Consider the following 128,725-nt stretch of genomic DNA (forward strand, 5'->3'; position numbering starts at 1 on the left):
CAGTGTCGAGTTATTAAAGCTCAAAGTTGTCGATTTTCACCTGTCCGCTCAGACCTAATCAGCATAATCGTCAATTCCGCGGAATCTAGGCGCTTCTACTCGTGACGTCATAAGTTCAACAGAAATGACAGCCAGCATAACTGACAGTGACAAAGACACCGCAACTGAAAGCGATTTGAACATGAGTTTTGTGGAGTCTGATTATGGTGTGGATGAAATTTCTGAAGACGGAATCCAGCCCTACCGATTTGAACCGGAATTATCAAGACGATGTATCCAGTGAGGAGGAAAATAACCCTTCGGAAAGTGACGATCGCTTGGGCAACATAGATTGCCATGTACTTTACTTGGCCTCACCAGTAGTCGTGAATGCATGCATCGAACAGTGAATCGTCGTTTCAAAGAAACAAAATAAAATTGGGTGTGTTTTTGGACTAATTTTATTATCTTTATGTCTCGATCAACAATTTCTGACGTCGGGAAATCGCGTTTGTGCAAGACTATGCATACATTCACGAAGTGTCGGGAATTTTGTACGGAAGAAATTTCGTCCGAGGGGAATTTTCGTGGCACTATGGATATATATAGATAGTGTGTCAACAACCAATTTTAACACCCTCCGCTGTGTTGATAATAACAATTTGAAGTTTTAGAAGTTTAAAGAATGATTTGACTGGTTCCACTTATTGTTATTTTTAAAATCGCAAAATTAATAACAAAACAACACATTGATCATATTGGCTACACTGGATGCACACCGCTTCCCTCCTCGACAGGAAGCCATTTTAGCGGATTTAAGCTCTAATTCACCGACCCCTCGTTCACTACCTTAAATTTTGCGAAGATGTGAAGTACTTTCACGTAAATAAACAAAGAAATTACTCCGGAAAATCCCAAAATAGAACACAATCACATGTAGCACAGTAACGAAAATATGGCTGCATCAGCAAAAGCGTTGAACTTAGGACGTCACAGGTTTGGGTGCCCGAAAACGAGGTCAACGCCTCTCAGCCAGAGGTGTGTTTTTCAGAAAAGTCGCAATTTCTCTGTGACGGAACATTCCACGGCATTCGCGTTTTCGTCAATGTGTATTTTATGTGCAGAACTATTTTTTAAAGTCAACATAGCTGACCTCTCAGGGTACACTTTAAACCTATGTATTGAACCCATCCATTGAGATAGAATAATGAATATTTGATTAAGTACAAATTCACATTACCCCGAATCTGAAATACACCTTCAAACATCGTGAACAATATATTAAACATTTTTTTAATCTGGTATTTTTGTCGTTAATGTGATTAGTTATGATTATGTTTATCCAATGTGTAAACGAAATTAATAAAATGAACTAATTATAGTTATTATCTATATAACATGTTTCTATCTCGGTTTCTTCAGCCGAAATCTAGGACCGCTCGTAAAATATACAAAAATCTGATATATTTGATAAGTAAAGTTTGTTTATAAAGCTAAACCTAAAAAAAGACATTTTTGTGTCGTATGAAACCTGATATTTCAGGTTATTAAAATTAGGGAACGTGCTGATATGTTAACCAATCGTTACCATTAGTTGTCTATAAACGCAAACGAAAATGAACTATAAAGCAATCGTGCATTGCTTATCTATGAGTATAACGAGGTTATTGTGCAAGTCACTGAGATTAGTTGTTTTCAAATAAAATAATTTACCTTTTTAGTATATTTTGGTGTGAAGAAAGTATAATTGCTGAGGGATTATAATGAATGTCACTCAGTTTTGAAATGTCTTGTTTAAAAAGGGGATCACACAGACGTTATATAACAAAACCAACGCTAAGAGGAGCCCCTAATAATAATAAGATAACTGTAAAATTAAATTTATATCAGTATTGATATATATCGGGATCCTCAGCAATCCATTTAGGTGTTTTGGGCAAGAAATGAAGTGTGTTATGCAAATAATACATGTAAAGTTCAGATAAGCTATAATTAAACTATCAAACATATCAGATAAGTGATACCAGTTACCACAAGATATGGTAAAATTTATTTTAGGGACACGAGAACCAATTATTAGTAAGCAATGAATATTTAAGATCCTTTCAAATATGTGAAATAGTGCTTCAACTCACTCATCTTGGCAATATTGTATAATTAATAAACTCATTATCAATTTGGATTTATTGTAGAAAATTGCCGTTATTAGATATTTCGATGTATATAAACATGTATACAAAATACCGAGTTCATGATAGATCTGCATCTACTATATTTGATAACTTTTGTATCTTCAGTTGATCCCGATTTGCGTTCCTTGAAAATGCCAAAGTCTGATATACTTGATACGTTGACATACTGTATATAGCCTATTAGCCCATGTTCAGTTGATCAACTTGCTTGACAAAAAAGATGCTATGATTGATGGACTTGTTGGAAGATAAAATAGTTCTTGATGAGGCGAAACAGAATATTCAAGCAATATGTATAGCTAGGGAAAGTCGTGTGTCTAACCGTTGGGGTTAGTTTATGTATCATGCCTTTATAGTAACACTTATGATACGGTAAGGTTACTTAATTAAGACTTCTTGCAGTCGACTCCTTTTTTCAGAATACGCATGATTTGTGTTGGCAAAGCACATTATGATTATTTACGTTTTAAGGTTTGAACATTTATCATTGCTCTGCTGGTAGATTTGGGTTTGTATTACGGTGTGCAAATCGATGCATTTTTTAATACATTATCATTGTTTTCATTGACAACTTATCTTTGAAATAGTCTAAGGATACAAATCCTGTAAACAAAAGTAGCTGACATTTGTTGCTATCATCAGTTTGTGATAATTTGGTAACACATATACTAATGTATAACTTTACCCAGTACATGTCTGTTTTACTTTATGAATTCCTACTGATCAAACTTTTCCATACCATATAAACACAAATGTAACATGAAATATATTTTATTGCAGATTATAATGACTCATTGATGTAAATCCAATGATAACTGATCTTATGTCTTGTTTCAAACATTATTTGTATTTATAAAGGAGCGTTTTATCATGATGTAACCATCATCTGTTTATGTTATATGTACATATTATTGTAAATGTTAACATATAGATATACAGATGTATACATATATGTATATATGTATTGATTTATTCAATTTGATTATATTAATGAGTGTTCCTTTTCGACAATGCATGCGTTTGCTATTTCATTAACAAAAAAACATAGCAGAGTAACTTTTGGGTACAGGTTCATTTGATAAGCACAATGATTTATTGTTTGTTTGTTTCAATCAGAATCCATGTATATGTCTATACTACCATTTCCATATTTGACTGCTATATATCGATGTTAATATGCAACATTTTGTTACAAGTATTATTTCCTAGTAAGCGCTGGAGATTTAGCGATAGGGATACTTATACCAATGTAAACAATGCCAATATATCGTCATTACTCATCATTTCAGATCGTCATTGTTTATAATAACATATTGCTCGGTTCCTGAAAACAGAATAATTGTACTGTATACGTACCATGAAGTCGTTTCCCTTGTACTGAAAAATGGAACAAACAACTGTTGAAATCAGATTTTATTTTAGTCCGAGTTGATGCTGCCAGGTGGCTTAAAGTAAACTTTTAATGTGAATCAGACTTATTAAGCTCTATATTTTTACAAAACATCTGTTTATTTGTGACGATTTTTTTTTTATTTCATGTTTTATAGACAAATCTGATCTGAAATTTTAAAAAGGGGTAAAATCGAAACACAACTTCTAGAATTATAACATTTTTAAATGTTTCGGATAACAATATAGATTGACATTCGTATAAAGATACTTATTAATTTATATTGAATATACGTGTAAATAAATCAGTACTTACATTGCAACGAGGACAGGTGTTCTGTGAAGAAACAAAAAACCTAATATTAATGTTAATCAATCATCAACAGGATTATCGATAGCAATACTTGAAATGTGCTTTATTTAAATAAGTAGTACTGACGGAAACAAATTATCCCAGAAATAACCAGCAGTCAACAGGATGTTTTGATCGGTCTACATGTTCCTTAGGCTTGATGAACCTGATACTGAAATTATTTTGATCGATTCGAATAAAAGTCATCTGGAATTTAGCTAACATCTTGCTGTAGTATATGAATTCATGTAAATCTTCCCTATTATAAAACAGTAATGAATGTTTCACTGCTGTCAACGACACAATTCTGTCACGATCTATATCAGATGCTTAATGACAAAGAGGGATTATCACTAAGACGATTGTATCGTACTTATTTATTATCATTGGACCATCCTGATCATGTTCTCTTAGATACCGAGACAATCAATCTACAGCGTGAGTTATTAACATCGTGAATATGAGCCATTGCGAAAAATGGATAATAATGGATGACTATTTAAAACTTATATATATTGGAAATACAAATGAAAGAAACAGGTCCCAATTATATTTTAATTGTTTTCAAATTCAAAGAAAGTCTGCCTCGTCACACTGCAAAATATTTTTTGGAATTTGAATTGTATTAGCGTCGAAAACTTCAAAGTAAAATATTCGTCAATTCTAGTAGGTAATGGTATGATCACAAATAAGAAACGGGAACAGCAGCAAGTCCAGATTAATACGGCACAACAAATGAAATATATCCTAGTGGTATCTTCGCGAAAACATTAGAAAAATTGCAACATGTGAACAGTCAAAATTCAAAATCGAATTCTATAAAAACAAATACCCATTACAAGCTATTTGCTGCCAGGCCTCTCACAGAGGTTAATTAAAAATATGTACGAAGTTTTTACATTATTTAATATAAATGAAAACGTAGAAATTTATTAAATTATGTGGCTAGTGCACGTCACTATTTTGACATTTCTTTCTATTACTTTGGATTTTCCTAGGTCGCCTTATATGACAAATTTAGGCCCTATACATCACTGACGAGTACTAGAAGGACGAAAGAACTATATGATGCAGTTTAATTGTTTGGATCTACACTGTCTTACTCCAAATCTGTAATAAAAAAGGTGGTATACACTTCTGTGTCTTTTGATTATTATGTAAAACTGAGATGAATCCCGAAATTGTTAGCACTGTATATATAATATATGTTAAACGATGACAGTGATCTTGCTCTTAATTGTGTCTATTGTTAAACCTTACCATTATTTATTATCATTCTTGTTCTATTTCGGACAAACTTTACCGCCCGCTTAAATGTGTGAAAGTTCTTGACAATTTAAAAATGAAACGATACAAATAAGACTTTATTGACCGATTCCGTTTTCTAAATGCTACAGCAGCAAACACTGTCAATCTGGCAGGAATGACTCGGTTTAGTAGCCAAGTAAAAGAAACTAATTAAAAAGTAACCAATATGATTTATCGCAATTACGAAAGAGCTTTTCCCTATTTTTTTAGCTCTTGTCAGTATACCATAATATTTCGTGGATAGATGAAAGTTACAGCCATGAAACAAACCTCTGAAAGAACCATAATCTTATTTCAGATTTACAAAAGAATTCAAACAGAAATACCGCATCTTTCCAGCAAGACAGTAAAGTTTAAAGAACAGTTTCCAAACTGAACTAAAAGAAAATATTTGATTTCCCATTCATCGTTCCAAGTTGTTATGTTTCATGCTTGGTAACTTAGGGACGATTAGTATAAATTCACATTTACAAGAACCTTTCCACCAACATCTTACATATGATTATGTGGTAATGTTGATATCGTTGAACTGCAGCGACTAGTAGTTATATATTTGCCCCATTTTTGCATGTTTATGGAGTTATCTAAATCATAAATCATAAAAATCTGTGTTATTAAAAAAATACCTAACCGTAATAACTATTAATACCTTATTATAATTAGATCATTTTGTACCGATTGTGCACAAAAGTCCAATGGTAAATGGTTGTTTTGAGATCAGCTGTTATTAGTTCTGATTTATTTCCATTGTTATACAAACGACTTTTGTGAAGAGCAATTAGGAAGCAATGATGTTCAATAGAGTAAACAATCTTTACTACAATAAATAAACCTATATTGATTTAGTACCTATACAGCGTGTACAGAAATCGATTTCTATATTTCCCCCGCGTATATATTTTTTTTATTTCTCTTAAAGCTCATTATTGGTTAAGTTGCCATTTACCTTCTTCTCATTTGGAGACACTACAGGACTGGGATTGATGAAGATTTGCAAAGAGGGTGTCGTCAATGGAGCAGATCAAGTTTATTTGTATACACATGGTTTTAAACAACTTGAAACACCGTGTAATTCTTTATTCTGTTAATGTTTGGCCTCAATCAATGCCATTGATTTTGGATTTCTAATTATATCTTCATTTTAAGTTTGAATGATGATAAGACCTTTTCGTTGTATTAATATATATGGTTCGAATAATGGACGTTACTACAAGTCCCTGTTTAACTGCGCCAACAAGCGATTATAATATATTAATCGTAGCTTTTTTCTATATATTTATATTTTCCGCACTGCGTTACAGTCCCTCTAGGCGGGTACCATTCGTGTGACTTACTGCTCTAAAACTCCCCACTACCCACTTCATAGTCAATTGCTATGGAGCTGTTGCTGCACTCAAGAGCATACATAGCGCTCCAAACATCTGCAATTGAACACGAGCGTCCTGGCATCGGATGACTTTTAAGTACACTTCGGTTTGTTTCCGCTCTTTTAGTAGGCGATATATCTCTTGTAATGATAAAAAGTTATTTAATGGCAATATTGTAAAAAGGGATTAATATCCCTATCTTAAACTTGTTTTAATTAATATCATTAATCAATATGTCTTTTTTAAACGGAGTTATTTTTATCAATTGATTACAATATTTTAGTTGTAGTAGTGTTATAGTGTAATTGACGTATTTACCAAGAGCCTTAAGTAGACTAATGCACGTTTCTAGTGTTACCTAGTATAATACCTTCAAGACATGTGGGTGTTATTTTGTAATCAAGAAATCAACGCCCAGATCAATTGCCATAAATAATGAGGTTATATGCTTATATTATGTTAAACGTGACTCAGGTCATTGTTGTTAAGATGTCAATGCAATTATGTAATCTAATTTAGTTGCCTTATTTTGGAGAAATCACTGTAAATAGAAAACCATTAATGTTACATCGTTCATGTTGATCATTAATGTTCAAGATAATTTACATTTGCATAAGCGTTATCAGAAAGCTGCTATTTTGTTATGACAAATTGTTATTATCATTTTGGAATAATGTAGCATTGTAATACATTATTCATATTCAATGAATTGACTAAGACATCCCTAACAAAATTAGGTACTGAAGAACGGGATTTTGATAAGTGTAACTGACATTTCTGACCGCAATCATGCGTTCGTGTTTACAAAATGAACTGCCTCGTTATCAAATATATTACGTAATAATATCCGCACTAGATTTGAGAGGGGTTTCCCGAGTCAGGGAGATGATCAGGCTGAACTGTTGAATCGACTGAGAATATCGGGATAGCATAGAAACGTAATCGAAAGTAAAAACTACAAACTGATGTTTTTACTGTGATGTTCCCTTGAAATATATTTGTAATGTACTTTGTAGAGCGCATCTATCATTTATGTATTGATGCAAAAAGATTAAATAGTTAAAAAGCTTAAATTAAATATTTTACAAAAGCAGAACAATCAATACATTGAATTTTACTGCTGTCTTTTGGATAAAATGCATCTTAGTGATTTACACGTTCATATACATAAGGACATTGCCTGAACGCATACACATCAATAAACAATACTTACGCAGCGACAGGAATCCTTTGGTTTCTGGCATGACTATTGGTACGAAAAAGAAAATGAATAATTAGGCATACATTTAACACATTAGATTTAACTGAAATTAACAGACATATTTCGTCTTCGTTTGATATTTAACGTTTCATTCGAGAAAAATCTATTCAAGTTGATATATTAATATTATTGCTGTAACTAACATCGTTCTAGTATCGGCATGATGAAGTGTTTATCTCGCCAAAAGAAATGTGATACATAAATGACAGTCATTTGTTGCTTGTAAAAGAAATACAGATGCGACATGAACAAAATTATATACAAACAGTTGCACTTAGTCTAACTTTTACACTTAGTTGTCCTAGTAATGCAAAATCATAAAGAAAACACTATTATGAAAACATAATCTTAATTCAAGTTTGAATTCCTTGAAACTAGAGCATAATACAAACAACAGAAAAATCAAACTGAAAAATATATCAGTAATTGATCGATGATAGTATTGAAAATAAATGGGGCTTTTACTTGACGTTTAATAAAGGGAGATGATCACAGTCTTGATTGAAATTGAAATTTTAAGTAAAACTAGGTCAATGTATTCGATATCTGTACTCTAAATATTCTAATACATAGATATTATCTGGCTCGGATCAGATTCAGTTTAACTCCTTTTCATTTATCGTGGAATTATTTCAATAGTTTACATTCTGTACATTGTATTCCATCGTGCTCTATAATTCTAAAAATCACACGATTGTAAACGATAGTAAACACGTTTTAACAGAACAGCTATATTCAAATTCAGATAATTGACACTATTGAATAATACTACAATTGTATAAACGATGATTATATCATTTAGATAAAATTCACCATTTATAGTTTCTAAGAATATCAAAGAAATGAAACCGCCCTCCATTTTTGCTAATGGCATGAAATGCAAATGTCATATAGATGAAAACGCACTGTACCTCTGCTATAAAAGATAGGCTGTTAAAATGGCCAAAGAAGCCACTTATCAGCTTGATTGCGTAATTTGGTGCTAAAAACTATTCAAAGAGTATACGATAGATTGTCAAAAAATGTAATCAGGAGTTTGTGCAAAGTAATTAATTGTTATTGACAATATTGCTAATATTATGTCAGTGTTGATCGACATCGTGCAGTAATGTAGTTCTAATTGTCAAGGTCGACCATACCTAATTCCTTGAAGATGAGGTTGGTATCGCATCTACATTACTTGAGTTTCGTCTTAAACCTTTTGACTTTTACATGAAAAGGCTTACTGGAGCCAAAATGCATGTAGTATCCTAAATAGTACAAGATACTGGCTACGTTGACATGCCGTTGGAGCTGTCATGGTGGATCCAAACATTGTCCTTTACACTTATCTTATTCCTCGGGTGGATCTGACATCATACAATGTCTCGTGAGTGCTGGTTGATCCAGATGTCTGAGTCTCCATCATCACTAAGGTGATCACTTATGTAGCAAGCTGCCAGTGATATTTGATATGTGCCATATGATATTGTCTGAAAGTATTTCATGTCTTACTTTCGAAGCCACACTTATCGCAGTAGTATCCTTTTTGACAAATAGTGACTTGGTCCTTCGTGTAAGATATGGCTCATTGTTGCTGCTTACGTTGAGCCAGTTTAAAGTGACCACTAAGGCGCTTTCATATTGGCAACCAGCGCCCTATCCTTTGCGTCTTGCTTTTGTGTTCCTACATATATGGGTCCTCGAATTCAATTGAGACAGGCTGTTACTATTCTAACGAATGCCGCGATGACACCAACGAAATAGTTGGAGGGAAGATGTGTTTTACAAAAACAGCCGTTGATTGAATCGTCCATGATATGACACTACTACCCATCTGGATTCAGTTATCGATCTATCAAGGTTAGCTTGTAGATTGCCATGCTGAGTCTGTGCAGTAATTTGATAAGACGACATATTTTGTTGTCATATCACGTGATTCCAAATCTGGCAAAACATCCCTAAACCATCGATCAACAACGACGTTATCATATATGTCCAGCAAGTAAAGACTACCCATGATGACTTTTGGCAATATTGGCATCATTGTCGCTTCATGGTTCTATTGTGTCCAGAATGTAACCATCAGGCAGGATATCTTCTCTTTTTTGTTACAATTCAGTGTAATAAATCAAAAATTTTAAAAACGAAGTCCAAACATATTGAATCTCACATTGGTACAATTAAGACCTTTAGCACTACTTAGTCACCTCCAACCCCCCCCCCCCCCCCCCCTTAATAGTTCAGGATACTGGCTACGTTGACATGCCGTTGGAGCTGTCATGGTGGATCCAAACATTGTCCTTTACACTGATCTTATTCCTCGGGTGGATCTGACATCGTACAATGTCTCGTGAGTGCTGGTTGATCCAGATGTCTTAGTCTCCATCATCACTAAAGTTATCACTTATGTAGGAAGCTGCCAGTGATATTTGGTATGTGCCTCATGATATTGTCGTATGGCTGTTACTATTCAAACGTGTGCTTCGATGAAATAGCTGGAGGTAAATTATGTTTTGAAACACGTTGCTTGAAACGTCAATGATATGACTACACTACCCATCTGGATTTGGCTATGTATTGATCAAGGTCAGCTTGTAGATCGCCATATTGAGACTGTCCAGGTGTTAGATAAGATAGCATACTTGCAAAACCACGTGATTCCAAATCCGGCAAAACATCCTTAAACTCTCGATCAACAACGACGTTATCATCTAAGTAAAGCAATGAGAGCCTATCCATGATGGCTTTTGCATCAATATCGCTTCTAGGAAAATGTTATACTATTTCCAGAACTTCAAGTGGTTCTGCTTATACAGAAGGGGATTCTTTGGAGCTTGTGATCAGAATTCTTTGGGAGTAAGGAAACATGTACCGTCAAGTATGAGAGTCTCCCGTGTGGCCAGGAAATGCTTTTAAGAACATAGTGTTGTCCTTCAGAATATTTCTCTTGTAAGATGTTCACATCCAAGGAGCAAAGGAACAATGTTTATTTCTAATGCTTTTACTATGAAATGTTTTCAATATACTGGAATTTGACATGTTTAACACTGTTTGCATGATATATCTGTCTTTATTTTTACCCAGAACAACAGTAGTGTATCGGCGTGGTTTGGATTGTAAACAACAGAGCAAATAGAGGATGAACAATAAGAAGGCATTTTTAGAAAGTGGTGTCAAAAATATGTCTGAACAAGAAAACAATTGTATTATAGAATTGAAACCTTATCAACAGACGAATTCGCATGCATTGTTATAAGTTTACAAAAAAAGTGTCTTCCCTTCCACGCGATGCAATGTACACTCACCTGACAAGTCAGGCGTTCCTGTAATGCAATAAAATGTACAAATTACAAAAAAATTTCGTCATTTGTACTACAAAAATCTTCAGAAATTAATCGCAGAAATTAGTAATTAAACATGACCAACGTGTGTGTCAGGTCAAGTATATATCAGGAAATAAAATGTCCAAAAGTGTACAGGTTGATCGGTTCTATTTAATTTTTAATTGCTAAGTGATAATACATTATTTAACTTTTTTAACATGGTTATTTTCATTCATCCTTGCGTTATAATCAAGCGAGCATTGTATAATAAAAGATAACCACACCTTCAGGTCTTTAACCTTCGCCTCCAAATCTCTTTCTCTCTTTTGCGAATTGACTTGGAATTCCGTCATTGACCTAAATAATTGATACAAATGGGGAAAAAAACAAGCAAGCATGATGTCGTTGTGAAATTATTATAATAACATATTTAGGATACATATATAATCAATGCTTAAACGTTTGAAAAAAATGTTATCTCATTTTTAAATGAAGTCTTATGTGGTATACCACATATTCATACACACTCAATTCATGGATACCTACCCCTTGACATTTACGGTTAGACGAATGCATTGTAACACACCCTTCATAAATAACAGAGAGTCAGATATAATATAATAACGCCGAAAACTCACTTGGTCTGATCTTGCAGTTTCCTCATCAATTCAGCATTTTTGGTCTGCAAAGTTTGAATGCGGACTTCCTCAGCTTTCTCTCTGTAAACATTACAACCATGAAATTAATATAAAAGCAGCAGACAGATCTCTGATATATTTGTATTATACCAATTAACCAGATAAGTATAAGCTATAAGATTATTTTACCTATACCTAATGATATTAAACAATCTTTAACATGAATTATAGGCAATATCTATTGTATTGATCGTTTTAAATGCTGATCAATCATTTTAACCCCTTTGTCTTTTTAATTTGTTATCTGGAAGGCAATTAAGACTTAACCAAGTATGTTAATGTGATCAGAATACGTCGGATATGATCTACGGCCCATTAAAAGTATAACAAACATTATTTTCTTCGTCGTAAAAAAACACAATACCTTTATGGAGATACCATATAAGATATTTTGTTATCATCATCGCAAATATATCTCAAGATGTTTAGTTTCAAATATCATCTTGCCATTGAAAAGCCGTGACAATCCAACGATATATAATCAAATGTTTATAACGGTATCATATTAACATCTAACGAATCAAATTTTCGCTGCCTCAAAATACTCTATGTTAGCGCTAAATCCTCCTTGCCAAAATACCTAAGTCAAATATTGGACAAGAGACCGCTGATAGATATTTCATCAATACTGATATTATCATTGATTTTCTTTCCGAACTAATTGAAATTGGAAGTAACTGCAGCCACTCTTGTCTTCCGATTAAAATGATTCGATCCTGAAAGTATCTTCGCTATGATCCTCGAGTTTTTCATGAATTTATTTATAGTTAGTATATCTTTGTTCTCAATCATGGGTATGTTTCCATTCAACATTTACTGAAACAGAACTTAGTACAAAACTGTAGGTTACTCCTGTTTTTTATACTGTTATCTGTATGGCATGTAATTTAAAACAAACATCAAAAGCAACTGCCGTTTGAGGTATGAAAGCATACGAGGTAATTTTTTTAATAAGATTTTTATGCCCAACTTAAACGGTTAAACAATAAATGACCGAAGACCCTATCTTCCAAGGGACTTTTTTCAAACAGCTATTATTATTTTACATAAAAGTTACCCATTTATTTAGGATGTTTTGAAATATAGACAGCAGTGGATTACCTCTCGGCGAATTCCTGAATTTGTCTTTCCAGGCGTTTGACCTTTTCCTCGTTCGTCTTCTCCCTGCTGAATATATCAAAGAAGATTTCAATCCCATCATTTATCGCAAGCATTTATATCTATTTTCAGCACCTACCCTTTTTAAACCGTGACTCAATCCCTATGACTTGAATCAGCCATCTGTATTACAGAAATGATCATCCACATCCAATGAAGCAGCAAACCAAATTTGGTAGAAATCCATCAAGGTATGAAAGAGGATTAGAGATTTAAAGAACAGATTTACGCACGGCGCACGAGGACGGACGACACACGATGGCTAAAGGGCAGTTTCAGCCTTCGGGTCAGATGACCGAAAAGTTATTGGTGACACTCTCATCTTCAAAACAAAGAATCATTTAACTTTTCGGGAATAAAGTTTATCTCAAATATAGATATACCACTTAATAATACACACTCAATTGCCATCACTGCGATCAATATGAATTTAAACCTCTATATAGTAGATGAAATGTGTCATTATATGTATCACATTACATATAGGTAATTCATGGATACCTACCCCCTTGGTATTTATGGTTAGACCGATGCATTGTAACACTCCCGTCATCAATAACAGAAAGGCAGACATACTATAATAACGCAGAAAACTCACTTGGTCTGATCTTGCAGTTTCCTCATCAATTCAGCATTTTTGGTCTGCAAAGTTTGAATGCGGACTTTGCCAGCTTTCTCTCTGTAAATATTACAAACATAAAATTGACTTAACATCAGACAGATATATTTCATTTAGGTCCTGGTATATTTGTATCATACCAATTAACCAGCTCGGTATAAGCTATAAGATTATATTACCTATATGTTACAATATAAAACAATCTTAAACATGAATTATAGGTCATGTCTATTGTATTAATCGTTTAAAGTAATGATCAATTACTTTAACCGCTCTGTCGATTAAATTTGTTATCTGGAAAGACATTCAGATTTAACCGAGTATGTTAATATGATCAGAATAAGTCGGATATGATCTACGGCCTATTAAAAGCATATCAAAAACATTTTCTGCGTTGTCAGAATATTACAAAAACTTTATGGAGATACCATATGACATATTCTGTTTATTATCATCACAAATATGTCTCATGAAGTCTATTTATAAATATGATCTTGCTATTAAAAAGATTAGGTGATAACCCAACGATATATAAACAAAAGCTTATAACGGTACCATATTTGCATCTAACGAATCAATTCTTTTCGCGACCTCAAAATACACCATGTTAGTGTTAAATTCTCCCTTCCAAAATAAGTCAATCAAATACTGAAGAAGTGAACGCTGATAAATATTTTATCAGTGCTGGCATTATCATTGATTTTCTTTTCGAACTAATTGAACATGTAAGTAAATGTAGCCACTCTTGTGTTCAGATTAAATTATTCTTTCCTGAAAGTACATTCTTTGTTTTCAATCATGAGTATGTTTCCATGCAACATTTACTAAAAAAGAATATAATAGAATATAGTGAAGGAAACCCCTGTTGTTTATACAAAAAAAAACAATAGCGACTACCGTTCAAGGTATGAAAACATACGAGATATTTTTCGACGGACTTTCTTTTAAAAAAATGAAGCGTTTTATGCCCAATTTAAGAGGTTAAACAACAAATCACTGAAGACTTAATTTTCCTTGCGCAATGGCGTCAAATGAATATCGTCCAAGAGACTTTTTGAAATAGATATCATTATTTGACATTAATATTATCTATTTATTTAGAATGTTATGAAACATAGACTGCAGTGGATTACCTCTCGGCGAATTCCTGAATTTTACTTTCCAAGCGTTTGACCTTTTCCTCGTCCGTCTCCTCCCTGGTGAGTATAATATAAAGGATTTCAACCCCCATCATTAAAAGAAAGCTTTGAAAGTTTTGATAAGTTATCCTGTTATACATTCTGCAATGACCACACATGTACTACAATTAATGTGACGTTAGCAAAGAAAGAAAGCAATTATGAAAATAAAGAAAACAATAATTTAAATTTGAGACAGTTAAAAGGGATGTTTTTAAGGAATACCTTCCTAGTAGGTACATTTATCAAACTGTGAATACGACACGTTGAACTGATACACGCATGTGCTTGACGTAATAGCCAGCTTACTTCAAAACAAACAAATAAGTAAAGCTCGTAAACATTGATTTGAAAGGATATCCTTTTGCGAAACTTATTATCATTATTATTTTCTAAATATGCCACATATATTCCAACTTGCAAGCGGACGGCCGTTCGGGAGGTAGCACTCAACAGCAGGTGGCAACTCTCTTCGGAGTTCATAAATCAACGATATGTTAAATAGTTTTACGTCTCAACGCCAAGGGAAAAGTTGATGACAGACGTAGTTTCGGACGTCCATCTGTAACATCTCGACGTCACGTTCGGTTAATTAACCAAATCCACTTGCGTGACAGAAGGCTATCGGCAGCCGAAATACCATTGCTAATGCATTATGAGAAATAGACGGCAAACGCAAATGTATGCCCATGTCGCCAGCACGTTGGTTTGCCACAGACACCTGGACATCGACCACGTGCGATGTTTGACGGTACATGCACCCAGGCGTTTCCCTGTGACACGTTGGTGGTCCATGCTCTTCACGGATAACTCTGGATTCACGTTATTTAGATCAGATGGCCATCAACTTAAGTACCTGGGAGCGTCTTGCACAAGCTTGCATTTTGGACCACGATGACTGGTTCTGGTTCGGGGAGGATTTTCCCTTGTTTACAGACACTTTAATAACCATAAATGAGGATTAAACGGCAGTATGCTATCAATATGAGATTCTGAGGCTTCATGTTGTTTTCCTTATAAGGCGCCATTCGACCTTTCAGCATAATAACGCAAGGCAACACGTTACAATAGTTTGTAGGAACTTTCATGAAATCAAGAACATTGTTGCTATTGATTGGCATCCAGATAGCCTCGATTTGTCCCCCATCGCACAGTTGTGGGATGAATTAAACAGAAGAGTTCAGACAGAATTTAACAAACGGCCCAAATAACCTACGCCAATTGGCCAATGCACTGCATCGGCAGGGCGCTCATGATATTAGGGACCGGTCTGACAACTGACGTTATTTGAAACTTGTGTAAATTAGGGAACTTTGTTTTATAATTTTTTTTCAAAGCATTTTAAACATACAGATAAACAACCTTGCATACCTCACACGCCAATGATGTGTAGTTTCTTTTTCCCCTTAATATATATGTAAAGACAAACATTTCTCTGGCTGTTCTTTTTCAAAAACAGTATTGAATTAGCGGATTTGGTGAAATTGTCTGGCATGAGATTTATTGATTTTAAATGTATATCAATATTCAAACTTACCTAAGTGATTGCTCACTTCCTAACGAAATTTTCCCCAGGAATTTTTCCATGTCCTTCAGCGGCATTTCACTTTGTTGAAAAGAAATATCCTCAATACCCGGTTGCTCGATAATCGGGTAAGTCTTTGATATTCCTGATTTTGCGGCTTGGACGATGTCAGCTTTACATGTGGCCTGGATACAAGCATCAAGGGAGGCTATATCTTCCTGAACTCCTTCTATCTTTACCTGGATGTCACGCTGTTTCTGCTCTAGTATCTGACGATTCGATGCTTTGATTTGCCTACATTTAGTCTTGAGCTCCTTTACCAACGTATCTACATTGGAATGAAGTTGGTCTCCTCTTTTCTCAATATTCTCCAGAAGTTCTTTACATGCTCCGTCATAGTCTGATAATTCTGCTTCTATTTGTTTTGCCATTTCTTTCCAAGGGTCCAGGACGTGTTCTTCGGTGTTTTTATTCCATTCCAGGACTTTCTCCTTACAGATCTTCAGGTGATCCTGTAGCATTGTTATTTTATGTTCAGCATGAGATCCCCCAACAATAATGCACTGCGGGCATACTAAGGCTTCATCACATCCGTCCTGACGGCAGACAAGCATAGCTTCTGTGTCTGGATGTCTTGGACAAGGTGGATCTATCACACTTCTTAGATGAACTTGTGCCATACCTTCAGCCATAGTTAGCATTTACCTGAAATTATATATGACTTTTTAAAAAAAGAATTATACTAAATTATTGCATTGATCAATTAAATGTAAACAGAGTAATGGAAAATTAAAGATAACAGACTTGCAAACGTGTGTCTTTATTTGTAAAACATACTTCCTGCAATATCAAATACCGAGTGTAGAACAGATTCGTTAAACTAATGTTACTATTTATTTTTAAAAGACCAATTAAATCATCTGAAAGCTTGATGATATTGACTACTTGAGTCACTTTAAAAGTTATGATTGCCAGAATTGACATCATATTCGATCACTCTCCTGTAAATATCAAATACCTCCGAAACGTGGACAACAACATTCATAAACTTCACCTTCAAAGTCATAGGCGGCAAATTTATAAAAAAAAAAATATTGCAACACCTGCTAAATTATTTAAGTCGCATCAAAATGATTTTTGGTCAGTAATGTGCCGGAATGCAAGCAATTGCGATCCCATTCACATAGATGCGACACAAGTGTTAACGTATCCACAAATACATTTTGATTAATTGGTAATGAAGTTGGATGCTGCGATAACGATTTTGTTCAATATATACTAAATTTTGATTTCTCTTTCTTTTTTTAGACATTACATACTCAATTGTCCCATTACAAATGATCAATTTTACTATTTGTTCAGGCATCCAAACGTCCGTCAATGCGGGTATCAGTTTTGTTATCGTATTTGTTCGCGTTTAGTTGATCCCGTCTGCATCAGGAATGTTACATAATCTCAAAGTCAGGAAATGGTCTTAATCTGTTTTTTACAAGTCAAATCTACAACAATCAGCAGTTTTATTGGTAAGAGCGTCTTATACATATTGCGAAAATGAAAAGACCACATGTATTGTCAATGTCTGCAACAGTAGTGTTCTGGAACATTATGCACCTAAAGTATGCTGAAGTTTGAGCGACTTGTCATGTAAGGATCGAGATTCCCTTGGCAGGTCGGCAACTGCTTGACGCTAGGGGAGATTCATTGTTAGTTTGTACACAGATTAGCTTATCTGCACAGATACACTAACAGCGTATTTGTAGACCATTACAGCATGTTAGCCTCGCAAACATATTTAGGGGAAAACAATACACCATTAAGAAGTTATGATAAATGCCATTTTCCTTGACGACATAATTCTGTAAACCGCGCATCATTTGTGAGGGTAAGTATATTCATTATTGTTGGTGTTGAATGAACGTCTATACTTCTCAAATCTTTGAGTTTCCTCCCCTTTATTGTGTATGCGCCGTTGGTGTTATTAAAAGTAGCAAAGTATGTATGATACTTATCTACATAATTAGATATTAAACATAAGTATTTCCCATGTAAAGACTGCCGCAATTTAAATGGATTACCATTCAACACAATCATTATGAGTGTTATTGTATACAAAACCGAAGCATTGTTCCTCCGCATAATCGTCAAAATTATTTGTCTATCATACCAGCACTTCATGAGTACATTAGTTATCAACACATAGAAACACTAATAAAATGCTACTTAAATATAGAGTAAACTTATTTAAATGTTAATTGTCACTAGCTTACATTTTCCTTTCTTAAACTAATATTGTCATCCATCTCTTTATACGTTGTTGTTAATAAAATTGCTTTGTTTTATAATATCTAAGTATAAATGATAATAACTGCAGGAAAAGCACACTAAGATGACATTGCATAACATTTGCAACTGTTAAGGAACTCTGGGAGGAGGAAACGTAACATCCAGTCTAAAATATAACTGAACAGAAAAAAAATGATAAAAGTGACGCGATTATTAAGTTCTTCTACACCACAATTACATCACACTCCATTCTAAATAGTACAATTTTGTTTTTAAAAACCAAAATAATTCTACCTTCACCAATTCAATATAACTCGATTTGAACAGACCGTAAATGTAACGGGCTAGTTTACTATTCATTACAGATTTCAATAGAACAAAAACATCATTCAAACCAAATCGTGCAAAAGAGATATTTGTCTCTTATCCATTGATATGTTGATACATGAAATGCACCCGTATACGATAACCCAAACACCATACCTCTGTATAGAAACATTAATTTTTGATATTCCATACATATCATCAATCTGTATAGAACATTTACAAGAAGAAACCACATACACTCAGCATTCAAATTAAACAGTTCATACATACCTGTATATAAACATTCATATCAAACATTACATACACACCATTAGTCTGTATAGATCTTTTTTATATGTACCATACACATCATACATCTATATAGGATATGCACATGGATCATTCACATACACTATAAGCATCCATATCAAATATTACATACAAACCATACATCTGCATACAAACATTAGTATTCATCATTTCATCACAACATGCATCTTTATTGAATTATTCACATGAAACAGTTCATACCAATAATATACCTGTATAAAACTCTCATATCAAATATATCATGCACATCATCAATCTGAATAGAAACATACATATTTAACATGTAATACATACCATACGTCAGTGCAGAAACATTCATATTAATAATCAAATTGCACCATACATCCTGATACACATATTTATTAAACGTTTTTTACACATCATACATTTGTATAGAAAAATTCACATAAAACATTCCACAAACACCATACAAATTTATAGAAACATTAAATGTTAAACATTCAATTAGCATTTTATATCTGTAGAGAAGCATTCATATAAAATATTTCACGCACACCATACATCCTTATAAAAAAACACTGATATCAAACATATGCATCATACATCTGTAAAGAAACTGAAATCCAGCATTTCATGAACATCATATATCATTAAAGAAACATTCATATTGTAAGATGTATGATTCATTTTGAATTTGAATAGGAATGTTTCTATGAATATGTTTGGTGTATTGAAATGAATGATATTTCTGTCCAAACGTTATATGGTATGTTTTGATGTGAACGTTTTTATACAGATGTATGGTGTGCAAAAAAAATTGAATATGAATATTGAAACAAAGACATGTTGCGTATTGAATGTTTGATATAAATGTTTCTATACAGTTGTATGGTGTGTATTGAATGTTTATTATGAATGTGCTGTTTCATACGAATGTTTCTATGTTTTAAAAAGGCGGAAGTGTGTGTATGAAATATCTTATATGTGAATAATCTACACAGATGTATGATGTATATATTGTGTATATGATATGTTTTAATGTGAGCATATTGATACAGATGTATGGTGTGTATAGAATACATCATATAGCTGTGTAGAAACATTCATGTAAACCATACATCTGTGTGCAAATAATCATATGAAACATTGTATAGACAGTATACAACTGTATCAAAACATTAAGATAAAACGTTCCAAACATCTTTATAGAAACATTCCTATAAAACTTACCATATACGCCATACATTTGTTAAGAAACATTCACATTAAACATTACATATGCAACATGCACCTGTATAGAAATATTCAAAACATACATATCATACACACCATACTACCGAATAAAAATATTCACATTAAACATTTCATACACATCATACATATGTATAAAAACATTGATATGGGATATTTCATACACACCATACATCTGTGTAAAGTATCTGTATCAAACATATCATACACACCATACTACCGAATAAAAATATTCACATTAAACATTTCATACACATCATACATATGTATAAAAAAACATTGATATTGAATATATCATACACACCAGACATCTGTGTAAAAATATCCATATCAAACATATCATACATACCATACAAGCGTATAGAAACATTCATGTGAAACATAAACACTATATTTCAAGATTAAAAAAAATATTCACATTAAACATTTTATGCACATCCTACATCTGTATAAAATTATTCATATTAAACATTCCATACACACCATATATCTGTTTAGAAATGTTCGCATTAATTTCACATAAACACCTAACATCTGTATAAAAATATTCACATTATACAGCACATCTTTTTTTTTTTTTTTTTTTTTTTTTTTTTTACTTCATTGAAATCCCTATAAGTGCCTAGAAAATGATAAGATAAACAAAGCAATGTATTGCAGTAATGTGTATCTCCAACAACTATCGAGTAATACAGATATCTCAGTATGGTGTGACTTGATCAGTTATGCTCTCAAGGAATAAAGGGAGGCTATTTGAAAAAAAAATGAAATCTAAATAAGACTGCAGTTTTTTTCTTTGATGAAGTTGCGATTGAAACTGATTTGAGTAGTTTGTGCTGCTGTGAATGTAAATTACTGAAACTTGGAGTGATACTACGGATATATAGTCTTATTTATGAAGCCCCAGTAACGAATGATGTCACCAGTGCTAAGACGTCATCAACTGTTACTCGTGACGTCACCAATACCCTGTGATGTCATATAGGAAGGCTAGAAATCCTACAAAAACTTCAGGTAAGCATCTGACACATTTCTCGAAAGTAATTAACTTGGAAGTAAAAAAGCAGTGATATAACATCTTATATTATCAAATCAATTTGTATAACATCTCAAATACATATGCTTCCTGCCCCCATCCTCCCTCAACTGTGATTAGCAGAAACTGTACTGGATTCTAGTCTTATTAAAAAATGCTATCTTTACCAGCTGTAACTACGGAAATATCCTTTATCGACAATACTGCTATGATTGTGTACTCAATCTATGCGAACTACATACACAGTATTGGGTAAGAATTATCATAAAACAGAATTTATCAAAAAATTCAAATATAATACATTTCATCTTAGTTACCATGGATACCAGAAATAAAACTATGTGAATTGCCCTGAAATCCAGTCGAAACATACATTCTAAGGTTGCCACTGGCTATTTTATACATGTTGCCTACTGTAGATCAGTTTTCCAATTGATACCAATCCATTGAAAATAGCTGAAATTCATTATGAACAAGTTCAGTGTGTTTTTAATATATTTTTAGTAATTATAAATGGGCTAAACTTAATTAAGCATAGTAAAGTACATTTTACATCTATTGTATTTTCCTTGTGTGCTATAAGGTAGCAGGGAACATTTTTCCTGAATATCTTGGTCATGATTCAGATATACAGGTATAGTAGATTGGTTATGATAAATACACCATTACATGTATATATTTTTATAAACTACATAGCATTGACATTAACAACAAAGAAATCAAAATCATGAAAACCAAAAATTTCCCCTGTTTTCTGACTTGTGATTGCCATGGTTACCAACTCAAAAAATGCTAAGTGCAAAACAAAATACTAGTAATCCCAACCTAACACTACAAATTTATAGGAGAAATCTATTTCTGAACATCTGTCTTAAAATTAACACTATCATGGTAACAAATTTCTTACGTCTCGACAAATTCCAACTCAGAACATAGTTTATATTGAAATGACAATGAAATTTTGCAGATACATTCCGTGGCTACCGAGGAACTGGAAAAGTGAAATATATAGTACCCTATAGAGGGAAATACTTGTCCTTTGAAACATTTACAGAGTTACTGTTCTTGGCGAGTGTTCGCTATCGATGATAAATTAACTCTATTACTTAAGACGAATTGTAGTTGAATTATTTCGAAAAAATGTACAATTAAATTTCTAATTCAATAGCAAACGGAATTTCACCGTCAAAAAAGGTTATCGGGAAGTCAGGAGATAGTCCGTGACTGTATACCGAGAGTATGCCTTGCAGGAGTTACCTCAGTTTCGCGTTTTTAACTTCTCTTTTTCTCAACCAATCGCATATTACTTTTAACATAAAGCGACTATCCATCATCTTATTATAACAAGCAATGAAATCGCTTGAATAAAGCAAACGTCGTTATTTCAATATATTTTAGAGTCGGGAATTTCCAACAAAGGGAATTTCTTAGCCTGGTATATTTATTCCGTTCCCAACATAAGCAATGCATTTGATATTGAATCACCATTGATTTCTTAAATAGAAATTAAATGGTTCATTCATTCGTATTTTGTTAATCACACTGTAATTTTATTGATGCAATATTTAGAAGCAGGCTCCATCAGTTGAGTGACAGAAATTTAACACTTGGCCTACATAGCTAGGCCTATGTTAAGGCAAATATGTTTCAGCATATTTGTCTAACTTGATTGTTTCTGTGATATTTTAATCATTGTAATTTCTCACACCAATATGTCTTATATCACACCTCTTTTTAATGAAATTTGATTTAGTCTGTGGTGATGATTTAATTGTTGCATATGATGCCATGTCCAAATAAAGATTATTAACACCAAGTACAAGTCACACCAACCTGATCCTTTCGATTATATACATGTAGGTCACTGTTTCACACAACTATATATATAGGTCTTTATTTGGCAGAAATCAAATTATTTAGCTGTTCGTCAGATTTAACTCAACAGTATTACCTTGTACAAATAACTTACTGTGATGATGAGTATAAATACACCTCATTATATGGTTACACTATTAATTTAGCTGTCTAATTTTGACACCACGGAATGGAAAACTCAATAATATAACTATATTTCATTACATTCATTAAAAGAGACAAATCAATAGCACCAAAGCAAAACTTAACAGAGAATTGATACAAATAATGGAAAGATTCACAATTGACTGGATTGTAATGGTAAATACAAAAAAAATCAAAATAAATTAATAATATTAAATAAAAAAGTGACAAAACATTTAAACATTAACACACTCTTACAAATGACTAGACATAGATATTAAAACTCCAATGAAATACTATGTAAATAATTATTTTAAGCAAGCATTCATGTGCATGAAACATTTTATTTTATTCAAATGGAATGTTATAACATCACATCATAATCATACTATACCTTTAACTCCAACACTCTATTATAATTCAAGATTTTAAAATATGTGTGGATATCATTTGGATTTGTTGCATTTGTACTCTATGAATATTTATGTATGAAAAGTATAAACTTGATCTGATACTGCATGCATTCTTAAATAAAAAAATGTGGATTACAACACCTTAAAATTATATATGCCTAGAACTAACATCTTAATGCACACGATGACACTGCCTTTGTAAGAGTATTTAATTCTACTATAATTGGGTATTAAGAACGTGTACTGTTGTAACATCGTATAGTGACCACACAGATGCATTTGATAACACTAGACTGATTGTTCATTGTTTATTAAAAGTCATAGTACATAACAATCCAAGATGTTTCCCCCTCTCTCTACCTCGGGCACATGCATTGCACCGCTCTCCTCTCTGCCCAAAGTCCCGGCTTCAACTCCCCCTCGGACTTTCTCGCAATACCTTATATCCCCTATACTTAAGTTTTACAACTTTCCTGTCATCACGCCCATTATGCATATTATTAAAAGGGCACATCCGTCTAGGAGTACCTGTTATCAATTCCCAACCCTTTCGATCTACCTTGTACGTTGCTTCTTATCTTGTTTTCTTACCTATGTGTTCGAGAGCGCGAGACGTACAAGAGAGATCATATATCTGTCCTGATCAATCATACCGTCGATATTCTGCCACGATGCTTCAACACTGGGGTACACACCTCGCCCGTTATCAGGCGTGCATCACTACCTGTCACTCACGGGATTTTACCTCGGTCCAGCATTGACTGACTTTTGACCTGATGTAATAAACATGAATATATATAGATACATGAAGTTGTTGGTCCTACCTTAATGGCGTCTGGAGCTTCGGAAATTACCTTTCTCTATATTTGGCGGAACAAGTTGAGTAAGTGTAACTTGTAATCGTTACTAAAGCGTTCATATTATCTCACAGGGGACTGTCTGGATCGATATATGTAAATATGTATATATCCTACTTTGGTATGTGATTCACTATGTAACATGGCATAAAATTGTCGTCATTATAAAAAAGTCGAATTTAAGTTAAAAAGCGTGTGTCATCGAAATTATACACAGAATAATGTTGAATTTCCCATAGAAACCACTCATTCCTGAATTTGTTTCAAACTTTGCCTGATTTTGTACTATAAATTGCAGTTAAAAAAAAAACTTCACACTTGAATTTCCATCTCTTAGAATTTAAAGTTCTGAAGGTCCCACGGATTCAGTGAACTGACCATATTCCAGAGTAACAAACCTGAAAGATTATTCATTACTCAAAACTTCATTGACATATAGGTATAGAGATAGTATAAGAGAAAAAAGGTGAATTTTCAACAATTTCATCAGTATAAGGTTTATATATTGTTTGTTGTTAATTTCAGAAAATATTATGATGGTCTTTTTTATCAAATCGTAGTATTGTGCTTTTCCAGCATTTGAATAATAATACTTGTCAAAGATTACGATAAATAGTTGATTGCAAATGTTTTTTTAAAGCTCATGAGAAAAACAGACCATCCCGTCAATAAGTTCAGCATAATACTGCATATATCAGGAATAGGAATTCTTTTTTTATCACCCTGAAAGCCGATAACTAATTATGTTTTCTAGCCACAAACCTTAAATTATATGCGAGTTGCCTCCCTTGAATCATTGTCGACGAAAATATCTTGATCATCTTTTTGTGGTTTCCAGTTTCTGTCATATCTGATTATATAGTGAAGTTGGAGACCATAACAACACAGAATTCTTCGTTATGGCTTCATCATTTAGTTTAGTTTAAACATATTTTATTGACAATGACATTGACAATAGGATTAGTCAATAAGTTTTACCAACTTATAAATGACTTCTCCTACAACATACACATAAACATTTACATAAATATGATCACGAGGTGACATGAAACTATTATAATAGTCATTTTTATGTAAAATGTATAAGTGGACAAAAATAAAGAAACAGACAGAGAGATAAGAACAGGGTGTGACATAGGGAAAGAGAGATAGAAAGAGGGATGTAGAATGGGAGAGAGAGAAAGAGAAAAAAAAGGGGGGGGGGGAAGAGGAGAGAGAATTTAAGTGAATCTTCCTGACCTTCCTAGGAATGTTTGGACCGATTTGGCCATTTTAAGGTTATCATCCACAGAGATATTAGAGTCACTATTGCAAAGAATATTTACATTAACAATACCGTCATACCATATTAATTCTTGGTATAGTGCTCTACGTTGATCAGCATATAAAGGACAATTAAAAAAAAAGATGATAAGAATCTTCACAGGTGTGCCGAGAGCCTACCAACAATTGCATATATCAACCAGCTTTCATTATTTGAAAGTTCTGTCGCAAGTTTCCATTTAGTAATAGTTGTTGAAGCCATGACTATTATTGCCAAATTCATAAAATTTAAATTGTTAGATAATAGATAAGTATTAACTATAATTCATTTTGTTTGTCTTCTATTCTAAACAAGGAAGACAACTCGCATCTATAAACAGCCACAGTTAAAAACACGTGTATAATGAAATCCTTCAAAATCTCCAACATGAGCCAAATTAGAAGAGTGAGCTGACTTTTTCATTCTTTCTTTCTCTCTCTTCATGTATAAGAATATAAGTAAATGCTAAAAGATATGATTTGTAATGTATTTAACATCTAAATATCAAAAATGTAATTTTTTGGTACTGCTGAAAAAATTCCAAAAATAATTTTAAAAAAAAACAAAAATAGCTTTACCACCGTGCTTATAAAATATCACTGTTTAAGAAAGCTAATGTGGAATATGCCCCACTGTTATACTATCTGTAAATTATCAAAAGGGTTGTTATCCTCAATAACACTCGAAATATCTTGATCTATGGTAGGCACATGAAAATATGGCCATAAATAACCACAGAAAACCGCATATTACTAAAGACAGAAAGAATACTTACCCCAGTCAGATATCTGAGCTTCTTTTCATGCCACCATGAAATAGGCAAACATGCGACATCACACAACGGCCGTACTGCCCACCTGGACAGACGAAACTTGCTGTTTACGCTTACTGCTCACACACACGGTCACGTGACCCATACAACACCACAATACCCAGGTAACATTCAGATGTACGTGACAGATACAATTAACTGCCATTACAAATTTAACATCTTCATGGTTTGATGTCAATTTCATAACCAATAAATAATATTACAATTTTAAATTTAAATCAATAAGACCTAGTTATGGTTTGGTGTTGTGGACAACCAAGTTATTGTTTTCATTTTTTACTACCATTAATCCTACCTAGTTTAAAAGAAATTGGTTGAAACTTGTAAGAGTAAACTCTAGACAAATCTTATATTATGCAACTAAAAAGACGCAATGACTTTTCCAAGAAATGTTGAATCAAACTGTAATTCAGATAATCGCACTTTCATATCATGGAGATTAAGCATACCAAGTTTGAAAGAAATTGATTCATAATGTAAGTCTCTGGACAAATTTGATATTTATGAAACAAGCAAGGGCAAATAACTCTTCCAAATAATGTTAAATAAAACTGGGATTCAGGAAAACAAAATTTCATGTCATGGTGATTAAGCCTATTATAAGTTTAAAGTTTAAAACTGTAGGAGGAGTTCTCCGGATAAGGCAAAGACTCCACCAGACGAATGGACAAAGCAATACCACAATATGTCCCATCAAGGTTTTGACAGTTTAAAACGCGTTCACAAGCAAACAGACGTTATTTTAACGGTTTTAAAGCAGGTTGTTTACGCATTGTCAGACTGGTTTTGTTTGAAATTTACTGTCTGTGGTTGATTGTTTTTGTGTCTACACTGTCAGTAATACTTCTTTGCTGAAACACATACAAATATAACAAAGAGGCCTAAAGGGCCTGTACCGCTCACCTGGCTATAGATTCAGGATCTCGAAAATTTCAAATTTTGGCTCAAGAATTAAATCTCTATATAGGGTTGGGACCAGAGTCTAGGTTCAATTCTATTATTATTATTGCGTTCATCATTTTTGTAAGAAAGGTCATTATTTATTTCGAAGCCTCCGCTAACATTCGAACCAGGGACTCCTTGCTTACTAGTCCGACGCTCAACCGATCGAGCTAAAGAGAAGTTGTCTCTAGCCTAGCAGTATGTTGTGGCTAGTATTTCACCAAGGTTACATACCCCCTCTCAAGAAAATCACTTGTCCTCGAGTGCACTGGAGTCACAGCGGTACCTGTGGAAGTAATGCTGATAGGTCATGGCTAAGTATTAGTCTAAGAGACCCTAAATATGCGACAATGTAACAGAAGTCTTTATTTATTTCCATGCCTCCGCTAGGAATTGAACCCGGAACCCCTGACTTACTAGTATAACGCTCGGCCGATCGAGCTAAATAAAAGTTCTCTCTTGTCGAACGGTATGTTGCGGCTTATATTTTACCTGGGTTACAATTTGATGCCAAATAATGGTAACATGATTTTTAAGTGTGGATCTCTTTAAAACTTATGTCCCTTGAGGTGAAGTCATAATCAGGATTTGAAGAATTTACTAAATATCCGCTATGATGTTTGCCCCTCTTGTCCCATAGGACCAAAATCCATCGTTCATACAAAAATGTATTCCCACTCACTAAAGAATTCCCCAGTCAAAATTTGGGCAATATCCTTCAATTTCGTCAGCAGAAGAACAAGTGGAATTTAAAGAATTAAAGAAAATTTCCCATATTGGACCCCAACGATCTCGCTTCCATGGGTCTGGACCAACCATTGATACAAATTTTATTTCCTTTCAAATTCTTGACAGACCAAATCTCAACAAAACTTCCATCATTAAAATTAATTTCAATTCAGGAGGTGATAATTCAGACCAAATTAAAACAATATCCTACAGTTTAGAGAAAGTTTAAAGAATTTAACGATTTTCCCCTATTGGGCTCTGCCTGTCCGTATAGCCCTTCCCCAGAGGATCCTTCAGACCAAATTTGAACAATATCCAGTAATTCCTTCAGAAGAAATATAAGTCACTAATTTCCCCTATTGAGCCCCGCCCTTCACGGCCTCTGGGGCACAAGCCAACGGTCTTTACAGAATATGATCAACTTTCCCCAAAGATTTGGTCGAAATCTACTTTGCAGTTCAGGACAAGTAGGAATTTATAGGAAAAGTAGGCAAACGACAGAAGCTGCTGCCCCCGCGAGCTTCATAATAACTGACCTGTCAATCATTTTTTCCAGTGGCTGAAGGATAGTTGCTCTTCGTTTTGTGGAATCTATAGAAGACATTGGTAGCTCTACGTTATATTTTAACTTTTGAACACCCCAAAATGTCTCTATCTCAACAAATACACAATATCACTCCACGTATTTTAATGAAGAAAGAATAATTGTATCTCTGAACAATCTTTTGTCCTTAGTACTCCCCATAATGTTCTCTCACAGCAAATATCACTCCTCCCATTGTGATTTAAAAGGAAGCGTATCCTCTTATTAGGGAGTTAAAAGCACGTGCAATTTGGTAGCTCTCCACAATTCTCGTGTTCTCTCAGTTTTATTGATTGAATTAATTGAAAACATTTTTCATGCCAAGAGGAACATGAGTGCGAAACACAGGCATTAAATGATATGTTGTATCACTTATTTATCGGGAATTGTCTCACCCTTATCGCCCATTTCATAGGGCAGTTCTCAATAGAAATTACCCAGAATTCTCACTCACGCCAATAGCGTTATGGCATGTAGTAAGATGTTGATGCCCCTATTGAAATAATATTCACTATTAAAATATTATTTAAATGGTGAAAAAAAATTACCTCAATGGTGGTCGCAGATTTAATTTAATCATGACTACTATTGTAATAACGGCAGCTGTATTGAAATATTATGTCAATAGTGAACACTGCATGCGATATCGCTGTATTGGTTCAACCACTGTTGAAATAATTTTCATTCAAATACACTCGAGGTTTTCATGGAGTGTACCATTGTGAACTGATCGAGGTGGTGATAACGGGCTTAAATTCCACGCAACAGTTATGGTTATTTGCGGGCGGAATCATGGGTGCATAATATGTGTTGTGTGTAATGAGTGCTTATGAACCGCTTGTGCTGGAGCCTGCAGACTTCTTGAGTCCCAGTTCACTGGAACAATGTGGCGCAGTTACACACTAGAACCCCATTTTAGTGATACTGAACACACCTCCTTTGAATGCCGAGCATTGGTATTTACTCATCGACACTGAATATATGAATTTCCAATTTCAGCAAAATCTAATTCAGTAGCGAGTGTCAATTTCTCGTCATCCTTTGGACTAACTCGTTGACACTGCAATTCTAATTTGCAATAGCTGTCAAGACTGCAATGTTCAAACTCTAACCTATCTAACATATACGTACCATCTAATTGTACTGCTGGTAACAAGGCTTGCTCTGATGTCAGAGTTCTTTCTAAGAGTGAAGCACGTGTTACGCTGGAAAACCGAGTGAAACAAAAGTTTATTGCCCAATCCCTGGGGGAGGAGAAGGATATGATATGTACTTATGTCAGAATAATTAAATATATATTTTACTGTTTGATTTACCTGGATTCAGGACCGTAGCACTCGGGACCGACCAAAGATAATTTTGCTACAGGACACGAAAATTCTGTACGTAATACGGTTGGTCCTACTTGCCTCTCCCCTACTTAATACTTTAATCATTGCTACCGCCCTGTGGATCAGAACCATTAAACATTAAAATAAACATGTATTAACGGCAGAAATTATTATCTTTTGTCAATTTTATAGACGTTTAAAATACTTAAAGATGTGCTAAACAGTGTTTTAGTTTTGATAAGAAACTATGATAAAACGATTTTCTTTGAAGGTTCATTGCACCCGCTGATTAACATTACTAAGAAAAAGAGGCCTCGGTGGCCGAATGTCAGTCTACAAATCCAGGGTCTCTCATTGCTGTGAGTTTGAGTTCCGCTCAGACCATATTTGGGAAAGTGAATTTTCCTCGTCGTTGCTCTTTACGAGTTCACCTGACGTCAGTATAATGTGACTGGGGAAGTTGTACGCCGGTCTGTGGCGTATTGACTCGGTGAGCTAGCATCTTAAAAGTCGCCCTGAGTGCGCGTTTGTGCAATGCAGACCATAAAACACACGCGCACAACTCATGCATTCAAATTTGTTCATAGATTAATCCATAGAGATTATTAAAATGGTTGTCGTCGCGAATAGCTGCAAAATTGCTGGTGCGACATTAAGCAACATCACAACAACAATCAATTAGAAAACTCAGTTTTATGTTCTCAGAAATGGCAAGAATATATTTAAGGATTTTGCAATGAAACCGAACAATTGTAGGCTACTGTAAGAGCCTCGGGTGTATTTGAATGAAAATTATTTCAACAGTTGTCGAACCAAAACGGCGATATCGCATGCCGCGTTGAATATTGAAATATTACTTCAATAGATTTGACGTTGTTTCAATTGTAGCCGTATTTCAATTGAATCTGCGACCACTAATGCAATACTATTTTTCACTATTGAAATAACATTTTAATTTTGAACATTATTTCAATAGGGGTTTCAATAGAGCACCGAGAAAGACAAAATATGACCTTATGAGAATTGTTTTAAGTATGACAACAAATTAATGAAAATGGCAATTTAGTTTTACCTTCCAAAAGTTTTTGTAAGTTTTGAGATCGTTATTACTTCTGTATTGTTTCCAATACTTTTTTTTATTTTAATCTTCAAGCTATTTCACCATTTTTTGCAATTGGATTTGGATTGAACAATTGAAGGAGTATACTTACTTCTTGTCAAATATACCCTTTTGTTCGGAACTCACTGTTCTGTTATCTGTGCATGGGTCTTTTGCTAGTCACTTTGTAGCTGTAATTGAAGAAGCAGATAACATAATGAATATGTGATAATTTGTAACATACGTGAAGAATTGAAAGTGTGCTTTGTTGTAATCAGTTATTAGAACTTAAGCCAAAACCAAACCAGCTTTTGAAATGATGTTAGACTGCAAATACTGTACTAGCGAGTTTTTGTCACATTCAGATAACTTTAAAAAGACCAAAAACATTTCCCATAAATAAAACTTGAAAATATATATACTAAACAAAAAAAGAAAGGTAGCACTACTTTATTATGTGATTAATTAATTAACCCCTTCATAAATCCTTACCAATCATGTACGAATAAAGTAATTGATCAATTCTGATAAAACTGCAGTCATAGTTCATTATAAAACTTTGCGTTCAGTTGATTTTATTCGACTGTAAAGGAAGTTGGGTCAATCTCAAAGGTAACACCATTAGTAACGGGTATGGCCACCGTTTGCGATGTAAACAGCATTGCAGCGTCATCGCATGGAACTCGTAAACCAGCGGATAATTCGAGGAGAGATGTTGTTCCATTCAGCGATCAAGGCTTGGGCCAGCTCCTGCAAGTTTGACGGCTGATTTTGACGTTCTCTCACGCGTCGCCCAAGAACGTCCCAAACATGCTCAATCGGTGACAAATCAGGTGATTTAGATGGCCAATTTAGCACCTGTACGTTATTCCTCTGCAAGAAAGTTCTGCTGACGCGACTGGTGTGCGCTGGTGCGTTATCCTGTTGAAAAATGGCGTCAACGCCATGGCGTCTTAAGAATGGCAGAACCACTGGTCTTAAAATTTCGTCCCGATATCGAATGCCGGTTAAATTGTCATTTAACACAACAAGCCTGGTACGAGTCCCCCCACAAATACCACCCCAAACCATTACACTTCCGCCGCCAAAACGGTCCCGCTCCCCTCGTCGCCTCCACACACTGCGCCTTCCGTCACCGTGTTGCAGACAAAACCTGGACTCATCTGAAAACAGAGCATTGTTCCATTGTCGTAAGGCCCAACGACGGTGAACACGGGTCCAGTTACGCCGATTATTACGGTGACGTCGCAACAAATTGGGTTCAGTGTAGGGACGCCGCGCTTTCAATTGGTAGGCCCTCAACCTGTTGCGGACTGTTTGAGGAGACACACGACGCCCAAACAATGTCCTTGTAGTCTCTACTGCGGTTACGAATCGATTGCACAAGTGTATCAATCGTATACGACGGTCATCCATGGCGGTCATTTTACGGGGTCAGCCGCTTCGGGGATGTTGACCCAGTTTGGTTTAAACGACTTACCAACTGGCAAATTGTCTTAACACTGCAACCAAAATGCCGTGCAACTCGACGGCGAGACTCCCCAGCCTGGATCATGCCTACAGCCCTTTCTCTCTGTACTTGTGACAACCGGGGCATAATGATGAAGTTGATAGATAGCAAGATTCGGTGATTTCTAAGTCCTAAGGATCTAAGGAACAGTTGTCAGTTTGAATGTTTATGAAATTCAAGCGAGATACTAGTTAGTCGCAGAAAACCTAGTGCAGCTCTTTCGCTCATACAGACTTTCACGCTTGAATGATTTTGGTAACCCCCTTGGATTTTGTAATGTAAAACATTACCATTTTCTAATATTGCACAAACGTCATTTTGTTTTCACTCATTTACAGGTATTCGCCAAGGAAACATGTTAACCTTTCTTTTTTTGTTGAATATATGTATATCAAGTTTGTTTGTTTTCATACTGAAATGAAATACAATGTAGAAGTCTGACAGCATCATTCATGTTTAAACTGTTTTCTTTATTTGTATAATATGCTCAGACGTTTTGTAAGCGGAATGCAAAGATACCATTTTCCTTTTGGTGTATTTGGAAAGTCCTCCCACAAGGTGACGCTTCCTTTGAAGTGCTCGAACTATCCAATGAAATTGTTCAAGGAAAATGCTATTATGGTACCATCTTCCAATACTAACTGAAACAAGAGGTCCATGGGTCTAAATGGTCTTTTGACTACAAAACTTTCGCTACTTTGAATGAAATCTTAACATTTTTTTCAAGATGGCGGTCATAGTGGCCATTTTTGATTTCAGACAGATCCGCAAAAATAACAAAAACGTGGTCAGGACCATCTCAAGACCATGGATGGATTTGAAATATTTAGGCACAGTGACCACTGCACAGCAGACAACGGCGACGACGGGCAAAGCACGATGACCTATTAAGAGGGAAAGGGACTATGATGAAATTTGGATGCAAGATTGAAGACCATATGCTGTATACCAAACTTTTAAGCATTTTTTTTCAAACGATTGCAATAATTATGTAAATTAAAACCATTTGTACATAAATGGATGGATCTTAATTTCATTCATAAACTAAAATAAAAGCAATTTCCAGTTTCAGACAACTACAAATTAATAATTATTTTTGCTCATTTGATATGGATTGTTTATATTAATTACTTAAGGATAATAATTGTTCCATGACAATAGCAAGATGGACATATATATTTTGATTCAAACACATGTGCATTGGTGTGCATTTCTGAAAATTTCAAAAAGCCCAAGGTCTAGTGGACCACTTTTTCTCACTAGCCCTGATCAAAATACTAGCCCCCATTTTTGCAATTTTTCCATTTTTTTTCTTTTTATCATTTATCATTTCCTCATTAGAACTAATCATATATGTTTTGTTCAATAATACATTAAACATGTACAAATGATACTGTTTTTTCTGCAATAAAGTGGTAATCATCACGACAGAAATTAAGTAATATACATGTATACCACAGGAACACATTAATTTTGAACTGGTAACTTCTACATGCTTGGCAACTTAAATATTCTGATAGTATAATATCAACATAGACCCAATTATATCAGAGTTATTTTTAATATAAGCATACTGAAATTTACTGTTTCTGTTAAGTTACATCATAAATGTCAAATCAAAGTGACATGTTCACTTACTGTCTCTCCATATGTATATGATTCGTATAGTACTAGCCTTGGAAATTGGGGATGGCGGATAACACTTGTTAGACCTGTAACGATAAGTTGTCTTGAACTCTTTTTTGGGGGAGGAGAAATTGGTTGTGAATTTGACGAAATCCGGAGCACGTGGATCAAAACAAGAGTTGGATTAAGCTGTTAATTATATCTACCTCTGTGTTGAATTCCTCCGAAAGGTTGTAAGTATGTAAGATGCTTACATATTGTTTGATATGAACAAATGTGTGTTATTTAGCGATACTCGCTTTGTCCTGACAGGTTACTCGAGGATCAACACTGCGTGACCACATGCAGATTGTACAACACTTTGATCATACAGGATATAATTTGTACATGCTATGTGTTGGCATCAATGACATTCCCGATAACATTGTATATTATTTCGAACATAACAAAAATACTGTGTTTAAAACTATTGTTTTGACAATTTTGAAGATTAAACAACAAATTCTCAAAATTGCACATGAATATGTGTATGCACGACATGTCACAGTCGAGTTCGACCATAACCCTTTCAGCCGATTTTCAAGAAGCCTATTCTACAGACACCCCCTAGACTACAGAGAATCCTCTTTGCTATGCAAAAGTATGACGTTAAGGTAATGTAGAAGCCTGGGAAACTCATGTCATTCTTGAAGGAAACCAAGGAAGTGTTGGTCCCTGATTTACAGGAAATAACATCCATTTAACTGCATCCTTACCTGTGTCACGGGAAAAGTACAACCCTCTCAAAGAAGAAACTGCCACGGACATCGAGCTACAACAGCTACAGGTTGTTGTCTTGGATGGTTGGCCGATGACATTGCGGATTTGCCCTCAGAACTACATCCCTACTGGACGTTTCTCGGTGAAATATTGTGCATCGACAGGCTCATGTACAAAAAACACAAATTCATTGTACCTAGTTGGATGAAATCCCAGGTGTTAGATCTTATTCATTCGTCTCAACTTGGTGTGGTAAAATGCAAAAATCGAGTGGAAGATAGATATACTTTTTTGGTAAGGCATATCCAGAGATTTTGAAAATATGATAACCGCGATTGAGGTCTGTTAAAAAGAAGCAAAACAACAACCCGAAGGAGCCAATGATTGCAACTGAACTACACACGAGGCTGTAGTACAGGCATGGACCTATTTGAATACAAACATAAACAATATCTGCTGACAGTGGTAGTAAATTTATTGTTTTGTCGAAACATTTAAAAATTTAAAAAATCAAACCACGTATTTATCACATGAACTCTCCTGGCAATAGGTTTATAAATGACTAGTGCTTGACCTACAATGGCCTTGTGTCATCTGTATTTAATATTTATAACATAGACTATTTGATTTTTCATCTCTAGGTCTACAACATGAGTTGTCAAAAGTGATAATTTATTATCATCTTTTCAATATAAGACGTGCACGTTTTTACTTCTATAGCCATAAATTGCAAGAAGGCGTGGTCTATTATTCATGGTCAATTTTTATTCACATAACAGACGGGAACAAATCATTGCTTTCATCATATCTAGGAGGATGTTTGACATGTAAAACTGTGTGTTAAAAATTACAAATAGAAATTATACGCTCATATGAATCCATGGTGACATGTCCCAGTTCGTTTCAATAGTAATGGCAATGAATATTATCACGGACTCCGAGACAATACCTATTGAATACGAGTATATCTGATATAACAAACGACACAAGAGAGACAACTCTTTATTTATTGCCAAGAGTTATTCAGTTCGGATTTACTCAATACTTAATTGGCATTTCGATTTCATTAGATTTTGAAAAAAAAATCATTTTGGATTTCTAATGTGTTTTGTCATAGATATAATTAATAGCCAAAAGTAATTTTGGAATGATATGGAGTTGATATATGCCAATTGAGTTTCTGCCCTTTAAATAATAATTAATTAAATCATTTGTCATTTTATGGCCTTGTGTCATCTGTATTTAATATTTATAACAGTAGACTATTTGATTTTTCATTTGAGGGGCGAAAAGGAAGAAGACAAATAATTATGTTTCTTTCAATGTTTCTATTGTGTTTTTTTTTTAAATATATCCATTGCACAAGGACATTAAAAAATTTTATAGTCTGTATGTTCGGGGTATATTCCATCTACACAACAGGACTGTTGATCTTTGCAATGGCATTCAACAAGTCTATGACAGGGGTGGTATCAGCTCTATACTTGTCACAAAACCCTTAAATGCCCTAGTGGAACAGCATTGGGAATTGGTCAAGTTTCCTCAGCAACAACATTTTGTAGAAACATCCTGATCAGTTGTTTATCTTGCCGCTGGAACAAACATCACATCAAAATAATGGGTATACGACGCTGGCGAAAGATACATTTTCTTGTCGACACATGACTTCACTGTTTACTTTCAATGCAACAACAAATCTTATATTAACACAAAAAAACACGCTGACTTCAGAAGAAAACGCATTCTATGGTTGTTCAGTTGACAACCTCAGAAATGTTATGAAAACATACACATAAACATAAGTTTTGCAATGGCAAGTGAACTTAACATACAACAACAACACTTAACTTAAACGTTATCAATTCAGAACTGAAAAATACGTATATACATGTATATACGTTGTTCTTAAAGTTATTACTCTGTATTATTTTCGAATTATAAGTAATGGCATATGTTTAATTCGTCCGTTTTTCCGGTCGTGTTTTCCTCCACGTGTTCGAGTGCGTGACCACGTGTCTCGCTTTTCGGATTTTCGTGAAGTTGGAATTTGTTTTCTTGCTGCTTCGTCGGCCGTTTTATTGCAGTGTCGCAAGGCTTTGTACTCTCTTTTTTTTTGGTGTTAGAAAACCTCGTTGCCTTGTTTTTTCCCATTGTTTACGTTTTTTAATTGTTTCGACGATGGATAGTGCCTTAACGTCGAGGGTCAGCACATGGGTGTTCCCATTTTTACGGAGAACGGGAACCCCATGATGACAGTCCCATTTGCCATATTTGCAGCGAGACTTCGCCATGTGAATTTTGCAGGGGTGCCCAGGGGGTTTCCCCCAGTGGGTTGAGTTAAGAGGCCAGGCGTCCTGTTTCCGGTCATCTTTTCCACCGGGCTCTGGGTATACAGGTGCCTGCGGGCATTCAACCTTAGGCCAGCCTGCGGATAGTTCTGGATACCAGCAGCATCCCAGCAGTTACGGGCCCAGCCCGTACATGTCTGGGTGTCCACCTTGTGGGAGTGGTGCTCCATCCTTGCTTTCGGGAACGGTGGCCAGCCGCAGACTTAGGCGGGCCATGTTGGCCAGTTCTGGGGTCACTCCCGGGCCCGCGGGACCATTCCCATTCCCTCAGGTTTTTGGGTTTAACCCCATGTGCTAATTCGGCGGGGAGAGGCTTGTCGGCCTGTCCTAAGAAGGTTTGCCGGACCTTTAGGACTTCCGCCTCCCGCGCGGACCCGTTGGTCTCTTAGTCCCAGGGGCTGGCTTCGGGTTTTATACACAAACCAACAGCCACGGCAGTTAGGCGCTCTGCGTCTAAATGCCGTATGGAAGAGCCTCATTCTCTGGAGTTGGCTCCTCCGGTGGCCCCTGCTCCTACCAAGGAGACGTCGGTCGCCATCAAGGAGGAGATGGATTTCGAGGACGCGGCATGGCAGAGGAAGACGATGTTATTCATCTTTCTCCTGAGTGTTCGGATATTTACCCATCCGAGTCGTCCGATGACGATCCTACCGGTAAGGAGGGTTCCCAGGGCGGAGATGGCCCCGAGGCTGCTGAAGCTGAGGCTCAGCATGCTCTGTCTGGGATGCAGCCCTCCGGGCCACCACCCTTTTAGGTTCCCTGGTGGCCCCTCGGGCATCCGGTCGGTCAGATCGATTTCTGCCAGAAGGTACTATCCTGTCTTCAGCTCTTGCCACTGACCGGGCTCGGGTTATGGGAAGAATTCTTCCTCTACCCATGCTCGCGGATTTGCTGGACTGCAACTCGGCGTTGGTGATCTGTCGGAGGCTTCTTCCAACGACTATGCCACTCATGACGGGCAACTAGCCTCTCAACCAGCTAAGCTGGAATCGAGAGAGTTGGTGGCCTGGCCCGTCAAATCGGTGGACCAGGTTGTGTTCGGTGCTAAGGAACATCACAAGATGGAGAGAATGTTGCGTCTGTCCATCTAGATTCTGTCGAAAATAGACTACCTGACAGTTTGTCTATATATGGTATCCGACTTGCCTGAGGGTTGGGTATCTGAGAGCATCGACGGCCTTGCAAGTATCTTTGCTCTCCAATGTCGTGTTGACCAGGCGGTTTTCAGTATTGTAAAGCCGTCTGGTTGAGGTACCCTACCTGACTGCACCCTTCACGGGCTCTACCCTGTCCGGGGGAGCGCTTCCTGATGTACAGAAGAACAAGAAAGAGAACTGGGTCGCCTCAGCACTTCTTGTGAAGAGGTTCCAGACTGAGAAGGCCAGTGCCTCGCAGGGGTTAGCGCCTCTTAAGAAGAAGGCGAAGTCCTCGGCTGCTCAGCGTTGTGTGCAGTCTTCAGCTCTCTAGCCGCGGCAGACCAAGAGCCGGGTCGTGGGGACGGCTGTCTTCCTGTCTCAAGCTCTTGTCCTTGTCCCGCAGAATTAGGCTCCGGGTGGGCAAACGATTCGCCTGTTTGGCAGGGTCTAACTTGCCCCATCCGATGCTTCCTGTGTGTGTGTGTGGGGGGGGGTGGATCTCTCCGCTTTTCTCCCTCAGTGGCAGAATATCACGGAAGATGCTTTTGCTTTGTCTGTGGTCAGGTAGGTTCTAGGTATCCCTCTTCTTCGGAATCCGCCCTCGCCGCCCAGCCGATTTTCTGTCCTACTCCGGGGGATGCGGAAAAGGCTCGGACGCTCCAGGAAGAAGTATGGACCATGCTTGCCAAGGGCGCGGTAGAGGAGGTTCCTATGTCGGAATGCACTCCCGGCTTCTACTCCAAAATGTTTCTGGTTCGGAAGAAGTCCGGTGCGTGGCGTCCGATCATAGATCTCAGTGCCTTCAACAGGCACGTAGATTCTCCACACTTCAAGATGGAGACCCCACGGGGTCATTATGGCCTCTGTGAGGGACGGAATGTGAAGTAAATCTGAATGATGCCTACTTCCATATCCCCATCAAGAAGTCGGCTGTGCCTCCTCGTTAGCTCCAGGGCATGTCTTTCCGTACGGCGGCACGTGGGTACACCTGCTCTTACATGGAAAGGTCCCTTCCTACTCTTTGGCACTCTGTTCTTCATCCCTACTACTTTTGCTGTGTAGTCACCACTACGATAAGATGAATTCGCATACTAAAATTATGGTAATCATTACTGAAATGAAATTGAGGTTTTTTCATATAAAGCAAATTTTCATGACGTAATACTTACCATAACTTTATGGAGTCCCATCCTAACCTCCCCTCATCCTTATCGGCTTGGCTGCCCCTCTGTGGGGTGCTCCATTAAGGTTATTAGAGGAAGGGAGATCACTCTATGTTAATGCTGTGATGGCTCATGAATCGTAGGGAGAGCGGGATTATTTGAATCGTTTGTTGTTTGGATACAAAGATGGGTGTAGGTACCGTATTTGCATACTAAAGTTATAGTAAGTATTACCACATTAAAATTGGTTTTACATGAAAAAACCTCAAATGTATGCATAACTCCATTCTTGGTAACACCCTTCGTGCTAAAACCATCGTTGACATTACATGTGTTGCCTTCCATGTTGACATTTTCTTTGCTATGTCCATCTATTGTGCTTGGTCTTTCAATTAGCATAACTGGTAAAAAGTGGTTAATGATACAAAATGCAGAAGTAATGTCTTGCCGTGTTGTTCCCCACGGTATGATTGCAGTCTCTTTCTGTTTCTTTGTCTTGGCTGCACAAGCCTGTGTAGGTCAACTCTTACCAGTTGGTACCTAGGTTTGGATACAAAGAAACAATTGGCATTTTCAAAACAGACGCCAATGCAAATATTTGCAATATTTTCTTGAATGATTTTGATTTCAGGATTTTGTGTACCTAATTTCCATAGACGTGTACCTATTCACACACACACATACACACACAAGCAGCATCACAGTATCAAATTCAAGGTAAACATGGTCAGCTTCCAATGATTTAATTTTAAAAGGCGGCACTGAAAGTTGGTTAAAGTTAAGCTTTAGATGATGCAGAAGAATTTAATTTTAAAATGCTTCACTGACAGTTAACTACAGTTAAGCTTTAGATAATGCAGAAGTATTTCATTAGCATAGACTGCACGAACAGTTAACTAAACATAAGCTTTAGATAATGCAGAAGTATTTAATTATAAAACGGCTGCACTAACAGTTTTCTAAAGTTTAGTTTTGTACAAATTCTTAAAAAGAATGTAAGAATGTTTGATAAACAACAATTATTACTATAGTTCTTTTTTTAAATTCTAACATTTTTTTTATACTTAATGCTTTTTAAGTCATTTAACCCGAAAGGTCAGGATGACCAATAACCATCTTGTTTCGTCCGTCGCCCAGCGGCATCAGCTGTGTGCCGCGCCTTAACTTTCCATTTCAATGATTTCGTCAATAATCAAAAGACACCCATGGTGTATAATCCTAGGATAAAGGGTTACAATGTTTTGTAATACGAATGACTTTGACCTACTTTCAAGGTTACAGTGTCCAAATGTGTTTAATATTTAAGCGACGTCTCAATTATCATGGTCAATGGTGATATTATTGATTCTGTAGCATGAAGGGATAAAGTGCTATCAAGAGTAATAAAACGAATGACCGTGACCTATTTTCAAGGTCAAAGTGATAAAGTTTGTTGAAATATCTAAATGTCATAATAACAACAAATTTCCTGGGTACTGATATTGGTCATGTAGCTTGACGGCACAAAGGGCTAACACGTGTGTCCTTATAATTGACTCTGATCCACTTTCACGATCACATGTGTTAAAGACTTCTCAATAACCAAAATGCCCAGGGTGCCTAGATTAGGTTTGTGGCCAGCAAGGATGAAGGACTATCAAGTTTGTTCATACTACCCACATTCGGAGCCACAAGTATCTCATATTTGTTAAAGATATTTAAGCAACCTCTCAGTCACCATAAGGTTCCATGGTGCTGATGTTGGGCCCTGCTGCATGCTGTTATAAAGGGCTACCAATTTTGATCAAATGAGTAACCCTGACCAATTTTAAAGGTCACACAAATGTGTAAAATCTTTAAATGACTTCTCAATAAGAAAAAGACCCAGAGTGATGATAATCGGCCCATAGCACGCTGGGGTCAAGGGCTACCCAGTTTGATAATATTATTGACCTTTACATTTTTCAAGGTCACATGTGTCACATATGCTTAATACTTTTTAATAACAAAAGGTCCAGACTGTTTATTGGTTCTTTAATATAAGTGGATGAAGGGCTATTGAATTGTTCAAATAATTCTCAATAACCTATATTGAAGATCTCTTGTGTTAAATGAATTGAGATCTTATAAATTTTCTTTTCCAACAACGATAGGTTCGGAGTTATGACATTTGTGTGGTAGTAAGTATAAAGAATTTGAATTCAAGTCTACAGAAAATGTTTTTATGAAACAACAATGTCCTATTTGTAAGCTGTAGAGTATTTGGGCAATTTATTTAAGGCCTATTTGGCCTATTTCATATATCGATGACCGTTCAAGCCTGTGAGCATCTTGTTTATCTAAAAAGTGATTGTGCACTCCGAGGGATCATGTGAAATGCTAATGAAGACAGCAATTTCAAGAGACTAGTTATATTGTAATTCTCTGAGGCAGCTAGTTTATAAGGTGACTGTTATTTCATTTAAATTAAATGATAAAACAGTATCTTAGTTCTCGTTTAAGTGTATCATTAGACTTACATTCAAATGTATATCATTTATTGCCGCATTTACATGAGCTCTAGATGTGAACTGATGACCGGGGAAGGCCAGGATTTTATAAAACTTCTTTCCAGTCTTAGTTCCTGAGCTCAGGCAAATGTATAGCTAAGATTATCATGATTAATCTCCCAAGGAATTGTTAGTATTCAAATAAAGAACTTTATTTCAACTACATTAAAACTAAGAACCGATAACGGTTTTAATGTACCTGTCTGTACATACAATTACCATATTATTATTGGAATACATGTAGTAATGACAACTCGTGCATTTTTGAGTAAACAAACATTTGCTCGGTTGCTCCTGATATCCTGTCTGTTGTATTGGATTGTTCACATGACATATCACAGGAACTGTTGCTCCAGATATCCTGTCTGTTGTATAAGGCGTTTTGCCTGAAAATTTAAGTGGAAATACTGCTCCTGATATGTTGTATTGGACAATTTGTATAACAAATTGGACAATTTGTATAACATATAACAAGTTTCTCCAGATGTCCTGTTTGTTGTGATGGACATTTTGCCTGACAGGAACAGTTGCTCTTGATATTGGTAATGGAGATTTATCTAACATTAAGAGGATCGGTTGCTCCGGAGATCCTGCTTTCATAACATATAACAGGATCGATCGCTTGACAACATCTTTGTTGAGTTTGGTGGTGAGATCTTCCAACAGACTATTGACATATCTATGGGAACCAACGGCGCCACTCTGTTGGTTGACTTGTTTCTGTTTTGATACAAGTCTAAATTTATCGAAGAGTATACCAAAATCGTTTCATTTCACCTTCAGATATATTGATGACGTCTTGTGATTAATTAACAAGAAATGTATTGACTGTGTCAATCGTATATTTCCACCAGAAATGGAAATCAATAATACGACGAATTCCTCTTCATCTGCTGCTAATCACAATCTCTTCCTACCAATAAACCAATCGCTTTCCATCACGTTGTATGATAAACCTTCAATTTCCCTATTCCTATTGTGAATTTTCCATTCTGGATAGCAATATCCTGCATCTATAACCTATGTTATTAACATGGCACAGCTGATTCGGTATTCAAGGGCCAGTTCCCATTATCACGAATTTCGTAAAAGAAGTCGTCAACTGACTGACAAACACGTAACACAAGGATTCAAAAATGCAGGTTGATGAAAATTACGCGGAAGTTTTATGGTCGCCACAGTGATTTCGTTGAGAAATATTCTAATTCTATGTCCGACATGAAGCTGGACGTATTTAATGCTTGTTAGTTTACCTGTTGGTTCCGTTGTTGGATACCTTGTTCTCATTTGAAAACGTGACATTACTTACTTAGACTGACCAAGATCTACATGGCGGGTGTCGTCGATGAAACAGAAGACGCTTACTCTTCCGGAACAAATGGTCTGATTCCCTGTGTTCTTTTTTAGCAGGAATATCGATTTAATTGTTTCTTTTGTTCTTATTTTGCCATAGTTCTATGGAACTTGAATTTGTATTTCGATTATGTTGTCATGTTGGCATTTTCTTGATTTTTCAAAGATTATTTTGTGATATTGCAATGATAATCAATTTGCTTTTAATCACCCATGGTAAGATGTAATAAGCGATAGGTATCGTAGACATCAACGAACATGCTTGCCTAACCTAAAACGTTTACATGTTACAGTTAACAAGATTCAATTTCATAACTTCTGTGCGTGATGTCGACAGCTGACAATTTATATCATAGGGTTTCGGAAGATACAAGTTCATTGTATTGTTTCTTTTGCAATATAACATTGGACGTGTTGGAATTATTTTAAGGTACCTGAATGTGCAATTGTCCTCATTTGGATCGTGACATTGATTGCGTAAATTGACGGAGATATACATGATGGTTGTTATCGTGGACACGAATGACATTACCCTAGAACAACTAGTCTAATTCCCTTTGTACTTTAATGGGATATTAGTAAATATATTTCGTCTGACAATATTTTACCATACATTCAACGCACTAAAGTTTGAATTTGAATTTCTTTTTACATAACGGCATTTCCTTTGCTGTTGGTGATTTGAATGTTCAACAAAATATAACAAAAATGCACATTGTGTGTTATAGAATGCTATCGCATTTTATTAAATGACGTACATATACAAATATACTGATACACATTTCATGACAAGTTATTCAAACAATGACATAATATTCACTATGTATATACACACAATGTTAAAAATGATGTTTGTTATCCAACCAGACGTTCAGCAAGAACAACTTTATTGAAACCCGTTATTCTCTCTTTCTGTCTTCCATATAACACGAAAGAAATAATCATCTAATTAATTCAGCATTAATCATATTAATATGATAAGTCAACGAAAGCAAATTTCAGATTCAACTTATATACGCTATGGTTGAAAAACAGACTTCATACAAATGATATACATAAAGTCATACATAATATATGTATATATAGATATATACATTGTATATCAATAGACGGGACTGTTATAAAGGTATGTTGTTGTAGTTAAGGTAACTACCTAAGCTAATTATGAGTAATTACTTATTTCATGCGTTAAAAATCAGTTATTTTACCAAAATAATCTGTAGATTAAAATTATTGATGTTTCACAATTTTGCTTAGTCATCTTTTTCTTAAAAATCAGATAAGTCACATGTTATATCGTCTTACAATATTTTGAAAATCAAATTTATTTTTTTTATATTCCATTTTGAAATGGCAGCTTATCAACAGTTTACAAATATATGATTTTAGGAAAGAAATTATGTTGTAATTTCCTCAGCACTATTGGAACTGTTATTTACATATAACATCAAAAAAACGGGTACATAAAATGATCTATATGATAACACTACTAATAATAATATTCTTTTGTCAATGAACTCTAAAGGGTAATGAAACAGTGAACATAGACCGTGCTGAAAAATAGTATTCTTTTGACAATAGGTTGCCTAAACTTATCAACATATATCTGAAAGATGAACCAAAAGAATCTAACTTTCGTCTTCAAAACGTCAACATTTTGTAAATAATATAAAAGAATTATTTTTTTGGGAAATTATTATCATTATAAACAAATGTATATTATCCTGAACTCAACATTTATGTTGAAGATATCCAAATATCAGATTGGATATTTTTTACTTTTCGGTGAACGTTACGACTATAAATGCATTGATATACCCTTTTCATCGTACTATAATGTCTGAATAATACCAATTTTTTTTCAAATAAGGATATGAAAGGAAAAAAATAAACTTCCGTAAAGAAAAAGTTAAAAGATTATCGATTCCCACTAAAGGCTACATACAGATTTGTCAGTTTAGTTATTTGAACCATGTTGCTAGCATTGTTTGACATTTATTTTGTGTCATTTTTTTCTGAATAGCATACATTTAGTTGATACTTGGAATAAAGACGATACCCTAGACAAACACAACAAACAACAGATTATCAGTATCGGAACATCAGAATTGCGGAAAGTTAGTAATTTTTTTCATGAGTATTCACTTAAAACAGCTTTATATTAAGGAATTCATACTTCATTCATAAGGTTCTGACTTACTGAAGTGAAAATGGTCGGTCTAAATGATTCTACAATTCCGCAAAAGCAACACTAAAAGTAAAGCAAAATAGCATTTGATAAGAGGTAGAGTATCAAGTGGATCTGAGCTAGAATTTAGTTATATTTGAAATTAACGTTATTTTCTTTTTTAGCGAACACACAAGTTCACATACAATGACCGGAGATGACAAGAAATATTTCAAAATACTGCAATCTGTGTATTTAAATCAATCAGCTACATGCAATACACGTGTTTTCGTTAATTCATTTAAAATAGACTATAATATGTATACTGGAATGTTACTTGGGTGGGAATGTACTTTCTTGATATATGAGATAAAATACACAAAATAAAACTTTAAAACGAAAACGTTTTTGGCTGTTTCCAACTATATTTGTTAAAAAATTATTTGAGTAGTTCAATCTTACATAGAAGCCCAACAAAATTATACAGAAAAAAGTGCCTAATTTCATACGATAATTTGGTGACAATTTTTAATAAAATGCTTCTGAATTCCTGAAAGAATAGCAAAATGTTCGGTTTAACATATGAGTCATTCGAAAATGACATTTTTGCATTGCTTTGGTTTTCGCATGTTGCTAATATAATTGAAATCAGGAAAACTGAATTCCACTATGTCAGCCTTGAGTGAGAGCCCGCTCTGTAGTTTCCTCTGATACTCTGAAACAAAAAGCAAAGGCAAATTTACTATCGATACACCACTGTTGAATCATTAATGCTAGGTGCAAATGTGCGAATTCACACATACAATTTATGACATAAAAAATAGATGTTTAAGCCAGATAACTCTTTCAACTGTTGACAGGTATTTACGACATTATATCATGTTTTAAGGATGATATCTTCAATGTTATTTATTGGCTTAACCTAGAAATTATTGTTCATGATAGGTTGATAAGATACTTAATGATATATTTTCAGCATTTATGTTTTGTATCCTGCGCTTCGGTTTATTACAAATAATGTTGACAAAGTGTTATGATGGACAGGCAAACATCACATGTAAGCCATTTACATTTTGTGTTTTCATTAAACGAAGTACACCAAAGAAATTTAAGCTATCGAAAATGTCAACTTCGATGATAATGTTCTGTTGATTACTTCAGGAAACAAGACAAAAACCTCAGTCATATTTTGCCTAGTATCCACTATCAACATGATACATGTATTTTGATGTTCGTACATGCAACATGGTTTTAGATTATGTTACTGGGACTTTCTAAAGGTCTGAGAAACTGTTGGGGTTTTTTACCGGCTAAATAGAAAATAGGAAATATTGTACAAAAGACTCAGCTATTGAAGACTCTTTTCAAAATACATTCAGGAGATACAGTAAAACCAAACAATAAAACAAACTGAATTATAAAGATGCCTCTTTTTATTCTTCAAACCCAAGCCTTACGGTATGAAAACAAAATGTATATCAGTAGACGACGTTCATGATAGGCGGTTAGGTCATACCTTAGACTCTTGGTCCTAGTCGTAAGCGGTCAAATGGGATGCTGTTTCGATCATTTCCACAGACACGAGAAGCCAGTTGTAAGCGGATATTCTGTAGGGCGTTCAGATCGTCCACCCTGAATACATTGTCCGATTCGGTCGCCATCATACGTAACTCAGATTCGTCAATTGCTTCGCCGACCCCTGAAATGCACAATTTAGTCACATATAATTTCGGTAATATTTATAACAATATCGTGATATTCTTAAATCATACAATATGTAAATACGATATCACTGTGTATATCCAATATGGCAGATAATAAGACAATAAGATAATATTACATGACAGTACGGTAGCTATATTTGTCAGCTATATGCCAACCCACAATGGAAGAAGCGATTCATATACAAACGTTTTAATACTTTTTAACATATCGTGCGTAATGTGACCTCTTGTTTCGATCACATGAGGTCAATCACTCATAGATTACAACAGACTACCGAGCCGTATTGTTTGGAAAATAAATGATTTCGTTGAAAAAATTTGTAGTTTCATTTCCATTTACAGTCGGATCTCGCTATCTCGAACTCAGCGGAACCATAGGAAAATTTCGAGATAACCGAGTATTCGGTTTTGTGAGTTCAAATGTTTTGTATAAAGTCAGACAAGGACTGACGAAATGCTTAGAATTAGTCAGGATCTTTGAGTTACACGAGTTTGATATAACAAGATTCGACTGTATATGCTATTTATGAAATTTGTAGCATTGTTGATCCAACATTTTTTTGAGCCTTGAACATTCATAGACTTTTGCAATCGTCTATTCAATGGAAACTTATCTAAGATCCTTCACGTATGAAGCAAAATTGCAAACTCACCAATAGCGAAAACAGTTGCTGACATTCTATGAAGTCGTGCAGTCTGGTCGGCGAGAGAGTATGGGTCTGTCGATTTCCCGTCGGTAATGATAATGATGACTTTCATTACTCCTGGGCGAGCTCCGTTTTCCTGTGTTAGGACGTCTTCCACAAGAGTCCTGATAGCTCTATCAGTGTAAGTATTACCATAAGTGTATTTAACACCAAGCAGACCCTGTTCCACTCCAAACCTTGTGTTGTAACTGTTAAGAAAGAACTCGACTTTAGGATCATCGCTAAATGTCATGACACCAACTTGGGCAGATCCAGAATCGATGTCGATTTCATCCAGGAAGTCATTCACAAAAACAAGCTCTTTGTTGAAGTTGGTCTGGGTTTGAAGACTGGTGCTCTTGTCGAGCAGGAAGACGACGTCCAAATCTCTGTATTGACAATCTGAAACAGCGACGTCAATAATACATTCTTCAGGTTCAGAGGATGAAATTGACAAGTTTGTGTATCGTCCAGTCAAAGGTAGAACGCTGAATAAACTTGGAAGCGTTTTTGTTAATTATTGCAAACATATATTATTATCTAATAAGTTAAATTGTATAATAAATTGTTCAGCTATTTCTATTATGAAAAGACATGGGCCTTATTTTGCTGAAGAGAAAACACAGTGCTAAATTATCTTAGAAAGTACTATACTTATTTATGGAATGGTTGAACAATTTATTAGAATAATGACAACGTACAGTTAAGATCACAGATTACGACGAAGCACTTTAAAGATCATATCTTTTCCCAGCTGCTTTGTTATAATGAACTTTTTGCAAAGAGTTGTCCACCTTCCACCATCTCATGCATATAAAGATATCTTTTATTTTCGTCGCATGTATTAACTTACAGCTAATTTATTAGTTTATCAAATTAGTTAAGTTTGTACAAAAATCGTATTAGCACCTTATTTGATGCCCCCAACGTACCTTTGATTGGAGCTGGTGTAGGTCTTCGGGTTGGCCTTACCACGGCTGAAATTATACAAGCATAGTGCAGTTTTAAAAATTGCAACAACCTACCACGGGATAACAAAAACACATCTAGACAATTCTAGACAACAGTTGCAGTGAAGGGAACCACAGAACAAGTAAACTGTAACATCCATAGTTGACCAGATTATGTAACATAGGCGATTGTTCAAGTTTCTGAACAGATGAAGTGAAGATGTCAAATGTTATTTTAAAGAATATAGATATTGAAACTGGAAACATTGATTATAGATAAAAAGTCGATGCTATTCTTCTACTTTTCATATACCATATAATTTGTGATTTTTAAATTATATATCCTATATGAATGTAGTAAAACGACTGATGTTTAATATTTCAGTGTGTGTGGCATCAATAGATAATTCAAATTCCTTTAAACTTTCAAATTATAAAATATAGTTCCAGACGTCAATTTCCATGAGATTCACTCAGAACGTTTTTATGCAAGGAGAGCTCGATGCTGAACAAAAACGACTTAATAAGTTAATAAGTCCATACGTTAATAAGTGGTTTTGAGGGTATTGTCTTAAAGAATTTTCTTCAATTACAAGTCTTAAAATTATGCACAAATTCAAAAAAATTGTAGTATTATTCTATAATATCATATTATTCCCTTTTGCCATGAGATTTTTTTTTAAATGCAGACAATCGCTTTGACGGTAAAGCTAAAAGATGTTCAAGACAAACTTTTAAAAAAATCTGAGAGATAGCAATATCAACCATCTTACCTAAGTTTAACCTCGTTTGTAATTTATGCCGCATCATAAACAACAAATAATCCAGGAATGTGAAAAGCTTCATGAAGCAACACTTCAATTATGTTATCAGTAACTTTAGTGATATAATCACCAACAAATGAAATATTTTAAAACCTGTCCTTTGACTGAAGCAATAGGACAGTGAAGATGAAAGAAAATTTTACTTTTTCATTGCTTACCAATTAAGGTAAACATGATTTTCGTGTGATTTATTTACATTTAAATAAAAATAAACCTGATTTAATGGTTGTGTTATTTACTTCATATTTATGTGTACTAGCTCACACCGGGATGACATCACGAAATGTTGACGGGTTTTGATTTCACTAACAATATTTATTAGATAATGCCAGAAAAGAAAATACCACACTCAGTGGGATCCGTTTGCACTTGTCAGTCTTTAAGTATGACTTATTTTGCATTATCAAGTCATTTAAGATAAATTATTTCCATGCTTGTACGAAGCTATTTGTCATCTACATATGTTGTGAATGGTAGAACTAGATAAGGTAACTACTCTTGATATCCTAAAACCGAATTACAGAACTTTCCATAAAAATGAAACTCTGGAGAAATGACCTCAGTTAATAAACTCTACATCTTCTTTATGACATACGTCATCACAACGTGGTAAAAAAAGACAATATGAAACCCACTTTGGTGTACATGTGACAATAGTTTTAACATATACCGGTAAAAAGACAATACTTAACGCATTAAAGCATACATGTAATTATAGTATTCAAACAAACTGGTAAAAAGACAATATTTAAAACAACATGATCAAATGACAATATGTCACTTAACTAGAGACGGTGTTTCTGGCATAATCTGTGAAGTGCAGCCCTTGGTCTAAGCAACTTGTGAGATGAAACATACTTTGAAGAACTTTGGTCTAATACATAGATACATTTCAAATGACATTCTCGTAAACAAACAATGTTTACACACCCTAGTATAACAGGTCTAAACAAGTTTAGTTTAAAAAGTCTTCATTTCAGAAGCGTTTTATACTACAGTCGTTTGATAAAACATGCATGAAGGTCTTGTTGTATATTACATATACACTATGTAAGTAAGAGTATTATTGGTCTAAATACGTATCACATAAAACAAAAATATGTTTATTTATCGTTGTGAAAAACATTATTTCTTTGGAGACTTTCAGCACCTATAACCGCCAAATTCACATTTTTTCCAAGACAGAGCTAATGCACGCGTGGTTATTGGCGACACTTAAAACAAATACATTGAAAGAAAAAAAAACATTTAAAATAATAGTAAGATATCACGGTACCGCTCTTAATATGATGAAAATTATAAAAATGACAAAAAATTTAATAGAACTCAAAGCTGAAACTTAAAATAAATAAACCATTACGCATACAGCCGCTACTTAGACGACATTGACGCAACACACTGGATGGTCAAGGACCGCAAACAATTCGAATATTGAATGTCGTTTTGTGGCTTTGCGGATATAATAGCACCTCCGTATTTAACAAATAATGCCACTGTTCGATTGTGTGATCGGGTATAAAAAGGATTTTTTTGTCAATGTGTACTTATTTTTGCCAACATAAATGCAAAACATAATGTTCGTAATATAAATAATAAGTTATGCAAATGTAAACAACAGGCTGGATGTCTTCCGCCTGCCTTTTCACACTATCACCGGAAACCGTGCCTATTGCTAATTTCATCTGGAAGCTTGAACTTCATAACTCAATAGTCAATGAAGAATTTATTCATATCAAAAAGTGGTATAGATAGTGCACTCACGTTTGCAGAAACGCCCAGTAAAGAGTCCTGTGATTGATGAGAGAGCTTGGACATCCTTAACTTCGAACACGTGCTTGGACGCGGGCTTTGAGGCAATCATGGCTAACTCGTCTTTATTGAAGGCGTCTCCAACACCTGACATAGACATTTATACCAATTATAGAATAAGTCCTCAAAACTCTTTCAGATGACCATTACCGTCTGAGGAGTGTCAACTTGACTTTATTATCGCGCTGTAAATTGATACATGTGATAAAAGAGGTGATAATACATATATTAGTTGAAAAGGTAACGTCGCAGTTTATTAAGTTAGATTATCGTATTTGTTCTATGAATCCCAATAGATTTGTTGCTGAAGATCATTTTTTTCAAAGTAGAAACGTATATATACTGACCGATAGCAAACATGTTGATGTTTCTAGCTCTGTGAATCCTTTCGGCCATTGCCTCGGTCTTGTATGGATCGGTTGAGGCGCCGTCAGTGACAATAACACCTATCTTGGCCACACCACTTCTTGCTCCGTTAGCTGGTGCGAACGCTTTGTCAAGCATGTCTTGCAGGGCCAGGTTAGTATAGGTGTCGCCCTTACTCCATGGCAATTGCATTATCGCTCTTTTCAAACTGTCAGAATCCTGGTATCTAAAGATAGTGATAATTGTTTGACTCACCAAGCATTCAACAAGTAGTTAACAGGGCTTACTTATCATTCGAAATTTTGCATGATGCAAATAGTCAAGATGCATGTACCAAGTTTCAATTCAAGTCTTGCTTAAAAACATTAGATTACAAGCACTTAATTCGAAATAATAGAAATGCAAAATATTCACACATATGCTCTCTCGCTTTCCTAACACTTTATACATCACTGTCTCATTAACTGTGAATCCTGAAACACGATTACAATATTGAAGTAACTAAAACAAATTGCTTTATCATTACCATTTACAATAACGATATTTATGTCTGTTTGATTGCTTGGCTTGTGGGATGTATATATAACGACTCAAGTTATTGATATACCTCCTTCATCAGGAAATCATTTTGATTAAGACTTACCTATTGAGCGGAAACTCAAATGTAGACGTGGTACTGAAAGTGATCACAGAAATCTGACTATGGTCGCGACCTATAGCAAGGCTGTCAATAACACCGGTGACAAAGTTAAGTTCTTCCATGTAGTTGCTCATTGTCCTGAGAGATGTCGACTTGTCCAAGATGAACACAATATCGGTGGGACTGGCCTCGCATACTAAAAACCATTGTAAACAATATTGGTATAACTCAAATTCATCTTGTGGAAAATTTTGTGTTATAGAAGTATCAGAACAAATAAAAGTTCCTTTCAAAGATATGAAATATTGGATATGATATCATGTAAATGCATTACAGAATTAATGAGGTGATTTTTACACGTTTAATAGTCGTTCGCGATTTCACTATGAAAATTATTTTTTAGAAGAGAATATTACTTTTGTATTGTATACGACAGGAAACGGACAGAGGTTAAAAATTGTTTCAGTTTTCTATCTTAACATTTTTATATATAGTATATAACTACAAAACATATTTGCAATGGTGTGGTAACTGCACTCTGGAGCGAGTATTGAATTTCTACAAATACAGAATCAGGAAATCGGATATAAAAGAGACAAAAAGATATTCTCGTCTCATCAAAATCATGTTAACATGACTGGTTTGTGAAATTCTTTATATTTATTCAGATGCAATTTAAAAATGAAGAAATTCTTTACATTGTGTAAGGTTCGATAAATGATTCACATAAATTACATAAATTGCAGTAAATATAATGTGAATTAATACGCTACCGAAACAGAGCTACATCTATCATTTAACCAACATCACACATAACTAAACCAAACAACATATATATGTCAGAGTATTATGAGGTCAGAACTCGGGGTTATACTTAGATAGAGTCATAAGTCTCTGACACATGTTTAAGTATTTGTTTACACAGACGATTAATGGAAACTGGCAAATGATCTCCAAAATTTAATTATAGCCTGTGTGTGTGTTTTAAGTGTGATGCATTGTGATTACTTCTATACACTCCATATTTTGTGACATTTTTGACACGGCAGACTGCTGAGAAAGGTGTATATGTTGATACTGGATAAGCATCATATTTACCCATGCAACAACACCTGTAAATGCAACCATGCGACAACTTATAGACAATTTCGGATTGAAGACGTTTTTCAATTTACTTTCTACTTGAGAAGAGACTAGTGTGTTGCATAGATAATTTATGCTCCCCACCAACGTTCAGACGAACGTTCCAACGCGCAAACAGATGCACAAGCTAATGGACACAAAAATGGACACTGCGCTGAAAAAGGGAGATAAAAACAATAGCAACACTTGTCTTCTCTAATGATGAAAATCTTGTATCAGACATGACAGAGGTGAAAGGCATTTAAGAGGCAAAAATTGCATACTGGAGTAATGAAAGATAATACTTGAAGATATACAAACCTCTGACAGTCAGAATAATGTTTGACTAAAAAGCAAATATACCAAGAAAGCCCATATCAATACGACCAGCAGTACGTGTTTATTCTTAAAACGTTGTCTGGTGTCAAGCTAAGCCGAGTGTACTTTAGCAAATTCATTCCCTATTAACGTGACATCAATACTTTGGAGTAAAAGTATTGTTATCTTTTACATACAACTCGAACCCTATGTGAACTGCTGCTTTATGTTATTTATATTATAAATTCCATTGAAAGAATATTTAATAGTATATCGAATACGTTTGTTTATTAACATTATCATTTTCAATTTATTTTATTCGAATATTTTGATATTCTGATAGTAACAGTAGTATTGAGAGATTAAATTCAAGTCGTATTCTTAACAGAGATAGTGCCGCAGCATCATGATATATGTTAAAGGTTATAGTTGACATATTGCTTATGTTATAGATATCACATATTTTTTTTATAAAAGTACATACAACGTATTTCATTGTGTATTTTTTACTTATCCGAATACAAGAATACTAAGAATTTGGCAGGAAACTTTGAGTACATGATATGATCTAAATATCGAAAATATAGATAGCCAGAGTGTATGATCCAAAATGTGATTTAAAAAAACAAACCTGCAAGTGTCAGTAAAAAACATATTTACATGTGTTTTTCTTAATCGCAGAGTTTTAATGAGCTTTTTCATACAAATATCGTCTTTCATATATACATAGTTATTTGCTTCTAATGACGTACTTTCCTCAGTAAAGTGTACGTTATCAAATATTTGGAAAGAGTTAAATATGTTTTAGTTGATGACGCTAGATTATTAATCATCGATATTAATAGAACGTCAAGCCGAAAGCAAAGAGGTGGGTAGGAATCTTACTTATGACAGGTATACAAATGTATCCCCCGAAACTATATACACACAAGATATATCATAACATCATCAGTATGTGTATACCGTATGATAACACCATTAGGTAGCACAAATTACTGATAGCTGACAACACTAGACCGAGGACATTAAGACAGACCCTGTAACGATAAAATGTACTCACAAGAGTTTTATTTGAATTTCTTCTTGTTAAAGTTGAGATTATCAATTTTGTGTAACATTTTTAATCCTGTGTGAGAATTACTATCATTTAAACATTAACCTTAATTTTGATATTTTCGTAAAACCAATCCTCGGCGATAAGGATCGTGGTCTCTTTAAATGTTGATAAAGATTAAAGTGTTCTAATTTTCAGAATCTGAAAAAAAAAATCATAAATCAAGCCTTTAACAATCTATAATACTAATAAGAGAATTTTCCTTCTTCAAATTCGAACCAAACGCCAAGAGTGTAAAAGAATTTAAGATTATTACTTGTTAGGAAGTGGTTCGGTTCAACTCTACACACCTTTAATAACAAAATGCCATGCATGTTAAATTTATGGTTATTATTTTCATGTAACTTCGAGAATGAGGAGGGCAAAAAAGGGAGTCATATGGGAAATGTAAGAAAACAAATTTCGGTAATTTGTTTCCGTTATTGGTCATCAATAACATTAACATTTGATGACAGGAAATCTGCCAGAGAAATCCATTTAATGCTGATTTCAATGACATGTTTTCGCCTCAATAAAAACTCAATACACAGATATATAAATGTGTAAAATACTTACAACTGTTAATTCTTCTATTTATGCATAACTGTTCTCCTAGTGAATATTTCATTTTTCCTCGTTGTCCATAAATAAATATACCGAAGGGAGTTGAACGTCTTAGGATTCATAAACAGGCAAAGGTCATGCTGGCATAGTGTTGCCACCCTGTCATATTAACTATGCATGATCTCTTTAATTCGTTTTCACATATAACGGTGCTCAGACATTTAATCCTATTTTGAATAACGCCTCTTCAATGGTGCACCAAATTAATCACTGTTACGTTGTTAAATATTTTGAATGTCAGATCATAAATAGGACCACCCTGTTCTATACAATAAATCGGACGCCAAAAAAGATAGAATTTGCAAACCGTTTAATACGATTTCATTTCTTTAGTCCTTGAGCTAACATGCTTTACAGAAGAGTGAAATATGTTTTTTTAGGAAGGCGCTACCTACCTACACTACACTACACTACACTAGATGCTTTTGAAGGAAGAAAATATATATAGTCAAGATCTTTCATAATGTTGTCGACTTTCATTCAAATATCATTTACCGATACTTTTAAATAAACACAAAATGCACTCTCCTAACAAACGGCCGGTTAACGCATGGACATTTAGGATTCTTGAAAACACGCAACATTTTTCTCTCAACTACTTGTATGTGACATAAATGATACAAACTGGAAAATTTCCATTTGCCGGATTAGCCTGTCGCAAATCACATGAACACTTATGATTCCTAATGATACACCTTTTTATAAAGAGCTGGGCGTGGGGTGTTTTTTGCTTGAACGATGACACAAACATGTAAACTACCAATATTGCGGTTTCTGATAATAGAATACCATGTACTTTGCGGAGAATTGGTACATTTATCCACCAAAAGCACAGGCAAAATAACTAAATGGTCACCAAATCATCAAAATATTAGAAAAAGCTTGTTATGTTTTGACTTGACCAATGCATTTAAGTGCAGTTACAATTAATCATAAAATGTAAAGTTGTTTTGACTTGACTCTCAACACGTCAAAACATTAAAGAGCTTATGTAGTGTCGATGGATACATTAATACCATTTCCTAATTCAATATTTGTCTACATCTAAAGTGCATGTATGAGGAATTCGCTCGAGCCGCGCCCCCTCCCCCCAGGAAAAATAAATAAATGAATAGAAAAAAAACACATAACATACAAAATATATAACATAGTCAACAACACTACATTTCACCATCCAGGAATACATTTTATTTTGCAGTGTCATGGTTGTTGAAAAAATATATTAAAAACTAAAGCGAAAATACACTGCACTCCGCCTGTCAAATCTACCCCTGTTCTATTTTGCCTTTAGCTATATCTACATCGCTGCAGATATAGACTGTGATAAAGTAATAAATTAATCTTTAAGGCATTTGTGTGTCGACGTTTGCATAATATTTTTTCTTGAATTTCCATTAAAAAATGATAGAAGACATGAATAAATCTGCATATTTATCACAAATAGTTTCCCTTTTCTACTCAAATAAACCTTCAATAGATAAAATGAATACTTTAATTGACTTGTAGCATATGCTGTTCATAAACAAGGTTCAAAAATAAATATAGAGGGATTGATGCATTTATATAAATGAGATCTACACAATCCAAAAAGTAAACTAAAACATACGTAAATAAAAGAATACCTCTATGCAATCATGTCATTAACATTAGCCCCGTTTTATTTAGTAATTTTTTTTTATCTCTGATTGAGACGGCAAATGAAAGATTGTTATTCTTGATATGCAGGACCATTTGATAACCATTAGCAAATCAATCAGTGCAATGTGATTTTAACGAAAGTCCCAGGGGCGAAAAACACCGTAATAATTATCATTAGTATCACTATCATCATTGAAAACATCCATCGAGAGGACAACATAATGAGGTTGAATTCATCATCTCACTTCCGTTTTACTTATTGACTGTTTCATGTTGAAATATGTTATTCATTTCTTTAGCATTTAAACTGTCTTCTGATGTGTCAGTTTTTAATCACTTTCCGAGGCTTGGTGGCTGTTCGTAGATTAAGGGATGAATAAACATCTTTGCTGTCACAGGAGTTACGGTGTATTCAACGTACATAGACTATGTTGATATATCATTCATGTATATATATATATATATTATATATATAATTCCTTTATGAGCCATGACTCAAATCTGTATACTAAAGTTAGACTTGTGAAATGTTGTGATCCACTGGAGAGAAAATCACACAAACAGATTGGGAGTGACATGAAGTAGCGAGGAAATGTTTTTTTTTTTTTTTCAAAAAAATCACAAAATTACCTACAATGATGCGTATCTATATCTGCGATCCCGCCTTTCAGAGAGCAATTGGAATAAAACTCGAATTTGTATCATTTGAAAATCCAAGCAAATCCCGCAAACACAAGGGCTCTTCCACTGTTATACATTCTACATTAGGTCTAGTCATTCACTGAACAATCAACGAACACTGAGACCAGCATTTCCAGAAATGTGAGCAGACTTTAACATTTCAATAATGGCACTATCGAAAGAGCCTAATGTTGATAGTTACGGTCTTCTTATCAAACGTACCCCATTAGAAATTACACAAAAAATCTTATAAGGTAGAGGGCTTTACATGGTCACCTTCACTGACAAAGAATTCATGAGTGGTATCAAGAGGATTTTCAGCCAATATTACCGTTGCTGGATCAATAAATTCTGCGCGTATACTCGTTTAAGTTATCTGAATTAATCACAGGTATTTCGAATCCTGACTCAACTACAGGTGACCAAGCACTTCAGCATGGAGGGGTTATAGTTTGCCTTTCTAAAAGGTCTTGTAGTCTGATTTGGCAGAATTTGTCACAGAAAGAAAGATATATAGTACATTTTTTGTCCACCTGACCGGGGTATGTAATCTGGATTTCAGGTTCATCATTAGCCCAGAGACATGAATGATCCTCTCATTATCCACCGTAGTATGTAATCAACAGTGTTCACAGACACATATATGTCTTCAGACGTACAGAGATAAAATCTTTAAGATTAAAATCGCTGTAAGCCTTATTTGTGATCGTGAGAAAATGAAGACAGATTTTTGTTTATTTTACAAAATGAATGAATGCATTATTTAGATATTCGAAGTATCATTGCTAGTATCACAAGTTTCATGAAAGATACAAAGTAGAGGGTTAGAAGTTGAAGGTTGCGGGAAAATACGAGTAAGTGTTATAATTGTCATCACGATCTCATACATGTTGAAAATCAATGATACATTCCCAAAGCAAAGTAGCATCAACAAAATACAACATCAGCGGTATCAGTATTTTGATAATTTGACATTTTCGATCGTAAGATAGTTGATAAAAATTCGTTCAGTTGATTTTGAGTTCTTTCAATGCATTTTATCCTAGATATTTGTGCCACTTCAAATAAACCTTGAAAGTGTAAAAAAAATGAAATGTTAATGAATCTTCAACTTCAACGATGAGAAATACCTATAAGAGTTACGTCACTTCATGTATCTTAATTTATTGTAAGTTATGGTGTTGGGGAAACATCGGATAAGACAAATTTTCCTTTGCAATAAAAGCCGTGTTAAAGCTCTGTTATTATCGAAAGGGTGCTTTAATCTTTTAACAAATTACTATAGCATTAATTAAGGTAGTTGCATACCATGCATGCATATCAGATTGACGTACAGACTGTGTATTCTCTCTTTATAAACTATCTAGGTTGTTAACCATATCAGTTTGATATATATCTTACGACATCTTGTATGGTTCATGCTCATTCATTCATTTAAGTTGACTTGTGCTCTTTATCAAACCATTAATTTTGTAAGTTGTCGATTTTTTAAAATTTCGAAATACCTTCTAATGACACGAGAGCACTCAAAATAGAAACGAATTAGTGTGCGCAGCCTTATTGCATAAACACCACTAAAGGCATGACATGATTTTACTAGTCTGATTTATTTACGATCCAGCGGATGTGGCGTCTGTTTCAAAATTTCCCAGAAGACTTTCCTTTTTTGAGATTAGTTAATACGGTTACCACATATTTATTATTTGATGTTAAATCTAACTGCTAAGTCTGAAACCCAATAAGAAGTTATAGTTTTTTATCGTCAAATTACAATAAATGTTCTAGGTTTTTTTTCAAACCTTCCGTATCTAAATGTTATCTTACGGGTGTCAGACAGGTGGTTCAAAGAGACTGGTGAACGAGGCGAGGATGTCTTCTGCAGTTATTACTAAGGATTCTTATCTAGTAAATAGAAAACAACATCCTCATACATCGACATTTTTAGTGAAATCTACATAAAGTAAAATTCTATTTTCCGACACATCTATATTGCAATGAAGTATTCTTGTTACAAATAGATTTTTAATGCCACATCCCTTAACGTGTCCATATCGAGGAACGCAATATTGTTTCATGATATTTCCACACTTCAATTTTCACTTTATTATTATTCTTTTTTTATATTTAAACAATATGATTGCTTATTGAATAATATCTGAATACATATATATTCTGTACATCTAGTTAAATTTTAGAACACTAAAGAGTACTTCTTAGGCTGCTAACCACTATAAGATCAGAACAAGTTAAATGACGGCCATCATTGTGTGTCAGGCTTCACAATTGAGCAATTTATGGCTTCATTTATGAAACTTGATAGCTTATTCAATCATAATGTTACTTAGTAGACCACCTGTTGAGTTGATCATAAAATGACAAGGGTCGTTATTTTATACGAGGAGACATCAACACATTTAAAAGGTTACAACTAAAATCACAGTCACAATATACAGATACAATCATACATACTGGCATTTTAACTGAAGAACTGTTATATCTTTTCCATACGTTAACCAAAAAACATTGTCTCATAACAGGAAACTATTTACCACAGTAGCCTTGCGTGTAAAAAGATAAGATTTGTTATATGATAGCAACAGAATAATACGCCTTACAACTTCAATATAAAATGCTTTAAAAACTTTATATGTATTTTTTTTATTCTAGATCATGCCAGTGTTAATACGCTGAAATCAGACTTTATTTGCACCAACTCCGCCATAAATAAAAGGTTAACACGGTCAAAATGAGACGGTATTGACAATTAGTGATGACAGTTTGATAGTTTAGGCATTCTGATTTATTCGACAAGGTTTACCCTTGTTGTTTTGATCGCCCAAAGATATGAATGCGATAACGTCACTAATGCAAGTAGGTTGCATTTGAAAACCACAGAACAAACAAGACGTGCTGACGTCATCTATATTCTCTGTCAAACAGGATATAGGGCTTTTATTGTTTCAAGCGTAGCATTTGTTAATTTATGTAAGGAAATTGCTGGAAGTTGAAATAATTTAAACATTTAAAAAGACCTTGTGTATAAAATCAATTCTGAAGAAATATTAAGATTGCACGTGTAACTTATTAAAAATTAAGATGATTAATAATCCGTATTGAAATAATTTCATTTTTCTAAAATGAACTATAATTAGTAACATACGAACAGTTACCACTAAAACACTTCAATATTCAAATACGAAGTTCCCGATTAATAATATCTTCACTACAAATTTGCCCTAAATCGGTGTAAGGTATATCATATCTGATTTTTAAAATGACAGTGTTGTTTCGTATAAATGTTATTGTATTTCCATAATTTACACGCAATAAGTATAATTACAAATATGAAAAGAGGATCGAACACCATGCTAGAACTCAGTATTGTTCTTCCCAATCGATATGTATGTAATATGTCGCCAGATTTACTCCCGTAATTAGTTGTGATCTTGTTGAGATGCTATACAAGTTAATTTGCATTTGTGCAATCAATAGAAAAGATGCAAAATGTTTATCGATTCGAATATTAAGGTTAGAAACTCAATTATATTGATCAGGTGAAATATCATATCCTCCTGTAGGAAAGGCTTGTTTGCTTAAAGTACTTCAATCATAATTAGATAAATGTCCTACTCAGAATTTAAGTACTGTTCCTTAGGTACAATATGTAGACGAGCGCAATACACTTGACCCAAAAATACATAATCGTAAAGAATATACATTACTCACCTATCTATGTTTGGATTTGAAAAAAGAGTACTTATCCAATCCGTGGTGTCCAGTTGTTGAACTCTATTTACCTTATCCATCTCTTAAATGGACAATTGAATTGGAAAGTATCACACCTTGTACCCATCTATCATCTGTACAACAACATATAATTATAATGAGGTCGAAGATATATGTGCTTGTGATGGTATATCTTGGTATGAGAGGACATTTGAACAAACCACTATGAACGGTATTAAAACCAAACGTGATTTTAATAAATCGTAATTACACTTTTAAAATACATTTTTAAGGTAGAGGAGGTAGAGGGGGTTACCTGAAAATGCTGAATGTGAACTACATGTTTACTTTCCTTTTGATCACTTTAGTTCTCCTAAGTCTCATCCTTGCCTTCAAACTTAAGCATCACTGACGAGTCCTAGAGAGTACGTAAAAGCTGCATGATGCAGTTTAATTCATTGTTTGGCTGTAATCTACTGTATCTCACTCTAAATTATGATAGGTGCTATTCAGTTGTGTGTCTTTTGTACAATCTTTGAACAGTAATGCTATTCTATATTATGAATCTAGTGCAATTTGTACAAAATTGAATCCTAATAGAACAGTTGAGCGAGCAAACATCTATCTGATAACATACAAAAGAAAAACAAGGCGCTTTTTTGGTTGAATGTAGACAATTCTATCTTCTACTGTTCATATAACTGTCACTTTTCATGTAATTGAACAAATTGTTTTGATCTTATAAAAGTAACAACTGTCTTCACTTATATCTAAAATTTAGCCACAGAAACTAAAACCACACGATAAAACGATGAAGGTGTTTAGTCATTTAAAGATTCTACTTTACAATGAATATCAGTTACAATTTCACGCCTATGTACTTTTGTAGAGAAACCCTACTGCCTCGGGCATAACATCTTGTAAATCAGTAACGATTCAAACTATTCGTCGCAACGTTTTAACAGATAACACTTGGGCAATTATCTACTCATTCATTGGTGATTATATCAATTAATTGAAAACGCAAAAGCCATAAATTAAATCTATCACATGACCTTTGAAGTGAAGAAGACCTAATAGAATTAGTTTGTTATCTTTAAAAAGATTTTAATACGAGTTAGGTTTCTTTCTTTTGTTATCAAAAGAGATCGAATAACCTTATCATGAGATCAATCCCATTTCTGTAATACATCTGACCCAAAAAACCGGTCCGATAATGTGACCTCATTCATATATAGTCTTGATTATCTTATTTGGGGTTATTGCTCGAATGGTTATATATTTCATCTTTCCATACGCTATCTGTTAACACAGAGACTTGAAATTATTACTGGCAATGAAAAATATTTAGAGGTCACCTTGGCAGAATGAAGGAGCGGTTTGAAGTAGTTGTCCTGTTGGACAAGTGTATTTGAATAAAACTAAAGAGTATGAGCGAAGACCCAGATTTCAAACTACATTCTCGAGCATCGGTATCAAAGCTGCCACACCTACTCCAGAAGAGAGGCTCTATACATAAATAAAAACAGGATCTTGAATTAACAAAAGGAGAAAATACAAAACGCCTATATATATCATATTTGGCAAGTTAGCACATGAAAAATAATCTCGTTTTATCACAGATCTTCTTGTCAAACATAATGTACATCAGAGCTTTTGAGATCAAGATAAATTATCAATTTTCTGAGCATTTCTGCTATTTCTGTTCCGATTTTCCTGAAAATTTCATTTTTCCACTGATGTTACAAAAGAACTTCCACGGCACATGGCCAAATTTAGTTTTACACATCACATGTACCTCATATAATATAAAATACAATAAATCTCTATTTCTCAAATATGTATCAAATTCGTCATCATTTTTACAATATTTATTGTTTTTTACTATTTCGTAACTAACATATAACAAAAAACTCATACAGCATCCTGTTTTAATCAATATGTCCATTCATTTTTTTCTGTATCTTACATGATTACTGGCAGGTAATTGTGCGAGTGGGTTTGTAGAGAAACCCATAGTTCATATTATTGACAATTCATGATAGGCTGACACTTGCGCACGCGCGCACAAACGTTTTATCAAATAATCTGTACTGCTACCGTATCGTATATTTAGGTCAGATTTCATCCCAGTTTTTTTCTCACACAGTCTACCTGAGCTATGATAACGACCTAACCTTACGTAAATTTAGCGTGATCGCAACATAGGGCGCCTTTGTTTTTCTTATGAAAAGCGCCGTGTCAATGTTCTGTATAGTATTGCACAAACACACTGAGTAGGGCAGGTGCCCAGGCCAGATATCTGAAGTCTTAACTTAACACACGACATGTTTGAACAGCATAAGATTGTAACTTAAACGTGTTGGTATAATAACCATAATTAATCTTGTAGGTTTACATAAGGAACACTGTATGTTTTCTTATATAAAACGCCAAATAAAGTGACAAAGTTAACCTACATTATGATAAGATGACGTAAATATACTCTATTTTTTCAAGAGTTAAGATGACTGGTTTTGGTCGACTATGTACTAAAGAATTATAGAACACTTTTTCTTTCCCCGGTGACAGACGACACGATAACTATTTCACCTCGATTTTTATAGAGGATGTTTGACCCAACCGTTATCTATAAGTGTACAAACGGTTTTGCAATAATTTATTTAATATCGTATCTAAGGTTCGCAGAAATAAAAACGAACCTCTGTTTAAATTTCCACATTTAATATCTAAGTGATTGTTACAAATTTGAAAATGATAACATACATACTCTCAGATCGAACTGATCACGTTTGTATCTGTTTGATATAATAACATGGACCTACAGAGACTTACGATTATTCTCGGTAGATGTCTCAGATTCTCATAACTAGATAATATTAATCAATTTATATCATCTAAGTTTCCATTGTTATTAAAACTCCAACGGCAACAGTTTTAATAAACCAATCACCGCCGTCCCTTTGCCAATAAAGAACCTTTCCATTGGGATTAAAAGACTACTGTTATATAAAACTAGTGTTTGCAATCGAAAAGCTGTCTTGGATTAGTTTTTATAAACACACATCACGTATGTTTTCAGTGATCTTATGGAAAAGATAGCAAAGGTCGTCGACTGCTTATTTAATGGGACTGTTATTCCGGTCATGGTGGTGCCAGTTCTGGTATTTATATGATTGACCATCGTTTATTTCTGATTTGTCTTGATTCCTGCATCAAGTGATAATCATTATTTGAAAATTTTAATTTATCCGTAAATAATTTTTTAAATGATATCTTTAGTCTCCTTTTTATTTTTTGTGTCTACGATCACATTGCATCCACGTTTTGACTGAGCATTATATATCATATATATCGTACTACTTTTTCACATCATCTAAAAAATAACAAATTTACTGAGCAATGATATTACTGAGTATTCGAAAGATTTAGTGAATTAAGACATATCTCCTTACCAGACACATGAATACTTTGAAAAATTTCCATTTATCCCTCCCCAATGTTACAGTTCAAAACCGCCAATATCATCTCAAAAGCTGACAATGCTAGAACTAGTTAGCTTTAGAAACCATAGTTTATTTAGGTATTAGTGTCACATATCAAGGTAGACATACCACCATGATCGTTTAACGGAGATCATATAAAACAGTATTAACAATCCCGTTTGATATCATGAGAAGAAAGATTTAAAACCACAAAACAAACATAGTAATTTTAAAGCACCATGACTTAACTGAAACCGATTCTTCATCCTTCTCATAGTGTAAACTATCACCATTCGTCTCTTAAGTTGAACATAATATGACATGTTTGGACTAAGTAAATGTTCTATAAAGAATTATTGACTTAAGAACTATTTTTGAAAAATAGGGATATTTGGTTTCGAAAGATGAATGCATTCTCTTCATATTCGGATGTATGGCGAGTCATGCTTGTAAATGGAATTCTTTCCTTTCTGTGTGCTTACCCTGTGGAACCAGGGTTAATGATCACCTATATATATGTAGTGTATATAAAAGTATGATATATATGTCTTGTCTTATTTTAAATAAGAAATCTGATCAAGGTATGATTAACTAAAAACTCATCACGCTTGTCTTGAGACCAATTGTAAAAAGGATTAGGAACTTAACAAACCAAATTAACTTTCATTAATCTGTATTCGAACTTTCCATCTAATTCATTCTAAGAGTTATTTTCTCTTCCTGTCCCTATGCAACAGTTTTCAGTACAAAACAAATAATTTAAGTAATATTTTCAATAATTTACAACAATATTTCAACTTTATTTTATGTCAGATATTCCTTAAGCTTAACAGGCATTATGTATATTCTTGAAACTTGTTAGCTTAATGAATATGGCAATAGTGTCGTGTATTGATACTCAAAATTAGATATTTCTTTTTATATATAACTTTAGTTATTTATAACTTAAACGAGGTTAACTTAATTTGTAATTACATTAAACAGGAATCAATAGATTATAAAAGTATTTTTACTTTTGTTCGTGTATAACCGGTCGTTTTACAAAACCTGACATGCTGTGGTCAAACCAGTTATGTTAATGTACATACGAACACCTTGACACCCTGCTTAAATCACATACATAATTGTCAAGGATTATGTTACAACGGAAAAAGAGAGATGGCAATATTTATAGTAAAACACAGTAATTCCAAACACACCTTACCTCGATATAGGTAGAAAACCTAAAACCTTATCAGTTACGAATCCTTATTTTAATAAACGAGCAAAGGTTATCGACCTCATTTTAATCTGATATGGGTAACGATCTACCTGAATTTTCATATAGAGTTCCTAAGAAGAGTAGAATGATATGACTATCATATAAGTTTCTATTGAATCAACCTTTTGAATATTACGCAATTATTGCCAATGAACATAAAGGATATTTTATATCGGATAACATAATAACTTATCTAAACATAGTTCTAAAACTCTACATTTTTGCGACCTTTTGAGTGTATAAATGTTCAATATCTGGATTGTTATTGAGGATTATACCAAACAAAGTAAACTATTCCATTTATCAACAAATCTGAAAATCACTGGCATGATTAAGCTTATTGACTTATCTGTTAATTAACTTTTCAATAGTTTATTCCGAAAAAATATGAAATCATAAACAAATTCAAGATTTTATGCATTTTTAACATAGTTGACTCGGGAACCATATTCTTTTAATTTTGATTTCCTGTCTACATTTCCAATGTAGTTCGCTTCGCTAATTGCGAACAAAAGATCAAAAGGAATTAAATAGTCCTTTTAAATTTTAAGATTGATCATGAGATAACTTTTGATAAAATCGCCGAGAGTTGAACAAATATTGGTATATATATAGCCAGGTGGTCGAGTATCTACATTTTGACAGGTAAATAGTATGATAAACACTTATATGTTAGAGTATTTCTAACAGCGATATTCAGGATCAAATGTTTTCAATAAAATGTTAAATGCACAAAACGTCAACATATCAGCCACCCTATTAAATTGGTTACAAAATAAAACTGTTTATGCACAGATTAAAGAATCTTCTTTACAGCCACACTATTCAGTAAACGTTGATACATTTATGCATTCTAGACAACTTTTGACGACCGCTGAATATTAATGGTGTTTTAAGTTTTGCAGGTCAAAATTGTGCCATCCAATAGATTCACAACAAGAATTTTGGATATTCTTATCAATGTTTCTTTGCGTAAATCAGAGTAGTAGGTCAGATTCAGTTTCCTAGTACAAATTACAAATTATCGAATAATTCCATAACGTGTTAGTCATATTTCAAGCGGTAAGTATCCCTTACCAACAGCGTTGTAATACGATATTCTTATTACCTACAAACGATATGGTGTAGGTGTCTTGTTGAGATACGTAACGACATCGAGGCTGTTTTGTCTTTGTTTGTAAAGAAGATACGTTTGAAGCAGTCAGGACTTCCGTACAATTAGAATATATCTACAAAGATTTCCTGAAAGTGTATGTATCAAAAGCATAACCTGATTAAACCGAAACTAACCATGAAAGACAAGATATATGAACAATACCATAACGAAAATAATATGCTAATATCATATGCATGCAGTAACACAACAAAAGAGAATTTCATATCCAATAAGTATAATGTTCTCAATTGCTGGAGACGTTAGTTGTACAACGACTACAATATAAAGTATATACATGAAGATACAGTTAATAGTAATCGATACAAAATATCAATACATTGGAGTTACTGTACTTACGTTGTGGGGGAGGCGGATCTTGAACTGAAAAATGAAATATGAAAAGATCTTTAATAAATATATAAAAATAATTAGGAAGTATTTATAAGCTATGCTTCTAAATAACACGGCCAATTCTCCTTATTAAGATTCGTGTTTTTTTTTTTTTTTTTTTGCAGCTTGAAACAGAATATGACCATTAACCAAACGTTTGCATTGTTACTTTGTAAATATACCCATAATATATTTTAGCATATTGCACATATGTAATATAGCTTATTGTGACGTCACCTTAGATAATAATACAACGTCACACATTTACAGATAACATTTTGACGTAATAATGTAGACTTAAGATACAGAGCGGACATTACGCAAAGTTTGACGTAGAAATATTCGTTTCTACTACATTTCTTGGATAAATCGATTGCGTGATTAAACTTCTAAAATCGTTTCCATTTGACATGTCATACTTGCATAGAAAAATAAATGATTTGGATATAAGTAACCTACAGATATAAGATAATTATGTACATCGTTAATTTACGAAATACGAAAGTGAATAGATTTGAAAAAAAGTTATTTGGAACACGAAACAAAAATGTATGCGAGGGAAAAGAAAGTAAGATGAAATAAAAATATAATATAATATAAATGGGGACAAAGAGAACTGACAAGGTGATCGCACAATAATTCCCGCATAAAACGTCTTTAATCATGAAACCAAACACCGTGAAAATATCGAACCCATCTCCATAACCAAGTTATTAACTATTTTCCTTGCACGTCAGATTGAATGCGACCCTAGATGATCTGGAAATTGATAAAACTTTCCTTACACGTCAGATTGAATGCGATCCTAGGTAAACTGGAAGCTGATAAAACTGTACATGAAATATTCACTTCTCAACATATTACGAAAGGTATGTGCCCAACGTGCAACATATTGTCATATTTTCTTGATTTTTATATGATACTTAGATGTAAGTTTGTATGTTGAATAGTGCAGGAATTCAGAAGGCTAAAGACTAATTTTTATAGGGAACGTAGAATATTATACCCACATTTTTAAAATAAGAATGTCATATTAACAGCACTTTTCTGATGCTCAGTAAGAACGTTATATTTTGGATTGATTCGACATTTATACATCTATAAAGTACATTGATTAAAGCTACTCAACGGGTGTATTAAGCTTAATTAAGGAAGATGTATATGCTATATAATTACAAGCAAAATATTAATATATGTCTGCTCAATATATATTAAATATATATTAAGCAAAGACTGATTTCTGTATCTGTATACTAAATATAATGGGAAAAAAATCAAAGTAAAATTAGGGACTCGAGGAGATACACCTCAATCCCTTGTTTGCTTTACTTCTAAAGGAATAATTCTTAAGACTTTCCAAATCCAAGCAGTGTCAGAACTTGACGATAATATTGCGTTATGTGAATATGAGTTAATTTCGAAACTTCAGGAGATACAATATATCTTCTGGAGGTATATGTTTTTATTCAAAAAGAGTCGGGTGTAACCTTTGACCCTTTGTTCTTAATCAACGAACATCAAATTTTATATTTAGATTAGACACTTCATGTGACATAACGGGGTAAATAAGAATTTTGTTTGTCGCTTGAGGGATTCAGGGATATCTTGAACACAATTATGTATATCAAAAGTGGACATTTGTGACATTTGACTCTTTTGACCTTGACCTATTATCATAAAGATGTAATCAGGTGTAGAACATAATATATCAAGATGTGAAGTAACTTTTTAGAGGAACAACATACAATATCTATCACATAATATCTTTATTCTCAAATTGTTCAAATATGACCTATAATCCTTTGACCTTACTGTTAACCACATCATAGTACTTAAATCTAAAACTTAATGTTGTGATGACAGATGGCCTAAACATATTGAAGGATTCATAAGGTTTCGGTTAAAGAGGCTTTTGACACGGACGAATGCGCGGGCGCACAGATATCCATAACATTATCTTCACTTCATCTTACATCAGTTAGGGATATTAACAGTTGAAATCAAGGTTAAGAATTCTTAATGGGTCAAGGATTAGTACTAGTGACCGCTTTTAGGACATATTTCCTAGGGCACTACATTTTAACTAGATAAAAATTATTTGAAACGAATCGAAATACGATGTATCCAACTGTTCGGTGGTCTCAATGCAGTAATACTTAAATTCATTTAAAGCCTAAGTGAAAAACAAATTTCAGGTCTTTTCAAAGATAATTTGGAATCGTGGCTCTCTAAGGGAATGTTTATACGAGAAAGAGATAAATATCCACTTCAGAAAAATTGTGGTCGATCTACTGTATACGTTTGTTCTTAATCAAGACTGGGTACACTTTGATACCTCTATCTCGGACAATGGTCAGTACGTCTGAATACAGAACCAAGTGAGGGGGAAAATTTCGATGGTCATTGAAAATGTTTGAACAGTGTTTGCAAGCAGGGCTTGTTTTCATAATAATGTATTTACTTGACTAATTTTAAGAGCTCTCTAGTTTTATTTACTTATCAATTATAACGGTAAACAAATATGAAATATTGTCTGTTGACTTCACGGTGCTTGTATATCCTTATAGGTCTCCTTCAACTAATTTTGTTGACAGTACAACTGTTTACGGAATTGGAGTTAAATAACATTAGTGGTGAGTATACAGTATATTTAGACAAAGTGTTGTCACATGGAATTACATTTAATACGCTAGGTTTTGGTATGGATGCGTTGTATAAAGCATGATAAGCTTCTGGAACCATTATTTTTATTAAATATGTCATAATCAGCTGGAGTATAAAACTAATTTAGTTCACAATATAAAAGTAATAATTTAAACTTTATTTCATGCATATGTATAAGTGCTGGAAATTTTTGTCATTGTTTAGATATCAAAATTACCTTACAAATAAAGTTAACATATCTTGGTTCAATTGATGTACAGACTTCTGCTTATCAGCTCAATCACACGTGTCAAGCTTTATTTCAATAAATTAAGTATAACTGTAAAATTTAAACCAAGGTGAACGACAGGCCAATTTTGAGTTCGACATTACTTTAGAATTTTGGAGGACAATGGTAAAACGTACTTCAGTGTTTTGATGACATGTATCCTTAGACTAAATCCTCCCCACAGCTGTCTGTAGCCAGCGGGATATTTCAGATTAAAACAAGTAAAGTACATGCTTGTCAACGTTGTACTTTTAGTCTAAGCGAGGTAGTTCAAAACCTTTATTGTTAAATATTCCAAATTTTTTGAGAAATTGAAATGGTAAATTAGATCCAATTAACATTAAAATGATTGATGATATGCAATCTTAAAGATCCTAGTTAACATTAACTTTAGTTCAGAGAAGCATTCCCCGCATAAAACAACGGTGTTGATTATCATAGACATTTTAGGTTTCTAATGAACGGTTTTAAAAAATCATTAAAATGATACTTTCTCCATGAAAAGTTGTTAAATTTGAAATCTTATTGTAAACTCTAGTGTTAGAAGTGTGAAATACAAAAATCCCATAATACAATTAAGACGATGAGTATACAAAAACATAAATGAAATTGTGATTTTAAAGACAAAGCTAGAATTTTAATGCTGACCTACAATAACACATATGTCCAAAACGCAGTTTACAATAGGGGACTGCATGTAAGAAATTTCCATGAAAATTCTCGGATTTTAAACATGTATTGAGAAAAAGAAATCACACAATCAACGGTGTGCCATTGTGGCATTAGACCACCGTATTAGGTCATTGCTCTGTATCATTAAATTGCTTGTAAAATACAGTAAAATCAGAAATAAATGTGTAGAGAATGCAACAGAGAAATTGTTGAATACGAATACGTCATGACTGGGAAATTGGAACGTTTTGAAAGTAAGTTTGTTTCCAGATTAATATTAAACATTTTATTCTAAATTAATCCCGATTATGAACTATGTCAAAGCATAAAAAAAGAAATAAAAATCAAAGTAAGCATTGACTATTGCATCACAAAAGGTTATTCCGGAGATTTTGCACTCCACAGATTTTTTCCCTATCCGCTTAATTTTAATGAAATCATTGAAATAACACGGAGATTTGTTGAATGTGCCGAATAGAACTATAAAAGGTGTATATAGATAATTGCATTCTTTCGTTTCAGAACATTCTGTTGGGCTATTTTGGGCGCCATGACAGAGATGAAGGAATGTTACTAGTACAGTGAAAAATGTCAGGTGTGTTTTGGCAGGTGCTTCTTAGAGGTTAGGCTATCCTTAGTGACAATTTCTATTATGATAGAAAAGGTGGAGTAGGTCAATGAGTGGTGAACCATCACTTTGATACAGAGGTTGAGTGTATGACTTAGCTAGTCTCAATGAAATAGTTTGGATACCTTTAACACACCTGTGCTGAGAAAATCAAATAAGGTCAGACAGGGTAAACCAGATTTAAGAAACATCCAATCTTAGTGAACGTTGTTTAGGTTAAAATCTAGATGTTGATCTTAAATTACACCTAAACTCCTATTTTCCTTAAAATAAAAAAAACAAATGATGATAATGGTGAAAACAAAAGAATAACAGATATTAAAAATAAAAAGATTCATATGTAAAATTAGGAATGACTACAATTTTGAATTATATCATAACAAATCAATACGAGTTAAAGTTAACGAAAATAACTACCTTACTGGCAGCAGTGTGTTTACGAAAACATAGTTAATGTCAACAGAACAAAAAGTGTTCCGCACTTGCCAATGCATCTAGTTTGAAACATCATCATTACGCAATATTGTTTACCTCGGTTTCGCTACCGTTGATCATGTGATCGAGGAGGAAAAGCGTGTAATCAGTATTATATTATAAGGTGCAACACTATTTTTTTAATATTTTCAATTAAATTTTGATAGTCAATATCTAAACAGGTTTGTTTTATATTTCAAAGAATTAATCCCGATTCAAAACGATAAGCAACCATTTTAAGGACACTACTACATTGCAAAAAGCCCTGTCGCCTAATAGTATGTACCTTTTGAAGCAAGCATAACCTAAGCCCTAAGCCGCATTGGCATTTAAGTCGTATACAAAATGTATATTATTTTTTCTAGATTACTCAATACGAGCTAAATCACCGGATATAAATGCGACGCGAAATAAGAATAAAAACTGTGTAATAATTGTAATTCAAATTTTAAAACAAAGACGCCAGAAAATAGGCAACTCCCTTCAATCTGATTGAAATTACTATTTCACAGTCATATCCGAATGAAGAAATTGATATTTGGTCCAATTTTGAAATGTAGCACATCATTATGGCCACTATCAACAGTCACACAACGTCCGTGTACAAGGATATACATTATTGATATAAAAAGGCAGAACAGCGTTTCAATCAGATTGAAAATTACAGGGGAAAAATTTGGTTAAATACGAAAGCTATATCAACGAAGTGAACGCTTACGTTCATCCCGATTGGGCGCTGGAAAAACAGTACAAAACACATTTCTGGGGTGTTTCATAGGTTTACAAAGAGCAAAAAACAAATGAAAGAAAATGTGAATAATTATAACCAAAACGCCCCCGCTGACGTTTTTAGAATCTTTTCTACATCATGAAACAATAGTAAATTATATATCAAATGTTACATCTACTGACTAAAATTGATTTAAGAATATTTGTAAATAATTATGAAATGAGAGTAATACTTGTGTGTATAATGACATATGATATAATAACTTGGGCGAAGTTACAAAAGGTAAAATATTTAGAGGAATTATAATGTATACCGGGATATTTTCGGTTAAGGTTATTTTCATCCTTGTACCACTACACAAAAATGCGCTTCATGTTCGTTTCGCCTTCTGAGGATTTCATAAAAGGTTTATATACGTTTCGCATCTACCTTATATTCGCTCTCTTTATTCATGGACGAAAAGGAACAATAATTTCCCGGTATACAGTACATCAAAAGGCTAGAAATCATAAGGAAATATTCCGGTGACAGGGAATACTACAGAAAATACACTACAAACAAAAATCATTTTCACGAACGCTGAATGTCAGAAAAATAAATATAATAAAGACAATTTCCTGACCTGGTATATATGCATATTATGGTTTTTTCGAGTAAGCTACAGATATCTCCCTTATTTGTGTTGACAAAATACGTAAATGTAGATGGTTTAACCCTTAAAGTGTAAAATTGTATGGTAAGATTGACCTCATTTCAAATGTTTGTTTCTTGAAGAGTATACGTATAATAATCATTGTTATGATACATGTATATATGAAAGTATATATGAGGTATAAATAGATATAAAGGATATGAACTTACCTTCACAAGCTCTGTATGCAACCATTTCAGTCAGAGCTCGTGTATTGAGTTTGTTGAAATTATCCACCTGAAGGTAATACTTTTCCTCTGGTTTACTAGCGATACCCATGAGTTCACTTGGGTCAATATGGGGTCCTACCCCTATCGAGAATACATGACAACCCATAACTTTTAACTCCTCGGCCTCCCCGAGAGTAAGAGACTTTCCCATCTCTTTCGTGTATGGATCAACCCTCCCAGGGTTGGTACCACCGTCCGTTACTACAATGACAACATTGGGAACATTTGGGCGGTCCCCGACCCCCGGAGTAAACAAGCCTCTCCTTGTTTGGTTTAAAGCTCTATAGGTCACTGTTGCTGGACCTGCAGCATATTTAATACTTGACACAGCACTTAAGATATCGTTTTCATTTGAAAACTGATTAAAGTTAAATTCAGTGTTTACCACATTACTAAATGACACTATAGCAACGCGTGTTTTGTCTGGGCCAAGTTCAAATTCCTGAAGTACTTCCCTCACAAAGCGAAGTTCTTTGTTGAATTCAGGTTCCCCAATACTTCGCGAAGAGTCTATTACAAATGCTAAGTCAGCTATCTTTCCACAAACTAAAAAAAAAAACAAGAAAAGTACATCACCTACAATATTTTGGTTCACGAACATACGCGTGGACGATCAAAACCTTGACACAAAGTTATGAAACGAGTCAGAGAGGTAACAGATTTAGAAGAATAGGTAAACAGTAATCACGTTAATATGTCAAACCAAACACCCATCCCAAACCATATCCTTAATTTGGGGAAAAACGGAGTCCTGATAATCACTGTATTATCCATCTTGATGGATCAAAAATCTTCCGCTATTTTTGTTATTACCTGTTGAGGTGAAACTAATTTCAACACACTTATCTTATCTAATCCACTTCGAATAATTGAATTTTGTCAGTAACCAGGATCTAATGGAAGCCTTTCAACCTATGTTTTGGGCAGAATGCAGAATTTTCGGGCATACGTATAAAATACGATTAGCCATTTATTTTTGGAGATACAAATTCAAACATGTTTTTAGATAATCAAAGTAAAAGTCGTCGGTTTTATTCGATTGTATATATATATATATATATATATATAGTTCATGTGGTTTAGTGAAGCTGGGTTCAATCAGGTCGTCAAGCATCATCAATTAGGTTAAACCGGATTATTCATTGGTGTGTTTTTAAATTGATGATAACTTTTGATATATATATATATATATCAACATCTATATATGGGAGTTCATTTAAAAGATGTCATCCATGAAAAAATACACAACTGGATGTCAACTGATTTCAGTATTGCTAATGAGTTTCCAGAAATGTTCGATAAGCTCAAAATTACCCAAGTGTCAACTCCATTTGAACGAACATCTGAATCTAAAGCATCTATATTAACTAGGTTACATTATAGGTATAAGTTAAGCAGACATTTCATTTGGGAATTAAAGCATATAGTTACTGCATATGATATAAGGTAAAGCTTTGGTTCACAGGTTTCCGCCGGGATCTAAATTACGTAAAAGACAGGTGTTAGAGGTGAAAAGGTAGGGATGGATGTTTTAATGACATATTTGACATATTCAATAAATGTTTTCTTTAAGAAATAGAAATAGATTTACTCGAATTTTATATAAAACATAAACTGATATTTGATATCAATACATAAATGTTAAATTAGATGCATGAAAATATATATAATTCAATTCTGGAAACAAAAACAAACAAAATCATTAAGTTAATAAGATATGTACGAAGTAACGAAATTTGATATTGTCTCAAAATTTGACTTTCAAAGAACAAAAATGAAGCCTGCAATAAAAATGAAAGCATAATTGTACATACCACGATTTCTCCTTGCAAAAGAGTCTTCTTGGCGTTTGACTCGAGGTAGTGCTGCAAGTAGCATAACAAATCATTTCATATTTGTTTGGGCCAAAAAGATTACCCATTGTATAACAAAATAGCTGAACCATAGCAACTGCAAAATTGAGAAGCTTTTTTAGGATTTCTTTTGTGTGATATTTTTAAAGAATGTTTCTGAAATATGTGTATTACTCCCATTTGATATCGATGTCCAATTTGATAGATCTGATGGATTATTTTCTGTCATTATGAGTTTGAAATATATATATATATATATATATATACATATATAAAGTACGTATTGTTTTGTATTATATATCTACAAGCAGAGTATAACCTTAAAGCAATTTCAAAAAATAAAAATAGTATAACTTCGTATATCATAATTCATCCTTCCCGTGAATACAAAAGTAAATGTTTTTGGTGCAGCGATTGCGCTGACGGCAGATCGTTTAACTTTTCAATCGCCAGGGAAGACCTGATGTAATTTGACTACCCCTGCACGGAACGGTTTGTGTTGCTGAAATTGACAGCCTGGACAATAATTATTACGCCAATTTGCCTTGATGGCATGCAATGGGCTTCCAGTATGCTGTTCATTGAAGTAGCCCGTGGCTACAACAAAGATATTACATCCCTAAAAGGCCCTGGCTGTTGATATGCGATAATCAAAGTAAGCAAATAAATATATCTTCTATTTTATGATGGCACCTGCATGCTTCTCACAGTGTATTCGAACTTTATCATCATTCTCATTGTAACGTGAAAAAAAATCGATAGGATATTCTAATATAACTTTCAATATTGATGGAAAAATTTCATTGCAAAAAGTGGTCCCAAGCAGTTTTGTATTAATGTGATTCGAATTAACAAATGTGCCATGCCGTGATGAAAAGTTATGGAGTAAAATTTCGCGAAAATAAACTGCGATTCAAAAATCAAATCATCCAAGAATGTAAAGATCCTCTTTCAGGAATAATTTTAAAATCACTTTACGTGCGGCATGTCGAACCTACCTAATGTTCATAGTGATAGCCAAATTTGTTATTTAGTATTGATGGAAAATAGTTTTGAATTGAAGTATCGGCTTTCAAAATACAAAACAAAAATATATGAATATGTTCTTTGCTTATTGCATAAACGAGCAATTATGGTCATCGACAGGATGAGCGCCTATGGTATGGCTCCGAAGTTTGACTAATTCGTTGAACATCCTTTGCAGTCATAGCACATCCTATGATTACATCTTTACTGCGGTAAAGCACTCTCAGCTCAAACAAGTTACCAAAATGAATATATATATCATATGTTATGGTAGATTTCATAACATAAATGCGATGCTTCTAGTATATTTATTGATATGATAAATGCAATAGCTATTTTGATAATGAATATAAAATGAGTTAAAAAGCTTACTAGATTTTAAAAAACTCATAGAAATTGAAAATATACTATCAATGGTATTATTCGGAATAAAGTGATGTATATTTTGCGTACAAATGTATAGATTTAAAGCTAAAAATACCTGTTGAGAATGTTTCGTATCTATATTAGATCTACAAAACGTCAACAGGTATTTTTTTATCGTAATGATATAGATTAATTTGTCAAACAAATTACTTTAATAATGCTGATGAAAATGTTTGTGGGTTCTCAGAACTGCAATGAATTATATGGTTTATGCCTTGTTCAAATAACTGATATCCAATATCAACCAACGAGTGCTATATTTTTTTAACTGGACAGATTTTTCATTCTCCATTAGAAATTTAACTGAAAATGCTTAGGAATGTTACTGTTCATAAATTGTGATCTTTAGTCGAATATACGATGTCGCATCGACGACACAATCTCTGTCAATCTCTGACACTCTGTCAAAATATTACATGAATCATTCAACAATTGTTGCTACTGGAAAGGAAAGAAGAAAAACCAGAATGTTTTTAAATGTTTCAAGTCATCTGGTACATGTATATAGTAGTATAAAGAAGTATGATTCATAACGATTTTTTCAGCTTGACTGTACCTTTGTTACGAAAAAATGATCGAAAGAGGTCGATAAATTGTGTGGGATACTGTTTATTTGCCGTTTCGTTTGTAACGTATTCTTTAATCTATTATCACACACAGATAAACTTTCGGTAATCACACGTTTTTGTCAACAATAAAAGATGACTACGCATGCGTATGCAACTGCACTTATAAATTGTGTCTGGATTGCTGATATAGATCTAACCAGCGTCAACAGACGATTCAATTAGTATAGCATGACATAACACTCAGACTGACATCAAAATGAGAACGTTTCATTTCATAAATGTTAAAAGTATATTGCAAAGTTTCTGAGTCGTTAAGCTGTGACATATGCATCTTCAATGACTGACTGCTAGAGATAAAAACAGCGGACGAATGTCACACAAAAAAAATATTATGAAATTGAGTATGATTATATTTCAGTGTTCGCATTGTTAAGGTCACCTCCATATTATAGGTGCATTCGTCAACAGATGTTCCTTTAGTACCTGTATATCTATACTAAGAGAAAGTGAATACCAATATCAGAGAAAGAAAATACCAGATCCAAAATTGTATTTGGGGCTTTTTCATCTAGAATTTCACATTACCTTTTTTATATTTCTTTTGTTTTTTGCATTTTCCTCAGTCGCCTCCTATGTTTTAAAACGTGAGCGCGAAACATTAATGAAGAGTCCTTGAATAAGGAAAAGTTTTAGTATGTTCTTTATGATTAGGCTCTACATAATCGAATTTTAAATTTGGTATTGAACTGTTCTATTCACTTGTGATCATCATCACAAGCTCCCATTCAAATGTGTTTAAGTGCGCAAAGGCCACTGGGTAAATACAGCTACTGTATACCCCATCTTAAATACAGGAACCGTTAATGACTGATCAAATCTGCCGCCGCCTCATAGAACTGTGTCTTTGCGTAAACCAATGTACAGTTGTCTACTTTTACAGTATTTCCAAGAGACGGTCATGGAGACAAACGTTTCCAGATATCTGGATCTTATTACATGTCTACCGGCTCTAAACTGTCTCAACTTATATATCTAATAGCTTTCATATGAAAACATTCTTAGGAACACAGCGAATTATATTAACAAAACATCTAACATAGTGACACACATATCGAAAAGTATATCTGCGGTTTACAATCAATCTTGTATAGCATAAAGAAGCTGCATTAATATTTGCGGTAGTCTTCACAGAATTTATTTGCCAAACGTGATAAAGAAAATATTTTAAAAGTAAAAGAACGCATACTTACCCAAACCGTTTCCTACCTGAAAAATAGAATGTGAAACATGAGTATGTTATATTCTTTACTTTATTGCGATAAAAATATGTCTTTGTTGTATTTGCTTTAATCATTCAATCTACATTATGATACTTTATGCCCGCCTTAAATCAGTAATCAGTCCTTGACATTCATTTCATCAATCAACTCTACACACTAATGTCTTGATACCTATGAAACTTCAAATCAGGCAATAAACCAAAACAGATATTTTATTATGTAGAGTACAAATTTGGGGTATGCATGTTGATGATTAGCTTTCTTATGGCTCCGTATTTTTTTTTTTTTTTTTTTTTATTTTTTCCTCAGAAGTACATATTGATTCATATTTATCTAAGTACTTCAGTTATTAAAGAGGTAAACAATTGTTTTCACCTCCATAGGGTTTTTAAAATAATCTCGTTACCATTATTTATATTTTTATATATTTGATAAAGCTGCTCAAATGCAAATCAGTTGTTTCTGATTTGAAGACTTGAAGAACTCCTTACATAATGGATTTACTAATTCAATTTGAAGATCATGCTATCAGAAAACATCTGGGTCCTTTATTCTGTAGGTCGGTGTATCTTGTCTCGATTCTTCTATCAATTGTAGCAATAGATCAGTGACCCCATTATCAGGGACATCTAAGTAGGGGGCTTTTATACAGCAGGACACAGACAGTATTGACCCCCTGTCAGGGCTACCTTGGGAAGGAGCTGATAGGGACGTATAGGACACACTATAGGGCAAATTTAAAGGCTACCTGACGTATAAATAAAACAACATTACGATAGCAGTTTTCTTAACATAAGAACTATGACTACCACAGGCCTTGCCTAGATATAATACCTATGTACATCTAACATGATATACAGGTATAAAGATATAAAGGTCGATTATGACGACCAACACTAGAGTAAATATATTAAGCATAATAGTTACTGACCACCTTTCTGTCAAGCAATCTTTATCACAATTCTGGTGTTTTACTTAGTACGTTTGCAACCTTTTCCAGCTTTAAAAAATTGATTTACTTGTTTATATTCACGAAATTTTCTTTTGTTTTTAATATATAAAATATATAAACATTGTTACATATAGGTTGGCAACAATATAAGGAACCCTTTCTTTAAAAAAAAAATACACGTGCATTACGGAATATTTCGGGACAATAGGAATCCGATTTCCATTCTCAACATTGTTGTAATTAAAGTTAACAGATTGAATGTTAAATATGGTATATATACCGTTTGATATAACTGATATTTCATGTTCTTTCACTTTTGTGTAATAAGAATGTATTCGATGAATACAACATGGCATGCGTGTTTTTGTTGGTAATGTCATCGATCACAGATGTTTATTGTTGCTACGATACTACAATTAGAGGACATCGGAATAGCACAAGCATAGATAAATTTTCAAGCTGTGCTCACTACTCGGGACAGGTTATGTCTATCATGCAGTCGATATCATGGAATGGAACATGAAATGCTATCGTAATGTCAAACCTAAGTCTGACACCTGGATAATAAGCGATTGTCATCTCTCATGACTATCAGAGAGGTAGCCAACGCAAAACAAAATCAAGGAAACATCGCCTCAAAGTGAGTCCGACTCTTCAAGAGGTTATAACAAATTAACTAAACCGAGAACCTAGATTCTGGTATAGGGGTAGTTATGGGTTTTATTATCGTATATGAAATGTTGGCAAAATGTGAATTTAAAAGATTAAGAGAGTAATTAAGGGGGGGGGGGGTAAATATCGAATCAGGTGGCAGCATATCTCTTTAAAATTAAGATTTGTCAAAGTTTGTAAATATAACGAGGGTATGACGGGGATGATTATCAAATGAGATTAAAAAATGCATATCGCAGCATGTAGCCGTAGGAGGTTAATATTAGGCAATGCAATATATGGGTAAAGATTTTAGGTACGTATTTTCTTGTTTAATGTACCAGTCAAATGTAAATGAATGCGTCCATTATAGACAGGATTACGTAATCTGTGAGGGAGACGCCTCAGTTCTTGCTGATAGCCCTACTTCTATCATTATGTATATTTAATGACGGATAAATGTTCAGTGTCGAAATGGGCAAAGGGAATGCATGGGTGGTATTTACATCCTAATAGATCAGTGAAATAAATTATAAGCATACAGGCATGTCAAATACTGCAATACGAAGCAGCATATCATTTCTCCACATGTCATTCAATACAATATCATCCCAGATTACTGAAATATACAAATATGATATTGCACTGTATAACTTATGTTACCCATTGAAACTAAATACGGAAATGTGATACCAAGAGAATGAGATCCCTTATAAAATGGCAGATTATCGGTAGTGGTGGTCTAGAATTGAACAATACATCAAAGAGAAAAATACGATAAAAAAAAGTGCATCAGGTCTATTTTCAATTTATGTCCTAGACACAGACTGACCGCAAGACCCGAGGTTTTTGTAATGGGTTCTCTAGACACATATCATTACTAGTTCAGATTAGATCGAAGGATTGGCAGAGATATGCAAGAGATAAAACTGTACTATTAAGTACAATGATGAATTTTGCTTTTAAATTACACAGGAAATAACAGATTTTTTTTTGTTTTTTTGCAAGTTAAACAAAGAGTGCGCTTCCAAATAATTTCGCCGTATTCAGAATAAATTGTTAAGTATTAATAGAAATCATCAATTTTGTTCGTCTATTCTGTTTGGAAGTTTTTATCTATATTCATAAACAAACTTAAATACAAATGTTCTTGTATGCAAATGAGATATGTTTTCCAGAAATTTAAAAACTTTATACCATATATATAGACAATACATGGTCAGTGTACATGTATGTATTACTATTTATCCTGCAAAATTAATTGAAAGTCGGATTATTGACAAAACAGATTTGTTTTGTACGTAACCTGAGGTTTAGTCCGAGGTGAGTGGTTCCACTTTCCTTACTTGTGAAGGTTGTATTTCTCTGTGTTAACGTATCTATGTCTTCGGACAAGACTCTTAACCGTAATTGCTCTAGATGACATGCAATTACGGATCTCCCGTATGTTATTCAGTGAGGTGGCCACCAGTTATTTCAAGGAGACATGAAATGACACTGTTTGTTCATGGGCGATACACCAATCAAAACATTCGTATGTTAATCTACAGAAAATGACTTCCAACAAAGAAAGTTTTTAGTGGAAATTCATATCGTGGTCATTACTATAACGACCTTATTTTAAAGTTTACCGGTGGGTATCTACAAAAAAAGAACTATAAATTTTGTTGAAATAATCTGGCGTCGGCAAAGATTAAACAATTTCTTTTATCAGCTTTGATGAGAATATGCATTTATTTCCACGCTGGTATTAACGATAAACCTATTAACAAACTAGTCCAAAAGCATGAATTTATAAAAGCTAATTTGCCTACAAAGGTACCCTGACGCTTGGTGTGAGTTATTGATTTAAAGACTGGTCATCAATATATTTGAATCAGTGATATATAGGAACAGTGGATATATATACCTAAGCTCTGTCGGTTTAGTAACTCTGGCCAATACCTATTTCATGGTCAGCATTGTAAAACCAAATCCTGAAGGATGACAACAAGAGTAATAAAACTGATCATCATTTTAAATGTCTTCATCAAGGTGGCTTCAAAGTTTCATCTAGCAGTGACACTATTGCATCAACTACAGAACATTAGTTTTTTTGTAACTATCATAAAGTTTTCAGACATTTTAAAGTGAATGATCAGTGTGTAAAGTGTTTTTACCTCACTGATCGATTTCGAAATCCTACAGCTATCACTAGTAATATATTATCTAATCGAAAATTGAGATACGTTTAAGTCAAGCATTGCTAGATTGAACTATTTTCCTCAAATCAGTGATAAAATGCCTTCGATTTCAAATCATTTCATTGTCAACACAATCTTACCATATATACATGAATAAATAGATCTGTAATTCTGAAATGAACACTTTTGAAAAGCATTTTTTTCAGACGTTAAGACAAGTAAAACATGAGCTGATGCAGCTTGACAAAACATGTTCGCAAAGTCACATACAGGAAACAGTGCAGACAAAACCTTTCTGTGTAGAAAGGTTAAAATAAAAGCCCTCGTCAACAACCACGTACAAATGTCAACACAGAATCCCTGCTATGTACAGTCTGTAACGTAACACAGTAAAATATGCTGCAGCACCAATAATACTGTTCTCACGGTTAAATAAACAATCGACTCTGAACTTGAATGTCAGGTAAAATTCTGATTGAGCTCGTGTCATGATGGGCTATGTCCCATTCCTAGTGTTATGCCATCTGTCAAAACGAAATATTGTGAATAATTATTTTTATGTCCATAACTATTGCATCAAAAGAGGAATGGCTTTCATATTTCGCATGTGTGGTCCTTGTGACCTGTTTTGACATTTTTGACTATGTGATATTAATTTTCTTGCAATCGGGGACAAAGTGTTCCATAAACAAATCTTGTTGAATTAAGAATAAATGTTATCGAATATTCCGTCGATGCGTTCTCTCATAACGAAACAGGCAATGTTTTCAGTGTAAGTGTAAAATCCAGTAAGTTTTCAAGTTAAGAAAGTTATATAACAGGTTTTACTTACACAGGTAACAGTGAACAAAAAGCAATAGACGTTAAACCCACGATCAGTCTCCTGTCATTTAAACTTATACACTAAAACCTTACTTAACTGACATTACTCTGTTTGGTTGGATATGACAGTGTGTGAAGGTAATTTGGATATTTAGTCCTTGAATCAATTAATCAAATGTCACTCAATCCTACTAAAAGTAACCACAATGGCCGACACGTGTACGTAATTCCACACATAAAAATACCTGTCAAAAGTTGACCGAGTCTGCTTAGGCTTTCATGCAATATATTGTCGGTAATAGACAGTTACTTTTCACCTAAATATCTGTCAATTCCTCAAATCAATGCAAAATTACTGAGCTCTTCAAGAGCAAATGTGTGTATGTTGGAATTGTTTCTTTCGGAATCAGTGTCCAAATCATTACAGGGTACCCATCACTGTATCTATTTTACCTATATATAACATTTTATCTACAACATTATGCAAGTATTACCTAGACTTCTCGATATGACTGAGGAATATGTGTAAGAGACAGTATATGATTTCTAGTATTTTGTTTCGAAGTTTATCTCTCACCTATATCTAAATGATGCATAACAAGTTTTATCAAATAATGCATTTTAAAGCTCTGGACAGGTTTTATATGCAGAGAATGACAACAATGTGCACAAAACATAAATCAGACATTTGATTCAATATATATACAAATTTATGTTAAAAAGATGACACCTTATGCTGTCATCTGAAACTACCATGACTGAATTAGCATAAACTAGATCGCATAAGATAGCAAAGCATCAACGTCCAAGGTTACAAAAGTCTTACACCTCTCGTTAAAATATCGTGACACATGAAATATCAAATATCATTTTAAAAATCTTAATCTGTTTAAACAAATATTTACTTTCCCATTCTACAAGGTTCATCATTTTCTTATTTCGTTACTTTTTGCTTTGTGCGTACTTGAAATTGGTTCGAAATTCAAGACTTTGTCTCAAAATCTGCCTAATGTTTGGCGTGTCGCTAAGCGTTTAATGCTTAATCACGAAAATATTCCTTGCAATTTTTTAATGATTAATTACCCTTTATATGGGCATGGAATCTCCCGCTAATTTGCACCGCATAACTATTTATATTCCTGTGACAAGTAAGGCCGCTGTATTTTTTATTGTTGTTGTACATTTTTAATGTCATAAGTGTCTGAAGTTGTTATTTTTAATGTCATAAGCGATACACTGTAAAATAATGTATATTTGCATTCTTTTCATTATCCCCGTAAAAGAAAATATGAAGCTTACAGGGTGACGCTATATAGTGTTAACACTGTAAATACCAATTTTACAAAGGATGGAAAGGTATCAGATTAAAAACGTAATAATACCGAAAGATATATTTCGCAATGTCACAAATTCCTTCAGAGACTAACATATTTTGTACCTTTGATAAACATTTCTTACATTCAATCTAACGGGGAATATTAAGTATTAAAAAACAAGTTTCACATTATCTGTTATTTAAAGGAACTTTTTCTGTACTCTTCTTTTAACAACAAAACGTTATTAAACTGTGCTTAACATATTCATTTTAAATGGATATTTCAAAACGCTTGTGGTTAAACTATATTTCTGTAAATGTGAAATAAACATGATCGTAAATATTGTTCAAGTGTTATTGAAATGACCTCTAAACATATTTTCAGATGTCGCTTTAAACTGATTTATATACAAAGGAGAAAAACCAATCACAAATAAACACAAAAGTAAAGTCTTTGAATTGATTCAAAAGTAGAAAGAAAGAAAATAAAAACTCTACTTTCTTTAAAAATACGAGTGAAAATATTTAAAACGGAGTATCATTTACATCATCATAGTGATGTGAGTAAAGTCAAAAATTCCATGTCCTCTCTTGAATAAACCGTCAATGTATCAAATTCTAGCGATAAATAGTAGTTCTAAAATGCAGTTCATTCGTATTACGCACAGTATTTTTTTCTCGTCAAAACAGGTGGTATTGTGATGTATGCAAGTGAGTGATAAAATATTTGTGGTTTTGGTCTCTCGGCTTACATAACTAAAAGACAGTTCTGGGTTGATATGTGTTAATGTATGACCCGAAATAGAGCAATGAAATGACTGACATTCTTTGGGAATGCAACCAATTTTTTAACTACCTTGCCATGCCCATATACTCATTTGCATATCATGTTCTGTCTTCTTAATTTAACCCATTCACTTAAACTGTCTCTTCCTGACCAATCTGGATTTTTATATTAGGCGAGTAAGTTCCTGCCCTTCATTAACAATGCACTAGGTTCCTTACAAAAGAATATGCAAGAAAAAATGACTAAAATTAATACAACTAACATTCATCATGCTTAATGTACATGACACAAATGCAAAGAACAGCATTTTCTATATTTGTCTCCAACTGTTATACTAATATGGAATCAGGTGAATCCATAGACCAGAATATATATTTTGACACCGCTGCGAAGAGTATTTGTGTGGTACGCACAGCGCAATTTGAGCATAATACACCCGTAAATTGATGGTATCCAAATTCATTTTTCTGACTTTTTACTTTATATGTTTTTAATTAAGAATATTTCGTGAGATAATTGATCAATCTAGTATGCATCACCTCTCCAGAGAAAGTCAGGATCTTTGACATTTTTCAGATCTTGTATTGATAATGTAAAATGAGTGTTTGATCCTCTAATCTTAACTGATGACCGCCTCAATGGCGTGAGCTACAAAACAGAAAATTCAGAACAGAAAACGATGAAAAAAGTCAGAGTGATATGGATCCGATATTGATCTGCAACACATATGGTCCAGGAAAACTATCCTATTTTAGACGGGTTACGGGCTTTTTTGTTATGAAATATATTCAGTTTCGTTTATGTCCATTTAATAACGTACTTATTGTTCGGCCAGTTTTGATTTGACCTCTAGCTTCCCAATTTTTTGGCCCCTATTATCACTAATTTGCAGTTGTTTGATACTATATATAGTCATTTGTTTTCAATTCATTGATGTTTCCTGTTTTTGTGTTTCTTTTATTTGTCTTTTTCCTCTTTTTCCCTTTTTTTGTTTTTTCTTCTTTTTTTTCTTTTATCATCTGTAATGTGTCATTTCTTCAGTTTGTTTCAACTTTTGGTTTAAAGAACGTTGTATATCTGCAATAATGATGTTGTATTTTGTTTTATTTCTGATCAAATATCTCACCAGATACCACATTTAGTCATTTTTTAGAGGTAAGAAAGTGTAGCATATAGCATGGAATTATGACCAAAGGAGTACATATAGTTAACTTAATGATACATTTTTACAGACAAACGTTTTGCGGAATTGAATTGCTAAATTCAAACTTAAAACATAGAAATGAATCTGTTACTTTACTTCACAACTGTACTATATATATAATGTGTTTTGGAGATTGCATGTTCGCTGAAATAGCAAGATAGGGGAAAACGCCTCCGGGACATATCATTCAGATTTATAGACTAAGAGATAGTATATATCTACGTCAAGTGTTCCTACTTCACCCTTTCTTTTTCTCAACAAAACTTAGAAATTACGTAAGTGAACAATGAATCAAATAATTTTTCGACACATAAAACTATGGTATTATAACAGACTTAATAACCTTCTATACTTTCCTTGTGACCATGCTAGGTTTTGTGTCTCTTTCATTTCACTTCATGGACAGATTTTATTTCGGAAAAAAGTCATGTGATTCAACAGCGCATCAGTTTCACATAGCACAGGTATATCCTACAAATTGCTATAGTACATTTGATATGTAGGTAAAAAAATATTTTTGTCACGTAAACACATAGATAGACATAAATTTTGTATATATATATATGTACAAAAATACAGACGCAGTTCACAAATAGAATCATAACAGAGAACTTGATGGCTCAAGAAAGATGAATTTTGTTTACCTGTGTATACTGATTTTTATAAACATGTAATGCCAGACAGAATAACGAGAGATTTATCAGTAGTAATTTATCAAATTAAACATAAAACGAGGAGATACAAATATGTACTCAAATAGATACTACATAATGATTTAACACATTTTACTTTACCTTAAATTAATTTCGAGTGTATGAAATAAGTCTTATATACTGTGTGAAGGCATGTCTATTCAATTCTGACTCATAAATCATGCCTTCTGTTCACCACACAGTCGTGTATGTTTAAATGCCAAGTGTGTGACCAATATAAAGTCATACTACTGGTTCTCATTAAATGCTCTCGGTTGTCATAAAAGTAGATTATCTGAACGTATAACAAGTCATGTAAAACTGCGTTTGATCACCACGTCGGTGTTACCTAATCGGGGGGTAATCTGTGTTAAAATGTCGTAATAGTGTCTCGATTAGGTGTCGTATTTGAATGAGAATGAATGGAAAATGGTGGGTGAGGAACAAGATTATTGTTGCTTAAAATATACAAATTGACATCGGTGACGGAAGAAGGGAAACAGATTTTGACATCTAACTATAAGGTGTTATGATCTACTACATCAAGCCACTGATTGATTTTAATGAATTACATAAACACTCACCAGGAAAAGCAGCCCCCTCCCCCCAGCAATTAAGTCCGAACCATCATTAAAGGAAGAGGGATCAGATTTGTATAAGGATGGATCTCAGCCGGGTCGGGCGGGAGGGGCATGCCCAAAAGAGGAAATAGGACAAATTATTGTTCGTAAATTTGGTCTCAGACAACATTTGGTGAAGGTGACCAATTCTGTATAAACAATAGTTTTCCGGCCCCTGGGGTGGGAAGGTTGGAGCCCAAAAGGGGAAATAGAGCAAATTCTTTAAAATCCATCTTTTGTCAGAATGATTCAATTTTGTCAATATTTGATCTGAAGCATCATTGGTGAAGAGAACTTAGTTTTGTACAAACAGTGCATCTTTTGGATGGAGAGATGGGGCCTAATAAGGGAAATAGATACAAGGTTTTTTTTTTTTCAAAAACGTTTTCTTTAGAATCAATTAATATCAGCAAACCAGGTGGGGGATACACGCCCTATGTGCCTCTTGTTATTTTCTTAACTAGGACAAACATTCTGTGAAAAAAAAATCAGTATATTTTCTGAAACTTTTCAGAGGAATGATTTCACAAAATTCCGTGTTTTCAATGTAAAAAGATACATATTGGAAGAGAAAATATGTTTCTACACAACTTAATTTTTTTCATTTCTTAACAAAACCATCTATCAAAATAATCGAACAGATTGATATATTTTGCTTATATTTTTACTTAGATTAAATGGAACTTAAATCATTTAAACTATTACATCAACCTTCAAGAACGCTCAAAACTATAGTTCGGTACTGGAAGAAGTTTTTCAATCATACATGAACTCTTACGAAAATACTGGATAAACCATGTAAAAACATGTTATTAAGAGACGTGGGTGTTACATTACGTATATATACACTGTATCATAGTGACTTGGCATCCCTACCCACGGTCTATGTACAAGATAGTATAATATATATAAAGGAGTAATAATTCAAAACTCGTGCCATGTTCCAATGCACTGTAGAATACATGGACTTAACAAACAATGCATTCGGTTGCCGGCCAGGAGACACTGGCGGCAGTCGTTGGTCACAAATTACATGTATTTTGGGTGAAATAAAACACCTCTGATCGTAACTCGCTAAAAAGGCGTTAGACAAGCCGATGCCCCAACACATAACTTGTTTATAGCGCTCACTCTAGGGTGTCATAGTCTCCAGTTACGTTGGGCGCCGTACAATAGGGATCTTTATTTACACCTCCTAATTTGACTTTTATCAGAGGCGTGTGACAGGGATCTGTATTTGTACAATTTCTTTTCCCGTATTTTTTTTTTCAAATTTGATAAGAAAATGAAATGAAGACGTTAATCGATTTCTTTAAAATCATTTACATAAGATGAAACAACAGAACATTATATTTTCATCCGTTTAATCATGGTTCTTCCAGATCCTTAGAATTTATTTAAGATCATTTTTAGATAGTATTTTGTTACGTATAATACTTCAACTGCTAATTTCCATCTAAGTTCTGCGACGTATTTTTATGTCCCTTTTCTTCACGAACACACACATCAATGCTGTGCATCATCTCGTGGGTTTTTAAAATTTAGACATGTGCCGGTACACTATACGCATAATAAAAAAAGCCCTTTTCTAATAAAGTTTAGATACGCGTCATGCATTTATGCATGAAAGTTAGATTAAAAAAGTAAGTAAATGCCATGCACCAGCTAGTAGTAATTCACAGCGTCGACATCAACATATAATTTTAGTCTGTCAAATACTGTCACAAAGGACTGTACTGTTTCCGGAAATGTCTTTACAAGGTAAAGGAAACATATTGATAATCGGTCAACACACCAACCTTCTTTTGAAATAAAAAAAAAAAACATCGATATTTCCAAAGTAGATTATTTTGGGGGAAAAACAGAAGAGTATTCCGAGAAAAAAAATCACGCCGAATTTTAGATATTTTTTTCATGTCAAGTATTTGATATAGAATTTAACTAGGCAATTTTGGTTTGTCATTTCAGAAATTCAAAATGAAATATTTACCATGGGTGTTAGACAACGAGATTTTTTGCGTTTGGTGCTAAATGCCACCAAGCGATTTACTCAACTTACCGTTAACCCAGATGGAAATATGGTAACCGTAAACAGAACGCAACTTTTCCTTGCCACCTAAAAGAGCGGTTACATGTGTATTTCTGGTAACCCATAAACATGCTCGTGCTGTATTAAAAGTAAGAAATTCTGAAAGATAGCAAAGTTCCGGAATGATCCAGGGTGATATGACATACAGAGAATTGGAGCTCGTTTTAATGTCAGCCATTCTGTTATTTCGCGGTAGATACAGCGTCTGAACTACACCTGGCAATTTCACAAGCGTCCCAGTACTGGCAGTCCTCGACAGACTACAGATGGAGACGACAGACTTATGAATAGACAGGCAATGCTAGCCACATTCACCAGGACCAACAGACTCAGGGGACAATGTAACATCAATGTTCCCGTCAACGGACATTTGAACAATAGTTTAACTACCAACACTGATGTGGTACGTGATCTCGGGACATGGAATATTACATGTAGGTCTTAGCGAAGAATCAACAGGTCTTATGAAATCCACCTTAGTACGACAGATGGCAGATTCCGTGTTTAGAGACCAAGCACGCCATCACAATCACATTTGGCTACAACCTTTGGTAGTGGCGATGTTACTGTTTGGGGTAGCTTTAAGCTAAACTGTAAGCTTGCGTGTCCCTAATGAAACTTTAAATAGACCGACGTACGAAGATCAGATCCTTCGATCTGTAGTTGTGTCTCGTTCCGATGCTCATCCAGCGTTCCCGGATTCATTTTCCTATCGACTGTGTATAGTTTCGATAGATGCCTAAAGCAAACCCATATATCCTGTTGAGTTGTCGTTGAATATTTTTCTTAAATACAGCGAACAGATTTAAGCCCAACATAAGTTATTGGCGGTGACTAACTTATGGCCAAGTTTTATATTAAAAACCAAGGTGCATTTCATTTCGGATGTTTTTATGCACCCGGATCGAAAACTTTGAGCTATTTTCTTTTAGTGACTGTCTGTTTTTCTGTTGTCAACTTTAACCTTGCCTATAACTATTGCACCGTAAAAGATACGGTTTTAACATCTGGAATGTGTCCCTTTGTGACAAGACCTTTTCGGTGGTACCATTTTTTTTACCATGTGACCTTGGCCGTAACCTTTGACCTATATTTAAAAAATGTTAAAAATGTAAACGTTGGCGATAAGAGGTATGACTTTCATAATTGGCTTGTGTGCTTCTTGTGGCAAGACCTTTCAGATGGTACCAAAATTTGTGATATTGGTACCTTTGACCAACATTTGAAAGCAGTGTTAAAGCCCCAATATACGTAACATTCACCAAAAATTTAGTGTAGAATCACACATAATTATTGAGATATTCTCTGAGACGTAGTTAAAATTAAGTTATTCAAACAATAGTTACCATGACTTTGTGCATAAAGTATTGATATATGAACAGTTGAAACTCGCTATTTGTAAACACACCTCCATTTCAAACACTCCCCCATCGAAATTACGATTGTTGCCGAACCACGTCGGAAAGTTCATTACCTGATCTCGCGAGAGTTGAGGTTTCTACTTATAGAGGAAGCACATGCAGATATGTCTACGGTAAGTTTTTGTTTACAAACATTGTTTGCGAAGTCTTGTCGTAGACTTGAAGAATTTCTGTGATAAACATTCAGTTTTTGGGAAATTATTAGAAGGAATAATTAGTTTAGAAACGATACGACGCACAATTATAACGTAAGAATTCAGAACTGGCCTGATGTATGATTGGAAAAAAAGGAAGCGACTGTTGAACGTCTGTACTGTGTCTGCCATGTTTACACACGCGGAATACGCGCATGCGCAATGTCATCGCTACGAGCGGTAATATATGAATTATTGTGGGTCCCACATTGTTTATTTTCCAATTTTTTTCAATTTTTATTTAAATTGAAAACAGTCAGTTTTATTTTCTTTAATTAAAGGAAAGTATTTGTTTTGTTACATATATTACGGGGAAAATAAGATAAGTTTGTTTTTTATAGTGACTTTTACGTATATTGGGTCTTTAAGGTTTCACTTCAGAATTTTGTTGCAGTTAGGGGCATAGTATTTCATAAACACCTTTAATTCTTCTCTTTTTCTACACAGGTATCTAAGACAGACTTAGTGAAATTCCGCATTCCGTATTTTCTGCGTGGTAAAATTTCTCTGACCGTAAATGTAAGGTTAAAGTTTGAATATATCATTCAAATCTTTGATGATGTTTTAAAATTTCAGAAACTGTTTTAATTCCACTGGATTTACATCTCCCATATATCAATCTACGTGACAAATTAGTCATCTTAATTGTCAAAAATTACTTAATATTCATTATTTACGACAAGATCATTTGCATTCTTAATGATTGGATAGATACAGGATTAAGTAAAATAGGTCGGGATGGCAAGAATTAACGATGATCATATGGTAATAATTTCACTACATTTGCAATCACATGAAACTTTACTTTTCATTAGTGATTCGTTACTGTGTCCTTAACCAGGAGGTACACATTGGGATTCAAATGGAAACTGTTTCGACGGATGAATAGATTTCATTATAAAAAAGACAAGTTGTTGTAAACGACGGTATTCACGTGTTCAAATATTCACTAGAAGACTACAATGTAAACATCAAAATGCAGAGTTATGACGTCATATATATATACGATGACGTCAAACACTCATGATGAAGTCATATCGTCGGATAATGGTCATTTCAGCAATTCTGTGAGAATTTGTATTTTGGGTGACACGAAAAAAAAATAAGTGACGTCATTTATAAATTCCACAACATTTTATATTCTTAATTCATATATTTTCCAAATTATCAACTTATAAGTACAATCCAAATGCATTGTATTTTTTTCATTGTAATCTCAAATACCCATCGTCTTCCAAAATTTGATTTCCATCCGTTTCAAATAATTTTAAATTTCTAAATCTTTATCGACCCAAACCAAAAGTGTAAATGATCATAAAGTGTACGTACATGAATTATTTCAATCAATTAATTGCATTTATCGGTAATCAAATAAGAGAGACATCAATAATGTCATATCGTTTGTTAAAAGGTGCATTCAGCGATAAACAATATACCAAACCATTAATAGATATCGCTCACTTGTGTTACAGCAATGTGTAAATATACTTGAGCCAAGAAAGTTAATGTATTCGCGCCATGTCAACTATACGTATTCCCCTCTTAGAAAACTTTCTATTGAAAGTTTCGTGTGGACAATTACCAGAGATTGAGGAAAGCGATTTATATAAACTAAACAACAAATGTCTTCCGTGAATCAAAAACGTTTCTGGAGTAGAATAGGTACGTCATTACGAAGTAAGTATCTCTAAATAGGCCGACCGCTGCGTTATAGTGACCCTTGGTCTTTAATGGTCATTTCGGACAATCAAGAATCACTATTCAGTTTAATGTCAGTTTGGTCACTCCCCGGGGCAATGTGTGAAAGCCGCCCCTTACCTGTTCGCGTGTGAGTGTGTCAGTATGAAAAAACACACCTGGCACAAGTAACAGACTTGGCGCACAGATCCGTGACGTTTATGTGTTGTATACGCAAACGTTCTTGACGTTTTAAGTCTTCTGAAATATCATCTGTTTTACAGGTAAATTCATTTTACGATTATTGTACAACACTTTAACAGTGGTTTTATGGCAGGATTGTCCAGAAGTGACCATGATAAGTGATTAGGTCCGCACTGACATTGACCAAGGATGACCGCGGGCCTTTGTGACCTTTCAATAAGCACGATAACAATAGCTTTAAGCGAATAACACTATCAAAACAAAGATAAATCAATATGGACCCGAACCGTTAATTATCACGTGGACGACCTGTCCAGAAACAAACTGCTGGCAAAGGCAGCATGTAAATGTTAGTATAGTTGTATTTAATACGAAACCTCCCCCCCCCCCCCCCCCCCCCACCCCCCGAAAAAAAATTGTTTGAAACTTAAAACGGATGCGAACATAATTGTTACGTCTGGTAAATCATTTAGAGAAAATATATCAATCATTGGCTTGCGAAATGGCCCGAAATGCCGAAATCACAATGAAATAATACTCCCCTCCCCCAACCTCCAACCGCTGCCTCTGTCCCCACCCCCAGTCCTAATTATTTCCCTCCACCAATTCTTTATGTGATGGTGATTTAATCAAATTCTTTCCACCTTTCCCGAAAAAATGTCTGATATTTTAAACAAATTTGAGATTTCGAATTATCCCCTCACTGCTCTCGCCAAATATTTCTTCTTCGGCTACTTAGATATGCTTTATTAAAAATCATTTATCAAAATTATAAACCCCTATATTTCAATCGACATTTTAAAAACAAGGCGCGTGACAGTTTCCATATGAATTTATATAGAACTTGTAACAGATTGTTTGAAATATATACCTATACTTGGCGGATGTCCAAAAACCAGGTCACAGACTCAAAAACAAATGTCGGCAAAGACATCACTTGTATTTTATACCTTTACAACACGCTTAAGATTAAATAATATGCACAGCCATATAGTCTTGTTCAATCCCATATGTAATTTCAGACGAGAGCGAAATAACATAACAATAATTCCTCGCCGGCTTGATTGTATATTATACCCTCTACCATCCCATAGATATGATTGGTCCCACAATGGATAGTGCCCTAGCGGTTCACCAAGAGGGCAGAGGTCCGATTCCCTGTCTGATACGTGGGAAGGTGTTTGGTCGCCTATCCTATCTTCAACAGGTATTGTGTACTGTGGTATATAGATATCCAGGCTGTCGAACCCGTCACAGAAATCACAAACAAGTCTTAAAATGTTCTTGATGCTGAAAAAGTGCGGGGCTGATTTACGTGTGTACTGTCATGTAAACAAACCTGGTTCATATATCTAAAACTAATTCCAGTTTTCCAAGAAGACATGTCTATTGCCCCTGACGGAGAGACATGACTGCTTCAAATATTATTACAGAATGTATTCCAAAATACAGGAATTAGGGTAGAATATTTAATCAGATATGTTTGAACTTCCTTCCTGGCAATATAATTAAATGCCGTTTGCCTACCACCCGCTCCATCCCCTTCCCTACCCCTTCCCTGCCTATATAGTTATGTTACAATTTCGTCACTGCGTCACAGCTCCATCATTTTAAAACATCTATTCGTTATATCGTTCCTCCGTTACAACGTCATTGTTTTTTTTTTCATCCAAAACCATTCTTTGATCATAAGTTTATGTCATTAGATGCTACAGATTTTAAAAATACGTACTTCTAAAACAGATGTGGTTGTATTGAATTACAAACACTACGTGGTCAGATAAACACGAAATAAATCTGAAATCGTGGCTGAAATCCAATGTCAATACAGAGCCAGTGAAATCCTATTAAAAGAAAATGGCCGTAGGAATGACCTTTTTTGTGCCAAAGACATTTACTTATTTTTCAAAAGTCATTCACCTTTACACTCGGTTTAACTGCCAATCTGGAAATTTATAACGAAAATCGGATCAGCTGTTGGAAGTTTATCGTCTAAATCTAGACTATATGTATAAGGTCAATCTACAAACATATCTTTGTTAGAAAAAAATATCTGTTCATAATAAATCGTCGCCAGTCCTGGTACGATTGTCTATACAGCAATGTACTACAAACGATGTAAGTGTCACGTTCACAAGAGATAATATCACGCTGTCCAGCTTAGAATGACACAAATAATTAATCACTTGGTATATGAATATTAGAATAGAGAATGACATGACCTTCTTTCTTTATTCTGAACTAAAGTATCATAAAATTGTTGGGCAAGACAAGATTTTCTGTTTACAAAGAGTCACCACATGTGGTTCGACGAAAATGGGATTGAGGCACATCCGGTCTTATACGTGTTTAGGTAGTATTTTAAGACTTCCTCAACCCGCGAAAAAAACAAACAGGTTTTATAAAGAAAAAATCATACTACGTACATACAGACAAGTGATAGGTGTAGAGAGGTGGGAAAAGACATGTTGTTGTAGTTACAGACAAACTATAGTTAAAGACAGTTGTAGACAGGTGGAAGTTTTATACACATAGTAAGTATAGACTGGTGGTAGTTTAAGACAGGTAGTAGTTTTAGACAGATGGTAGGTAAAGACAGGTGGTAGTTTTAGACACATAGTAAGCATATACAGGTGGTAGTTTTAGACAGTAGGTCTAGACAGGTGGTAGTTTTAGACACATAGTAAGTATAGACAGATGGTAGTTTTAGACAGATGGTAGTTTTAGACAGATGGTAGTTATATACAGGTGGAAGTTTTAGACAGATGGTAGGTAAAGACAGGTGGTAGTTTTAGACACATAGTAAGCATATACAGGTGGTAGTTTTAGACAGTAGGTCTAGACAGGTGGAAGTTTTAGACAGATGGTAGGTAAAGACAGGTGGTAGATATAGACAGGTGGTAGTTTTAGACAGATAGTAGGTATAGAAAGGTGGAAGATTTAGACACATAGTAAGTAAAGACAGGTGGTAGTTTTAGACAGATAGTAGGTCTAGACAGGTGGTAGTGTTAGACAGATGGTAGTTATATACAGGTGGACGTTTTAGACATATGTTAGGCATAGACAGGTGTTAGTCTTAAACACGTTGTAAGGATAGACAGCTGGTAGTGTTAGAGAGATTGTAAGTATATACATGTGATGGTTTTAGACAGATGGTAGGTATAGACATGTGGTGGTTTTAGACAGATGTTATGTATGGACAGGTGGTAGTTTTAGACAGATGGTAGGTATAGACAGGAAGTAGTTTTAGACAGATGGTAGGTAAAGACAGGTGGTAGTTTTAGACAGATGGTAAGTATAGACAGATGGTAGTTTTAGACAGATGGTAGGTAAAGACAGGTGATGGTTTTAGACAGATGGTAGGTATAGACATGTGGTGGTTTTAGACATATGGTAAGCATAGACAGATGGTAGCTTTAGACAGATGGTAGATTAAGACAGGTGGTATTTTTAGACAGATGTTATGTATAGACAGGTGGTAGTTTTAGACAGATGGTAGGTATAGACCGGAAGTAGTTTTAGACAGATGGTAGGTAAAGACAGGTGGTAGTTTTAGACAGATGGTAAGTATAGACAGGTGATAGTCTAAGTCACATTGTATAGACAGATGGTAGTTTTAGACAGATGGTAGGTAAAGACAGGTGATGGTTTTAGACAGATGGTAGGTATAGACATGTGGTGGTTTTAGACATATGGTAAGCATAGACAGATGGTAGTTTAGACAGATGGTAGATTAAGACAGGTGGTATTTTTAGACAGATGTTATGTATAGACAGGTGGTAGTTTTAGACAGATGGGAGGTATAGACAGGAAGTAGTTTTAGACAGATGGTAGGTATAGACAGGTGATAGTCTAAGCCACATTGTATAGACAGGTGGTAGTTTTAGACAGATGGTAGGTAAAGACAGGTGGTAGGTTTAGACAGATGGTAAGTATAGACAGGTGATAGTCTAAGTCACATTGTATAGACAGATGGTAGTTTTATTCAGATGGTAGGTAAAGACAGGTGATGGTTTTAGACAGATGGTAGGTATAGACATGTGGTGGTTTTAGACATATGGTAAGCATAGACAGATGGTAGCTTTAGACAGATGGTAGATTAAGACAGGTGGTATTTTTAGACAGATGTTATGTATAGACAGGTGGTAGTTTTAGACAGATGGGAGGTATAGACAGGAAGTAGTTTTAGACAGATGGTAGGTATAGACAGGTGATAGTCTAAGCCACATTGTATAGACAGGTGGTAGTTTTAGACAGATGGTAGGTAAAGACAGGTGGTAGGTTTAGACAGATGGTAAGTATAGACAGGTGATAGTCTAAGTCACATTGTATAGACAGGTGGTAGTTTTAGACAGATGGGAGGTATAGACAGGAAGTAGTTTTAGACAGATGGTAGGTATAGACAGGTGATAATTTAAGTCACATTGTATAGACAGGTGGTAGTTTTAGACAGATGGGAGGTATAGACAGGTGATACACTGCACTTATAGACACGACCTACACAAAACAGATGGTAGTTATGTAGTTACAGACAGGTGATAATTAGAAATACCGGTGACAATTATAGAAAGATAGTGGTTATATACCGGTTATATAGAAACAAGGTAACTCTATGAAGGTGATACGTTGTAGCCAGACAGACGAAAGCTTGAGACGAGAAGTATACACACAGGTGGTGCTTTCTGTATAAACACATGTACAAAATACTATACAATTATCGTGTCGCTCTTCCGTACCATTGCTTTCGTTTTGTATGAAAATCAGCTGTATGCATCCAGTGGGTTTATGACAAGAATTTTGTAAAAGAAATCCTTTTAAAAAGCAAGAAAATTACATATCAAAAGTTTAAAACCTTCTTAGTTGCAAATACAAACCACAGTTTTACGATAATAACACATGTGAATAGATTTGCATGTGATTCAATATCAGAAATGGATTACTTTTCTGAAGATGTCGATTTCTTATCGGGAGACTGATCTCGATTCAGTCGAAAGAGACGAATCCACATAAACTACTGAGAAAGTAAATGTAAAGGTAATTTGTGTGTGTGTGGTTTGTGTGGGAGGGGATGTAAACAAAATACTCTAAAATGACGTCCCACCAAATGCAGGAAGTTCAACGCCATTACAGGACGTACTTATTGTGTGTTCAACAATTTAAAAAAAAGCAAAAACCATTCAAATAACATTATACTGTTTGTTACTAATAGTGTTTATTTGAGAATAAAATGATGACCAAAATAGATTTTTTAAAAAACCTGTCGTAGGGTACAAGTTAATCAACTTTTACTAAGCATCTTAATAACATTTATTTGAACAATGGTGTGAAATATTTTCCAATCGTCCCCATTTGCGTTGCAAGAGTTCGGATCGAGAACGCCAAACGCCAACGTCAAACACAGGGGTCTAGATTACAGTCAATCAAACTATCCGATCAATCATTTTAGTCTCCTGTTCACCTATCAAAATGAATTAATCTAGTGACTGTGGAGTCAGTTATTCAACACCACGTAAGAATATCGATTATTGATATGTAATCAAATAATATTATCAAACCCGATTATATGTCAAATGTCACTGAATGTCAACATACCCGAGGCAGGGAAGATAACAGGTCATACAGATAGTACATAGTATCAGTAATTACCAAATTTCAATTAAACATGTGTTCACATTACATTAATAAGCTTGGTATCGTCATAGCCATACAAGTAGACAAAAGGATCTGAAATGTCAAACTCGAAAGTGGATTGATTGTTGAAGAAAGATGGGTTTTTATACAGTTTAATAAGTATGGCGTTTTGATTGTTTAACACTTAACGTTGCGCTTTGAATACATAAAGACAATATCTGGTATTTTGACAATATGACACACACATGGAACGTGTTTTGACAATTTGACGCACACATGCAACGTGTTTTGACAATTTGACACACACATGGAACGTGTTTTGACAATTTGACGCACACATGGAACGTGTTTTGGCAATTTGACGCACACATGGAACGTGTTTTGACAATTTGACACAAATGGAACGTGTTTTGACAATTTAACACCTATGGACGATGTTTGACATTTTTAAACATAAGGAAGACACTTTGTCATTTTAACATATATGGACGATGCATTGACAGTTTGAAAATAATGATTTAAGAGTTCAACACAGATGGACGGTGATTTGCCGATATAAAACCTACAAATACATATTTGACAATTCAACACATCTAAACATAAGCCGATGTCTTGAAAATTAGACAAATATGGACGGTGCTTTGGCAAATTAACAAATATGGACAGTGCTTTGGCAAATTAACAAATATGGACAGTGCTTGGAAATTTACCTCACATAGGCTTATGTCGTCTATCATGCGTTGCGTTTAAATGAAATACCAGTACTCTCCGATTTCTTTATGACACAGCAATATCCGAATGCAAACATTGTCAATATTTATTTTGCTCTTGAATTCAATATGAAAAAAGTGTTTGCACGATAATACCTTTTCAACATGTACCACAGTGTACAGTCTTCCACACTAAAGGACATGGAGATTGTCCCACTTAAAATATACGGTCGTGTCACCATTAAAGAAACGTACAGGATTTTATTCAAAAGACAAAAAAAAAACTCTTATAAAAATAATATCTTAAAAAATGAAGTTATGTTTTTACAAATGTTAAATGACAGTGATGAATTTTGCTATTGGGTCTTTTTGTGTGTATATAAATAAGTGTTCTGTGCGATAACGGTTCTAAGTATTTTTCACATTTAACATGTCAGCTTTCCGATTTTAAAAGTTTGAATTGGTTAAGGGATTTAATTAAGAATTAAAATATTTAAAGTGTGACAGATTCAGTAACGACTGAATTTTAACATACATGTACTCTGAATATAGATTTGAATTTAAAGATTTTCGAACTCGTAACAACCGATAGAATTTAATACAAAATGTCTCTCGACCATTAAAAATAACCATCATCAAATCAAATGATAGCAATTTTATTTGAAAATGTAATTGTTGACGTGCACGTGTCTTTGTTTGAAGAACAAGTCCATCACCTTCGCTTTGACAGCGTAAATAAAAAAAATTGAACTTTAGTAACTGGATTCCAGATTATCAAGGTTTGTATTGTAGAAGATACCTCTATCTATTCGTACAGCTTGCGCATCCGAGCAACTGTCATCAAAGTCACTTCAACGACAATAAAACAACTGAACTGGCCACTCAATATGAAGATACTGCGACGCCAAACATTCTAGTAAGTATTTAGAGGGACACTTACGTTAGTTTACGAAATGTGATTTATAAAGCGTGTCTATACCAAGTCAATATCTGGTTGCCAACGATAACACTGACTTCTCAGTCAAGTTTATACTGACATTCATTTGAAGATTATCTAGATATATATATATATATATATATCTTTGTATAAGGTTATCGCTGTCAGAACTGAACTAGATTTATACACAGCGATGAGAGTTTATGTATTATAGTTTATATGTATACTTTTCATTCGAAATTTTCAGCATTTTATTTAATTTTGAAATGATTTTAAAATCTTCAATTTTATTAACTTTGTAATTTGTGTATGTAATTTAAGAAAATTTCAAATCCATGATTATATCCGGAGTTTGATAGCATATAGCTGTGAAGTTGATGATACTTTGTCTAGACAGCCTGGTAAGGTGAACATATTTTGTGAGTGTAACTTGGAATGACTGATTTGTTTCTTGAAACGTAACAAACTAAACAACAGAAACAGATCCAAAACAACATAACAAAACAAAAACAGATAAAAATCAAAACACACGAAAAAAACGAAAAAAAAAACGAAAAAAAACAGTTAATTTGTTATATCAAATGCAAAAAAAAAATGAAGAATATTTAAAAAAAAAATGTAATGGAAACTTTGAAATTCATAATATATCTATAAATGTAAGCTCAAAACTGCCTTTGACATTGAATCAGGGTAAGTTAAATACCATCTGGATGCACACACGACTGGTTCGGATATTAAGATACTACATGTACATATTTGTCTTTAAAGTAAATAGACGCCATTAGATCAGTTTCATGTCACTACATTAGATTACTGTAAAATATAACGACGCAAAACACGAGAAACACATCCTTCTGAATTATGATATGTATATGATGAACCACAAACACTTTACAGAACACGTGACACGTCTGGGATTTTTTCATCTTATCCGGGATATATCATTACTGATAAGAGATAAAGGAAGCCCTTTGTTGTCAGTGGATTCCTATTTATGTAAACGATAAGATCTTATTACTGTTGGATCGTTTCTCAATTTATATGGGACTTCGGTGTTTTCTCAATTTATATGGGACTTCGGTGCTTTCTCAATTTATATGGGACTTCGGTGTTTTCTCAATTTATAAAGGACAACGTTGTTTTCTCAATTTATAAAGGACAACGTTTTTTTTTTTCAATTGATATAGGACTTCGGTGTTTTCTCAATTTATATAGGACTTCGTTGCTTTCTAAATTTATATGGCACTTCTCAATTTATAAAGGACAACGTTGTTTTCTCAATTGATATAGGACTTCGGTGTTTTCTCAATTTATATAGGACAACGTTGTTTTCTCAATTTATAAAGGACAACGTTGTTTTCTCAATTTATATAGGACTTCGGTGTTTTCTTAATTTATATAGGACTTCGATGTTTTCTCAATTTATAAAGGACAACGTTATTTTTTTCAATTTATAAAGGATCGGTGTTTTCTCAATTTATAAATGACAACGTTGTTTTCTCAATTTATAAAGGACAACGTTGTTTTCTCAATTTATAAAGGACAACGTTGTTTTCTCAATTTACATTGGACTTCGGTGTTTTCTCAATTTATAAAGGACAACGTTGTTTTCTCAATTTATAAAGGACAACGTTGTTTTTTTTTTCAATTTAAAAAGGACTTCGGTGTTTTTTCAATTTATAAACGACAACGTTGTTTTCTCAATTTATAAAGGACAACGTTGTTTTCTCAATTTATAAAGGACAAGGTTGTTTTCTCAATTTATATAGGACTTCGGTGTTTTCTCAATTTATATGGGACTTCGGTGTTTTCTCAATTTATAAAGGACAACGTTATTTTTTTCAATTTATAAAGGACTTCGGTGTTTTCTCAATTTATAAATGACAACGTTGTTTTCTCAATTTATAAAGGACAACGTTGTTTTCTCAATTTATAAAGGACAACGTTGTTTTCTCAATTTACATTGGACTTCGGTGTTTTCTCAATTTATAAAGGACAACGTTGTTTTCTCAATTTATAAAGGACAACGTTGTTTTTTTTTTCAATTTAAAAAGGACTTCGGTGTTTTTTCAATTTATAAACGACAACGTTGTTTTCTCAATTTATAAAGGACAACGTTGTTTTCTCAATTTACATTGGACTCCGTTGTTTTCTCAATTTATATTGGACTCCGTTGTTTTCTCATTATATAAAGGATTATGTTGTTAGTCTGTAATATCCATTAGAGAGCGTAGAGATAAAGAGAGAGAACCGTTTTTGACGAATAAATAACTCAGCATATTTGAAAAAGAACAAAGTTAAATTCTAGAAAGAGAGTGGGTGTAGAAACAGAGACTCTCTAAAAATCAGAGGTGACAGATGAATATACTTGGAAGTTCCGATGGGTTGTCCTATTCGATTCTACAATCAAATCATCCGTGTCCAACTGGAGTGATACATTGTGAGAACTAACCAGGAGAAAGGTAGGCATCTGCACTGTATAACTGTCATCTATTGTTCTTGCATCGCTACAAATCTAAACTGCGTTTAAGCCCGGGGGTGGGGCAGAGTCACCATTAATCAATCATGATATACGTCGTAGTAAAATACCTTGGGGATTTCTTTTACGTCATCGATGGCCCAACACACCCTCACCTGACCTACTGACATACTCCAGTGTCTAGGAGATAGCGTGTATATAACGCGTGTATTGACAGTAGATAAAGCAGAGGATTCGATGCACTCGTCATCATTCGAAATTTCTCGGATATTTTCGGTTAACATCGGTGAATAATCGATTTTGTTTTCCGGTTTCTGGGGACAAACTCTGATGAAAAGTTGTAGTGTAAGACATCAAGACACGTCGTTAAAGAGTAGATGACTGATTTAGTACCAGATATCCGATGAATTATCCCCATTCGTTGAAGGTCGTAATTTTCCGGTTATGTCCGGTTAAAATCGGTAGGCAACCAATAGCACATACACGTGGTTGGTAAATTATTTGTCATTTAAAGAAACACATATTCTGAACCTCCAATTTTTTTTAATCCTTTACCACACCATTCTTTTTCGAAAAATATCAGACCCTAAACTTGCAGGTATGTAAACAATGGCGTATTCATTTTCGGGAGTAGAGTAGACAACCAGTAGACGATTTGGGTGTCACTTTTCGATGACTACATAGTCACTTTCACCAGACAAATAACCCGTGTGTAGTGAACTAGCCTTGATGTACATAGTGTACGGGACGGTAAGGAATCGACCATTATTTTCGTCTGAACTATGATCCTTTGTACACTAAGTGAGGAAAATTGTGTAACGAGATGGTACACTTCATACGCCAGTGCTAGTGCGCTGCACACTGGTCATTTTTCTAATGAAGGTGACTATGTAGTTATCAAAACGTCATATTCTAATCTTCTACTGGTTATCGCATAATAATTTCTAATCTAATGTCCGATTCAGAAATCGAGACAAGCTCAAGTAAATCACCGTGTTTGGTTCGCAGGTCCCTGTGCCTATTGTAGTACTCCATTAACTAAACAGCATTTCAACCTAAACGTTTATCACTTTCTAATATAATATAGTAACTGATTCGCAGGTCCCTGTGCGTGTATTTTAAAGAGTACTTTTAATCCACTCTGAGTATAAAAATGTTCATTTATTTAGCTGCAAAGAGTTCAGAGGTCGACAGAAATATATCATTACATTCCAACCAGATATAGAATCCCGATCCGACGTATGCAGGACAAAAGTGACGAAATTCTACGAGGGACACAAACTTTGATGCGTCAAGTCAATGTATTGAAATTGAATAAACTTATTCAACCGAAAATATTCATACATAAATATGTAATCAATTTCCGTGACACGTGTACAGAAATGTTTATTTTTCGTGTGAATATTTAAATTTCTCACGGTACCATGAAAAGTCATTAATTTGTTTAAATATTGTACTTTTACACAGCAAACGGTCAAACTATTCATACCGTTAGTATTACGAAACGTCTGGTGCTAATGGCTATTTCCGGAAAGTTTTATGATGTTTAGTAAATACAGCTGCTTCGAGATGTTGATATCTTAAAATTCAGCGAATCAGTTAAGGTGGCATGTGACCTTTCAAAGACAACGCTCATAAATTCAAAAAAACTTACAGGTGCGTTTAGTTATACCGTCTTTTACATAAAGATGGACAAACACGAAGATATAGTGGCATGTCGTTAGAACAGATTAAACAGAGAGTGCTCTGCATCAGGATCCTCGAAATTCCAGGGGTTGCAATCTCTACAAAACGTTTCCCCGCCTCTACATTCTTGTTGATTGCAGTCTCTAAAGTTTCGTGAGTGAAGCTCAAGGTATTGCTGATAGTAGACAAACGAATGAGCTTCAAGAAATACCAACATCCCACTTCATCTCATTGGTCAATTATGATACTGTCCATTTAACAGGTAGATCGATATTTACAGGTAACAGTCTTTGTCAAACTACGGAGTGTCCGATATCAACAGGTAGCTTGTCAAAGTATCGTAGGCATTGTCAGACTACGGAGTTTCCGATATCAACAGGTAGCTTGTCAAAGTAGGTCTTGTCAAAATACGGAGTGTCTGATATCAACAGGTAGCTTGTCAAAGAATCGTAGGCATTGTCAAACTACGGAGTTTCCGATATCAACAGGTAGCTTGTCAAAGTATCGTAGGCCTTGTCAAACTACGGAGTGTCCGATATCAATAGGTAGCTTGTCAAAGAATCGTAGGCATTGTCAAACTACGGAGTGTCCGATATCAACAAGTAGCTTGTCAAAGTATCGTAGGCCTTGTCAAACTACGGAGTGTTCGATATCAACAGGTAGCTTGTCAAAGAATCGTAGGCATTGTCAAACTACGGAGTTTCCGATATCAACAGGTAGCTTGTCAAAGTATCGTAGGCCTTGTCAAACTACGGAGTGTCCGATATCAACAGGTAGCTTGTCAAAGAATCGTAGGCATTGTCAAACTACGGAGTTTCCGATATCAACAGGTAGCTTGTCAAAGTATCGTAGGCCTTGTCAAACTACGGAGTGTCCGATATCAACAGGTAGCTTGTCAAAGTATCGTAGGCCTTGTCAAACTACGGAGTGTCCGATATCAACAAGTAGCTTGTCAAAGTATCGTAGGCCTTGTCAAACTACGGAGTGTTCGATATCAACAGGTAGCTTGTCAAAGTATCGTAGGCCTTGTCAAACTACGGAGTGTCCGATATCAACAAGTAGCTTGTCAAAGTATCGTAGGCCTTGTCAAACTACGGAGTGTTCGATATCAACAGGTAGCTTGTCAAAGTATCGTAGGCCTTGTCAAACTACGGAGTGTCCGATATCACGGGTAGCTTGTCAAAGTATCGTAGGCTTTGTCAAACTACGGAGTGTCCGATATCAACCAGTAGCTTGTCAAATTATCGTTGGCTTTGTCAAACTACGGAGTGTCCGATATCAACAGGTAGCTTGTCAAAGTATCGTACGCCTTGTCAAATTACTGAGGTTTCGTTATTGACAGGTTTTTAAGCCCCTATAATTCAAAAAACATGTACAAATTGTAGAAATATAACGTATTTTTAAAATCGTTATAAGTACAGTATCAAACATTTAATAAACCGATTATCCGGATGTGGAAGGGTTCGGTGAAAAGAGATTAGATTACAGATTATCACGCATAAATAACAGAAAGCTAGTAAACATAAACGTTTAGTACATTCATGCCTTAAGGATGCAGACTAATTTGCCTAAATTTGCATGCAATACTTAAAATTTAAAGTTTTCAAGTTAAAAAAAATCTTGTATGTGCCTATTTTTTCCCCGTAATGTCATTCATCAGAAGACATCCAGTTAATGTTTTATCTTTCACACGGCGACAGAAAACAGGTGTTCTGATCTGAAGGAATAACTGACATACATATGTGCCTTGTGCCTCTGGCTGGGTCAGAGTTCACCTCTACAACATACTACAGTAGCTCTATCGCATAAAACAAATATTAAAAGATAAAATTTAGATAAGAGTATATCACATATGCGTAATAAATTAGTTGTATTCACTTAATTGAACCAGACTACTAAGCTAGCTAGATAGATGGCGTTTCACAGGTAGCACTGCGCACAGGATATATTTACTGGGCGCCTACAAAATCAATTAAGGCCTTATCGTCAATAGCATTGTCATAGGAGATATTCGCTGTGCCTCTTTACACGTCCAAATGCACTCGTAGTCATTACCAAATAGGTACTATAATTATGCATGAAATACAATTATGACGATTTAAAAAGAGAAGTCCGATATGATTTGAATAAACTATTCGAAAATAAAAACACCCACGCGCACATTGAATCGACAAAATAAATCCATATTATTCCTACAAAAATGTTAGAAAGTCCGTATAAGCGGATGGGTGGTGGCGGTGAAATCGACATTGAAAAATACATTCATACTAACTCTAAGTTTATGTTATTCATTTCTTTTTTTATAAATATAGAATAAAAAATATACTTACCAGAAAGAAAAGAACACATATATATAACGATGACGTCATGGCTTCCCGGGGGTCTTCAATAAATTAGAATAAAAGATAGTTAAGTCTCCAAAAATGCACTTGTGTGGTTCTGGATCTCTTCACAACTTTTTTCTCTCTATATAACTGGCCTCTGGCATAGAAACTCACAAGCGAAAATTCCTCTGTGATCCTTATGTCATCTCCAAAAAAAAAGAAAAGAAAAATCAATTTTTCACTTCCAGGTAGTGGGAAAAATATCAGTAGATCGACATAAATAGACAATATTATATATGTCAAATATATTTTCAACAGTAGAAATAAGTCTCACTTAAATTGCTCCAAATACTGAAATCCCAAGAAATGATTATAATGTAAATTTGTATGTTGGTATATAGGTGAAAGGATCTTACTAAACAAATAAAGTGTCCATTTCACAAATGTTTGTCTCCCTCTCTCATATCAACGTTCATCCCTACAGCGACACTCGGCTAACTGCCGGTAAAATCTCATACACCTATACTCCTGCTCGCTGCGATAGCTTGTCATACACACACTAGCTCCAAATATGGCTCTGCTCCCACTTGTCGTTGACAGAGTTTAAACAGATAATCATTATATAATTTTTTCTCGCTCCAAGTAAATAAAATGTGTCATCTATTAATATTATCTGTCATTGGAACTAGGAGACGTATTACTTTTTGCTGTAATTGTGATAGGCCATATTCCACTATCATGATTGACTTGATCAATGACTATTTCACAGGTAATGGTGTTACCTGTGCACATTGTTTACGAACCACAATGACTATTATAACAGTGCGATCATAGTACAAAGTTTACTTAAATAGAAGTGGCGAATATTGATTACTAGAATCAGCTACTTAAAGATTTAATTTAACAGGAACTCGACTATTTCTTAAATATATACGTCTCCGATAAATAGAACACACACATACTCTTTAATATTGGTAATAATTATGATAACACATTACATATGTACGTGCTGAAATCTCTTATGCATGTGTATCAAAATGTGTGTTTATTATACACCCGTATTTCACACTTTCACGGTGTACATATAGCCATATGATGACCGTGGTTTCAATATGTATGTGCCTACTATCCACATGTGTACATGTCGAAAATACGTGCTGTGTACACACGTGTAATGCACATGTATTCTTATTCAATGCACCAGTATAAATTTCATACAGCGTATTTCATTATTTTGAATATTACAACGTATTTTAATACGTGTACTTCATATGTGTATCTAAATGTGTATATATAAATATATCTATAATGTCCTTATTTTGCATGTGTACCGAGAAGTGATGATATCATGACTCATTAAAACAAGTTTCATGGACGGAGAGTGTTGAAGCCAATCATACGGAACTTATATGGTATATTACGTGTAGACGTATACACTTGTAAATATACTTGTGTGAAACAGACCAGTCAAGCACAGAAAAACGTAATTTTGATATGCAATGACAAATATCCTAAGAATAAAGATATCTCTATATTGTGATCATATCAAGTCTGCCTTCTCTGTAAAATAAAATCAAATTGATAAGTTAATTAACATAAAATCTCTTCCTTGTTCTTCTTAAAATGTACAGTTCTCTAATGACTTAACTTGTGAACACTTAAAATGACAAACGTTTATATATATATATATGTCGCCGAAAGATATATATGAAACAATTCCGGACCCGCCTCAGTTTTATTTATTAGTCTCAGACACACACATCATGCAGCTCGTAAATAACATCATAGTGTCGTGTGCCGTTACAGGGGCGACAACTCATGTCTATATGTATTTTTCAATGTATAATAGTCGGCTTTTTTCGTGAGGGGGAGGGGGTGGGTGGAACTTTTTCTGTAGGGTGTAAACGTGACCGAAAACCGTAACATATGAAAAAAAGACAAGCGTAAATTTCATAAGGGTTAAAAAGTGCATTTGCATAATCTATAACAAACTACATAAATAGCCGAAAACACACATTTTGAATCACACGGAAAAGTACAGATGATAATTTCAACAAAGGCTATAATGAAACAGTTGTTTTTTCTGGTGTAGCTTCATTGTTCCTACATTCTTTTCAAATAATTAAAAATGCAAGAATGTCAGAATAATAATATGCAAATCAAATTCATTATTAAGACATTTTTTTCTGAATACATTAAAAGTTTTGACAAGTATAACGTCACATTTTATTTGAAAACACTACTTGGTCAAATGTTTCATAGATAGGGTAACTGTCTTATACATGTACAGGTACAGTACTGTTACCATTCAAATACATGTAAATGGTTATAATAGTCGCACAAATACGCGTAAACGTACAGTGGTATAGATAGTCACACAAATACGTGTACACGTACAGTGGAATAGATAGTCACACAAATACGTGTACACGTACAGTGGTATAGATAGTCACACAAATACATGTACACATACAGTGGTATAGATAGTCACACAAATACGTGTACACGTACAGTGGTATAGATAGTCACACAAATACATGTGCACGTACAGTGGTATAGATAGTCACACAAATACGTGTACACGTACAGTGGTATAGATAGTCACACAAATACGTGTGCACGTACAGTGGTATAGATAGTCACACAAATACGTGTACACGTACAGTGGTTATGATGGTCACACAAATACGTGTACACGTACAGTGGTTATGATAGTCACACAAATACGTGTGCACGTACAGTGGTATAGATAGTCACACAAATACGTGTACACATACAGTGGTATAGATAGTCACACAAATAGGTGTACACGTACAGTGGTATAGATAGTCACACAAATACGTGTACACGTACAGTGGTATAGATAGTCACACAAATACATGTACACATACAGTGGTATAGATAGTCACACAAATACGTGTACACGTACAGTGGTTATGATAGTCACACAAATACGTGTACACGTACAGTGGTTATGATAGTCACACAAATACGTGTACACGTACAGTGGTATAGATAGTCACACAAATACGTGTGCACGTACAGTGGTTATGATAGTCCCACATATTTGTGTGACATATATATATATATAACGTCACATTTTATTTGAAAACACTACTTGGTCAAATGTTTCATAGATACGGTAACTGTCTTAGACATGTACAGGTACAGTACGGTTACCATTCAAATACATGTAAATGGTTATAATAATCCCTCAAATACGTGTACACGTACAGTGGTATAGATAGTCACACAAATACGTGTACACGTACAGTGGTGTAGATAGTCACACAAATACATGTACACGTACAGTGGTATAGATAGTCACACAAATACGTGTACACGTACAGTGGTGTAGATAGTCACACAAATACGTGTACACGTACAGTGGTATAGATAGTCACACAAATACGTGTACACGTACAGTGGTATAGATAGTCACACAAATACATCATTTATATACATGTACAGGTAATGGTGGTCTCTCACGTACAGGTAAGAGCACAAGTCAAGTAGTTATGAATGTCTCCAACGTAGGTGTGCACGTACAGTTGCTTTCGTACGTGGCGGCGGTTACTACAGATTTACATGCACACGTGTTTGAGCTTCGGTACCACACATTTACATCCGAACGTGTTGTAGCTGCGGTTACCACACATTTACATTCACACTTGTTGTAGCTGCGGTTACCACACATTTACATGCACACGTGTTGTAGCTGCAGTTACCACATTTTCATGCACACGTGTTGTAGCTTCGGTTACCCCACATTTACATGCACACGTGTTGTAGCTGCGGTTACCAAACATTTTCATGCACACGTGTTGTAGCTTCGATTACCACACATTTACATGCACACGTGTTGTAGCTGCAGTTACCACACATTTTCATGTATACGTGTTGTAGCTTCGGTTACCCCACATTTACATGCACACGTGTTGTAACTGCGGTTACCAAACATTTTCATGCACACGTGTTGTAGCTTCGGTTACCACACATTTACATTCACACGTGTTTTAGTTTCGGTTATCACATATTTACATGCACATGTGTAGTAGCTGCAGACACCACACATTTACATGCACGTGTGTTGTAGCTGCGGTCACCACACATTTATATGCACACGTGTTGTAGCTGCGGTTACCACACATTTACATGCACGTGTTGTAGCTGCGGTTAACACACATGCACATGCACACGTGTTTTAGCTTCGGTTATCACATATTTATATGTCCATGTGTTGTAAATGCGGTTACCCCACATTTACACATTCACACGTGTTGTAACTGCGGTTACCACACATGTACATGCTCACGTGTTTAGCTTCGGTTATCACATATTTACATGCACATGTGTAGTAACTGCAGTCACGACACATTTACATGCACCTGTGTTTTAGCTTCGGTTATCACTTATTTACATGCACATGTGTTTTAGCTGCGGTCACCACACATTTACATGCACGTGTGTTGTAGTTGCGGTCACCACACATTTACATGCACATGTGTTTTAGCTTCGGTTATCACATATTTACATGCACATGTGTAGTAGCTGCGGTTACTACACATTTACACGCGCACGTGTTGTAGCTGTGGTTACTATACATTTACACGCGCACGTGTTGTAGCTGCGGTTACTACACATTTTTATGTCCATGTGTTGTAGCTATAAGATACCGCCTATTGATATGACTGTACATGTATAGTACCTAACACAACGTTGTTTCAGCATGGTTTTTACACAGATACACTTTCATCAAATAGTTGTGAAATACAAAAAATAAAGCATTGCACTCTATCAATGTCTTTTCTGTGATGTGTATCACCTGACACATCGCCCTGATATCCCTCTTGAACAAAAAAAGGACTTTTAAGATTAAGTGAGGATATGGGGGCCGTGTAGGTTTGTCCCATATATCACTAAAAATATAACTGGGAACTTTCTAAAGTGGTCTTGATACTTCATCATAATAACACTTCATCCGAACTTTACAATACCAAGTATAGCTTTTCTGTAACTCGTTTGATTACATTACAAATTCGTATTTGGAACATTGTATAGCGGAACTTGAGGAAAACCCTGTTCTAGTTAAAACGTCAATAGAGTATATTAAAAGTGAAATCTTCAACGTTAAGTGAAGATCAGTGCGTGACATGGTGTGCAAGTCTTCAGTCGTAATGATATTCATTTTATGCTGAGGTCATAGAGCAACGAAAAGAGCGAATCAGCTCTAAGAATTCAAGTGTGGTCAAGAATGGAAAAAATGTCTCATTCATCGACATTTTAATATCATGTAGTACATGTACAATATCAAAATATATTAATATTGGTAAACGCGTCAACAACAGGAAGTGACGTCACCATACCAGAAGTGAAACTTCTACCAGAAACCTTATCGGTGATGCAAAACCACAACCACGATTGTAACACAGAAAAACTATTTCAGAAAAAAAAGAAGATTCTTGATATAGCATGAATAGTTCTCTCATAGTATTGATCTAAACTCTCTTTTGTCATGTTTTCTCTCACAGAGAAGTAGGGTCCTATTGTTTCGATACTGATACAACAAATTAGCGTTTTTATATCTCTCTGCTTCCAAATGATCACCTCTCAGGCAATATTGAAAGTTGTTCTTCAATAACAAATACGACTGCCGTGGAGCCGCACTTAATTTCCGATCAATAAATGTTGCGTTCCAACAGGACGTTTCACTAATAACGATTCACGAATGTATTGAATGTTTTCGGACTAACTGTATTTTTATTTGATATTTTGTTAAGAACCTTTTTTACTGAGCCTTTATCTGAATGTTTTCTTTTCTTGTTTTTTCCTGATATTTGCATTTATTCTATGTACTTCACGCAACGCAGAAAGACACGTCTTCTACCTCATCCAAAACCTCGGTAAATGTATAACTACGTACGTATGTGCAGGTATAAATATATTGTCCTTCCGGTTTCAGTGTTGCTAAGGTCTTCGAGTTTATCGTTGGAAAATAAACAAACAAAAATTATATTGGGACCTGAAAATTTCCTCGGTTAGAACGCTGGCCTATATATAACCTACTTGTGGCAGTCTGTGTTTCTCGAGGAGGTGAGAAACTGGTTTGGGCTGTTGTAATTGTGTCCTGGGCAAAAAGCACTACCCTGTTCACTATGGATTGTATGCGATATGGCTTTCGTATGTTCTTCACGGAGACAGTCAACACCCACGGCAAGGAGACTCCACCTCAAAATGAGTCTGGCAGCTCACAGGTCAAGACACCCAATAAATACATTTAGCAGATGTAGTATTGTTTTTAATCATAGCTCCCGAAACAGGTTATAGTCCATGAACTATTTTGATATACAGTTCCATTCACAAAAAATAACTTCCCCTCTCAATAACAAGTAGCATAGTGCTAAGATTTGTAATCGAGGTTGGACCTACAATGTCGCACACGGATATAGTGTACAGACTTGATAGTCGAGGTTGGACCTACAATGCCGCACACGGATATAGTGTACAGACTTGATAGTCGAGGTTGGACCTACAATGCCGCACACGTATATAGTGTACAGACTTGATAGTCGAGGTTGGACCTACAATGTCGGACTCGGATATAGTGTACAGACTTGATAGTCGAGGTTGGACCTACAATGCCGCACATGTATATAGTGTACAGACTTGATAGTCGAGGTTGGACCTACAATGCCGCACACGTATATAGTGTGCAGGCTTGATAGTCGAGTTTGGCCTAAAATCTCGCTCTCGGATATAGTGTACAGACTTGATAGTCGAGGTTGGACCTACAATGCCGCACACGTATATAGTGTACAGACTTGATAGTCGAGGTTGGACCTACAATCTCGCTCTCGGATATAGTGTACAGGCTTGATAGTCGAGTTTGGCCTAAAATCTCGCTCTCGGATATAGTGTACAGACTTGATAGTCGAGGTTGCACCTACAATGCCGCACATGTATATAGTGTACAGACTTGATAGTCGAGGTTGGACCTACAATGCCGCACACGGATATAGTGTACAGATTTGATAGTCGAGGTTGGACCTACAATGTCGCTCTCGGATATAGTGTACAGACTTGATAGTCGAGGTTGGACCTACAATGTCGCTCTCGGATATAGTGTACAGATTTGAAAGTCGAGGTTTGGCCTAAAATCTCGCTCTCGGATATAGTGTACAGACTTGATAGTCGAGGTTTGGCCTAAAATCTCGCTCTCTGATATAGTGTACAGACTTGATAGTCGAGGTTGGACCTACAATGTCGGACTCGGATATAGTGTACAGACTTGATAGTCGAGTTTGGCCTAAAATCTCGCTCTCGGATATAGTGTACAGACTTGATAGTCGAGTTTGGACCTACAATGCCGCACACGTATATAGTGTACAGACTTGATAGTCGAGGTTGGACCTACAATGTCGGACTCGGATATAGTGTACAGACTTGATAGTCGAGTTTGGCCTAAAATCTCGCTCTCGGTTATAGTGTACAGACTTGATAGTCGAGGTTGGACCTACAATGCCGCACACGTATATAGTGTACAGACTTGATAGTCGAGGTTGGACCTACAATGCCGCACACGTATATAGTGTACAGGCTTGATAGTCGAGTGTGGCCTAAAATCTCGCTCTCGGATATAGTGTACAGACTTGATAGTCGAGGTTGGACCTACAATGCCGATATATTACATTCCTGCTCAAACTTAACAAATCAAAATGAAATATATATTTTCAAATTTTAACTCAAATTTCATTCACTTTTTAAAACTATCTGGTAATGTCCATCATAGTTTTATACATTATGTAAAGATAAAAGTGTAAATCATTTTACAGATGTATATAATTACTACTAATTTGGATTGTATCATCTCATAAAATTATTGCTGCCTTATACAATATTATTTGGATGGCTGTGATGAAAAAGCATATTGAAATTGTTTTATGACAAAATGTTTTTCGTCGTCTCATGTCCTTGTATTCTAGAAAGCGATTTCTGTCTACCACATTCCAATTTTATCGTTGGTATTATTATTATTATTCATAGCTTCATGTTATACATATTTCTCAAACAAAACAGTAAATAAATGGAGAAGGAAAAACAAAGAGGAGAGATCATGTTGTACATGGATGAATACTGTTCACATAGAAATACGGAAGTACAAATTCCACTACATCTCAACGAGTCCTAATTGTTATTTTCCCTTTAAACAGTAATGGTCACTGTCAAAATTACAAAAATTAACGTCATGTTTATCAAGTCTATTTCCGCTGTCCAGTCTTGTCACAACATGGCCTATAATGTCAGCGTTTCTGTGTAGTGTAGTGATTATAAAAATAGGTTAAACATCTAAGTCATGTGAATGTTTGTCAAGCTGTGATCAGTGTGACGCTTTAACAATGGGTCCCAATCAATGTCAGCAAGGTTATTCAACCTAGTAAAACAGACTGGAACAGGAAAAGTAGAGGGAGAGGTCACTGAGAAAATTTCAGATACATTTTTTAAAAAATACATGCAATTAAAACCGATTCAGTGATTCGTGGGTTTATAATCATTTTGATGTTTGTAACACATCTGGCTTTTTACCTTGGCATCCATGGTTCGAGCCTTCGTAATTGCGTGAAAAGGAATTGGATTATTTGCCTTTCACTTGGAGTATTCCGGGGATCTTTGTTTCCTCCTGCAGTGGTACATGTAATAGCATTCGCACATTTCCATCCGGGCCAACAAGAATGATTCTTTCGAGAATGCAGTATGTAAGTTTATATTCCATTGTGACGTCGTTAAAGCGAAAGGATTTTTTTTTTATACTTAGATGTCATATTGTTAAATTACAAGAAAATATTCCCTGACGTTTAATCAATCCTGTACGATACGTATATGTTTATAACGTAAACTCCACTTGTGACAACCAGGTTCCACGTAGATCCCCGAAGTTTCTGTTAGTCTTTGATATACAAATACAATTTGCCCATCTTTATATATTTGATGGTTATGATAGAATCAAAAGCATGACCATTCATGAATTAAAGTTATTAAGACCAATGCATTTCAGGACCTTAGTATTATAACAAGGCAGTTATGGAAATTTTACTGTCGATATTTTTCAAGCTACATGTGTACTTTGTATAGCGTCTAACGTCACTTTCTTTCGATTCAAACTCAACAAAAATCATGAATTGCAAAATTTGTCTTAGATCTAGAGAACATAGCCGTGTAACAGTCAGATAAAGATCGGGAATTCTCGAAACTTTCCGGAATATTATGTTTGCCGGAGATATACGAACATGTCCGATTGGTTCTGATTAACAATTAGGCAAATATGAAACGAACAGCGTAGTCGTTAAAACAATGCCGACCTTTTATATCGTTGCGGGCCGTCAGCTACATTCTTAGATAACCTTTAACCTCTATAAATAGACTGCTCCTTGACACGCAATGCATACTTTGATTCTTCGACTATCACACGAAAGGTATCTCGAGGGATTAACTGTTGACATAGAGCTTAGTCGCGAACTTTGACCCTCCCAAAAATACCATGACATTGACCTGATCAGGTGTGTAATAGTCTGTCTTTATCTTAACGTCTGCAGACAAGTGGTCTTATGTAAACAACTCCGGTATTGGGTTTGGCAGGAAACAATCAGAACTATTCATTATTTACAATTTAATCCTACTTGTTTATGTTTTGTATATACATGTACGACTACAGCGGCTGTACTTTGCTAGACTGCCGTTTATCTCAATATGTAAGAATATTTGTAAAGAAGTTTATGAATGAATTATGAATGAATGAATAAAATGAATACTCTTCTATTTGGAGGTTTACATCATCACGCAGCCAGGGTCATTTCACGAAGAAGTCCAAGGAGGATGTGGTCACTGACAGAAGCTATTATAGTGTTATCACACTGAAACAAACACGCCACCAAGACAACAGCCAGGGTCATTCTGAAGCAGGTTTTTTCTCGTTGGACCTAACAATAACATATGGGAGGTAATACTGACTAACTGGGATAACGTGTCTTACTCAATGTTAGCCCACGGTGGTCTGATTCCTCAACGTCCTGTGAAGCACAAACCATCCTGAGGAGGAATCGAACTACGCACCTCAGGTCTTCACCTTCACACACAGAGGCTGTGTTGTCCAACGCTCTGTCAGATGTTTCGGCCCTCTGTTCTGTTCTGTTAGTTTAGATGATAAATGAAGCTATATGACCAATGTGGGTCGCGATCGCTTTCCTGGAGTGAATCTCCACCTTCTTGTTGATGTGATAATACTTAACGTTGCTTTAAACACATTCTTTCCGTTCTACTCCTAAACCGGAATTCACTCTAACATTTACATGTATTTGTCAACGAATTTCACCATTGAAATGAAACCCAGAATAAAAAGAAAATGTTCGTCACGTGGGCGTTTTCTTCATGCATTGATATATAAATATATGTCGTGTACTTCCAAATGCGACCATGCGGCAAATAAAGGTACTAATTAACTTTTACCTCCAGGTTTTATCCGGAGCGTGCATTGCCAATAGTTCATCTATCTATTTATTCGTTTTCTTAACAAATAACTGAACATGTTTTCTCGACAAGTGACTTAAAGAACAATAACAAACCATCCAAATAACGAAACAACTATGCGACCACTAAATAGATATGTATTTTTGGCACACGGGAGTGAGTGATACATTGTGTGTCAAGTTTCAAACTCCTACACATGTAGTTTTAACAGGTGCCGGACGATTACGTCATAAAAACGCTTGAAATCTGAAACAGACTATAAAACGCGGTTAACTGACTTAGATGAAGATTTTTTAGAATTAAATTCAAGCTTTCGTATGTATATTTGCGGTGCAATACATGGTAAACAGAGGGAATTGGAAACCAGTCTATAGCAAACAGGTAAAGATTTTTTTAAACAATCTTAAATGCTTTAGCCTATTTTCGGTAAACATTTCAGAATCAGCTATATGAAATATTTGTACCATTGCCCTTCTGTCTCTAGCAGATGTCATCTTGCATGATTTTAAAAATAAAAATTTCAAATTTCTTCCTTTCAAATAAATAACTTTACTTTGCGATGTGACAATTCAGGAAAATGAAGTTTTTTTTTAAATTTAATTTATCCGCCAAAAAGAAATACGAAACGATGATATATAACCCTTTCTTTATTTTCGTCCTTTCGTCCTTGAGCAAATTAAAAAAATTATTATATATTGAAATAAAGTGCAAATATTCTGACAATAACAAACCGGTTCACATTACACTAGGAAATATGTAGGTACATTTAACCACACTCATGAATGTTGTTGAATTTGCAGCAACCTTACTTTAGTCAAAGAAACTGAATCATATCTATGTTGAGGATTTCTTTACATGTTGAAATAAAGCCCAACTTTACTCATCGCTGCTGGTCAGACACTTAACGATAAGGAAGTTACTGTACTGATATGATATTTCACCTTTAAATGCAGAAAGACAGGTATATATCAACCCTAAAGTGAGAAGCATTGAGCTAAATTATATTCCAAAGAAATTTCTTTCAGTCTATATCACACAGAGGTGGGTTTTTTTCATTTTCGACTCGTCATAAAAACTTAATCATAATAGTTAATGCAGTGAAATTCTCCCCACAAAAAATAGCCTACGTTACACAAAACATATAGTTGGATAAGCGATGTGTGGTAACTTTCCAGCATTAAACTCGTGGTTTATTTACACTTGTTATATTAACATTGATTCGTTGTTAGGATGGCGACAAAAAATCCCCAAGAAAGTAATTTCTTACTTTTCGTTTGTATTTTTTAATATAGTTAATATTTGTCAACTTATATCAACAATATGTGAATATTAAATGATTTTCTACATGAATTGAATGTTTCCAATTCTTTATTCAATAGGCCTTCCTGGTAGTGATTTGTTATAAGTGACAATTCACCGGGTGAATCATATTTCCGTCAGAATTAATGAAAAAAAAGAACTATTTACCTTACCCTAACATACCAACAACGCTAAAGTAAACACTAGTCTCCGCTGAATCCCAACTACATTGTTAAAGTTTCTGTCCTTTGAGAAAATCATATGAACATTTTTAAAATGTGATATGACCACTAAATATAAAGGCAGCGGAAACTGAAAGTAAATATCTCGACCTGGTCCGATTAACTAAAAAGGACATATCTAGTCAAAGATGTGTGCTTTAGTAATATTATATGAATGTACATGTATCTAGTGCGCTTTTAGACAGAGCTCCTGGCGTTTAAAATATCCAATGTTTTGTAAAAGGATTGAACAAAATCATATATATTGATGTGAACGTTTTTCACAATTCAGTATAAAAAATATTACAAAAAACGTATAGATCAAAGTAATCATGATGATTATGTAATAAGAAATATGTTTTTCTTTCTAAATATTATCATAATGCAATTACAACAACAACGAAGTTGACAACAACAACTACAACGAGAACAACAACAAGGTTGACAACAAAAACTACAACGAGAACAACAACGACAACAACAACGACAAGATTGACAACAACAACTACAACGGGAACAGCAACAACGACGATGACTTCGACGACAACAGCAACAAGGTTAATAACAACAACTACAACGAGAACAACAACGACGGCAACAACAAGGTTGACAACAACAACTACAACGAGAACAACAACGACGACAACAACAACGACAAGGTTGACAACAACAACTACAACGAGAACAACAACGATGACGATGGCAACAAGGTTGCCAACAACTACTACAACGAGAACAGCAACAACGACGATGACTCCGACAACAACAACAAGGTTTACAACAACAACTATTACGAGAAGAATAACGACGACGCCGTCAACAACAATGACCATTGCAGGCTTAATTTGTTTCCGTTTCTGTACGTTAATACGTGCATAAAATTCAAAACATACAGACAGCTAAAAAAACAACACACTAAAAATATAACAGCATTATAGTACAAATAATCATTTTCAAAAACGTTCCGATGGTAATGGCGTGTGACCTCTGTGTACAGATATTTTTTTATATTTTGTTATCGTCCAAAGAGCAAATTAAACTAAAACTCCCCGACTGGCGATAAAGATTCATAAACTAATTTTCATCCATATATAATTTGAAAGTTAAATATTCATTGTTTTATAATATATCTTACAAATAATTGTATCGTTTTATCTTGAATTAATTTTGAAAACATTTTCAAGAAAGCAACAATTAAGTATATATAGAAACTCAATATGCAACATTGTTCATTGATTGACACGAGATCTGCTTCCTGCCTCTAAATTCATGATCACGAACTCGAAAGCTTGAACAACTAGATATAGAATTCTGCTTACGTGGTCATTTCTTTATTGACGCTTTATTTACTGGGCTGCATTGCCCGTCGTTATTAATCCTTGACCTAACGATGGACGTTCCCAGTGGCGAAAATATCGATGTAAACTCCAGGGTTCAGGATACACTAGTTAAACTGACCATAATGGAAATTAATTAATGGGTTGTTTGATCTCTAACTTTGGTCACCAGTACGTTCAATAATAACTGTTGTCCGAAAATAAATCGATCATTGTTGTCCAAGAATAAGGCCGCCACAACCGTGATGTTTGATTCTAATGCCCTAGATCCGTTTGGAATTAGTGTAATGCGACACCTAATGCTAATGTCCTTAGCGTCACTGACGAGTCCTAGAAGGACGGAACATCTCTATGGTGTATCATTACTGACACGTCCTAGAAGGACGAAACAGCTGTATGATGTATCATCACTGACGAGTCCTAGAAGGACGAAACAGATGTATGGCGTAGCATCACTGAGCGTCCTAGAAGAACGGTACAGCTCTATGGTGTACCATCACTGACGAGTCCTAGAAGGACGAAACAGCTGTATGGCGTAGCATCACTGAGGGTCCTAGAAGGATGGAACCGCTGTATGGTGTAGCATCACTGACGAGTCCTAGAAGGACGAAACAGCTGTATGATGTATCGTCACTGACGAGTCCTAGAAGGACGAAACAGTTGTATTGTGTATCATCACTGACACGTCCTAGAAGGACGAAACAGCTGTATGATGTATTATCACTGACGAGTCCTAGAAGGACGAAACAGCTGTATGGTGTAGCATCACTGAGGGTCCTAGAAGGACGAAACAGCTGTAAAGTGTAGCATCACTGACTCATCCTAGAAGGACGGAACAGCTGTATGATGTATCATCACTGACGAGTCCTATACGGGCGGAACAGCTGTATGATGTATCACCAATGACGAGTCCTAGAAAGACGAAACAGCTGTATGGTGTAGCATCACTGAGGGTCCTAGAAGGACGAAACAACTGTATGATGTAGCATCACTGAGGGTCCTATAAGGACGGAACAGCTGTATGATGTAGCATCACTGACACATCCTAGAAGGACGAAATAGCTGTATGATGTATCATCACTGACGAATCCTATACGGGCGGAACAGCTGTATGATGTAGCGTCACTGACGAGTCCTAGAAGGACGAAACAGCTGTATGATGTATCATCACTGACGAGTCCTAGAAGGACGAAACAGCTGTATGATGTATCACCACTGATGAGTCCTAAAAGGACAAAACAGCTGTATACTGCAGTTTAATTCATTGTTTGGCTTTGATGTATCTTATGAAAAGGTGCTGTTCACTTGTGTCTTTTATGTACAATCTATTCACAACTTAACCTGTCCTAGTATGTGCTATCTGAAATACTTTTTACTTTTTTTATTTTAGAACAAAACTGCTATATCATTGATTTTATTTAAATCCTTTATTATAATCTAAATCGACGTCTGAAAGTTTATTTTAATGTGTCACATGCTTACATTTTGTACAATTGCATTAATTTTACATGTGGGATACATGGCAGTATCAGAGCAAATTGAGGTGCTGTCTGTATACAGAAAATAAGTAATATCTAGTACACAGATGGCACTTTAACATACAGATATATTTACAGCTTCAATATAATGGTAATTGTGAGCTGCTTTAAGTGAAAGTTTTTGAATTGTATACTGGGTATTTGGTACAACTAATGTACACAGGGTATTTAGTACAACTAATGTACACAGGGTATTTAGTACCACTAATGTACACTGGGTATTTGGTACCCCTAATGTACACAGGGTATTTGGTACCCCTAATGTACAATAGATATTTAGTACCACTAATGTACACTTGCTATTTAGTACCACTAATGTACACTTGCTATTTAGTACCACTAATGTACACTTGCTATTTAGTACCACTAATGTACACTTGCTATTTAGTACCACTAATGTACACTTGCTATTTAGTACCACTAATGTACACTTGCTATTTAGTACCACTAATGTACACTTGCTATTTAGTACCACTAATGTACACTTGCTATTTAGTACCACTAATGTACACTGGGTATTTAGTACCACTAATGTACACTTGCTATTTAGTACCACTAATGTACACTGGGTATTTGGTACCCCTAATGTACACTGGGTATTTGGTACCCCTAATGTACACAGGGTATTTGGTACCCCTAATGTACACTAGATATTTGGTACCACTAATGTACAATGGGTATTTGGTACCCCTAATGTACACAAGGTATTTGGTACCCCTAATGTACACTGGATATTTGATACCACTAATGTACAATGGGTATTTGGTACCCCTAATGTACACTGGGTATTTGGTACCCCTAATGTACACTAGATATTTGGTACCCCTAATTTACACTGGTTATTTGGTACCACTAATGTACAATGGGTATTTGGTACCACTAATGTACAATGGGTATTTGGTACCACTAATGTAAAACGCATTCCTCTAAATGTCTGTCTCTCATCTTCTCTGTCTCTTCAACCACCTCTGCACATTTTTGTCGCCCTTAGCCTACAAAGAATTATGGTACAACAGAAAAAGTTTGTCGATTCCTTACTATCTCGTACACTACGTACGTCAGTGCTAGTACGCTTCACACTGGTTATTTGTCTAATGAAGGTGACCATGTGGTCATAGAAACGTCAAACTTAAATCTTCTGCTGGTTTTGTTATAAGTACTTGTATTCTACTGATATACTCTCAGAAGAAAATAATCAGAAATATGTATTTATCCTACTGCCATTGTCGAAATCGACCTGCCACATACATTTTTGTTTGAAATAAGCGATTTTACATGTTATAACGAAGAAGATGATTTATGAACATTCATAAAATCGCTGTTATATCCGTCCGTCCGTATGTTAGGCTGTCTGTCTGTCTGTCTGTCTGTCTGTCTGTCTGTCTGTCTGTCCGTCTGTCTGTCTGTCTGTCTGTCTGTCTGTCTGTAAGTCTGTCTGTCTGTCTGTCTGTCTGTCTGTCTGTCTATGTCTGTCTGTCTGTCTGTCTGTCACTACACACATATATATATATACATATCTTGTCGCGACTTCTACGCCGTTAACTTACAGAATGTGCATTATCATTATGTGTATTACAAGCAAAAAACGACTATGTGAAAAAAAGAAAATGAAAAAGACGACAAATTTTGTCTCAATTATAATGTCGACGTTGAATTTACTAAAAATTACAGATAATTTAACGACTAACCTTCTCTAAACGACGGACGCTGTTTTAAAAGTCGTCGCAAATTTATTGTCAAGCACGTCATTAACATTTTATGTTTGTATGTCGTGCGCTTCTGTTTAACTTCCTATTAGTTATAATTGTATTTGAATTGTTCAGAAATTGTCATTCCAACATAACATTATATTTTGAACAGAGAATTACGGGGAACGGTAGGGGGTTATCATGACTTATCTGAAATAGAAAATATGTTCAACAGTTTATGGCATAAAAAAAAGAGAAAAAGAAAGAAAAATTTATTTCAATATCTATGTATTTCTAATTTCAAAGAAAATTCGTCACCTAATAAATGTTATCGTGGATACGGGCTTTGCTAGCTCTACCTCCTCCAAGGATAGGATTATAGAAAAACAGATGGAATTCATAAAATTGTACAATAGACACACAGGTGAAGACTACATTCCAATGCATATTTAAATTGAGATAAAATAGAGTCAGGTGATAAATTAAATGTCATCATATAGCTGCTTCTTCTTTCTTGTAAGTGATGCTAAGGACCTGAGTTATTGAAATCTTGGAGGTTGCAGTTGTCTATCAATATTGGTCGAATGATTTATCAAACGTGTACATGCCAATAGCATCAAACACGATTTCTAAGTTACGCAGAAGAAGATATTAATATACTTCAGTAGGATTACACTATAAAGTCAGCCTTAGTTCCGCGCTATCATAAGGAGGCTTACAAGGTCATATCGCAGCCTCTCCAAACGATATACACTCAAAACCCCGAAACTAAACCTTCTATACACCGGTAGGCCGTTTTCGGGTGACCATAGATGTTGATAAGACTTAAAACTATTTAAAATTCAATCCAGACTATATATAACATGTATATCGAGAAAACAACATATATTCTTATATTATTGATGTAGATAAACATTTGTATGCATGTAAAGTTGGATTCAATTCAATATTTTGAATTTGTATTTTTTACACTATACTGTACATTTAATCATTTTTCTAATGTGTAGAACTATCAACAGATTATTGAATTTCGAGGAAATTCATTCACGTATTCAAATATTGTTATCTACAACTACAGATTATGTAATCTACGTGACGTAGGTAGCTTGTCACGTGTCAATACAGTCTTTGATATAATCAAACTATCTCGTGATTCACAAAAAAATGATTAAATGATACCGTCCTTCGGCATTCAAGGGTTTACTTTAGTACCACTTCAAGTGCCAAAATATTGTGATATATTAATTTCAGGTATATTCTTCCATTTTACTTATCCGCGGAACTGCTGGCCCTTTAAAATTTCCAATATGAAAATGAAACGTACGCGAAAATCACAAGATTTACAGTATATCGAAGATTATAACAAGCCGTACTGTAGATGTCTATAATGTCTGCCTTTCCACGTGCGGCTTTATAAGTACCGGTCATAAATCAACAGTCGGGTGCACATAAAAAACTTTTATTGACGAAATAAACCCAGGTCATCCTAAATCTGATTGAAATTCAAACCTTGGTACATTTTGTTTAAGTAAATCATTCCGTGGGATATTAAGAACTTGGTCAATAAATGGACGTTCGCCCTATAAATTATGACCATTCAGGTACATAGATATATGTGTATATGTATATATAAATCTCATGTATCGAGTTAAACTTACAATTTGTATACATATAATGCAGATTTTTAACATTTATCAAATAAACATTTTATCAAGAAATAAGATACGGTGACTGATACTTTCGTAAAAAGGAAGATGTAATTGAAGTTGTTTTTCAATATTAGATTTTTTAAATTATTGAACGTTAGGGTCATTGAACAATGGTTTATAGGTTTTTACCTATACTGCGAGAAATTTCGACAGAAATTTCCCAGAAACATATCAATTTAGTTATCTCTTGCACGTAATGACTATAATAAGGCATGAACTAGTGTTAGCCGAAGTTCGTATGTATCATAGCCATCAAAAATAGAACGATATAGCGGTATTACCGGTTAGAATTGCTATTCTGATAGCGAAACACTACCTCATAATACAAACAGGTACGTCTCAAATCGACTCGAGTAGACCAGAACCCAATTGTTATTAACATTAATAAGACAAGCTGCCGGTCTGTGAATGTTCGAACTGTTGTTTCTTTTTTGCAATGTCACCAATGGCAGTTGTTTTTTTTTCTGAAGAACACAACTTTCATTTCCTAATAAATAAGTCATATGGTCACTTTCAATTTCTTCGCACAGTGAAAAGATAACTCACATTTTCAGCATATATCCGCATATTTTCCATTTATTTTGAATAAGCTGGTACTCGTCAACGGTATCTTCACTCAGTATATTTCACACTACCAGGCTTTCTTGTTAAATATGGTATACACGATATGCATTCATACTTGTATAAAGTTGGAAAAAAGTTGATACTTATATTTTCCAGTCAAAACTGGTTTCTTTTTTTTCATTATTTTTCTATTTAAGATTACTATATCATTTCAATCAGTATATAACAACAATCAAGTAAACTATTTAATTTAAAAAAAACTAAGCTTACCAAGGTGAAGACGCCATGTTGCAAACGAACGTAATCGGCCTACTACCATAACAGGTTTAAATTGGCTTCTGTTGTGTGGAGGTCAGCGTGTCGGTTATAAAACTCCAAGTAGGTATTCATATTGACTTGGCGCCGCAGTTTTACATCGATTTGACACGCATACTCTAGTTATAAAAACGATGTTTATATTACATAACGACTCGCGCCAGTCCCAGGGCAAACAAATCTCAACAAGCTTTTAACACACTTTTCAACCATGAATTGTAAATATTATTGAAAATTTATAATGGAAGCTTGCATGCATCAGAAGTATTAAGAAGGGACCTTGAATAAATTTGACAAGGTGGGTGTCGTCGATAAGGTAGAGGTTGTGTTTCCTATTCCTAAGCACTTATCTGTTGAATTCTACAGTTTTGCCATTGATTGTAACTTCCAAGCTCATTTCTTTTCCTGCTACGACACGACAACAGTCGTAAATCGTTCAACGTATATCGATGGCCTCTAGGATTGTTTACATTCTCTGCTTGGTTAGTTCCCTCCTCCAGTGCCCGGAATAACACTCTATTCAAAATGCTAGGCAAGAGTTTTGCACAATCGCATATGTTATAGAAACTGAATTTCTTTGAAAATTGTTGAGAAGTCTGCCTAGATCAACAATTCTACGGTTACGTTCAGTCAAGACATTATCGTAGTGAAAACATTTGGGACCTTGTGGCATTTTGTAGATGTCATCTTTCGGTTGTTACTTATGCTGTTTGGTATTTTTATCATACATGTGCATTTCCATAAGCTATGCTGTTGCCATGTTCATGACAAACATT

General features: G+C 34.6%; 2 protein-coding genes and 1 long non-coding RNA gene across 5 annotated transcripts; all 3 read right to left on the reverse strand.

Annotated features, from left to right (window-relative positions):
* Positions 1-11,814: 11,814 nt before the first annotated feature.
* On the reverse strand, positions 11,815-14,785 carry LOC132558676 (uncharacterized). Its single transcript, XR_009554563.1, has 4 exons — positions 14,762-14,785; positions 13,608-13,688; positions 12,953-13,018; positions 11,815-11,872 (listed from the first exon to the last, which is right to left on the reverse strand). It is a non-coding gene; the product is annotated as an uncharacterized LOC132558676 (long non-coding RNA).
* Positions 14,786-16,339: 1,554 nt separating this feature from the next.
* Positions 16,340-17,023, reverse strand: LOC132558681 (uncharacterized). Its single transcript, XM_060223277.1, has one exon. It carries the CDS (start codon positions 17,021-17,023, stop codon positions 16,340-16,342), a length of 684 nt encoding a protein of 227 aa, XP_060079260.1.
* A 27,700-nt stretch (positions 17,024-44,723) lies between these two features.
* Positions 44,724-109,242, reverse strand: LOC132558679 (cartilage matrix protein-like). 3 transcript variants are annotated; one of them, XM_060223272.1, is made up of 13 exons: positions 109,174-109,242; positions 108,764-108,963; positions 80,150-80,165; positions 76,840-76,890; positions 74,966-75,571; positions 68,636-68,659; positions 53,178-53,370; positions 52,516-52,760; positions 52,121-52,255; positions 49,518-49,562; positions 48,553-48,987; positions 47,692-47,874; positions 44,724-46,890 (listed from the first exon to the last, which is right to left on the reverse strand). In XM_060223272.1, exons 2-12 carry the CDS (start codon positions 108,800-108,802, stop codon positions 47,693-47,695), a joined length of 1,971 nt encoding a protein of 656 aa, XP_060079255.1. In that variant the 5' UTR covers positions 108,803-108,963; positions 109,174-109,242; the 3' UTR covers positions 44,724-46,890; position 47,692. The 3 variants fall into 3 exon arrangements, with proteins under 3 accessions (XP_060079255.1, XP_060079256.1, XP_060079257.1); XM_060223273.1 differs by having other exon boundaries at positions 109,092-109,210; XM_060223274.1 differs by lacking the exon at positions 109,174-109,242 and having other exon boundaries at positions 108,764-109,044.
* Positions 109,243-128,725: the final 19,483 nt, after the last annotated feature.

The sequence above is a fragment of the Ylistrum balloti genome, unplaced genomic scaffold, assembly GCF_031769215.1.
Source record: "Ylistrum balloti isolate Yb309-2 unplaced genomic scaffold, AGI_CSIRO_Ybal_v1 Utg370810, whole genome shotgun sequence".
Lineage (NCBI taxonomy): Eukaryota > Metazoa > Mollusca > Bivalvia > Pectinida > Pectinidae > Ylistrum > Ylistrum balloti.

Coding starts and splice junctions, on each gene's coding strand:
- LOC132558681 (XM_060223277.1), bottom strand. CDS start 17,023: ATGGCTGAAGGTATGGCACAAGTTCATCTAAGAAGTGTGATAGATCCA.
- LOC132558679 (XM_060223272.1), bottom strand. CDS start 108,802: ATGACGTCATCGTTATATATATGTGTTCTTTTCTTTCTG. Junction 75,572..76,839: donor TTTTGCAAGGAGAAATCGTG/GTATGTACAATT, acceptor TTTTTTTTTTAG/TTTGTGGAAAGATAGCTGAC. Junction 52,256..52,515: donor CATCAACATGTTTGCTATCG/GTCAGTATATAT, acceptor TGTCTATGTCAG/GTGTTGGAGACGCCTTCAAT.